Genomic DNA, 132,126 nt, shown 5'->3' with positions numbered 1-132,126 from the left:
ACAGAGTTGCATGAAACGACAAAAATTTTAGTCTCATACAGTTAACACATGTTGTCTCAAATGTTCATCAGCAGTGGAGAAGTGACAGTAGCTAAGTGGTTAATGTCACAAACTGACAAACTAGCTGTTCCAAGATCGAATCTACTTCATTCAACAAAAACACTTTCATTTAGGGATGTTGGTAACCTTCATTTAGTCCCTCCAGTAAGTATGCAATGTCTTTCTAGAAAGAATGCTAACTAGAAAGATATAAGGGCAATGAATGCCAACTATAATCATCTTATTCATAAGAAATGAATGATACTCAACAACAACAACTGCAACAACATACTGGGCAGTCTGTCACATGATAGTGATATAGCATTGTCCGGGAACCAAGATACGTTGTGTCTAGTTTCAGTCGCAAAGGAGGCCAACACAAAGAATTAGAAATAACTCCAACTCGCTTGTTCTTTGTAGCAACAACATTTATTTCCTCATTTTCTTTTTTTTACCTCACGTGCTCGTCTTCTTCAGCATCTTTCATGACTCATGTGATTATGAACGTTATTCACATCTCTTACAAGAGCTTGAACATTATCCACATCTCTCACAAGATCAGGAATGTTATTCACATCTTTCACAAGATCTCAAACGTTATCCATGTCTCTTACAAGATCTCGAACGTTATCCACGTGATCATTCTCTTTCTCTTTTTTATGTCATCTTTTTTTCTTCACCGGTGACGTCATTCACATGCATTTGCATCTGCACATCTGGGCTATGTTACAGCAGTAAGTCATTCTCAGTTATCTAAGAACTGGTCACTACTTAGACCTTAAATACTGGTTGGAGAAGATCAGATGTGCTATAGATTGAGTGTGAAAAAAGTGTGGATTGAGAGAGGAGACAGCAGAACATATCGTCTATGATTGCTCTATCGACCATTGCAATAACCATCCTTATCAGACACTCTAGCCTATAACCCAATCTTCATCCTTTGGATATGGGAAAAGTTGACTTCCATTTCCAATCTACCAGATGTATTTCAACCAGCAGCAAGGACATAAAGACCGACCGACTTATCTCATTGCTTCTTCTTCTCAACAACAACAGTAGCAGTAGAGTGATGATGGTGGCTAAGTGGTTAACGATGAGGACTGTCAACCTATGAGTACCCAGTTTAAGTTCAGTTCGTTCCACTGAGACACTTTCACTTCTTGTTGGTCTTTCCTATAAGTTCGCAATGTCTTCCTAGAAAGAATTCTAACTAGAAAGATATCAGGGAAACAAATGCCGATAATAATCATCTGATTCATATGAAATTAATGAATAATGCTCAACAGCAAATGTTTTTTATGTATCGACTATCCATCAGACAGCACCTCAAAGCAGCGGTTTGTTTAAACCAATCAGAGAGCAGGAGATATTAAGTGGGTAACATCACGGACTGACAAACTATGTATGCCAAGTTCAAATCCAGTTCGTTTCACAGAAACACTTCCATTTAGGAATGTTGGCAACCTTCATGTAAGTACACAGTTTCTTTATAGAAAGAATTCTAACTAGAAAGATATCAGTGAAATGAATGTCAACAATAATCATCTGATTCATTCGAAATTAATGAATGATGCTTAACAACAGGGAGGTAACAGTGGCTCAGTAGTTAACAACACGAATTGATAACCTAGGTGTGCCAGGTTCAAACCCAGTCCGTTCCACAGAAAGATTTTTACTTAGGAACGTTAGCAACCTTCATGTGGTCTCACCCGTAAGTATCCGATATCCTTCTAGAAAAAATTCTTAACAGAAAGATATCGGGGAAACGAATGCCAACAAAATCATCAAGGATAGTGCTCAACAACAATCAACAACAAAAGCAGAAGTACTGTGCTGCTGGTCCTTTTCCGTGAATCTGAATCAGATATGTTTGACTACCATAGACTACAAGCAAAAACTGGTTATCATCCAAAATCGATTAAGCCTCACATAGCCAGCATCCAATGATCTGATTCTATCGACAACATGCATCTTCAGGAGAAGACCAAGATGGTGCACACAATCGAAGAAATGATAGGCTGACCACTTGCATCTAGGACAGTCATGGTGTTACTGCTAATTGATATCAAACTCATGCTCTGTTGATTTCTGACAAGATAATGTTATTCACTGTAATAAGATCTGTGACATTATCATATGGCTTTACTCACATAAGACAGTTCTGAGCTGTTTGTTGTGTTCTGTGGGAACATGCCAACCGGATGCTAACGTCTCCAGCATAAGAGACAAAATAAAAAATCTTCGTTTGCACATGGCTCCACGCATCGCTTCCGTTTGGAAAAAGAAAAATAAGAAACCATAAAAGAATTATGAACCAATGGCAGAGCTCCCTGCCGAAAATAAAGGCCTAAATTATCACAGCCGCTGGGAGCCGGTTTACGACTATAAAAGGAGGGGACCAGAAAGAAAAGGAAGAGAGATTCGCCCAGCTGCGTCAGTGAACGCACGGACAGTCTTCCACCAGACCTAAAGAGATGAAGAAGAAGAAGAAGAAGAAGTTCCGCTCTCACGTTATGAGCCAAGACGCCTTCAATTCTAACCATGCCTATTTTACACAAACCAAAGAAGAAAAAGAAGAAGAAAAACACAGGAGGTGAAAACGCCGCGCTGCTAGGGTGATAAATGTAGTCGTCGCTCTCCAGTTAAAAGCCTGACACATATCACCGAAGTAGCACGACTGGCCGCCACTTACCACCCCCGTCGTCTGAAAAGATAAGTACGCTTTGTTTAATTATACTACCCCCACAGAAGTTAATTCCTTATCAATGCATACACACGCTGGACTACCATTCTCAATTTTCCTACAACATGTATTTCTCTTCCCACGCGCGAACAAACAATAGTGACCCGAACTTGAGATGAAAACACATTTCCTTTCTTGCTACAACACCAGTCCTGCAACGAACATTGGTTACATACGCGCGGATATGTCCTAACTAAAATGTTCATTCCTTCAACAGCAAATAAACCACGTTTATCTTATCCATTAACAGAGTCTTTGTTTCCTTCAATTCCTCATTCGTTTCATTATTCTTTTGTAACGGGATTGGGGTATTTATATATCCTAGTCTCCTACAGTTCTTCTGGTCAGCTATGATATGTCAGATTAAAAATAAAGAATTAACACATTTCGGCAAATTCGCATGTGACTAAAATGTAGGGGAGATAACTATTTTCTTTTTTCACCAAATCTGATAAAAAGGCAATTTCAATTTTGAAGAACGACATATTTATTTATTTAAATTTAAATTAGGATAACATTTATTATTATTAAATTAAATTGGAAAAACAACAACTTCTTTAATTAAAAAATAAAAAAATAAAATTTACTTAAGAAAACCTTTTCTTTATTATTAGATTAGGAATACAACAGCTATGTAAAAAAAATTACTTAGAAAAACATTTATATTATTAAATTAAATTTCTGGAAATTCAGTATTTTACCCATCATACAAAATGGATCTCTTATAAAGTACATTGGAACAATTATTAAATTTGCAAATTGAACAACAACAATGCACAGAGAAAAGACATCAACAACAAATATTTGAACACCAGAAGCACTGAGATGAACAACAACAACAACAACAACAACAACAAAACAACTAATGAGGCTAGTGGCCCGGCAATATGAAAATCAACAACACATGAAAGAGCTGCTTATTAAAATCATAAAAAATAATATGTCCACCAATAATAATACCACATTTTCACAAAACTCAATATGGAATGTGTTACAATATTTTGGATTTATAGTGGGGTAGCTATTTATTTGGTGTCCACCACACCAAAATGTGGCACAAGGCCGGAAGGTGGATATAGGCAAGCTCCCCTAAAGGAGGGGCACTCTTGCCTCATCAAAAATTGCCTGGGCACACCCGTTGGCATTCCCCAGTAGGGGTGCCTCAGGCAACAAGCAATTAACTTGCCCCACCGGAAAGCCCGGTGGCAAGGCCTGGGAGGGTGGACCTCCTAGGTATTACCCAGGCGGCGTACCTCAGTCCAACAGGTGCTTGGCCAGTTCCTGGCCCCTCACCTGTTGGGCTGAGTGTCAAGTGACGAATCCTTGATGTGTACTACCCTGTCTCCCTGCAGCCAAAGCCGCTAGGAGACACATCCCATCATAAAAGATTTATAATGGGGTATGATCCCACACAGTTGGACGATTCTATTTATAAACGATGCTGCTAGGAACTAACGAATCGAATTAATTCACGTTCTGCTACCAACCAATCAGAAACCAGGATTGCTCCATAAATATTAAACCTTTTTCGTAGCAATTTCACATGTTTTTTCCGTCTTGACACGGTAAGAATATTTTGCTCTGTGGAACTGTCTATTGCAAACCAGTCACCTCTCAAGACTTGTTTAGAACAACAAACCATCTGAAACTGTTCTAGAGAATGCGATTGACAATTTCTGCTATGGACCTAAAGAAGGTAAATCATTTGAAGCTTATTTTGCTTAGTATGAAACTTTTTTCAGTGCCAATTGCAAACAGTGGTCGAACCAGAAAAACGTTCGTTTACTAGACTAGAGACGTCTGAGCATAACAAGTTTGTGGATCTTATTTTACCTCAGTAAACATTGGAATTAACTTTTGTCAACACAGTAGAACTATTTAGCCTGAAAGTCTCTTTATTCCATAAACGTTGATCAAGTCTGAATTTGTAGAAGAATGATGAAGATGATTTCGCAATGTATGCAGCCATGGTAAATAAACATTGCAACAAATTCAAACTTGAAGACCTCTGTGCAGACAAGTGCAGACAATTTTAAATGTTTAGTATATGTGCAAGGATTGACTTCTGGTCGAAATGTGGTGTTGCAATATTTTGATCCTATAATGGGGTATGATCCCACACAGTCGGACGATTCTATTTATAAACGATGCTGCTAAGAACTGAAGAATCAAATTAATTCACGTTCTGCTACCAACCAATCAGAAACCAGAATTGCTTCATAAATATTAAACCTTTTCTGGAGCAATTTCACATGTTGTTTTCCCGGGTTTCGACACGGTAAGAATATTTTGTTCTGTGGGACTGTCTACTACAAACAAGTCACCTACCAGGACTTGTGTGTAACAGCGAACCATCTGAAACTGTTCTGAAACTCAAAATGGCTTACACTTCTAGATGTGGAAATTAGAAGGCGTATCCTAACCAAACCTAACTCTACAAAAGTTATTGGAAACTGCTATAAAATAGAAATTATTAAAAAAGATTTGATGGATATCGCAGCTAGAGTCACGCAGATAAAAAAAAGCAGACAGACAATTTAAAAAAATGTAAAAAATAAAACGTAAGTTAGGAAAAAAGGGCACACATATCAACACATAGCTAAGTAAGAATTTGAAGAAAGAAAAATCATGTCTCTGTGTAATTGATGTGGTAATTTTCATTGGGTTAAGGACTATCCAGAAAATGTTTAATATGTATAAAAAATAGGATTCAAAGGTACTCATTGCAGAAATAAAATTAAATAGAAAACCTAAGTGTGTTTGACAGAGACTAAAAATATGTGACTATAAAAATTCATGATAGAAAAATAAAAATGCAACTCAATTTGGGTTCAAACCTTTGGATAGTAAATTTAAATACCTGGAAAAGATTTAATGAACTCACGATGCTGACAACACACAAAACAGCAAAGGCCATTAACGATACACAAATTATTGGGAAAGACGAAAAAATTAAAAGCTTATGTATTAAGGAATACCACTAACCTACTGGACTGGGCTTGGACTGGAGTTGTCAGCTTGGGAGGTGTGTGTGTGTGTGTGTGTGTGTGTGTGTGTGTGTAACAAAACTAAAATATATTACCTACTAATGGACTATTCTAATCTTAATAAATACCAGAAAACTTAAGCAGCCATAAGGTATCAATCGACACCCTGTACTTGTACAGGGCTGGTCACAAGTGTGGTGCCTGCACAGATGCTGCACTCAAATTAATTGTCCTTAGTCAATGGAGGGGGAAACCCTTCTATACTAAGGCAATTTTATTTTTGAAAACTGCTAGAGTGCCCCTTTCGAGGGGAGCTGGTTTTCCTCCATATTAAAAACGACCTTGTGTCACATTTTGTTTCAGGGCGAAACAAATAAATACCCAGTCGATATCCGGTGGACCAATCTAGGTCATTTGTCAGTTACAATGAACAGTCCACCTGTTGTATGCTTTGTAATACATGTTGTTACTTTCTTTTGGTGGTCTGTTTTTCTTTGTAACACTTTAACATGGCCATAACAATAATATAATTCTTACACTTCTGATTTTTTTTAAATGAGATATGATTGTATTGTTTAGATGTTACTGTGCTGAAATAATATTACTTAGAAACCCATTCTTGGCATGGAGAGGGGAGGGTGTTTTGTAACTATTCTGTACTTTCACCTTGCAATTTGATAAGAAATGATATCGTAAAACTTGAACATATGATTTAAAAATTTGCATAACATATATGCATATGCGCCAAAAAGATAATGTAAAACTTGAATATAAATTGCCAATGATGTACACTACAATGAATTTGTTTCATTTTTCAGTTCCTGTTTCGTTTCATTGTTTTATTTTTTGATTACGGTTCCATACTATCGCTTCTTACATCAACTTCTGCTTCTTGAGACAAACTATGTCTTTTTGCGTAAGCAAGTAAAGTATTGGTCACCCTTACCAAAATCTTTATGATGTACGTACCCTGCATGAAACAAAGATTGTAACGTGTTCGTTACTTTTTAATTGTATTGTTACACTTCAAACCTCTGGGACCCACATGTTGTCTGGTACTGGCACAAAGGAACAAACAAATAAAACATAAGAAAAAACAAAAATCTGATTTGGCTTTTTTTCCTGTTTTATTTTACACAAGTCATTTATTACCAGTACTTTCCAAACAATGCTTGGTTTTGTGTTTTTTACTATTCATTTCCTCTGTCCTGAGACTTATAAAACCATGCCATCTCAACACCAGATTAAAAGTCTCTTGCCACTACTATGGGGCCACACATTCATCTTCCCGACGTGCACTTTTTTTCTCTCCGACCACGTGCTGTCCTTTTTTCTTTTTCATGTGACACAAGCCTGCACATACGTGTTAATTTGCATATGTGCTTTAATGGCTGCGGCTAATATCTTTGCTAGCCAGCTATCCTTTTGTTGCTGCTGCTGCTGATTTTTACATATGCTGATAAGTACAATCTAAAAATAAGCTTAAACCAGGCTAAGAGTCAAACAAATCCAACTTGCCTCCTCCCTTGAGGCTTGCATTCACAAATATCCGTGGGCTTAAAACTAATTTAGCTGATGTTGAAGCATTTCTCCTAACAAATACCCCAGATATCTTAGCACTAAGTGAGACTGACCTACACTCCGCCATCCCCTCTAACTACTTTAACATGCCTGGATATCTCCCACTCTGCTGTAAGGACTCTGACAGACACATGCACGGACTTGGAGTTTACATTCGTAATACCCTTCCCTTGACTAGAGAAACAAACCTAGAATCGGATGATCAATCCTTTATGTGCTTTAGACTAATCATGCAACACAGCATTAGCTACTTTTACTTTCTCTACCGTCTTCCCTCGACTCAAGACTGCACCATAATAAACAAAGTCTCTGACAGCATAGACACAGCACTCTCCATCGACACTAGCGCACAAGTACATGTATTTGGTCACTTTAATGTCCATCACAAAAACTGGCTTGGATTCTCTACTTACACAGATGCAGCGGGCAGCACTACTCATAGCTTCTCTATATCTCACTCCCTATCACAAATGGTTACTTTTCCAACCCATTTCCCTGACCAGGAAGAACAACACGCATCACTTTTAGATCTGTTTTTGACCACAGTTCCTGATGATTGTATAACAAATGCTGACAGCCCACTCGGGAACGCTGATCATGCAGTGATAATGGTAGAAATCACCCTAAATTCTAGACCCAAAACTGAAGAGCCAGTGCTCAAAACAATGAGATATTATAAAAAGGCTGACTGGGAAGCCATCAGAGATTTTATCAGAGATGCCCCATGGGGAAATATTTTTTCTCTTCCTGTTGAACAGTGTGCAAACAAGACCACTGAATGGTTCAAAACTGCAATCGAAGCGCATGTTCCCATGTGGAAATTCTATAGCAAGCCCCACTCTCCCCAGTGGTTTACTTCGACTTGCGCAACTGCCATTGCTCAAAGGCAGCATGCATACCGCAGATTTAACCGACATAAGTCCAGTTCAAACAGACAGAAGTACATAGAAGCTAGAAGTAACGTTAAGAAAGAAATAGTGACAGCTAAGAGAGAATTTACGGAAACCACTAAAAAATGCATCGAAGCACAAAAACTAGGAACTCATGACTTCTGGAAAATCTACAACAGTGTAGTAAATAATAGGCAATCAACAATTCCCCCACTAACCAACAATCACGAGGTTGTTTGCTCAGCAACCGAAAAGGCTAACATGCTTGCCAGTCGGTTTGCCTCAAACTCCACATTGGACCCTTCCAACCACCCCCTACCTGAATTTCCTATGCGGACAGATGCCACGCTAGAGGATCTGAAAACCACCCCTGCTCAGGTGCATGCTATCATAAAAAACCTTGACACTTCAAAAGCATGTGGACCCGATCTCATCCCAGCTGTGCTATTAAAAAAGTGCTCAGCCGAAGTAGCTCCAGTTCACTCCAAACTCTTCAACAAATGCCTTAATGAATCTTGCTTTTCGGTCTGTTGGAAAACTGCTTTTGTGGTACCAGTATTCAAGAATTCTGGCGAAAGAACTGACCCATTAAGTTATCGCCCCATTAGCTTCCTCCCACTTTTTGCCAAAATATTTGAGACCTTAATTAACCATGCTCTAGTCCATCACCTTACAGATGCTAAACTTCTGACTGACCAACAATATGGATTTAGACAAGCCTGTTCCACAGCAGACATCCTAACTGTAATCTCTGAACGTATATACCATTCACTGGACAAAGCGGGGGAGGGCAGAGCGGTAGCTCTAGATATATCTAAGGCTTTTGACAGGGTATGGCATGAGGGTCTCCTCAGGAAGATTAGATCATACGGTATCACTGGTAGAATACTTAACATAATTAAATCCTTCTTAGATAAGAGAAAAATCCAGGTTGTCCTCGACGGTCGTACATCTAAACAATATGATATAAATGCGGGAGTCCCCCAGGGGTCTATCCTTGGACCTCTACTGTTCCTGATATTCATAAATGACCACCCCGACAAAATTGCCTCTGAGATGAATATATATGCTGATGACGCAATGCTCTATAACAGGCATGACAGGAAAACAAATGAACATATATCTAAAGAAATGGCAGAAACACTAGAGGATGACCTCCAATCAGTAGTGGAATGGGGACAAAAATGGATGGTCACGTTCAATGCCGCCAAGACTAAACTAGTTTCATTCAATAATTACAAGAAACCTTCTCTACCACCTATAGCAATGGCCAACGACTCTTTATCTGAGAGTACGTCTTTCAAGCTCCTTGGCCTAATGTTCACAGGAAACATGAGTTGGAACAATTACATCGACGGCATTGCCAAGGCCACTGTAAGGAAGGTAGGCTCTCTCTACCGTGCTAGAAAACTACTAAAACCTGAAAGTATCCTGTACCTCTATAAGGCAACCATTCGTCCATGTATGGAGTATTGTTGTCATATTTGGGCTGGTGCATCGGCTACTAGTCTCTCGCTCCTTGACAAGGTTCAAAAGAGAGTCGCAAATCTGATAAGCCCTAAACTGGCATCTAAGCTTCAGCCTCTGTCCCATCGACGAAACGTTGCATCCCTTTGCCTGTTTTAATGGTGAATCCTCTGATGAACTGCAAGCACTTGTGCCCCCACAACGTGAACACCCTCCACAGACCCGACAGGCTGCAAAATCCCACCCCCACACTGTAGAGATCACTAGATGTAAAAGATCTTTCTACTCCAGTAGTTTCTTCCCCAGAACCGCTAGACTTTGGAATTCCATTCCAGGTCCCTGCTTCCCCAACTGTACTGACGTGCAAAAGTTCAAGTGCAACATGAACCAGCATCTTGCTGCCCAAATCCCTACATAGTGCCCCAGTAGTTGTTGCCCTTGATAGTAGCCCCCTACACCAAAGTGGCAATGTGCCTTGTTTGGGGTGAAAATGTAAAAAAACAAAACAAAAAAAAACCTCTGTTACAAGATTTCATATTCGAAAAATCACGTAAATTGTTCAAGTATTTTTTTTTTTAAATTACGGAAATCAAATTTTATGATGAGTGAAACGGAAGAGCTGGGAGCTGTCATGCTTTTTATAATGTGTTAAAATTCAAAGGCGAACAATTCAATTCGAACTATTGAGATAAAAAACATCTTAGTAATTGCTACAATTTACTTTGCAAATCGCTAAAAAGCATTAAAAAAATTATTTTCTATACATCAAAAACTATTTGATCAAGTTATATGATTTTTGGAATAGGACATCTTCATTTCTGTCACTACAATCATTATAAATATATTTTTGAATTTTAATAACGTGTAATTGTAAAAGTACCATTTTTTCTATCAAGCTAAGTTCTAGAAAGTCCACTCTCCCAGGTCTTACTTTCTTAGTTTCGGAAAGAATTATGAGGCGTCCTCACTGGAGAATGCCAATTCTCAACTACTGTCCAGCCTCGTGTGACATCTTTCCATGGTGGAGAGAATACCTGAATATTCATAGTCATTGAATACGGATTCTTTTTCTGAAGGGACACATTTAACATTTCGCCGTTGAGGGCAAGGGAGATAACTTAAGATAATTTAAGGAGAAAGCATGGCTGAAATGGAAGTTACGGACGCAAGGCCCGTCATCACTATAAACCCCCAACGGACAGGCAGTGATCAATATCGACTGCAACAAATGCGTTGTGAATTGATGGAAGAACTGGATGAGATCGAAACTAAATTTCTGCTCGACTTGTTGTTTTCTAAAAATATTTTTAACACCATCGAGAAGAATGAGGTCTTTTATAGAGCGAACCCCGATGATAAGTTGAGTAAACTCCTTGACATTTTAGAAAGTAAAGTCGACATTCGGGAGGATGGTGCCATTTTGGATATTGTTGTGGGTTTCTTGAAGCATCACGGAAAAGATGAGCTGGCCAAGAAATTGATAGAAGCTAATGGTATTTCTGAAAGGGTTGAAGAAGCCGAGGAAGCGTTAAGAGTAGCCGAAGGCATGGAATTGACCGATCAAATTTTAGGCGGGGTCGTCAGGAATGTGGGACCGTCGTGGGATATTGTTGCCCATCAGCTGGGCGTGAACGACATTAAGATTGCAAGCATCAAAAGTGTCATACACGAACCTTACCAACAGAAATTCAAAGTTTTCCATGCCTGGAAACAGCAGTCTGGATATCAACCCGGAAGTTTGATTGTTTTATTAAAGGCCTTTAAGGATAATGACGACCAATGTACTGTCGATTGGTCCAGGATTTCGACCTACTTGCAAAACATTAAGAACAAGTAATTCAAAGTTTTGTTTTTCTTTCTTCGGTGTTTGTATAGTACAGCCCCCATGGCTGGCAATATTGACCTGGTAAAATCTGTTAACGCAGAAAAACGACCACACAAAATTAAATACGATTTCCTGAAAACTAGAAAACGAATGATATTTGTTTTTGTAAAATTCTATTTTAGCGCTGTGGAGACAATTTTGATGCAGAACAATTGACAAAGAAGTAACTGGAAACGAAATGAATACTTCACTTCATGGTATTGACGGAGTATCTGGAGTCAGTCTCGGAAATTGCTTAAACGGTTTACGATTTGATTAGAAAAAAATATGCGAAGGGATTAGGATTCAACTATATTATTTTTTAGGAGCTTATTTTTTAAAAACCCTATTTATGCTTAGTATCGTCTGCCGTTTTACATTTTGGAGTAAATTTTGGCAGATTTGCCGGCTTGTTTGTTGTACAAGCCTCGAAGCCTATTATCACAAAAAGGAACACGTTGGGTCGACACCGGTATGTGAACCAGTAACCACGTTCTTTAACAAAAAAAAAAAAAAAAAAAGTTTTAAAATGATTAAATATGTTTTATTTTATAATTTAAGATTTTTTTTATTTATTTATTTTTTTTACACAGTGATCACCACTTATCAAGGCCCGGAAGCCACTCAGGGATAAGGGTTATTGCAAGTACATTACGTTAGTGTGGAGATTTGATGAAGTGTTTACTTAAGGGGGCGGTTCATTAGGAATTTGTTAACGTTGGACTTGAAGACATCCAAGTTGTAGTCCGGTGGGAAGCAGGCAGCCGGAACAGAGTAGTTCCACAGGCGTGCAGTTCTAAGAAAGAAGCTTTGTTCATGGAATCCACGTTTTGATTTAGGCACAGATATAGAGTGGGGGAAATTTTTCACAGTGGATTCAGCTAGACGGGTGTTTTTTGTGAAAGATTGGTGAGGGGGGACCAGAGATTGGAGTTCAGACGAGCACCTGCCATGGAAATAACGATAAAACAAGGATAAGCTCGCAACGTCTCTTCTGTGAGAGAGAGGTTGCAGGGTAGAGAAAAGGGCAAGACTGGAGTTTAGGTGGAAAAATAATCTCGAACCCTTTATCACATAAAAGGAACTAATTTCCCTAATCACCGGTACACGTTACTATGTCAATAATATAGGTATTTCAGAAGTTGTTTTTGAAAACAACTTAAAGAAGCCCAACTTTTTACTGATTTATTTTAAAATGTTTCACGATCTTTTTTTCATGATATCTTTCTTCTCTCATTTTTTACTTCTTTATTTTAAACAGAACGTTCCACGATATCTTAAGCACCTTTTTTTTTATTTTTTTTTTTTTAGCACGGTAACAAAAATACATAAGTACCGAAGGTTTTATAATTAATAAATTTAAATTTGAAATAGAGAAATAATAAATTGCAAGAGAATACGCGTGTTTAATATTAATTTGTATCGTTTATAACTACTCACGTAATTTAATAATAATCACGCGATTCAATTTTTAATTAAAAAAATATTGTTTAAACTTTAAAAAGTCTGATAATTTATTATTTCTATTTATGTATTTATCATTAAGGTACTAGTGCATAGAGTGATCCGGACGTAAATAATAACGTTATATTTAAAAAGCCATTCTTAATATGGGGAGGGGAGAGTGTTTTGTACATATTCTATACTTCAACCTTACAATTGAATAAAAAACATAAAACTTTAATTAAACTTGGAAATACGATTTAAAAAATAGCGCGGATCACTCTCTGCACTAGTACCTTCATTAAAAAAGGTTATTCATTGTGTAAAAAACAAAAACAAAAAAAAACACGGAACATATAAGACATTTAAATATGAATAGAACTTTTCATAATTGTAACCTACGAAAACCTTTTTTTTTTTTTTTTTTTTTTTGTTAAAGTTGTTTTCAAAAACAACTTCTGAAATACCAATATTATTTATATATTATTGACATAGTAACGTACCGGTGATTAGGGAAATTAGTTCCTTTTATGTGATAAAGGGTTCGAGATTATTTTTCCACCTAAACTCCACTCTTGCCCGTTGGTTAGCAAAAAAAAAAAAAAAATAAAAAAATAAAAAAAATAATGAAAAATAGTTTCAAAATGATTAAATGTGTTTTGTTTTATAATTTAAAATGCTTATTTTATAATTTAAGATTTCAAACATTGAAACAAATACGTTGGTTAACAAATAATAATAAAAAAATGCAAGATGAAGTTTTAAACTTCAGCTTGCATTCTTTCTATTTTTTATTTGTTAAACAACATGATTACATTAAAATTTAATCATAGGATTAGATTTTCAACAATCACGTAAATATAAACAAACGTTTGTTTACATTAAGCCCTACATACTGGTGTCGACCCAACGTGTCCCTTTTTTGTGAAAATAGGCTTCGAGAATCTGCCCAAAACTACTTATTTGCGGAAATTTAAATGCAACATTCGTTTTCAGTATACCCGAAAACGTAAAAATGTCATTTTATAGGAAAATGTTCAGGTGGAAACCAGGTAAAAATTTATCCATTTTTCTTCGATGCTTTCAAATTGTAAACAGCTTCGGCCATTTCTAGGACCCGCGTCTCTGGGTGTTCATTTTTTTTTTTTTTTTAATTTTTTTTTTTTAGGTATTATTTTAGATTAGGTCCACCTCCACAATTTTCTTTTAAATGACGACTTAAGGTTTTCGACTATGCTGAATACGGAAATCGCATTGAAATTTTGCAGAAATAAGTAGTTATCGAGATATAAAAAGTTGTATTATGCATTGCATTCTCTATCTGTATAAAAGCCAAGTACGTCGAAGGATGGAGTACTGCTGCCACATCTGAGCAGGAGCTGCTAAAAAGAGCCTATCCTGCCTTGACATAGTACAAAATAGGCTTCGTGGCATGCATCACGCCCTTTTCTCTTCCCTGCAACCTCGCTCCCACAGGAGAGAAGTTGTGAGCCTATCTTTGTTTTATCGTTACTACCATTGGGAGGTGCTCGTCTGAGCTCCAATCTCTGGTCCCCTTGCCAATCTTTTTTTTTTTTCTAACACATCTACTGGACCATTTTTTTTTTAATAATTTTTAGAAATTTATACTAATTTTAACATGATACGGAAGTATATAATGTTTGTTCCCCTTAAATGCGTTGGTTTAAAAGATCACCAATCTATATGAGCACAAAAAAAAAAATCTATTTTTTGTTTTCTTTTGTCCGGAACCAGAATTATAATTTTTTCAGCTGTAGTAACTTGTGATCGAATTTTACGGAGTTGGTATTGACAGCCATAAGGGTTGGTCTATTGATCTGTTAAATACCGTTTTCTTTCATTCTCATCCTATGTCTAAATCCGACTTTCCTTCCATTTTTTTATTAAAATTATGCAATGAAAAAATCAAATTTAATAAACAACTTTTACTAAATGCAAGAATATATTGTTATCGACTTGCATAGCTGACCTTGTTTTTTTTTTGTTGTTTTTTCTGTGAAAGCTGCTAAAATAATTTCATTGGACTAATTTAGAGATAAAAAAAAATCTCTTATGAAATCAATTGTTTGAAATCTTTAAGCTTAATATTTAAATATACAAGAAGAGGTACCCCGTATTACCTGGTATTAAACGTAACGTTAAATTCCTTAAAAAGATTAAATTCAACATGGTCATTCGAGCATTGTTTTTTTCTAAACAGTTCACTTCTTGTAAGTAAAAAAAAAAAAAAAAAAAAATATACTTGGGCTGAGATCGAAACCAAAACCTAAAGACATGAGTCAAGTATGATAATCATTAGGCCAATTTGACACAATCTTTACAGGATGTTTTCAAACCGACTTATACTTAACATAATGTAAACAATTGCGCATGTGCAGTCATGAAACAGCAAATAGATAAAAATCCAATGACTCCCACATACTAATTTTGCAATTTTGACCCCTTAGCAGCCCTTTTTCCACATGAAACCTGATTATAAAGTTTTCCCCATGTCTGAATACCCTATATACGAAATTTCAAGTCTAGATCAAAAATTCGTTGTGTATATAGGTTGAAAAGTGTCCTCTCACACATTCTCATATATATATATATATATATATATATATATAGGAACTAAGAAGGAAAATCATTGCATCTTTGAATAGGACTTCATGATTTATCATTGCTGCAGGCAACTGCAAACTGTTGCTTCTTTACAATTAGTTACAGTCGAAAATCATATTTCCAGTAAAAACACTGAACTCGTGGACCATACTAAAAGTATCCTCACCAAAAATTAGAAAAAAAAAAAAATGATCAATTTGAAGTTTATATTAAAATCTAGTGTCTACGCTGTGTCAGCACACACAACAGTCAAACAAAATGGCGTACACTCAACATCGTCTTACCATCAACGCTTACCCTGTGAATTCGGAGTATGGGAAATTTCCATATGCACAAACAAAATCACTGAAAAAAAAAAAAAAACAACAACAACAAAAAACTACCCTAACTAAAGGTAAGGATAATGAGTAAACATTGGATAAAATGATGGTTAAAATTATTACGAACTTGCCAGGATTCGAACCTGGAATCTTCTGATCCACGGTCAAACGTGTCACAAGTCCTGTCCGTATGCCGAAAGATGTTACTGTGACTATACAGACAGTGCTAAATTCTGTTGACATGGGCAGGTAACTTTTTTGACAATTGCACGAAACTGCCCAAGAGCCCTTATTTTGGGCTTTTTGTGTGACTAGGTGTTGTTCGTTATGAACCATATATAGATAAGGACAATCTAGGGACTCACACCTTTGAGAGAAGGAAAGAATTTTTCAATTTAGTGCATCTGTTCGAAATTTTTTTTGGTGTGTGTAATATATATATATATATATACATAAATAATTTAACATTTTATTAATAATATACATAAACATCAATCTCATATTTTCTTGATCATTGATAAGAACCGAAGTTCACATAAAGCAGGGGAGATAAATCAATTTTTCATATAAGCAAGTACAAATGATCGACATATTCCGATAAAACTGCAATTAACAATAAAATTGGTTTTATTTGTAATTAATCTTTTCAATCATTTTTTCTGATTTTAAGTGACAATACTTCAGCGCAACACATAACACTGAATTGCGATCAATAGTAAAGAAGTACCAACAAATTTGCTGAATCATTTGTTGGCAAACACAAAAATGCTTTCAATGAAACACTTATTTTTCAAATATTTTAAATTTATAATTTTTAATCACTTTATTTCGAAATTATTAAAATTATGCAAAAAAAACCTTTTCATTTGAACATTTTTGAGCAGACATGATGATGACGCTAACTTCCTCCATTGAAAATGTTTTATTTTTTTGTAAAAGCAATCTTCATATTGCTATCAGTTAAAGACAAAATCTTCAGTTTTTTTTGTTTTTGAGTTGTCTGATTTTTAAGTTGAGTTTATTTCCCAATGATTTTATCACTCTTTAAAATATTTAATTTTTATTTTATTTTATTTTGCAAAAAATTTGACAAATTATATAAAAAATATTTTTTGAATACTTACTGTAGAATATTTAGATCGTAATTCAGTTTGTATGTGAATTTCTATATAAATAAAACTGAATAAAATTTTATGAATAAAATTGTGTCACCACTTTTCACGTGTTTGCATTTCTTGCCTTTGAGTAATGCCATGCTAAATCGCCCAACACTGAAACCCATATCTTCTGATTTTGTTTGTATCTTGCACCATAGACGAACATCAAAAAAATTAAGAAATCCTGTAAATTTTATCATGTAACTGAGTGGTTGTCAGTTAAAACCATTTTTTTTTCATTCTGTGTAAATCGTACAAGATATTGCACAAGCAGCATTTAAATAATTACATTTTCCTAAATATTTTCAGTTTGGAACGTGATATGACTGAAAATTCACTTGGCTAAGGTTTTTGATCAAAGAAATCCAAAAATGGCAACTTTCTTTGTGAAGCTTTCTTTGTGATTTTTATCAGATTTTGGAGTTTTTCACAAATACACCAATATGGGGCAAAAAAAAAAAAAGTTTTAGAAAACTTTCAATAGTAAATTAGAAAACAGCTTCACAATGATCAGATATTTACAATAAAAGCAAATTTAACAAACACCTGAATAAATTTTCAAGGTCACATCATGGTCCAAGATAAGAATTTATCTAGTCTGGTAGAGTATCCAGCTTCGTGCTATTACTTGAAGAAGGAGCACCATTCCTCACAAAAGCTAATGTGGATTAGCCATAGTGGGGAGATCTTCTTTGGCCTGTGAATACTATGTGATTTTGAATATTTGGTGAGGGTTTACTTCTATGGAAGAAGTATCCTCATGCCAGGTTGTTCTGACAAACCCCTGTACAGAGAGACCTTAGACACTCGACGATAGTGTCTAGTAGGCATTCAAGTTCTCTCCCTAAACAATTCCTACAGCTATGTACCTTGAAAATGGAGCCATAAAACCTAATATATGGGGAAGAATGAGAAAGAAGTAACCTTAAAGTTAGTTTCCCCAATGATTCTGAGTTAAACAGATTTTCAAAAACTACCTGGCAAATATACTCGAGGAACCAAGTGCAGGAGAGAGTCAAACAATTGCACTTAAAGAATGATGGTTAAAATCTTAAAATGATCTCTTGGTTGGAATATATGAGTATGAGATATCAGGTGAATGTCTGGTATCTGGTGGGATGCCCCATCTCCCAACTTGAACAAGCTGATAAGAAAATTGAAAAAAAAAAAAAAAAAATCCCAGAAAATGTAATTATTAAAATGTTCGCAGGCTGACATCTTGCATGATTTACATAAAACAGAAAATACTCTAAATTGAAAATATTTGGTAGATTGCCAAAACTTATCTCTGAAGAGACATCCTTTTAATGGTTCTTGATGTTCTCGTTTTCCAAGTTCAGTTATGGACAATTTTTTTTTTTTTTTTCTTTTTTTTTTTTCAGATGAATATTCTTTCCTGATGACTTCATCAATCTTTAAAATGTTTCTTTTTTTTTTTTGCTGATGTTTTCAGATTATTCTAAAATTTTATGAATAAAATCGTGTAACCGTGTCTTCTGTGTGTATGTAACTCTTATAGAGACCAAAGCCACTCGAGAACAATATCTAGTAAGTAATTCAAATTCTCCCTTTGTTTTCCTTTATTAATGCTAAAAATCGCTATTTTTGCTGCCCCGTTATATTGCCAGTTTTGTCCTCATCCAATTGTACATGGTAAAGAATGTTGCAATTTTGGGCCACACCGTATCACTAGGTGTATCAGAATTTTTGTAGGAATTTTTGACACCCCTAACATGAAACTGCGAATAAAATATAAAAAAGTCGTAATTTCTCTTTTAAAAGTGAGTTGTTTATTTTCTTTATGCATTTTACTTCCAAAATAAACTATTAAAGTTCTATAAAAAGTAATAGAAATATTATTTTTTTATTTTTTAAAAAACTAATGAAATTAATTGAATTTTACGAGCTCAGTATTTTTCAATTTTTAAACTTTAAAAATCTATCAAAATTTTTCTATTGATTCAATTTTTACGATATTTTCAGGGTCAATGTGAAATTTTATGCTCTTTCCAATAAACCGAATATAATATTTTAGACAAACGTTTTTTTTTTTTAATTCACCCCCCCTATTTTGAAATGTCTATTAAAAAGTAAATAATTAATTTACCCACCAAAGTTTTATATATCACAAATTGAAGATAAAAGATTAATAAATAATATATTCTAATTTAAAACAAAAAAGAATAGTTTTTTTGAAATTTACCTGTAAAGTCCGAAGTTTAAAACCTTTTTTTTTTTTTTAAACCACGTTTTTTTTCTTTTATTTAAAAAAAAAAATGAAACCTTGATCCTTGCTCCTTTAATTGAAAAAAAGTTAGGGGTTGAATTACATTTTTCGAGTAGTTATAAGCTTGGAAAGACAGGGGGTCGAATTAATTCACGCCTCCCATTTTGAAATCTCTATTAAAAAGTAAATAATTAATTTACTCACCAAAGTTTTATATATCACAAATTGAAGATAAAAGATCAATAAATAATATATTCAAATTTAAAACAAAAAAGTAGTGTTTTTTAAAAATTTACCTTAAAATCCGAACTTTAAAAAAAAAACACTTTTTTTTTTTTTTTTTAATAAAACCTTGGTTCTTGCTCCTTTAATTGAAAAAAAAAAAAAATAGGGCTTGAATTACATTTTTCGAATAGTTATAAGCTTGGAAAACGGGGTGGAATTATTTAATATTTTTCACGAAATTGCTGACACACCTACCGCATCACTTGCTGTTTTTGACGCTAGAGTGAAAACTGTGCGAGCCTTTTCTAGTCTCACACAAAAACATGCGTTCATATCTCAAGCTATATTACTTGTCATATACATAGGCGCACACGTACATATATTCACGTTCGCGTACATACACTCACATTCATGTGTATATACACACACGCTAACGTACACACATGTACTCACATACACGCACGCATGGACAACGTCACTTCCCCTTTCAAAGGAAATCCACACATGCGCAAAAGACACACCGGAAACACCTATTTTTTTTTTTTTTTTGCTGATGTTTTCAGATTATTCTAAAATTTTATGAATAAAATCGTGTAACCGTGTCTTCTGTGTGTATGTAACTCTTGAGAACAATATCTAGTAAGTAATTCAAATTCTCCCTTTGTTTTCCTTTATTAATGCTAAAAATCGCTATTTTTGCTGCCCCGTTTTATTGCCAGTTTTGTCCTCATCCAATTGAATGTTGCAATTTTGGGCCACACCGTGGCGCATCATCACTTGCTGTTTTTTGACGCAAGAGTGAAAACGCAGGAATTTATGCATTTTAGCTTTGTTGCTTTGAGGCTCTCAGGAAATCGTAAGTTTTTTTTTTTTTTTTTTTTTCATAATTCAAAAGTTACCCTACCCTGCTTGAGTGGGAATTATCTAACTTTATTAGATACATACCACCTAATAATACTTTTAAAGATTTTACATTTAAAGGGAAATAACTTATTTCCCTTATTAAAAGATATTTTTTGGTATCAGGAGTTATGTAAAGCACCAAACTAGGCGCTTATATCAACAGTTACTCCGACTAAGGGAGATAACCAGCATAAATATAAAAGCATATTTTGCTAGGTATAATTTGGGACGCTTATTAATTAACGTACACAAAACAAAAGTAAGCCACGTGTTACAATGTAACTATGTTAATTAATAAAAAAAAAAAAAAAAAAAATTAAATAAACTTGTTATTTAACGAAAATAAAAAAAATTGAAAAATAAGAAATTTATTTTTCTTTATTTTACTTAGCGTCAGGATGATAAAATCTTTTGAAAGATTTTGAAGTATTGAAACTGTCAAATTCCGGCTATGAGGCTATGATTAAAGTTTAAAGTCAAACATTAATTAATCAGTATTATTTAGACAAACAAAAACAGAATAAGAGAAATTGCGATGTTATATATATATATATATATATATATATATATATTTTAGATTCAAATATTAATAACTACATTTTATTTCAGTATTTAATTTATGTATTTCTGTTGTATTAAATGCTAGCTTTTTTTTTTTTTTTTTTTTTTTCTCATCCATAAATGTTTATCTACCAAGTTGATCTTAAATATTGTATAATCAATCCATTATATTATCATTTTCAGTCCCCCACCCCTAATTTCTGGCTCCCATCTTATCTCGCAATTACTTATAATGTCACCAACTAACTTTGGAAGAACCCTCCCCATCTGCTTTTCTTTTATATCATAAGTTTCTTAAAACGTGACTAGTTAAAGTTCAGAATAAAATCACGCTTTCTCTTAACGGTTAATTTAAAAAAAAAAAAATCTTCTGAACGCTATTAAAAGTTAAATTCTTCACTAGTTTGCAGTTTGGAGACGGAAGCGTTGTTGTGATAAGTGATTTTCTCTACTAATTCGCACTTTTTATTTTTAGATTCAAATATTAATAACTACATTTTATTTCAGTATTTAATTTATGTATTTCTGTTGTATTAAATGCTAGCTTTTTTTTCTCGTCCATAAATGTTTATTTATCTACCGAGTTGATTGCAAAAATAGATTACCTAATTGTACTCATTTTTAGTTCGTGAGAGGGGAATCTATCACCATACTTTCCCTTAAACACATCTGTTGGACTTTTATTAAGTACAATACTTAATGAGTTTTTTTTTTTTAATGGAGAGTAGAAAACGCATTGTGGATGCGTTATCGGCAGCTCCTGTTACTCTCGCTTCTTCTTATTTGTCCCTCAGTCCTCATTTTTTAATGAGTGATTTTTCTGACAAAGGGAGAAGAAAAAGCTGTTTTCTAGGTTGGCAGTATTTTGCGCGAACAGTTGGCAGAGTTGGTGGAAATTTTCTGTTTCTATGTCTATCCTTGTAGCCATGTCACTAGTAAGGGTGCTGGAGGTAAACGTTTTGTCTGGGCTGACGTTATCCGCCTGATAGTCAGGGACCCGAACCTTGGATTAACCACTAAGGAGGCTGTCCTATCAGCAGGTGCAAAGTACTGGGGCTGCTGTATTGCCATTTGGTGAATGGAATCTGGACCATGCAGTAGCTTCTGGTGGGGCCTCTCGATGCCATACTAGTGGGTAATTGTTACGGCTTTACCTTATCATGTGCTACAAAATAAAAAAAAAAAAAAAAAAAAAGAAAATTCTTCGTTTCTTTTTCTCTCTTAGTTTCCCCTCTCTGTCCTGCTCTAAGTAAATCTGACGACCTAGTCCACAAATTCCAAAATTTCATCATGACAAGTTTCAAGAAAAAATACACGATTAAACCCGGTTCTCCAACTTCCAACGTAGACCCCTACTACCATGTCTCCTTCTCCAACATCAGGGATCTTCGTTCTAACCTTCCAGAGGTTGAAACCCAATTACAGGAGACTAAACCATACCTTTTATTTTTAAGTGAAACTGGCATTGGACAGGCTATTTCCCTAGATGAGTTTGCAATTACAGGATACTCTAACTTAACTTCTAAATCTGACCCCCAAGATCGCCATGGGCATGGAATATGTGCCTATATTAAAGATAGCTTTCCATGTGGGAGGGACATCTCCAGGGAAGATCCTAACTTACCCTATATGTGCTTCCGGGTTGCTTTAGCTCACACTACTGCATTTATATTTACTCTCTATCGCCCCCACAACAGCGGAGTTACTATCTTTCAAAGCATATCTGAGAAAATTGACCAAGTCCTTTCTACTTATCCTTCAGCTAACATTCACGTATGTGGAGACTTCAATGTTCACAACGTCGAATGGTTGACCCACTCAAACAAGACCGATGGTGAGGGGAGGTTCTGTCATGATTTCTCCATTGCCTATGACCTCACTCAGATTGTTCAGGAACCTACCCGTGTGCCCGATAATGACGGCCAGTATGCGAGCCTACTAGACCTTTTTCTCACAACTTGCCCTGAACTATGTTCAGTTTCTGTTCTGTCGCCTCTTGGATCTTCCGACCACTCTGTTGTATCAATTAAGATAAAAATGAAATGTAATAAGTCCCCAGACGTACCTCTTCATCGTACAGTATATCGATACACTAAGACTGACTGGGATAGCTTCCGTACATTTATATCTGATCTACCTCTGCATTCCATGTTTAAAAAGGATGTGTCCTCTATAGTATTAGACCTGACTGAATGGTTAATTGTAGGTATTGACCATTTAATACCCTCAAAAAAGTTTCAGCAAAAACCTAACAGCCAGCCATGGTTCTCTCCAGAATGTGCTGCTGCCATTGCGCACAGAAATCACTTTTTCCACTGCTTCAAACGTAATAGATGTATGGAAACTAAAGCCGTTTTCAGGACTGCCAGCAACCATTGTAAGAAAGTAATAAAGAACGCAAGAGAGTTGTATGCTCAATCTGTTAAGTCCAAAGTAGCTGAGCAGCGGCTTGGTTCCCACCAGTTTTGGCAAATAGCAAACAGAATCCTGAACAGAAGCGTGTGCTCCATCCCAACTATTATCAATGGACCTGAGGTAATCTCGTCAGCATCAGACAAAGCCAAACTCTTTGTCAAGAACTTTGCAGCTAATTCTACCCTTTGCGACCAAGACCGCCAACCCCCAATATTTCCTCCTGTATCAGAAAACACGCTATGTGATATATGTATATCTGTACGTGATGTTGCCAAGCTAATCAAAAACCTTGATTCGAGTAAAGCAACTGGCCCTGATGGTATTCCAATTATAGTACTCAAAAAACTTCAACCTGAACTAGCGCCCATACTTACAAAACTGTTTAAACGTTGTCTTAAGGAGAATAGTTTCCCATCTCCCTGGAAAATCTCATCAGTATGCCCTGTATTTAAGAATTCAGGTGATCGCTCATCCCCCTCTCAGTACAGGCCAATAAGTCTCCTGTGCGTCATGAGTAAGTTGCTAGAATCTGTGTTAAATACAGAAGTAATCAACCATCTCAACAATAATAACCTTCTTAGTGACACTCAATATGGTTTCCGTTCTGCTAGATCTACAGCAGATGTGCTTACAGTTATATCGCATAGGATTAGCAAATCTCTCGACGGTGGCAATCTTTCTAGGGCAATTGCTCTTGACATATCTAAAGCCTTTGATAGGGTATGGCATAAAGGTTTACTTCATAAGATCGCTAGCTATGGTATAGCTGGAAAAGTCTTCCCAATTATTAAATCATTTCTTTCTGATAGGTTCATAAGAGTAGTAGTTGAGGGGCAAAAATCAGAAGCTCACAGTATTAATGCCGGTGTCCCTCAGGGATCCATCCTGGGCCCAACTCTTTTCCTGATCTACATTAATGATCTTCCAAATCATATCCTTACTTCATTTGTAGACATTTATGCTGACGACACTACCATTTATGGTAGCACATCTAAGACAGTAAACGACCAAGTTCTCTCCAATTCTCTCTCTTCTGATCTTGAGCACGTAGTACAATGGGGAAAGGAGTGGCTGGTTACTTTTAATGCATCTAAAACCAAGCTTCTCTCTTTACATCATCAACATTCTAATCCACATTTGTCATCAATTGAAATGAATGGCTCTCGTCTTCAGGAGGCCTCAAGTTTTGACAAGCTTCTGGGCTTGACCATTACTCCTGATCTTAAATGGAACACGTATATCTAATCTGTTGCCAAGGCCACTGGAAAAATGGTGGGATCTTTCTATCGATCCGGTAGATATCTCACTGCTGATGCTATTCTCTATCTATATAAGAGCCAGGTACGTCCAAGGATGGAATACTGTTGCCACATCTGGGCAGGAGCTGCTAGAAAGGACTTGTCCTGCCTTGATAGAGTTCAAAATAGACTTAGTAGCCTTGTAGGAGATGTCCTTTTCTCCTCCTTGCAACCTCTATCTCACAGAAGAGATGTTGCGAGTTTGTCTCTGATGTATCGTTATTTTCATGGAAAGTGTTCAACTGAGCTTCAATCTATGGTCCCCCCTTGCCAAACTTTCACAAGAAACACTCGTCTAGCTGTAAACACTATCAATAATTTCCCCCACTCTTTATCTGTGCCTAAACCTAAACGTAGATTCCATGAACAAAGCTTCTTTCTTAGAACTGCACGCCTGTGGAATTTTCTCTCGTTTTCCTGCTTTCCGGCTGACTACAATATGGTTGTGTTCAAGTCTAAAGTAAATAAGTTCTTGATGAGCCGTTCCATATAAGTTATCAAATTTACCAAATTTTCATTACTAATGATTACTATATTGACCAATTTCTACTGTACACTCTTTAACCCTTATCCTTGAGTGGCCTCTGGGCCTTGATAATGTGGTGATGCCTTTGTAAAAAAAAAAAAAAAATATATATATATATATATAAATAAATGGTACTCTTGCAGAGAAAAGATCGTGCTGAGCTGAAATAATAACGTTATTTTATAGGTACGTGCAAAATGAATGCCGATGCTAAAATGAATAAACATTTTGACTCCTCCCTTTACTTAAAAATTCACCAAAAATCACCAATCACCAAATCACCAATTTTAATGAAATTATCATTATTTATCAAATAATGATCAGGGAATATATTGAAGTTATTATTTTTATTTAAATCTTAGTGGAAGTGTATTATACAAATATACCTTTACTAAAGTTATGGTTTTCAGCAGTACAAAAAAAAAAATAAATAAATTTATTTTTGCTTTTTTATGAAAATAAAGCATCGTAAAATGTAACAATTAAAATTTTTTAAATTTTTAATGGAACATTACGATAAAAGCCCCTAAAATCTGTATTAATGAATTCTATATAACTCAAAGAAAAATGAATTTCTCGAACTACCGATATTATCATTGAATTAAGCATTGTTTATTTAATATTTTCACACAAAAAATTATAATATAAATATAAAATTTTTTAAAATTACAGGTTTCGCATAATTTTTATATGTATGATTTTAATATTTTCCTTGCTTAACTGAATGTAAAACTTTCACCGTAACATAATTTTTATAAAAAAAATTCAATTTATAAACAGGAACATAGAAAAATAATTAAAAAAATGGTAAAAATGATACAAACGTTCAGAATAGGAATGTAGGGTTGCACGTCATTAGAAGAAAACTAGCATCCCCCCTTCCTCCATTTTAATTACATGATGTCATTTTCAGTCTTTCGACTGGCTGAAATTTATGTTTTGTACAAACAAGGTGTTTTTTTAAATTTAATTCAATATCTTAGGACTTTACTAATTATCTTTGAAATAAACCCAGAAAACTAATATTTATCTTTTAAGGGATTTTTACAATGAATTTATTTAATTTCAAAATTTAGTTGAATTGGTTAGCTCGCCATGAAAACATTTTTCATAACTTTTTTCACGTGCACAAATATTTTTTTCTTCCTTTTGGAAATTATGTTTAGTCTTTAATCTTTCAAAAAAAGTAATCGGAAACCTACAAAAAAAAAAAAATAAAATATGATAAATCGGCTTTCAAAACTAGGTCCTCCTATCTTCATCTGCCCATTTTTATCCATAGGCCTACCTATTATTTTAAAATCTGTTTTTAATATAGGGGGCGTTTTTTTTTTCATAGCTATTCTGTAGTTTCACCAAGCAATTTAGTCACCAAAAGGTACCGTAAAAATTGAATTTAATAATAAAAAAAACTTGCACGGCCCTTCCTTTACCCGAGTACCTGTATTTAGCATTAAAATATATATGATTTTCATTTGTTTTCACGATTTACTAAAATAAAGAAAAATAAATTTCTTATTTTTAAACGAAGGTTTTTGGTTTCATGCCAAAAGATATAGCCAATAATTGTTGGGGACGAGAATCGAGATGTTCCATCTTCATCTTTGGTGGAAAAGAGAAAAAGGGAGAAGTATTCCCCCGTATAATTATTGCCATCAGAGAGCAATATGTGATGATAGGATTTTGTTTCATTAATTAACAAGTTTATTTAATTTGGTTGTTGATTAATTAACATCGTTTCATTGTAACAGGTTGTTTACTTTTGTTTTGTGTTAATTAATAAGTTTATTTTGTTACTTAACATTGTTATACTTTAAGTTCGTTAATTAACTTGGTTTCTTTTTTAAATTTCGGGACTAACTTCACTCAGCGTTTGCAGGTATAGTGTTCGTGTATTTATTTATTTATTTTACTGCTTTGGCAATTTCTGGGCCTAATCTCATTCAGGTATAGTTTGATTGCTAACTTGTTTTCTTTTCATGTAATCATTTTCTCATTTAACATTCATTGTTCTACTGATTATTTCAGCGTCCAAAATTATACCTTGGAAAATATGCTTAGTTTTCTATGTCTATGCTGGTTATCTCCCTTTGATCGGAGTTACTGTTAACGTAAAAACTAAAATCTTTTAAAAAATAATTTACAAATTTAAATTCACCACTATACATTTCTGTTTCTTGGTAAACAAGTTACATATTTTAATCATTTAATAATAGATTAAAAAAAAAAAAAATAGAATTATGGTGGCACTCTTCAGAATTTTAAACGAATTTTGAAAACTTTTAAAATGTCAAATAAGGTCAGTTAAACTGGATTTAAAATTCTTTGATCGGAGTTACTGTTAACATAAGCGCCAAAAACTAAAATCTTTTTAAAAATAATTTACAAATTTAAATTCACCACTATACATTTCTGTTTCTTGGTAAACAAGTTACATATTTTAATCATTTAATAATAGATTAAAAAAAATAGAATTATGGTGGCACTCTTCAGAATTTGAAACGAATTTTGAAAACTTTTAAAATGTCGAATAAGGTCAGTTAAACTGGATTTAAAATTCTTAACAGATTCTAAGGCATTATTGGGATTTTCCCAATTATATGTTGTATGAAAAACATGGTGACACCAACGAGAATACAGGAACACAACACACATGAAAGTGTAATAAAATTTATATGTAAAGAAGGAAACGAGAAAAGAAAGAGAAAAAAGTTTTGCAAATATCTGGTATTTATGGGAACTTATCTCTGAAGATGCATCCTTTTAATGGCCCTTGTTTTCCTCATTCTCTTAGTTTGTTTCGGCGGAGGGTAGAAATAGGGAGCCTGTTCTACAGATGCTGAGATGAACCCTTGCACCAAACATTGATGTTTCCTTTGTGTTTTCTCTATCAAAAACTCAATCCTGTTTTGCAAAGTTAAAAACAAAACCAATTTTCCTCTACAAAACAAGCCAAACCAAACACCATGAATAAATAATTGAAACTATAAAAATACTTATAGCATAAAATATTTTTGGTTATAGTCAGCTAACATACTTCCTAACTTTCAGTGTGTCAGCTACCGGAAGCTGTGACAAGTCAAATCAATTCCTCCACTTTTATTATTCTTCAGTATTTCTATTGTGAAATGATTTATTAAAATAAAATAGTAGAAAAGGACGTTATTGAAAAATATACAATAAAAATCAACAAAATTATACAAATAAAAAATAACACAATTATTCTTTATTTGCACTTTGTGGGAACATGATGAGAATTAGCAGCGAACCGGATGTTAACGTATCCACCATGAGAGACAAAATGAAAAATCGTCTTTTGCACATGGCTCCACACATCGCTTCTGCTTAGGAAGAAAAAATAAGATAACCACAAAATAGTTATCGATAAATGGCAGAGCTCCGCGCCTAAAATAAACACCTCAAATATCACAGTCACTGGGAGCCGGTTTGACACTATAAAACGAGTTATTTTAGGGAACCATAGGAGAGAGGAGGAAAAAGAAGACGAAGAAGCCGGGCTGCTAGCTGCTGATGAAAGAAGTCACCCGCTTTCCAGTTACAAGACAGGACACGCATCACCGACAGCAGGATGACCGGCCTACCCCCACCACATACATCATCCAAAAGATAAGTTACATTTTACGAACATTCATTCCTTGTCAATTCATACATACCTACAAACATTTTACGAACATTCATTCCTTGTCAATTCATAGATACCTACAAACATTTTACGAACCTTCATTCCTTGTCAATTCATACATACCTACAAACGTTTTACGAACATTCATTCCTTGTTAAATCGTACATACCTGCAAACATTCTACGAACATTTCACCGTAATACAAACTGTCAAATATCTCCATCGGACTATGCATTCTTCGTTAAATCACATTCCATCCTACGAACACTTCGCCTCTTCTAATGCAAACTGTTAGTAGTAAATAAAATCGGTTCTCAACCTTCAATATTTGTCTGTCTTTAATTATATGGAGTCAGAATCTACATACTTCCAACGTTGTTCAGACAGAGGCCATAACTTTTAATAACAAAAAATCTAAAAATAAGTTTTTATTTTATTTGAAAAAATAAAATAATTGTAATCCAAATAAAAAAATTCGAACATAGTTCATCACTTAAAAAAATTTTTTAAACGCGTTTTCAATAATTCTTTTAAAAAAGAGAGCAAAAGTGTTTTCAATAATTCTTAAAAAAAAAGAAAACTAATTTCCATAATTCTCAAAACAACTTTTCAATGATTATTAAATAAAAAAAGAGATTGATCGGAAAAACGTAATAAAAAAGTACATGCACAGGGGAGATATAGGTATGAGAGAAAAAAGTGAAGGAACTGATTTACCTTGTCACCACTTCTGGTAGCAGACACACTGGAAGTTAGGAAGTATGTTAGCTGATAACTTTTCTCCCAATTACAGAATTTGCCATTTAATAACCCCCAAAAGGATTGATATGCTATGTTCGAATTTTTTTTTATTTGGATTACAATTATTTTATTTTTATGCTTTCATAAACATATTTCTTATAAAATTTCTAATAAAATAAAATATGCCATAAAACAAAACAACCAAACTCTATGAATAAATATTTGAAGAAATAAACTACTGGAAGTATAAAACCTTTCTCCAAACTTATGTTGCGGACCAGGATATAATAATACTCTAACTCGCCACAAGAAAATAATGAAACGAATAGAATTGAAGGAAACAAAAACTCAATTGCTGGATAAGATAAACGTGTCGTTTATTTACTGTTGAAAGAATGAATGTTTTAGATATAACATGTGTTCATGTCTGTGCGGGTGTAACCATCGTTCGTTGTGGGACTGGTGTTGTATAAAGAAAAGGAAATGTGTGTTCATCTCACTATCATTTGTTCGCGTGTGGGAAGAGAAGTGAGTAATGTAATAGAACGAGAAATGGCAGTCCATCGTGTAGACAAAGTAAAGGATAGAGGGTTGACGTGTTAGCAGTCAGCTACGCGAAGATGTTCTCAGGGACCAGTAGTAGATAGAGAGAGAAAGGGTGTAGGTACTGTCTGTTGGCCTTTTGTCCCACATAGTAGTAAATGGCATGAGGTACGCGGTGAGTCCGTAGACCGACCAGCTCGAAAGCTGGTCCTAAAAGGAAGAAGACGCTTGTTGCTCTTTCTTTTATAGGTGTTTCCGGTGTGTCTTTTGCGCATGTGTGGATTACCTTTGAAAGGAAGTGACGTCGTCCATCTGTGTGCGTACGTGTGCGCGTACGTGTGTGTACATGTGTGTACATTAGCGTGTGTGTATATACACATAAATGTGAGTGTATGTACGCGAACGTGAATATATGTACGTGTGTGGACGGGGGCGCGTATGTTTGTGTGCGCGTATGTATGCGACAAGTAATATAGCTTGAAATGTGAATGTGTGTTTTTGTGTGAGACTGGGAAAGGCTCGCGCACTTATTGGATTTGGCATTAAATAACCAGAAAGGGTAGATATGGTGTAAAGAAAACAACCAAACCAAATCAACTCTTGCACATGTCCTGCTGTGTCAAAAGCAGAGATAACAGCAGCCATGCTTTCTTGTTAGAGGATTAATCAGCAAAAAAGGAAGAAATTTGAGGAAAAAAAAAAAAAAAAGATCATGTGGGGATCAGTTGAGGTTTTAAAATGTAGCCTGTGATTGGTTGTTTGTTATCCAATTACAAAGCACATAGCAAACGCCTCCATAATCATTTCATTAGTATTAAAAGCTTGAATGTTTTGGAACCTATTTATATCCAAAGAATTTACAAATAAAAATTAAATCAACAATCAAACCAAAATGCTTTCTTAAATGACATTGGTTACTGCAATTTCACTGTTTCGGCAATTTTTGTATTTTATGTAAACTATAAAGTTTTGCATAAATTGTACAGTTCCAACGATAGTATGATCCTTATTCCGCATAAATACCAAAATAAGTTTAAATAGATTTCAAAACAAACTGAAGAGATTAAAGAACAGTAATTGATAATTTAATAATAACAATTGTTAACAAAGATGGCTGGCATAAAAAAAAAAAAAACTTTGAATAATATGAAATTTTTATACATTAAAAAGAAAAGTACAATTTATTTTTAGGATAAAAGATACAGTTTCAAAACTAAAAATTAATGTTATCAAAAACATTTGGATATAAACCAAAGTAGCTGAGCAGTGGCTTGGTTCCCACCAGTTTTGGCAAATAGCAAACAGAATCCTGAACAGAAGCGTGTGCTCCATCCCAACTATTATCAATGGACCTGAGGTAATCTCGTCAGCATCACACAAAGCCAAACTCTTTGTCAAGAACTTTGCAGCTAATTCTACCCTTTGTAATCAAGGCTGCCAACCCCCAATATTTCCTCCTGTATCAGAAAACACGCTATGTGATATACGTATATCTGTACGTGATGTTGCCAAGCTAATCAAAAACCTTGATTCCAGTAAAGCAACTGGCCCTGACGGTATTCCAATTATAGTACTCAAAAAACTTCAACCTGAACTAGCGCCCATACTTACAAAACTGTTTAAACGTTGTCTTAAGTAGAATAGTTTCCCATCTCCCTGGAAAATTTCATCAGTATGCCCTGTATTTAAGAATTCAGGTGATCGCTCATCCCCCTCTCAGTACAGGCTAATAAGTCTCCTGTGCGTCATGAGTAAGTTGCTGTAATCTGTGTTAAATACAGAAGTAATCAACCATCTCAACAAAAATAACCTTCTTAGTGACACTCAATATGGTTTCCGTTCTGCTAGATCTACAGCAGATGTGCTTACAGTTATATCTCATAGGATTAGCAAATCTCTCGACGGAGGCAACCTTTCTAGGGCAATTGCTCTTGACATATCTAAGGCCTTTGATAGGGTATGGCATAAAGGTTTACTTCATAAGATCTCTAGCTATGGTATTGCTGGAAATGTCTTCTCAATTATTAAATCATTTCTTTCTTATAGGTTCATAAGAGTAGTAGTTGAGGGGCAAAAATCAGAAGCTCACAGTATTAATGCCGGTGTCCCTCAGGGATCCATCCTGGGCCCAACTCTTTTCCTGATCTATATTAATGATCTTCCAAATCACATCCTTACATCATTTGTAGACATCTATGCTGACGACACTACCATTTATGGTAGCACATCTAAGACAGTAAACGACCAAGTTCTCTCCAATTCTCTCTCCTCTGATCTTGAGCACGTAGTACAATGGGGTAAGGAGTGGCTGGTTACTTTTAATGCATCTAAAACCAAGCTTCTCTCTTTACATCATCAACATTCTGATCCACATCTGGCATCAATTGAAATGAATGGCTCTCGTCTTCAGGAGGCCTCAAGTTTTGACAAGCTTCTTGGCTTGACCATTACTCCTGATCTTAAATGGAACACGTACATCAAATCTGTTGCCAAGGCCGCTGGAAAAATGGTGAGATCTTTCTATCGATCCGGTAGATATCTCACTGCTGATGCTATTCTCTATCTATATAAGAGCCAGGTACGTCCAAGGATGGAATACTGTTGCCACATCTGGGCAGGAGCTGCTAGAAAGGACTTGTCCTGCCTTGATAGAGTTCAAAATAGACTTCGTAGCCTCGTAGGAGATGTCCTTTTCTCTTCCTTGCAACCTCTATCTCACAGAAGAGATGTTGCGAGTTTGTCTCTGATGTATCGTTATTTTCATGGAAAGTGTTCGACTGAGCTTCAATCTATGGTCCCTCCTCGCCAAACTTTCACAAGAAAGACTCGTCTAGCTGTAAACACTATCAATAATTTCCCCCACTCTTTATCTGTGCCTAAACCTAAACGTAGATTCCATGAACAAAGCTTCTTTCTTAGAACTGCACGCCTGTGGAATTGTCTTCCGTTTTCCTGCTTTCCGGCTGACTACAATATGGTTGTGTTCAAGTCTAACGTAAATAAGTTCTTGATGAGCCGTTCCATATAAGTTATCAAATTTTCCAAATTTTCATTACTAATGATTACTATATTGTCCAATTTCTAATGTACAATCTTTAACCCTTATCCTTGAGTGGCCTCTTGGCCTTGATAATGTGGTGATGCCTATGCATAAAAAAAAAATTAAAAAAAAAAAACCATAGCGATCCTTGTTATACTGCAATTGAACCAGATAGTATGGCTTAAATTTCTGTTTCAAAACAGGGGGGGGGGATGAATTCCTACATGCGCCTCTGTTGTATCTAAAAACCATATTTGTTCTTAAATGGGTACAAATGTAGGAAATATTCAATGAAACAAATTAAATGGACTGCATCAAAAACGTAGGAAGCAACAACCGGGATTGTAAAAATGTTCTATATATATATATATATATATATATATATATATATATATATATATATATATATATATATATATATATATATATATATATATATATATATATATATATATATATATCTCATTAGAGAAGGAAAGCAGAAGATAGAAAGAAAGGTAGATAAACTCTACATATGATAACCGATTGGGTTTGGATCGTTTCATAATTTCTATTGTTCATTACTTTTCAAGAAAAGGGCTACCTTCAATGGCTATCTGTAGATTTAACTGACATTCGCTACCCCCCCCCCCTTACCTCGAACCAAACACATGATCTTTTACAACCAATCACGGTCTTGTATATCCTAGTTGCTTATTATCATCCGTCATTATTATTTATTTCTATAGATTTTACAATTGTTTACTCTTCAGTGATTGGAGGGATTCTTTAAGAGTTTTGCTGACAATCATTTCTATATTTCGACAACTCCCCTTAACTTTGTAGTTACGTCAAGTACCCCCATTATCTGGATGCATCTCAATCTTTTCCAATTTCTTTTCCAACGTCTTTATAACATTCTGAAGATTGCAGTCACATTCCAACGAATAACTACTTTCAATAAATGTGGCAGATCTCAAGGGAATATCTTTATATTAATAAAGTCTGTGTGACCAATTCTCATGTGAATAATAAAACAAATTGAGAAGGTGAGAGGGGGATCAGGGGAGGGGTGTTGTATGGACGCAATTCCCGGCTTTACGTTACTTAAATCATTATTTTATTATTTGATTTCGAGGATTCCAGTGATATTGTATTAATAAAGGTCAATCTGCACAGCTTATTCTACCTTTATAATATCTTGATTTGTTTTTAGTTTGTGTCTCTATCCGTTAGACCTCTGTAGAGGGTGGAACAATACAATTGTTGCCCTAGAAAAGACGACATGATTCCATTTTTGTTTTATGAAAACAGTTTTCTTTTTTTGCTGCACGCCATCTACTAGTTGGCCAGTTGTGTACAAATCTCAAGAGCAATAGGAGCCTTCTATCATGTCTGAAAATGACACAATGATTAACGAGCAAGATTTGAGATGCGCCGCTGTATAACTCATGCTCTATACTGATCCAAGTTATGACAACAGGACCATTGCCAGCACCCTCAAAATGTATCGCTGGATTGCCGCAAACAACAGGGACATGCCCAGGGTAATGAAAACAAAGTTTCCAGCCACGGTTATGGTCTTTGGTGTGGTTTCAAGCGAGGGCCACATCATGCCATCTCACATCTTCGAAGTCAACTTGAAAGTCAACACCAAAGTGTACCTGGATGTGTTGAAGAGTGTGGTAACCCCCTGGTGCAATCAGGTGACTGCTTGCAGACCCTGGGTGTGGCAGCAGGACTTGGTGCCAGCCCACAAATCCAAAGAGACCCAGGCTTGGTTTCAGAAAGAATGCTATAACTTTCTACCCTTCTCTCACTGGCCTCCCTCCTCCCCCAACCTGAACTCGCTGGACTACTTCGTTTGATCATACACTGAGAACCTCACCAACATGACCTTCCATTACACCAAAGCCAGCCTGATCACCGCCATCCGGCGAGTATTCGCCGAGCTCCTGCCGGCACTTGTGAAAAAGGCATGCTCCCAGATCTGGAGCCATATTGAGGTGGTGATTGAGGCTGAAGGTGGCTACATTGAATAGATGTCAGTTATCCGAATTTATTTTTTCAACCAAAGTTTTGAAGTAAATTAAAGTATTGTTTTAGGGTGACAGCTTTATTGTTCCACCTTGTATAGTGTTTTAATTTGCTTTTGTTTGTGTCGCTGCATTTTATTGTCTTCTATAAATTACCTTTATTTATACGCTAAACAATGCTTAAAGGGAATTATATAAATTTTGTACCAGTCTAAATTCGTTTCAGTTTGTATTGATCCGTTACACTTCTGCGTTGTATAGCTTTCTATGAATTTAAATTTTGTTTATATAAATTTTTTTTCTCCAGATTTCCAGACGAAAGTAAAACTAAAAAAAATAACACTTCCTTTCCTCTAATTTACATCTCAGTTATGAAAAGGCTACCTTAAGTGAAAAAGACTTCAAATGTCACCCTCACCCAAATTAGAATGAAAATATAGCAGACTTAAATAACCTTTGAATAATCTAAGCTCTGTTGAAAGAGTATAGGTCCGAATAGTGAAACCAGTTGTGCAGACGTGTTGGAAAAGCAGAGGTAATTAAGGAGATTCGAAAGTGGATCTTGGGTTCACTTTCGATAGCTGCATAACTCTTGCTTCCCTTATTTTATCCTCATATTCAGTGAGAATGTTTCTGACAAAGAGGAAAGAATTGCTGTTTTCTGGGTCAGAGCCTATTCCATCTAACACTTATCATTGGCAAGTTTTTGACCTTGAAGTATCATCTTTTAACTCCTTACATCAAGTGGCTTCATGCCTTGTCTAAAGCAATATCCATTAAAAAAATAGTACAAACCAAGAAATTAAAATTGGTGTCAGTGTGTTATGAATTAGCATGTCTCAATCACTTGCAGTGGATATATCCAATGTTAAACTAACTTCAAGTCTATGAATCGGAACACATATATTGAGGGCATTGCCAAGGCTGCTACAAGGACGATGGGCTCGCTCTATCCTGCTAGAAAATTACTCACACCAGAGAGTATCCTATATATTTAGAAATCCACAATTCGCCCATGCATGAAGTATTGTTGCTACATCTTGGCTGGTGCATCTGCCACTAGTATCTCCCTCTTAGACAAGAGTTCAGGAGACTCAAATTTAATAGATTCCGCACTATCGGCCAAGCCCAAACCTCTTTCTCATCGTCACAATGTTGCATCATTATGGCTGTTTTACAAACAATTTAATAGTAATTGATAATTTAATTATAATGATTCTCTTGACCTTCTAGTTGCGTCAAGTACTTCAGTTATCTGAATATATCATGATCCTTTCCAATATCCTTCCTATCACCTTCATAACATAACGAGGAATGTAGTCATATTGTATTAATAAAGTTGAATGTTTATAACATTCTGTGGAATGCAATCATATTGTATTAATAAAGTTGAATATTTATAACATTCTGAGGATTGCAATCATATTGTATTAATAAAGTTGAATGTTTATAACATTCTGTGGAATGCAATCATATTGTATTAATAAAGTTGAATGTTTATAACATTCTGTGGAATGCAATCATATTGTATTAATAAAGTTGAATGTTTATAACATTCTGAGGATTGCAATCATATTGTATTAATAAAGTTGAATGTTTATAACATTCTGTGGAATGCAATCATATTGTATTAATAAAGTTGAATGTTTATAACATTCTGTGGAATGCAATCATATTGTATTAATAAAGTTGAATGTTTATAACATTCTGTGGAATGCAATCATATTGTATTAATAAAGTTAAATGTTTATAACATTCTGTGGAATATAATCATATCGTATTAATAAATTTGAATGTTTATAACATTCTGAGGATTGCAATTATATCATATTAATAAAGTTGAATGTTTATGACATTCTGAGGATTGCAGTAATATTGTATTAATAAAGTTGAATGTTTATGACATTCTGAGGATTGCAATCATATTGTATTAATAAAGTTGAATGCTTATGACATTCTGAGAATTGCAATCATATTGTATTAATAAAGTTGAATGTTTCCTGACGATTGCAATTATATCGTATTAATAAAGTTGAATGTTTATAACATTCTGAGGATTGCAGTCATATTGAATTAATAAAGTTGAATGTTTATAACATTCTGAGGATTGCAATCATATTGAATTAATAAAGTTGAATGTTTATAAAATTCTGAGGGTTGCAATCATATTGAATTAATAAAGTTGAATGTTTATAACATTCTGAGGGTTGCAATCATATTGTATTAATAAAGTTGAATGTTTATAAAATTCTGAGGGTTGCAATCATATTGTATTAATAAAGTTGAATGTTCATAACATTCTGAGGATTGCAGTCATATTGTATTAATAAAGTTGAATTTTTATAACATTCTGAAGATTTAAATCATATTGAATTGATAAAGTTGAATGTTTATAACATTCTGAGGATGGCAGTCATATTGTATTAATAAAGTTGAATTTTTATAACATTCTGAAGATTTAAATCATATTGAATTGATAAAGTTGAATGTTTATAACATTCTGAGGATTGCAATCATATTGTATTAACAAAGTTGAATGTTTATGACATTCTGAGAATTGCAATCATATTGTATTAATAAAGTTGAATGCTTATGACATTCTGAGAATTGCAATCATATTGTATTAATAAAGATGAATGTTCATAACATTCTGAGGATTACAATCATATTGTATTAATAAAGTTGAATTTTTATAACATTCTGAGGATTGCAATCATATCGTATAAATAAAGTTGAATGTTTATAACATTCTGAGGATTGCAGTCATCAGTTGAATGTTTATAACATTCTGAAGATTTAAATCATATTGAATATATCAAGTTGAATGTTTATAGCATTCTGAGGGTTGCAATCATATTGAATTAATTAAGTTTAATGTTTATAACATTCTGAGGGTTGCAATAATATTGTATTCATAAAGTTGAATTTTTATGACATTCTGAGGATTGCAATCATATTTTATTAATAAAGTTGAATGTTTATGACATTCTGAGGATTGCAATCATATTGTATTAATAAAGTTGAATGTTTATGACATTCTGAGGATTGCAATCATATTGTATTAATAAAGTTGAATGCTTATGACATTCTGAGAATTGCAATTGCATGGTATTAATAAAGTTTAATGTTTATGATATTCTGAGGATTGCAATCATATTGTATTATTAAAGTTGAATGTTTATAACATTCTGAGGATTGCAATCACATCGTATTAATAAAGTTGAATCTGTATGACATTCTGAGGATTGCAATCATATCGTATTAATAAAGTTGAATGTTTATAACATTCTAAGTATTGCAATCATATTGTATTAATAAAGTTGAATGTTTATGACATTCTGAGGATTGCAATCATATTGTATTAATAAAGTTGAATGTTTATAACATATTTTATTAATGAAGTTGAATGTTTATAACATTCTGAGGATTGCAATCTTATTGAATTAATAAAGTTGAATGTTTATAACATCCTGAGGATTGCAATCATTTTGCATTGATAAAGTTGAATGTTTATAACATTCTGAGGATTGCAATCATATCGTATTAATAAAGTTGAATGTTTATAACATTCTGAGTATTGCAATCATATCATATTAATAAAGTTGAATGTTTATTACATTCCGAGGATTGCAATCATATTGTATTAATAAAGTTGAATGTTTATAACATATTTTATTAATGAAGTTGAATGTTTATAAGATTCTGAGGATTGCAATCTTATTGAATTAATAAAGTTGAATGTTTATAACATCCTGAGGATTGCAATCATTTTGCATTAATAAAGTTGAATGTTTATAACATTCTGAGGATTGCAATCATATCGTATTAATAAAGTTGAATGTTTATAACATTCTGAGTATTGCAATCATATCATATTAATAAAGTTGAATGTTTATTACATTCCGAGGATTGCAATCATATTGTATTAATAAAGTTGAATGTTTATAACATATTTTATTAATGAAGTTGAATGTTTATAAGATTCTGAGGATTGCAATCTTATTGAATTAATAAAGTTGAATGTTTATAACATCCTGAGGATTGCAATCATTTTGCATTAATAAAGTTGAATGTTTATAACATTCTGAGGATTGCAATCATATTGTATTAATAAAGTTGAATGTTTATAACATTCTGAGGGTTGCAATCATATTGTATTAATAAAGTTGAATGTTTATAACATTCTGAGGATTGCAATCATATTGTATTAATAAAGTTGAATGTTTATGACATTCTGAGGATTGCAATCACATTGTATTAATAAAGTTGAATGTTTATAACATTCTGAGGATTGCAATCATATTGTATTAATAAAGTTGAATTTTTATGACATTCTGAGGATTGCAATCATATTGTATTAATAAAGTTGAATGTTTATAACATTCCGAGGATTGCAATCATATCGTATTAATAAAGTTAAATGTTCATAACATTCTGAGGATTGCAATCATATTGTATCAATAAAGTTGGATATTTATAAAATTCTGAGGATTGCAATCATATCGTATTAATAAAGTTGAATGTTTATAACAGTCTGAGGATTGCAATCATATCGTATTAATAAAGTTGAATGTTTATAACAGTCTGAGGATTGCAATCATATCGTATTAATAAAGTTGAATGTTCATAACATTCTGAGTATTGCAATCATATTGTATTAATAAAGTTGAATGATTATAACATTCTGAGGATTGCAATCATATTGTATTAATAAAGTTTGATATTTATAACATTCTGAGGATTGCAATCATATCGTATTAATAAAGTTGAATGTTTATAACATTCTGAGGATTGCAATCATATTGTATTAATAAAGTTGAATGTTTACAACATTCTGAGGATTGCAATCATATTGTATTAATAAAGTTGAATGTTTATAACATTCTGAGGATTGCAATCATATCGTATTAATAAAGTTGAATGTTTACAACATTCTGAGGATTGCAATCATATTGTATTAATAAAGTTGAATGTTTACAACATTCTGAGGATTGCAATCATATTGTATTAATAAAGTTGAATGTTTATAACATTCTGAGGATTGCAATCATATCGTATTAATAAAGTTGAATGTTTATAACATTCTGAGGATTGCAATCATATTGTATTAATAAAGTTGAATGTTTACAACATTCTGAGGATTGCAATCATATTGTATTAATAAAGTTGAATGTTTATAACATTCTGAGGATTGCAATCATATCGTATTAATAAAGTTGAATGTTTACAACATTCTGAGGATTGCAGTCATATCGTATTAATAAAGTTGAATGTTTATAAAATTCTGAGGATTGCAATTATATCGTATTAATAAAGTTGAATGTTTATAACATTCCGAGGATTGCAGTCATATTGTATTAATAAAGTTGAATGTTTATAACATCCTGAGGATTGCAATCATTTTGTATTAATAAAGTTGAATGTTTATAACATTCTGAGGAATACAGTAATATTGTATTAATAAAGTTGAATGTTTATAATATTCAGAGGATTGCAGTCATATCGTATTAATAAAGTTGAATATTTATAACATCCTGAGGATTGCAATCATATTGTATTAATAAAGTTGAATGTTTATGACATTCTGAGGATTGCAATCATATTGTATTAATAAAGTTGAATGTTTATAACATTCCGAGGATTGCAATCATATCGTATTAATAAAGTTAAATGTTCATAACATTCTGAGGATTGCAATCATATTGTATCAATAAAGTTGGATATTTATAACATTCTGAGGATTGCAATCATATCGTATTAATAAAGTTGAATGTTTATAACAGTCTGAGGATTGCAATCATATCGTATTAATAAAGTTGAATGTTCATAACATTCTGAGTATTGCAATCATATTGTATTAATAAAGTTGAATGTTTATAACATATTTTATTAATGAAGTTGAATGTTTATAAGATTCTGAGGATTGCAATCTTATTGAATTAATAAAGTTGAATGTTTATAACATCCTGAGGATTGCAATGATTTTGCATTAATAAAGTTGAATGTTTATAACATTCTGAGGATTGCAATCATATCGTATTAATAAAGTTGAATGTTTATAACATTCTGAGTATTGCAATCATATCATATTAATAAAGTTGAATGTTTATTACATTCCGAGGATTGCAATCATATTGTATTAATAAAGTTGAATGTTTATAACATATTTTATTAATGAAGTTGAATGTTTATAACATTCTGAGGATTGCAATCTTATTGAATTAATAAAGTTGAATGTTTATAACATCCTGAGGATTGCAATCATTTTGCATTAATAAAGTTGAATGTTTATAACATTCTGAGGATTGCAATCATATCGTATTAATAAAGTTGAATGTTTATAACATTCTGAGGATTGCAATCATATTGTATTAATAAAGTGGAATGTTTATAACATTCTGAGGGTTGCAATCATATTGTATTAATAAAGTTGAATGTTTATAACATTCTGAGGATTGCAATCATATTGTATTAATAAAGTTGAATGTTTATGACATTCTGAGGATTGCAATCACATTGTATTAATAAAGTTGAATGTTTATAACATTCTGAGGATTGCAATCATATTGTATTAATAAAGTTGAATGTTTATGACATTCTGAGGATTGCAATCATATTGTATTAATAAAGTTGAATGTTTATAACATTCCGAGGATTGCAATCATATCGTATTAATAAAGTTGAATGTTTATGACATTCTGAGGATTGCAATCATATTGTATTAATAAAGTTGAATGTTTATGACATTCTGAGGATTGCAATCATATTGTATTAATAAAGTTGAATGTTTATAACATTCTGAGGATTGCAATCATATTGTATTAATAAAGTTGAATGTTTATAACATTCTGAGGATTGCAATCATATCGTATTAATAAAGTTAAATGTTCATAACATTCTGAGGATTGCAATCATATTGTATCAATAAAGTTGGATATTTATAACATTCTGAGGATTGCAATCATATCGTATTAATAAAGTTGAATGTTTATAACAGTCTGAGGATTGCAATCATATCGTATTAATAAAATTGAATGTTCATAACATTCTGAGTAATGCAATCATATTGTATTAATAAAGTTGAATGTTTATAACATATTTTATTAATGAAGTTGAATGTTTATAAGAATCTGAGGATTGCAATCTTATTGAATTAATAAAGTTGAATGTTTATAACATCCTGAGGATTGCAATCATTTTGCATTAATAAAGTTGAATGTTTATAACATTCTGAGGATTGCAATCATATCGTATTAATAAAGTTGAATGTTTATAACATTCTGAGTATTGCAATCATATCATATTAATAAAGTTGAATGTTTATTACATTCCGAGGATTGCAATCATATTGTATTAATAAAGTTGAATGTTTATAACATATTTTATTAATGAAGTTGAATGTTTATAAGATTCTGAGGATTGCAATCTTATTGAATTAATAAAGTTGAATGTTTATAACATCCTGAGGATTGCAATCATTTTGCATTAATAAAGTTGAATGTTTATAACATTCTGAGGATTGCAATCATATCGTATTAATGAAGTTGAATGTTTATAACATTCTGAGGATTGCAATCATATTGTATTAATAAAGTGGAATGTTTATAACATTCTGAGGGTTGCAATCATATTGTATTAATAAAGTTGAATGTTTATAACATTCTGAGGATTGCAATCATATTGTATTAATAAAGTTGAATGTTTATGACATTCTGAGGATTGCAATCACATTGTATTAATAAAGTTGAATGTTTATAACATTCTGAGGATTGCAATCATATTGTATTAATAAAGTTGAATGTTTATGACATTCTGAGGATTGCAATCATATTGTATTAATAAAGTTGAATGTTTATAACATTCCGAGGATTGCAATCATATCGTATTAATAAAGTTAAATGTTCATAACATTCTGAGGATTGTAATCATATCGTATTAATAAAGTTGAATGTTTATAACAGTCTGAGGATTGCAATCATATCGTATTAATAAAGTTGAATGTTCATAACATTCTGAGTATTGCAATCATATTGTATTAATAAAGTTGAATGATTATAACATTCTGAGGATTGCAATCATATTGTATTAATAAAGTTTGATATTTATAACATTCTGAGGATTGCAATCATATCGTATTAATAAAGTTGAATGTTTATAACATTCTGAGGATTGCAATCATATTGTATTAATAAAGTTGAATGTTTACAACATTCTGAGGATTGCAATCATATTGTATTAATAAAGTTGAATGTTTATAACATTCTGAGGATTGCAATTATATCGTATTAATAAAGTTGAATGTTTATAACATTCCGAGGATTGCAGTCATATCGTATTAATAAAGTTGAATATTTATAACATCCTGAGGATTGCGATCATATCGTATTAATAAAGTTGAATGTTTATAACATTCTGAGGATTGCAATCATTTTGTATTAATAAAGTTGAATGTTTATAACATTCTGAGGAATACAGTAATATTGTATTAATAAAGTTGAATGTTTATAACATTCCGAGGATTGCAGTCATATTGTATTAATAAAGTTGAATGTTTATAACATCCTGAGGATTGCAATCATTTTGTATTAATAAAGTTGAATGTTTATAACATTCTGAGGAATACAGTAATATTGTATTAATAAAGTTGAATGTTTATAACATTCAGAGGATTGCAGTCATATCGTATTAATAAAGTTGAATATTTATAACATCCTGAGGATTGCAATCATATCGTATTAATAAAGTTGAATGTTTATGACATTCTGAGGATTGCAATCGTATTGTATTAATAAAGTTGAATGTTTATAACATTCTGAGGATTGCAGTCATATTGTATTAATAAAGGTTAATCTGATGAGCTTGTAGCACTTGTGCCATCTTGATGTACATACTTCTGTATAAATCAAAATGCAGTAAAATCCCACCTCTGCACTGTTGAAACCCCTAAATTCCAGAAATCCTGGTGTGATAGTTTCTTTCCTCAAACTGCTAGACTTTGGAATTCTTACTCTGTTTCCTGCTTCCTGGACTCTATTTATTTACAGAAATTTAAATGTACTGTAAATCTTGCTGCTCAACTCCCACATTCTGGGATTAGACCTGATCTCAAATAGTATTTCCTTAATTCTAAGTGGCAACATGTCTTGTTTAAGGTGAAAAGCATTCAAGAAAAAACCTTCTTTACCAATGTTGTTAAGAATAATGAAGTGAAATGTTTCTTTTGAAGCAAAAAAATCTTTTTTAAAAAGTAAACAATGCAAGTAAAAGGATTGTGGTATTATGTCTTATGCATATTCATTTGTCGATGAGGTAAATGTGAGGTGAGGGAATGATGTGATAGGATTAATAACTTCCTGGTTCAATTTTAATTGATTAAGTTTAATTAATTATGGAATAATGAATGAAAATAATTTGTGATCAACTCATAAAACATCATCAAATATTATTTTCAACCAAATATTATTTTCACAACCGTTTTAATTTAAAAGGTCAAATGTTTTATATTGATTGACAGTCAACTGTTGGGCTTTTGCTTTGATTATAAATAAACTTTTCAAAATTAATAACAAACGAAATCGTGTATGCAATTTATAAAGGTCACCAGAGTGCAGCTGTTGCATTCATGTCGAAGTGTTCAACTTTCATCGTAATAGAATTACCAGGAGATAATTTTTCATAATTATGATGACAATTTGATGGGCTGTAAATGTGCGCAGTCTGTCAGATAAATATATTTTACTGTCAGCAAATACTAAGGCAACTAAAATGATCTAAATAAAATCCAGCCATATACTAGTAGTCATAACATTTTTTTTTTAGATAAACCAAAGATTTTCACTGCTTGACCAATCACAAGAAAACAGAAAATACGGTATACATTGCGATTGGATAATGAATTACAGAAATAAACATTCCCAATAAAAGAACTAGCATTTGTAGAATTTCTCAAAAGAATTTGTGGATCAGCTCAAGAAAACTGACAGCAGATACACCAAGAGAAAGACCAAAATGAATATTTATCAAAGACAGAGATTAAAAAAAAACTTAGAAGAATTTCAACTCCTAAGGGGCAAAAATACAAAGGAAATTTTAAAGTCTCCTAACCAAGACTTGACACCAGTCAAATTTCTCAACCTGTCTTCTCTCCCTAACAAAAAAACATAACTTTGCCATTTTAATTATTCTTATGCACCTTTCATTATTTTTAGATTACCGACATTTCCTGATATAACTGCGCCAACATCAAAGTTTTACAGATCATAGCATGATTGTAGAATGATTGAGAGTGTTACCAGTTGAAATCCATGTGATTCTCGGAGTATTAAACTACATTTAGTGCTGAATCACATAAGCGATTTCCATGTGACACCCGCACCATGTTTGGTGTCATGATAGAATCACAGGGAGCCTTTGAGGCAGATCGACTGCTGTCTATTTATTTGATTTTAGTACGACAAGATATAGAGACCATTAAACATTAAAATAAAAATGCTTTGCATTTTGGGGAAAGAATAGTATAATAATATACGACATAATCAAATTGACACATGCTGCTCACCATAGTTAAGAAACATTGAGCTTGGTCAATATCATTTGGGAATATTAGATGTCCAAGGTCATCTTCTCTAACTGACTGGAATATACATGCAGCTGTGAATTGCATATGAATTTGATATTCCCTTGAAACTTTTTCTTTTAATGGAAGATGGATGCCTGTCCAAGGTGAATACTACACCAATTATAGTAAAAAATGGAAGAAAATTTATGTAAACTAACAAACTTAAGTTTTTTTTTTTTTTTTTTTGTAAAATGAGTATTTAATGTTTTAAAAATAGGACAGTAGATATTATTGCAATCATTAAGGTTAGGACAACAGCATATTCTTTTCATTGTTTTGACTCTGTAGTGTGTATCCGTTTATATCTTATATGCTTTTATATAGAGTGATGTGGTTCTCGGTTGATTAACTGTGTCGGATATATACTCGAGAGTCAAAACAATGATAAAAATATTCTGCTGTCATAGCCCTAGTAATCATCATCATCATCATCATCATCATCATCATCATCATCATCATTTGTTCCACTATTTTTTAAACAACTTATGCGTTAATACAACAACAATAGTAATAAAATACTGACCCACCAAATGGAGGCACAAGCCTTGGTTGATGTCACACAAAATAATCATCAAGTGTCAACGAGGTGGAAAGACTGAGAAGAGAGAGCACCACCCAGACTTACACTGAGAGGGTGTGGAAAGCACTGGAATCTTGAGGAGGACTATTGTCACTCAAACTCCAGAGAAATCATTATCAGTGAGAAATCAATGATAAATGGCTGTTACAATAATGTGAAATGAAATGATTTTCAGGCAGAGAGCGCCTTAAATTTGGAAAGACTTGTTACTCAGAGAAATACTACGTTTTATTGCTAGTCATGATGTGTGAAAACTTCTAAAACCCTTTGAAAACAATAAAAACACATTTTACTAAAACAAAGAAGGAAGAAGAACAAAATCAGAACAACCAGATCCAACAAAAATAAAACACTCCTGGGGCAATATATGGGTAAAGTGACAAGACCATAGCAGAAATGCCAAATGGCTGAAAAAGATGAAAGAAAACTTTCATGAAATTGAAGAAGGAACAAAAATCGAAATGAAGAAGCAATCAAGACACTTTGAAGGAAAAAAGGCAAGCTGCAAAGCAACAAGCCATGATGAACTGCACTGCTGTCAAAAATTAATAACACTATATGAAAGGATAAGTTTTTCTGTATAGCCCTGATATATTACTAATTGAAACAGAAGTTATATAAGTTTTAGTATTCAAATATATAAGAAAGACTTACACTTGGTGTTTAAAAATGATTACATATTTTTCATGCAATATTTACCTTGTTGTAATGGTTATCCTTCCACAGTTTTTTTACATAAAATAAAAATTAGTTTTCTACTTTTTAGTTAAAAATTATTAGTTAATTCCTAATTTAGTCACATACACAAGCGGCAAGAAGAAAGTCTGTACTTGTAATTTTCTTATGTTCACGTCAATTTTAAAAAAGAAAGTCCACACAACGGAAAATTGTTATTTAAATGTAACTTTAGAAAATTAATGCAGCACAAATACAACAGGAGCACAATGAACTAGTTATTATTTAGAAGCATAGCCCTTCTGCAATTTGACAGCCTGTAATCTTTTGGAAATTCCTTGAAATAGACTGCAGTAATACTCCGGGGAAAGGGCATCCCACTTTTCTTTAATTTTTGTCCAAAGTTCTTCCAAATTTGAAATTTTATCATTGCATAGCTATTGCTTGATATAATGCCATATGTTTTTGATAGAATTGAGGTCTGGAGATTGTGCAGGCCAATCCCAACACAGAATATCATGCTCTTCCAGGAATCTCTTGACACTGCCAGCTGTGTGAATGGGAGCATTATCCTGCATGAAGATGAGATTATCATTCAAATTCCGACCAAAACAGGGTAGAAAATGTTTATTTAACATATTAATGTAGGTAGTCGAATTAATTCTACCTTGCAAGCGAACTATATGCCCTGGACCATTGGTACTAATAATGCCCCACATCAAAACTGACCCTCCACTACCTTGCAGGGCTGAAACTGAGCACCTAGGATTAAATTCTTCATCTTTCTTCCGACGGATGTACTGCCTACCATCACTGTCTAGCCTATTGAACTTGCTTTCATCGCTAAAAAGCACTTTCGACCAAATCTGTTTCTTAGGCTGCGGATCTTGATAGCATTGTTCTCTGTTAGATGTAACTCTAGTACAACCAGATTTAGGGGCATCACGAACACTGCCGGTGTTTTAGTGCTTTTGCACAGTCTTTCTTACCGTTTTCTCATCACATTTCAATCTGCGGCAGATTTCTCGATTGAATAAACCAGAAAGGTGGAGATTAATGAGCCCCTGACGATCACTAAGAGAAAGTCGTGGCATATGGACTAAATGTTACGTTGTATAACCTGGAACAACAACAATTACGATTAGAGATGTCTGTTGGTAGATATTTTAAACTGATTTAAGGTCGATAATTTAAGCTGGTTTTAAGCGAATTTGTAGCTGCGGACTTTCTTTTTGCCTCCTCAATTTGAAGTTATTTTTTAAAATTGACGTAAACACTAGAATATTTCAGTTAAAACTCAAATATGAACAGTAAAATTATGGAGGAATAAAAGGCTAATCAAATGAGGTATAGTTTATTTAAACAGTTACATTAAATTTAGCTTAAATTTGCAGTTTTTGAAAAAATTACAAGTGCGGACTTTCTTTTTGCCGGCACTGTATTTCAGATGAATTGGGTTTTATTATTCTAAAATAAGTTCAGATAAGTTATCTCCCTTGGTATTACAATTTGCCACTTTATTTGTTCAGACAAACGAATTAATTTTTTTATAGTTTGGATAAATAAATAATAAATAATATAATGAAAAATGGATCAAGGGAAATTACTCTGAAAGTAATAGTTGTTATCAATAGTTATGCTCCCCAGATTTTTCCTCTTTTTCTAAAAAATATTTTTTTTACGTAGTATTTAAGTCATAGGTAAAAAAAATAAAATAAATAAAAACAAAAAAATAAAATAAAATCAAAACAAGAATAGATCAAGGGAAATTACTCTGAAATGAATAATTGCTATCAAGAGTTATGCCCCTTAGATTTTTCCAATTTTTTTTTTTTTATTAAAGTAAACATTTTCTTCAATTATTATTCATACACAGTATTTAAATCTTAGGTACATGTAAAAAAAAAAAAAAAAAAGCAAAAAACAAATAAACAAACAAATAAAAAACTCTTGACTTATTTTAAATCCTCAACGTTATACACTCATTTTAATAGTAATGATGCACTGCAGTGGATGCAGATGCATTCATGCTGTTGCTGTCCTAATTGGTAATGTGTTGACGTTGATGACGGAAAAGTGATAGTTTTGAAAGCCGGTTTATCATAATATTTTGTAGGTTTTACTTTTTCATTATATTTGAGAGATTAAAACCTCAACTTAATTTCTGAAAGGAAAATATTTTACACGTGAAAAAAAAAGTTAAGATGAAAAAGGTTCTCACGGTGACATTCGGAAACTGACAAGCAAAGCACAGCTACATTTTGAAGTTAAATAAATTTATTGTAAAAATCGCTTGAAATTTTAATTATTAGTTTTCTAGGACTGTTTCAAAGATAATTAGTAAAGTTCTAAGATATTGAATTAAATAAAAAAAAACAAACAAACAAAAGAAACCTTTTTTGTACAAAAATTAACCCTCCAAGTTACAAAGTGGCTTCGTGCAAACAAAACAATCGAAGTCGTCTAAGCATTAGTTCTACGGAAACCTAAAATGTTAGAAAATCAAAAGGTTGTATGAAAATGACTTCAGGTGTTTGGAAGGAGGTAGGGAATGCAAAACCGACTTGTCTTCTTTTTTTTTCCCAGCCGTGCATTCCTATCCTGAGCGTTTTTTAATTTTACCATTTTTTAATTTGATTATTTTTGTCTGTTCCTGTTTAAAAATTTTTATTTATTTTTCAAGATTATATAAAAATTATGTTATGCTAAAGATTCCACGTTCATTCATGCAAGGAAAATATTAGAATCTTACATAAAAAAAATTAATGCTAAAAGTGTGATCTTAAAATAAAAAGGAAATATTTTTTGCAATTATAATTTTTAAGTAAAGGGAAGGTCAAAATGTTTATACAGTTTTCACCTAGTGTAGACACATCGGCCAATAAAGAAAATGTTTGCTTAGTTCTTAGAATGCATCCAACAAGTCTTGTCTATCACAATTATTTCATGCGATCTGAAGAAATTGTTATATTCCAACTTGTTATGAAGCAGTTTGATAGTTTCAAAATGATTTAATTGATTGCCAAGCATTGATTAATAGCCAATTCTTGTAGATGTAAAGCTATGCAGAGAGAGAGAGAGAGAGAGAGAGAGAGAGAGAGAGAGAGAGAGAGAGAGAGAGAGAGAGAGAGAGAGTATGAAAATCATTTGCATTTTTCAAACTACGTTTTTACTACCATTTAACATAGGTGAACTATTATTTCCTTTCGATATTAATAATTTATGCCTAAACAACAGAAGTTATACGTGATGGTCGTAAGTTCAGTCCCCGGCAAGGGAAAGGTGTTAGTCTAGCCACACTGATGAATTGTGGTACAACAAAACAGTACTGTATGTGAATGTGTGTGTGTGTGTGTGTCTCTCTCTCTCTCTCTCTCTTATATATATATATATATATATATATATATATATATATATATATATATATATATATATATATTATATATATATATATTATATCCATTCACGTGAAATCACTTTTTTCTTCACCCTATTCCCTCTGCTTTACTTTTTGTTATTAAATAAGATCTTTTACTTACTTGTAGTTTCATCAAATACTTTTGCAAGCAAAATCCGATCCCGCATTTTGCTAAATCCTACCCTGTGATGAGAAGGAAAGTATTTCTTTGTAACTTAGCGGATTAAAGCCTATTCACTTATTTAGTAGTGTTTCCTTTTCAAATCAAATGTTTTGAACTCTTTTTCAAAGTGTTTTTTTTAACATCTTTTATTAACTATTTGCTCTTATATATATATATATATGGGGGATCTTTTATAAATTAAAGGTGCCGAAAAAGGACGTTCTTCTTGAGCATTCAAGAGGTGGCTTTCTCACTACCATTTACAGGAAGTCGACGTTTACTGGCCTGTATGTGAACTGGTCTTCTTTTGTACTTAAATCACATAAAATCAATGATCATTAATTAATACATTAGTACATAGAGCCCTCATGATTTGTTCATCTGTTAAATTGGACGCCGAACTAGATAAGATCAGGGATATTTTCATTAGTAACGGTTATCCTGAAGACCTTATTAATGATTTTATAAATAAAATGGTTGCGTTTTTTAAATCCCTTAAAATATTTGTCCCTTTAAAATGCCCTGTTTTCTTAAAATTGCCGTGGATAGGGGATTATAATACAAAATTAAGTAAACAGATCGTTAAAAGTATTATTAATTGTTTTCACTCTGTTTCCTTGCATTTGGTATATACTACTAGACCTGCTTTTTCTTATTTTTGCAAAGATCGTTTGCCTTACATCCAAAATAGTAAGCGGACTTCCTTGCATTTGCAGACTCGTATAAACCAGCACGTTCCATTCAAGATTAGACAGGTTAGAGTGGGATCTGTGAGTCTCTCTTCTTCTACAGTTTTGGACTCTGTTATTGGCCGACATCTGGTTGAGAATCCTTGTTGTGCCAATCAGAATAAAATAGAGTGGTTTGAGATACTTCACAGAGCAGATTCTAAAAATCATTTTAAAATTTTAGAATGTTTCCCTATCGCAATCGATAAACCTTCTTTGTTCCGGTAGAAGGAATTGTTAAAAGCGTTAAATCTCTTCGGGGAACTCTGACCACCTCCTCATTTTATTTTTTCCCATATGGTGCTATTTTAATGGCTTTTTACATGCTTTATTAAATTAAATTATTGGTTTTAATTTATAAAAGACCCCTCCATGGCTCTTTTTTTCACCATTTCAATGCTATCGATTTTTCCTAATGAGATGATGGCTTATTTTCATATATATATATTAGCGGTCTGGCAAAGTTACAGGGGAGACAATTAAGAAAAATCCTTAAGTAAAATTCATCCCAAAGCAGCAAAACAGAAGCTGACATGCCAGGACACTATATGTACAAATGTAGGCAAATTTGGGCATATTTTATTAGTTTGAAAATCTGGGTTTTGTTTTACCAATTGTCATAAAATATTAACCATAGAATAGTATTATAATTTTCAAAAAGCCTGCAAATTTTCATGTCGTTTCGTCCCATAGATATGACCATTTCAATATTCAATTTGACAAGAAGTATCTCTTATTTCTGGAACTTTTTTTTTTTAATTTATTTTTTTAAGTTTTTAGAAATAAGCAACCAATCATTAATTTTTTACAAACTAAGGTTTTTGGAACAGTTTTTACTTGATTCATGTAATATTAAACTTTACTCTTTTTACGTTGCACATTAAAGGTGTTGATCATTGTTATTTGTTATTCAAGGTTTGCATTTGAATTACGAAATATCTGATATTTCTCCCCAAATTTCAGGCCTTGATGGAGGGGAGACTAAAACTTGATAATATGATTTCAAATGATCTGAAATAACAGCATAGGAAAACTTAATTCCAAACTTTTTAGATTATTCTTAATGCTTGTATATAGATTTGATGAAATAAATACAGGTTAAATTATTTCTATATTTCAGTATATATATATATATATATATATATATATATATATATATATATATATATATATATATATATATATATATCTTGTGCTTCCTTTTTTAAAATTAAATGTTTTTAACTCTTTTTCAAGATGTCTTTTAACATGTTTTATTAATCATTTGTTCATATATATATATATATATATATATATATATATATATATATATATATATATATATATATATACATACATACAAGGTGGAGCGATAAAAGTGTCACCCTAAAGAAAACAACACTACAACTTTATTTTAAAACTTTTGAAAAAAATCAATTAAGGTTATTTGATTATCTAGTAGAGTTAACATCTATTCAATGTAGCCACCTTCAGCCTCAATCACCGCCTCGATACGGGTCTGGAACTGAAAGCATGCCTTTTCCACAAGTGCCAGTGGGAGCTTGGTGAATTCTCGGCAGATGGCGGCAATCAGGTTGGTTTTAGTGTTGTCGAAGGTCGTGGTTGTAGTGTTCTCGACGTATGATCAAACAAAGTAGTCCAGCTGATTCAGGTCGGGGGAGGAAAGGGCCAGTGAGAGAAAGGTACAAAGTTATAGCACTCCTTCTGAAGCCAAGCCTGGGTCTCTTTGGATTTGTGGGTCGGCGCCAAGTCCTGCTGCCACACCCAAAGTCTGCCAGCGGCCACCTGATTGCACCAGAGGGTCACCACAATTTCCAGCATATCCAGGTACACTTTGGTGTTGACTTTCAAGCCGACTTCAAAGATGTGAGGTGGCATAATGTGGCTCTTACTTGAAACCACACTGAAGACCATAACTGTGGCCGGAAACTTTGTTTTCATCACTTGGGCATGTCCCTGTTATTCATGGCAATCCAGCGATGCATTTTGAGAGTGTTGACAATAGTCCTGTGGTCATAACTTGGATCGGTAGAGAGCATGAGTTGTACAGCAGCGCATCTCCGATCTTACTCATCGAATATTGTGTCACTTTCAGACATGATAGAAGGCTGTTATTGCTCTTGAGATTTGTACACAACTGATCAACTAGTAGATGGTTTGCCCCCCCCAAAAAAACGGTTTTCATCAAACGGAAATGGAATCATGTCTTTTCTAGAGCAATAATTTTATCGTTCCACCCTGTGTACATATATAGGCCCTATTGTATAATTGCATCTAGAGATACCCTTTACAGTCTGACTTGGCATAGATTTGTTGTTGGCATACTACAACTCCTGTACTGAACACATGATGGTCTTGCTTTTGGCATGAAGTTGAGCAAGGTTGAAAATTCCTCTATCAAAGCGATAACAGAATTCAATTTAGGGTCTGTCTGGTGGTATCTCATTTGCTGCATTGAGAGATAAACACGTTGGTGCCAGAACATACTCCTGTCCAAGTTATTAGTTCAACCACCACCTGGACTGGCGCTCCCAAACACTAATACCACTGTCGATGACAAACCACTAGATCAAGTAGATCAGTTCTCGTATCTGAGGAGCATTCTAACATCAACACATACAGAAAGTCCACTCTGCCTCTGGCCGACTCAACTGCCACATATTTAACAACCAAACACTGACGATAGCCACCAAAATCAAAGGCTTATTGGCAATAGTCCTCTCTGCCCTTTTATATGCTTGCAGAACATTGACCCTATATAAAAGTGAAGTAAAACTGTTAGGACGCTTATAGAAACTCAACTAAGGCAAATCATCAACAATCTCTTTGGAGTATGACATTACAAACACATAAGTGCCGGACAGAGCCTTACTGAGCAACATCGAGGCCACCATCATCCATAACCATCTTTGCTGGGCAGGACATATCTATAGAATGGAGTACTTGTGTGTGTATACTTGGCGTCAAAACTTGCCCACTCTCCCCAACCTGAAATTAAACAAAAACGTAATGAAATGACAACCCAAACAAATATCGCAATCAAACCTCTCGAACTACTTTAACATGACAGAAAACCTCCCTCTCTGTCGTAAGGACTCAGATATATGCACGGGCTTGGAGTCTATATTCATAGCACCCTACCCTTAACTAGAGAGCAACATCGTGAACCAGATGATCAGGCTTTTATTTTAAAAGTTATTCTAGCAAATTACCCAACAATTTAACAAACAAAAATATAAAAATTGAATTTAACTTGAAAATACTATGAAAAATAGCTTTTTAAATTTAGTAATCAAGTAAAGAAAAAACGGAAATTTTTATTTGATTAAATAATTCGAAATAAGAAAAATGATTTTTGTTTTGATTTAATTATTTTTACTGTGCAATAACTTGTCAGGTGGAAATAGGTTGTTCTGGAACTCGCAGCAGTTATTCCTCAGAATCTTGCTTTCAGGTACCTACAATACCGTCCAGCAGTCAAACTTCAGAAAGCGTGCGTTGGACAGACAGATAAACTCAAATTAACATAACGAAAACAACTATTACGTTGAAAACGCTTTATTAATTAGGTAAAAAAATCTCATGGTTTAGAACGGGAGAAGCCCAGTTCATGGAGGCGAGTAAAGTCCGTGCGTATCATTTCAAATTCAGCAGTGAAAAAGGAGGAAGGACAGAATCGCAAAACGAGACTAGGACGAGATCACGTGGGAACCCGGAGTTCTTGAAGGATAGCAATATGAAATTTTTCCTTTTCTTTTTTTTATTTGGAATGCCTAAACGGCTAAGTTTTCCATTAAAGAAAGATCAGGAAGGGAAGAAATAAGAAAGAAAACTGTATAAAAAACAAACTCGCACAGAGATGAATGAAAAAGAGGCACAGGGCACCGGTGCTCTTAAGGTATGTTTCCTTGTTAAAAAGAGCCCGGTCTGAAAACAGAACACTCCCCGTTCAATTGTCGTTTATGAAATTGCACTAATAATACACCATCAGTGTGCAGGCAAGGGCCCCATTGGAATCCCCCGGTCTTTTAATCGATCTTGGAAGGATTTGTTTTGACGTCATAGAGGGTAAAATTCCTCTTCTAGATCACAGGGGGGAATCTTTGCCTTTAGGGTTTTAATTTCATATTTTAACTTTTCAATTTCGGCTTTTTGTCCTTCTGTGATACGGATCAGTTCAGAGACTCGACCATCTTCGACCTTTTCCTCTTGCTCAAAATTAGTGAGTAATTCAGCATCGTAGGCCATGGCACAAGCTGGTGCCGACGTCCTCTTTGGTAATGATTTGTCTTTGGTTACACTCTGTGGGCTGTGAGCTTTTTTCATGGGTTGAATCTTCGTTCCATGCAACACATTTTTATTGGATGCACTGCTTTTGTCTAAATTCTTGGTGCTAGACGCTTTCTGGATAGTGCTGGTTGTAGAACCTTTTAAAACCTTTGACGGTTTTGTAAAGACGACATTTTTGTCTTTTTCCTTCAGAACCTTCGTAAGTAGTTTTTATGGAATCCGTCTTTGTACTAGTGGTGGTGGTAGTAGTTGCAGTAGTAGTAGTATTGGTAGTCGCAGCCGTATTAGTATTCAACTTGGATTGATCTGTCAGTAGAGAGAGTTTCTTCTGACGCACGGCAAGATTTTCATGACTTTTATGGAGATATTGCTCCCCAAGTGGAGTCCCTGTTGGCTTCTGGTCTGCTGTCGAAGTTGAACTGGTACTGAGGCCAGAATTTTCAGATTTTGATCGCATTGGACCCACAGTATCGGCTGCAGAAGTGACAGACCGTGATTGTCCAACATTGTTCTGCTTCTTCATGATACCCGATCTCTGACCTTTTTCTTGTTTTTCGTTCTTTCAGGACAAATTTCGCCCACCATGCTCCATCCTAGATCCAGTTTCTGGGCATGGGGGGGGAACCGCACGGACCATTGATCATTCTCCGGACTTTGTAGGCTTCAATGACGTCGTGTCCCAGAAGTAGCAAGATGGGTGCATCCGGATCCAGGGTAGGCACCTCGCCTGCGATGACTGCTAAGTGGGGAAGTTTCCGCACCACATCGGGTGTCGGTATCTCAGACCGGTCGTCTGGAATCTCATTACACTCAATCAAGGTTGGCAGAGTGTATGTGGTTTTCCCGTCAAGAGAACCCACCCTGTATCCTAGTGCTCTTCTTCCTGACGCCTCCGTGACTCCGGCACAGGTGTTCAGGGTGTATGTTGAGGTAGGGCCCCGGTTGTTGAAGAAGTCGAAGAACTCCGAGCGAGCCAGGGATTTGTTGCTGTGCTCGTCAATCACAGCATATGCCTTAAGCGACTTTTCTTGTCCACTTGCATATATGTTAACCAGGCAAATCTTGGAGCATGATCGTCCATTTAGGTTGTCTCCACAGATTTGTAAACAATTGGCCGAGACTTCTTCCTTCTCCCCGCTGTGCAACGGCATGGGTTTAGCATTGGCTAGTTGGGGTATTGGGTGTGGATACATCGAGCTTTCGTGGCTGTCACTGCCACATTCTGTGCATTTTAGAATGGCCTTGCATTCCTTCGCTATGTGGTCTTCGGTGGAGCAGCATCTGAGACACATCCCATTTTGTCTAAGGATGTCTTTCCTTTCAGACAAAGTTTTTTTTTAAAGGCCCAGCATTTTCGGAGAGGATGAGGTGCCTTGTGGATGGGACAGAGTCGGTTGCAGTCTTTTGTTTCCACCTCGATCTTATGGACGGAGACCTCACCGCGGCTCGTCCTTTTGTGCCCTTTAGGGGATTGACTGTCCATTGTCCGATAGAAACTGGGGTCATTTCGGTCATCTGCCTGCTGTTCTATGAAACCGACAAAAACAGAAAAAGGGGAGAAGGACACTTGGTGTTGTCGTTTGTATTTGGCACCATATGATGCCCACTTGTCTCCTATAGAAGTTGGGAGCTTTTCCACTATTTGCCGGATGCTGCGGGCAGTGTCCAAGGTGGCGAGGCTGGGTATATCCTGATCGTCCTTCAGAGCTTGAACCTCTGCAAGAAGATCGCTTAGGCCCCTAAGTTTTGTGTAGTCCCTTGTGATCTTAGGGAACACTTCGAGTCTCTTGAAAATAGAGTCCTCAATGACTTCGACGGCTCCGTAGCATTTGTCGAGCCTCCTCCATATCTCATACAGTCCATTTTCAGGCCGGTTGAAGTGAGCAGTCCTTAGTCTGTTTGCTTGGTCTGAAGAGTGTCTGCCGAGCCACTTGACCAGCATATCCATCTCCTCCCGAGGAGAAAGTCTCAATCCCGAGATAGTGTTCAGGAAAGACGATTTCCAGGCTCTATAGTCCTTAGGTTGGTCGGAGAATCTTGTTAGACTCGAGGAGAGCATTTCCCGGCGGGCCATGTATAGTAAAAGGTCGTGTGGAAGGTCCAGGGTTGGGTCAGGAGGAGGTCGGAAGTGCTGATCGGCCGGGGGGAGCGACTGGTGCCTCCGACTGTTTTAGGAACCTCTGGCTAATGACGTAGTCGGTAGTGTGTTGTAAGGCGTCGAAGGGCGGTTGGTCGAGCATGGGGTTGGTTCTGTGGCGACGAGAGGAGGTGACTGAGCTTTCATCTCTGCTGGAGCAGATTCCTTTCGAGCTTTTATTTTTTAAAATTTTATTTTTAGCTCTACCTCTTTTTGTAGCACCTTAATCCGCAACATTTCAAGCTCCTGTTCTAGGTCTGCTTCGCTGTCAATAAGGGCGAGATGAGCTTTAGCTGCTTCCGCTCTGGCCCGAGCCGAAATAGACGACTTGGTTGAGGCTGAAACTTTCGACCGCGTGTGGTAGGATGCGGCGGAAGACATCTTGAAATTGGTCACGTATCCGACTGTAACGCGTCTGTTCTGTTCGGCTGAGAATTTCTGTTGCTGCGCTAAATATTTTCCACGTAGACTGGGTAATCCGCTCAATTCAGCTACCGGAGATTTTTTTACTGTTCTGGAACTCGCGGCAGTTATTCCTCAGAATCTTGCTTTCAGGTACCTACAATACCGTCCAGCAGTCAAACTTCAGAAAGCGTGCGTTGGGCAGACAGATAAACTCAAATTAACATAACGAAAACAACTATTACGTTGAAAACGCTTTATTAATTAGGTAAAAAAATCTCATGGTTTAGAACGGGAGAAGCCCAGTTCATGGAGGCGAGTAAAGTCCGTGTGTATCATTTCAAATTCCGCAGTGAAAAAGGAGGAAGGACAGAATCGTAAAACGAGACTAGGACGAGATCGCGTGGGAACCCGGAGTTCTTGAAGGATAGCAATATGAAATTTTTCCTTTTCTTTTTTTTATTTGGAATGCCTAAACGGCTAAGTTTTCCATTAAAGAAAGATCAGGAAGGGAAGAAATAAGAAAGAAAACTGTATAAAAAACAAACTCGCACAGAGATGAATGAAAAAGAGGCACAGGGCACCGGTGCTCTTAAGGTATATTTCCTTGTTAAAAAGAGCCCGGTCTGAAAACAGAACATAGGTTAAACTTTAAAAAACAAAACAAAAAAAACAAAAAAAATAAACATTATTAATGATCGTTTTGGTACAAAAAAAAAGTCCACTAATGTCAGCCCTCTACTACAAATTCGGAATAGAGGCATGTGAGCGAGAAAAAGCGAAACTAGAATCAGGGAAACAACAACTACATGAGAACTAACTAAATATACTCAAATCAAAATATTCGGTAAATGTTACCTTACGCTACAACAGAACACCGGTCAATCTAATTTGGTTTTTAGGGGCATTTGAGGTCGCTGACAACGAATCTGATAATCAAACCCGCAGCAAATTTACTGTTTGCATGGTATGAACCCCTAGACCTTGGGACTATTTTGTGCCATTTCACTGCCTTCGGTAGTGTTTTTCTTACAAGATACGTTCGCATGCGAACGGGCGTAGTGAAGCGTCTTATCACAGCGTGTAGGAATCTTTCAAATAAGAAAGTTAAAAAAAAAAAGAAGGAAAGTGGTTCATTTTTTTTTCGTCTTACGTAGCTTTTAATGCTTTTTTTAATTGATGAAAACAAAGTTTTCACAAGGATGTCCTTTTCTCTTCTCTGCAACCTCTTTTTCACATAAGAAATGTTGCGAGTTTGTTTTATTGTTATTTCCATGGCAAGTGCTCGGCTGAGCTCCAATCTATGGTCCCCCATCGCCAAACTTTCACAAGAAACATCCGTCTAGCAGAAATCACTATCAATAATCTTCCCCACTCTTTATCTGTACCTAAATCTAAACGTAGATTCCATGAGCAAAGCTTCTTTATTAGAACTGTACGCCTATGGAATTGTCTTCTGTTTTCCTGCTGATTATAATATAGTTGTCTTCAAGTCTAACATAAACAAGTTTTTGATGAGCCGTTCCATATAAGTTATCAAATTCATCAAATTTCTATTACTAACAATTACTATATTGTCCAATTTCTACTGTACACGCTTTAACCCTTATCCTCGAGTGGACTTAAGGCCTTGATAAGTGGTGATGCCCATGTAAAAAAAAAAAAAAAAAAAAAAAAAGAAAAAAAAAGCAGCTTGCAAAAACATAAGCGCCAAACACATTTTTATGTTTTTCGTTCTTTTTTTTGGGGGGGGGGGCGGGGGGGGTTATTTCATTAACAGGTGCTTCTGCAGTTTAACCGTTTTTCCGTAAGTAACCCGCCAACATTTGCCATTTCACAAAAATTCTGTTTACATTAAGGAGGGGGGACGGTGAAATGGCACAAAATAGTCCCAAGGTCTAGAGGTTCATACCATGCAAACGGTAAATTTGCTGCGGGTTTGATTATTATTGGTTATCTTTCAGATGCAAGGTTCATTGTTTACTTGCGGTTTTAACGATATAAGATTCCGTTGTACGGAAGACCAAATCGGCCAAAATGTCTATGATGTTTTTATTGGCGCTTTTCTTCGTATTTTTAATAACATTTTTTTGCACCATTTACAAGTTCTTTTTACAAATAATTTTTTTAATACTGTAATAGTAAAATAAAGATACATTTATTAATTATACGGAAAAAGTATCTCGTAATGTTTTCACACGAGATTTTTTTCCTGTTGATTTCTCTTTTTTTTTTTAAATATTAAAATTGATTTACTATTTAAAGTGATTTTAAAGCCTTTAACATGACGGAGTTTATAATGAAAACCAAATTACCGTTTAAATTAAAATAATCTTTATTAGAAATTTGTAACAAAATAACAAAATTATAAAACTATTAGATTAAAATTGAGAACTTTTAATTAAACAACGTGAACATTTTATAATGAGTGTTTTCATGAAATGTATTTTTAATAATAAAAAAAATAATAATCTTTATTAGAAATTTGTAACAAAATAACAAAATTGAGAACTTTTAATTAAATAACGTGAACATTTTATGAGTGTTTTCATGAAATGTATTTTTAATAATAAAAAAAGTGAACTTTTTTTACTTAAACTTCATAAAAAAAACGTATCCAATATAGAATGTTACTAAAATAATTTTCCTTTATTCGCCGCCGCCAAAGAAATTCCTGCTGACTGATGAAATTTGCACGACTAGTTCCTCGCATCGCTCTGAATTTGGCTTTGCAGATACTCCAGCTACCCTCAATGCGATTTGTGTGAATGGTGGGGTCATTCGGATCTGTAAAATTATAGGTGTGATTTACCACATCATGGTTTGGCAGGGTACTATATGCACGCGGCCAACCATCAGTTATTATCCTTGTGCCAGGTCGCACATACTTCTAAAAAAAATATTTGTAAAAAAAAACTTGTAAATGGTGCAAAAAAAAAAAATGTTATTAAAAAATACGAAGAAAAGCGCCAATAAAAACATCGTAGACATTTAAACAGTATATCAATTTAAATATTTAAATTCAGTAAATAAATTTAAATATTTAAATTATGGCCGATTTGGTCTTTCGTACAACGGAATCTTACATCGTTACAACCGCAAGTAAACAAGGAACCTTGCATCTGAAAGATAACCTCAGATTCGTTGTCAGCGACCTCGAATGCCCCTAAAAAATAAATTAGAGTGATCGGTGTTCTGTTGGTAACATTTACCGAATATTCAAACGGAAGAAATAAATTTCTCAATCATGATTTATCTCCCTTGATCATTTCTTTGCATATGATTCCTCTAAAGGGGAATAACTCACTACTTTGACGATTCTTTTTTATTTTCTTGCGTGCGAAGTGTTCATGGGAGATAACTCCGTTCCTTTGTACGTAAGTTTCCTACTGTTTTTACATAAATTACATTTTAAGTTTTTACCATAAAATTTTGCCTAACCCATCACGAAAGCAGAATCAAATAAGGTTTGTTCTCTTAAATATTTTATGGTATTTTTTTAATCACATAAAATACATGCTAAATATATTTCAGTTCTGGTATTGAGTTATGTTTGTAAAATATCCAGTTTATTTAAAAAAAAAAAAAAAAAAAAATCACTGTCACTTAGGATGTTGGCAATCTTCACGTGGTCGCTCCTGTAGGCACCCTGTGTTTTTTATAGAATTAATTCTGAATAGAAAAATATCGGGGAAACCAATGCCAACAACAGAACCTTTGGATTCATGTGAGATGTTAATAATGACAGACTGAGAAACATAAAAAATATCTAATTTTTTGAGAACTATGTTTTGCAAAAAGCGATATTATAAAATAAAATAGAGTTACCTCCCTTTACGTCTTCGCATTTCCTTTCCTTACAATTTAAATAAGGCCCTGTCTCATTGGCCAAAAGTGCCGCTCATCGACCAATCACGGCAACCTATTTATTAAGCGGGACTAGAGATTCCCTTTAAACTCCTTCTTTCGTTGAAACCTCTGTGGAGGAAAGACTTATTATTTCATCTCTCTTCTTTCCGAACTTGAATGGGACCATCAAACTGAAGACGTTAAAATAAGAACTTTTTGGATTTCTATAAAAGCCGCAACCGCAATTGTTTTGCAACCTGCTTATTTTATATTTGTATTTATTTGTAGTTAAATACACTTTTATTGTTCCCCTACTTGTATATTCGTGTTTCTTTTTCGTCTGAGTCCTAAGTGTCTGATATGTCATCTTTTTTTATAGTCAAATGCAAACGAGAAAAAACATGTTTTGAATCTGTCTGTTCATCATCTGAAGCTTCAACGTACCCCCCCATATAAAAACCAAATTAATTGTTTTGAAGTAGCTGAGAACCTATGATTATTTACTCACAAGTCAGAATCAATAATTTCTCACTAATAATAAATAAATAACATAATAATAAACAGTAGTATTCCCTAGAATCTGAGTGATAAAAAATCTCTCTAGAGTTTCAACACTTTCCATTTCCTTTTGATAAACATTGCAAATAATTTTGCGTTATCGTAACAGTCATTTGCCATTGATTTTGCGCTGGCACCAACAACTGTTCTTCTCTGGAATTTGAATGGCAAAACGCCTCCTTTAACTCCTAGTAATCTCTGCAACCATTCCAGTGAAGATATAGTTAATGGCCTCTCCATCTGGTTTAATGCTTCATAAGCATTTCATGTAATACTTTCCGAGGCTGGTACCACTATATAAAGCTGTATTTTATTTCTGATACTTTATAGAATTTTTCTCAGTTTCCCGTACGACGTCTTTATATTTTTGTTTTATTTCCATTTTTAATTATGTCTCATTAGCATTTGTAGTTTATGTAAGTCGGTTTCTGCAGTCGAGTATTTTCCTCAAGATTTCTTCAAAAGATGCAAAGTCGCATGTAAAAAGAAGAAGAGAAAAAAAAACTAAAAAGAAAAACAAAAAACAAAGCAAACATAATTTCATAACCCGAATTACCTCCCTTAGACTCTTATTATCTCCCTTACACGCTGATTTACTATCTGCAAAAAAAAGTTAATAAATGGTTCAAGTTAATCAATCGTGTTCAATTCTATACCTGGTCTACTTAGTAATTAATCGCCATCCATCATAGGTATTTGATTATTTGAGTCGCGTGCTTGCTCTCTGCACCGTTCGATGATCCTAAGAAGCAGCTCATAAGATGGGTGACGATTAAAAATCGTTAATTATGTATATGGAAATCGTTAATTATTAAAAAAAAAACACACAAAAAAAAAAACACAAAAACAAGCAACAACAGCAACTAGCAGGAAATTCCACAACAGCATCTTTATTATGTAATACATTGTTGCTGGACATTCTGTGGACGTTCAGTGTGAATGGAGACCCCACGATATTATTTTAGCTATTTTGTTAAAACTGTAAAAGTTTTGGCGCTTATATCAACGAGCATTAAATCTAAGGGAGATAACCAGCATGAACATAGGAAAAATAAGCATATTTTGCAAGATATAAGTTGAAACGCCGAATAATCAGTAGAACAATGAAAGAATGTTAAAAAAAAAAAAAAAAAAGAAAGAGAAACAAAATTACACGAATACTATACCTGCAAGCGCCGGGTGAAGTTGAAGTTAGTCCTGGAAATTAAAAAAAAAAAATAAATAAAAATAAAATAAAATAATAATAAAAAAAAACAAGCTAATCAGCGAACTTAAAATATAACAATGTTAAATAACAAAATAAACTTATTAATTAACGTATTACGCACAACAAAAGTAAACAACCTGATGCTAATTAATCAACAACAAAAATTAAATAAACTTGTTAATTAATGGAAATGAAAGTCATATCACATAGTGCTCCCCGATGGCAATAATTATACGGAGGAATACTTCTCCCTTACCATCGTTTCAAACAAGTTTATTTAATTTTTGTTGTGGATTAATTAACATCGTTACATTGTAACGGTTTACTTTTGTTTTGTGTAATACGTTAATTAATAAGTTTATTTTGTTACTTAACATTGTTATATTTTAAGTTCGTTGATTAACTTTGCTAGGTTTTAATCCTACCCAAAGCCAGTCAGAGGCTTACTTGGCCAAAACATGGTGAGACGACAACAACTATGGATGGCAGTAATTGCTGAGAATGCAGTTAGGAGATTCGGCGTTCCTATCCCGTCACGGTTATCACCTGATGAAGGCGAGAGGAATAGTTGGCCAAGATGGCGTGAAACAACAACTAGGAAAGATAAATAAATTAATAGGATATCCTGATCGAATAATTTAAAATCTGGAAACCGTGACACATGTACGTACATATTTTAAAGGTATTATAATATTAATATATTGATGATGATGATAATACTAATAATACGTATATATATATATATATATATATATATATATATATATATATATATATATATATATATATATATGTGTGTGTGTGTATGTAGTAGAGAATGAAATATAGTCGTTGTTGGTAAGAGAAGATGAGAACAAGTGGCGATTTACAAATCAGTAAGTACATACATATATTTTATATATACATATATTTATTCAGTTGTATTAGTAAAATGTCTTACTTGTTATGTTTGCGACAAATTCCATTATTAATTTCGGAAAAATTCACTTTTCAAATGGTAAGCGTAACAGATCGATTCAAAGCATGTTAGATGATGGAGCAGAAGTTGGGTAGCTATGTGGGGCCTCGGAGCAAATGTGAATAGGCGCTTTATGTATGGTATGATTAGGTAATTAACATGTTTATAATTTTATTTATTTCTATTTATTTGTCTTTTTTTTGTTTGTAACTTATTGCTTTAGCATAAGCTTTTTAAAAAAAAATTGTATGTTCTCTATTTTGTTGTCTTTATCATTATTACTATATTTATTTATTTATTTTTTTCTGCTGGTGTTTGCGGTGTCTACGTTTATCTGGGTCACGTAAGTCGCTAGTGGGCTGTGTCCGGTCAGCTATTGAAGGATAGTGTAGGGGTGGGATGTGAGAGGGGAGGGGAGGTGAGGTGCGGGGTGATGCGCTCTCGATCGGCAGCTGGGTGTTTAGGTTAGTGTTGCCAGGAGTAGGAAGATAGGTGGGGGGGGGGGATTGGGATGATATTCCTTGGGAGTTGTTAATTTATTTATTTCCATGAGATTATAAGTGGTAGTAGATTTTTTTTTTTGCTAGCTCTATTTTAATTTTTTTTCTTTTTTTTTTTTAAATATGTACTGCTGCTTTTATTTATTAAATTTCTTTTATTATATTATTATTTATTTATTTATTTATATATTTTTTTATATATAATTTATATGGGGGGGGGCTTGTAGTAATGTCCTATCTGGATAGTGAGTTGGGCTGTGAGCGGTGTGTAGTGGTGTATCTGTTCTAATGGGTTATGGTTGTAATGGTAAGTCTTAGGTGGGAGCCGTATGTAAAGTTATATAATGAATGAAGATCCGAGCTCCAGTCTGTTGTTGAGTTCTGGCCGTAATTTGGATATTAGTAATGATTCTTTTATGCGAAGATTCCCAATATTGCGTTCTGCGGTTAATATATCGACTTTAATAGATGTATTAGTGTTTCTGCAGGTGTTGCGGTGTTTGCGGAATGATGATGCTTGTGTTTGTGTGTGTTCCTTGACTCTTATGTGTAGGGGTCTCGTGGTGTTGCCCATGTAGAATTTTCCACAGGCAGAGCATTCTAGTCTGTATACTACGTGTGTACGGTGGCAGATTGTTGCGGGGTATATGGGGCAATTTGCTAATGTGCATGGTTGTGGGTCCTCGCTGTGTCTGCGTTTAGAGAGTTATATATATATATATATATATATATATATATTTTTACACAGTGATCACCACTTATCAAGGCCCGGAAGCCACTCAGGGATAAGGGTTATTGCAAGTACATTACGTTAGTGTGGAGATTTGATGAAGTGTTTACTTAAGGGGGCGGTTCATTAGGAATTTGTTAACGTTGGACTTGAACACATCCAAGTTGTAGTCAGGTGGGAAGCAGGCAGACGGAACAGAGTTCCACAGGCGTGCAGTTCCAAGAAAGAAGCTTTGTTCATGGAATCCACGTTTTGATTTAGGCACAGATATAGTGGGGGAAATTTTTCACAGTGGCTTCAGCTAGACGGGTGTTTTTCGCGAAAGATTGGCGAGGGGGGACCAGAGATTGGAGTTCAGACGAGCACCTGCCATGGAAATAAAAATAAAACAAGGATAGGCTGGCAACGTCTCTTCTGTGGGAGAGAGGTTGCAGGGTAGAGAAAAGGGCATCCCCCACTAAGCCATGAAGTCTATTTTGTACTCTGTATATATATATATATATATGTGTGTGTATTTGTATATATCTGTATATTTACTTTTATCAATATCGGTATATGATTGACATAATCATTCGTGTCACTATCTCTGTTGCTGCTATTATAAATATTATTATTATCGACATCTTTTTTGTTTTTTTATATAATATATATATATATATATAATATTTTTTATCATTTTTAAAAAATTTTCTATAGTTATTACTAAATTTGTTACTATAATTACTAAATTATTATTATTAATATTATTATTATTATAACAACAATAATTAGAGAAGCTTTTTGCCCCCTAAATTCCAGTGAAGATCAATAGTCGGTGTCAACGAGAAATCAATGGTAAGCGGCCGTTAGGTTAATACAAATGCAAACGCGATGGTTATTGAGAGAGGCGAAGAGTAATGGAAGTCTGGGGTGACTTGTTGTCACTCAGACTCCAGATAGCACTATAAGTTGTCCTCAAGGAGAAAGATTTGATGGTAGCCTGTGTGACTACTCCTAGTGAATAATAATAATAATAATAATAATAATAATAATAATAATAATTATTATTACCACTATCACCACCACAACTATAATTATAATAATGAAAAAAAAAAAAAAAAGAAATCCTTTACTCACATGAGATTATTCAATCAACGTCCAACTAAATTTGAAAATATTTTTTTGTTTTGTTTTGTTTTTCTTTGCTTTTAGTTTTTATCAATTGGACCGATATGCTCCTCGCATTTTTATTATTATTATTATTATTATTATTATTATTATTATTATTATTGTTATTATTATTATTAATAATAATAAATAACAAACGAAACAAGAAAGTGTTTCTAACCGAAATTTTGATTTAAACTTGAAATTTATGGTTAAACAAGGAATTGTCTTACACATGTTCGGATGTTTTATGTTTCTGTCTTACATTTTTCCGATCTTCAGCAAAATTAGCGGCGGAGTTAAAAAAAAAAAATAGAGAGGGGGGGGAAAACAAAAACCTTTCTAACTGAAATTAGTATTTAAAAATTGAATTCACGGTTAAACGAGGAATTGTCTTTCACATATTAGGATGTTTTATGTTTCTGTTTTTGTGTACATTTTTCTGACCAAAAGTAACATCGGCAGAAGAGTTTAAAAAAAAAAAAAAACGAACAAAGTAAGCTTTTCTAACTGAAATTATTATTATTGTTATTATTATTGTTATTATTATTATTATTATTATTATTATTGTTACTGTTGTCCTTCTACTTATTATTATTATTATTATTATTATTATTATTATTATTATTTTTGTTATTATCATTATCATTATTATTATCATCATTATTATCATTATCATTATTATTGTTATTATTATTTAAAAAAATTACTTTATTGGTATTACTATTACCGCTAATATTATTACTAGTAGTAGTAGTGGTGGTGGTTGTAATGGTGGTATGTTTTTATTAATTAATTTTTATTATTACTGTAGCTGTAATGGCAGGTGTTGTTTTTTGCTGTCATTGCTATTGTTGTTTTTGCTGTTAATATTATTGCTACCGATATTAGTGTTGCTATTATCATTGTAAATTTTATTTCTATTGTTGTTGGTGGTGGTAATGGGAATAATGGTGGTGATGGAGGAAAAAGGTCGGGAGGGGATCTTTGACCTTGGTGGGGAACCCTCCTAGAGATAATGTCTCGATAAAACTATTGGTGGTGGTGTAACCTTAAATTCACTAACCCCATTTATGAGAGAATGTCAAATCAAAATATTGAAAATAACGACGTAATTGAGGCTAGAACATCTTGTGATGGTCTCACGTCACGTAGGTGTCCCACTGGTCAACAGGGTGGGTCCTGTCGTCATCATACAACTGTTCGGAATTCTGAGGATGTGGCTGGATATAGGGGGAGTGAGAATTGCCAGAGAGGGTACCAAGACACGAAGGGAGTTGGAACAGGAAATGTAAAAAAAAACCTGGACGGATGAGGAAAGAAGAGTCCTTTGGGAATGCTTTGTAAGAAGTGGAAGTACCACATCTGGTGGATATATCCGAAAAATGAAGGAAGAATGGGAATCAAGAGGAGGGGACCTAGAAGTGTCGCGAGTTTGGTATCCCAGTTAAAGCAAATTAAAAATAGCAACCTACTTTCAGTGATTGCAAGAGAAGAGATTGAATGGATGGTTAGGAATGAAATGAATAACGAAAGTAAAATTGATGAAACTAGCTTTGATGAAAGAACTAAGAGAGTGGAAGTGCAGAAGGGAAATGTAAACGATGATGGGAGGCGGACAACTGACGAGGTATGAAATATGTAATGGACCAGGGTATATAATACCCTAGCTCGCCACAAGAAAATAATGAAACGAATGACATTGAAGGAAACAAAGACTCAATTGATGGATAAGATAAACGTCGTTTATTTGCTGTTGAAAGAATGAACATTTTAGTTATAACATGTGTTCATGTCCGCGCGTATGTAACCAATGTTCGTTGCGGGGTTGGTGTTGTAGAAGGATATGTGTGTTCATCTCAAGTTCGGGTTACTATCGTTTGTTCGCGCGTGGGAAGAGAAATGAGTGTTGTAGTGGAAAATGAAAATGATAGTCCAGCGTGTAGACAAAGAAGAGGATATGAGAGTTGACATTATATATATATATATATATATATATATATATATATATACACACACACAGTAATATGTATAATAATAAGAATATACAGTAATAATAACAGTGATATTTACATCTAGAAATAAATTAGGTTCAAAGCTCCTGAAATTTCTACTAGAATTGCCTTCAAGGTGGTGCAGTGGTTAAAATATTTTAAAGAATTTAATCATGGCTGATGGAACGAGAACATGCTATCCTCATAAAACAAATAAAGGGTTCTGTTCAAAATTCTGTGCAGATTCCCAAGTTTGACAAGATACACCTGAAGAAGATCGGAGGTTACCTCGACTGAAATGTTGTGAAAATAACACTCAAGATGAGAGACAGAATCCAAATGATACATATTGATGACAACTACTACTTATGATAATTCCTCTCAGATGGCTCTGATCTTCCAACAACAGATCTGATAAAGAATGTTGGCAGCGAGAGAGTCTACAAAAACGGAAATGAAAAATCAGGTGACATCTGAGTACATCAGAAAATTAAGGGTTGTTCTTAAATCTTATTTTCATAGTCGGAATACAATACATGCCATCAATGTCATAGCAATAGCTATCATTCGATATATTGCTCGTATACTTGACTAGAATATAGATGAATTACAATGTTTGGATGCAAAAATATGTCAAACTCTTACAATTTATGGGGCTTTTGCTAAGAAAGGAAATGTAAGTCGGTTGCGTCTACCTAAAAAAGAAGGTGATAAAGGCTTACTTAGTGTTAAAAATGTGGCAAATATAGAGGAAGGAAATCTAATATATTTCTGAAAATAATGAAACTCTTCTTCATGAAGTGGAAAGGCAAAAGATACTAAGACCTGGGGTTGAAGAGAGTCAGAGGTTGCAAGAGAGAGAGAGAGAGAGGGAAAAAATTATTTGGGAAGAAATTACACAGTGTATTCTTTAAGAATACTAAATTTAGATACAATGGAAGCTGGAAATTGGTTGGTCAGGTTGATCTTAAAAGATCTACTGTGTAGAGGACTAGAGTATAAAGACCCTAACTCGCTACAAAAGAAAATAATGAAACGAATGGAATGACGTAAACAATAACTCAATTGCGGGATGGAATAAACATGTCGTTTATTTTCTGTTGAAAATAAAAATGGTTTAGGTGTAACACGTGTTCATTCAGGCGTTGACGACTACATGCGTGAAAAAGAAAGGGATGAAGTCGAGGACGAGAAATGGCCGTCCCGCACGTAGAAAGGAATATAGAAAAGGAGTGTTTGCCTCAGCAAAACCATGCGTTCATGATAGCAGTCGTCCATGTGGAAAAGTCTTCAAACCAAGAGCTATGGACGCCGAACTTGCCTGGTTGACGAAACCAGGCAAAAGGGAAGAAAGAGGAAGTTGAGTAGTGTCGTGGACTTTTATATCGGGGTGAGTGTTCTGACTGCGCATGTCTGGAATTCCTTTCAGGGGAAGTGACGTTTCGCATGTGTGCGTACTTGTGCGCGTATGTGTGCGTACATGTGTGTACATTAGCGTGTGTGTGTGTGTGTGTGTGTGTGTGTGTGCGCGTGAATGTGAGTGTATATACGTAAACGTGAATATATGTACGTGTCTGTGCGTTTGTGCGTGCATACATGTGGGTGTGTGTATGAGGATGTGTATATGTGTGCGTGTGTGTGCATATGTGCGTGCGTACATGTGGGTGTGTATATGTGAGGAAAACATGTTCGAACAACTAAGAGCACTAAAATGACAAGCCAGGAACAAGCCAATCGCACTAGGTCCATCGAACATTACATCGACAAAACTGCAAAATCCCTGATGTGCAGATTGTATAATGAAAGGGAAGAAACATTAATGCATATTATATCAGAATGCTAGCTGAACAGCAACATAAAAAATGGAGACACGAGAAGTCATACAGGTCTTATACTGGAATATATGAAATCTTTATGAATTTGACCACAATGACAAGTGGTATGACAAATGGTATGAGCATAAACCAGAAATGATATGGGGAAAACGACAATGTCAAACTTTGGAACATGCGTATACAAATTGAATATTCCAAAGTTGACATATTTTTTTTAAACAAAAACAGGAGACTCTGCTCAATCATTAACATAATCTACCTTTTTTGATAGCATATTGCAATCGAAAGAACATGAATAAATAAATATCAAGATCTGAAATGCGAATTAGTTAAACTATAGAAATGTAAAGAAGTCAACTGCATTCGAATTGTAATTGAAACGCTTGCAACCATAATGATAAGCTACCATAAATGGCTTTTCCAATTCTGCAAAAATGTTACATTCTAGGAACGATGAAGTGTTAAGGTACAGCTAAGCGTCTAAATGCAAGGGGGGGGGGGAAACTCCAACTAAAAAAATCCAAAAGTTGAGGCTACTATGAAATAATAATAATAATAATAATAATAATAATAATAATGTTAACACTAATATTAATAATAATAATAATAATATTAATAATGTTAATAATAATGATAATACTAATAATAATTATTACAATATTAATAATAATATTGATAATAATAATAACAATCATTAATAATAACAATTATATTAATAATAATAATAATATTCTTATTAATAATAATGCTACTACTACTACTAATAATTAATAATAATAAAGTTAACATGACCTGGACTACGCCAAATACTCAAGAAGGGTAAAGGAGGATGAAAAGAACCAAGGAGTGAAAGCACTAACCAGACTGCTACTGAATGGGTGTGAAGTGGACTGGGACTTTGGGGAGGCTTATTGCCACCCAAACTCTAGTGGTCATTGCCAGTCAATGGCTGATGATGACCTGGGAGAACTTCTCTCGTCCAATAATATTTTCTTATTTTATTTTAATGTTTTTATTTCTTTGTTGTTATTCAATGCTTTCCATTATTCGTTATTTTATTTGTTTAATATTTAATTGATGCTTATTTCTATGCTTCGTGTACGATTGCAATTACATTTTAATGTGTTTTTATTCAAATCGTTTTTCACTAGAAGCACCACGGAATGAGAAATATATTTAATCAACAAATACGTTTTGATAAAACTGATATTTTGCTGGATAGCACAAAAAATAGATTTTTGGATAGAAAAACCTAATAACACACAACAAATATGAGTTTATTAACATTTCTATGAAAATAGTGTTCATCGTATTTTAAATACAGAACTGATCCAAATGAGATAATAATAATAATAATAATAATAATAATAATAATAATAATAATAAAGTACAAATAAATACTCAGAAAGTAATACTGTGTTACATAGTTCAATACAAATAATAACATCACATTGTATGAGACAATCTTTAATTTACTACTTCAGTCCAGCATCCCTTAAAAGATAATGTTCTTTTTTTTTTTTCGTCCTGTTTCTTTCGCATGTTCCCTTTTTATGTAACAGTTCACTGACTTCTTTCTTTGGTGAAGAACCGCTGCACATCAAAATTACTGCAAGTTCCTTTTTCGCAGCATTACAACAATGATCATAGAGTGTGTCACAAAAGAAGCCTAATGATTAAAAAAAATTCATAACTTTAATATTTTATATTTTTCTTTTTTTTTCAGATCATCTAGAGTAACACTTCCAAGGTCATCATGACTCGTTATGCTACCGAGGAATGAATATGTATCGTAGAGTCGTATTTTTGGTTGAATGAGTCAATATCAGAAACTCCAAGAGAATTTTGACGAAACTTCAACACAAGAAATTCCCCTACTCCCAATGCAATAAAAGCTATGATGGCTCGATTTCATGAGCAAGGGTTTGTATGTGACCTCCCTAAATCTGGTAGACCCCGTAGGGCAAGAAGTGATAAGAATCGTCAGAGATTAGCAGAGAGTGTGTCCGAGGATCCATCCACATCAGTAAGAAGGAGATCAAGTCAAATTGGGGTCTCTCGATCATCTTTTCACAGAATGCTTCATGAAGAGGGCAAATTATCATACAAAATTCAATTGGTGCAAGAGCTTCAGCCAAACGATCCGGAAAAAAGGATGGAATACGCCATGCAATTCCAAGATTTGGCCAGTGGGGATCCAAACTTTCTCAAAAATCTCATTATGTCCGATGAGGCCCATTTTCATCTGAATGGGTTCGTAAATAAGCAAAATTGCAGGATTTGGGGATCATAAAATCCCCACGCAACAGCACAACGGCAATTACACCCTCAAAAATGTACAGTGAGGTGTGGAGTAATGGCGGATGAAGTTATCGGACCTTACTTTTTTGAAAATGAAGAAGGAGAGAATGTAACAGTGACAGGAGCTCTTTACGCCCAGATACTTGAAGATTTTGTTCGACCTTGGGTACAAAACAAACCACCAATGTAGTTCTAGCAGGAAGGTGCAACGGCGCATATGGCACGAGAAATATTAAATCTGCTCCAGGACATATTCGGCACCCAAATAATTTCTCATGGCTGTGAGATAGATTGGCCACCCTGCTCGCCAGATCCCACAAGTGCAGATTTCTTCCTTTGGGGTTACCTCAAAGAATGGGTATACGCAAACAAACCAGCCACAATAAATGCCCTTAAAAACGATATAGAGAAAGAAATTAGGGCCATAAGCCTTGAAACATTAAGTGATGTGCTGAACAATGCCTGCAGAGAGCACAAGAGTGTGAAAATGAAAATAGTGGACATTTGAGTAACATTAATTTTAATAACTAAAATTAGACCTTGTGAAAAACATACCCTAGATTAAGTTGTGTAAATATAATTAGAATAAGCAGACTATGATATCTTACTATATCTCAAAATATCACAGAGAGGCTCATCTACCTACATATGAAAATTGGTAAGCATAACTTGAATATTGAGGAAGTTAATCAAATTTAAAACCCGTCAGCTTCTTTTGGGACACCCTGTATAATATTATTATAATGATATTCGAACACGAGGCTACAAGAAAGGCCCCGCTTGTATTCTTGTCTAAGATGGGCAGATTAGTCTTTTTAAGGCCAAATTTCAAGAATTTGGCTTATTTTTAAGCAAGTTGGCCTTCAAAAATTGTATTTGGCCTTTTTCAAATCGTAATATACAGATGAACGAAGGAACAAGCAGCATATTATAGAGATGAATAATAATAATAATAATGATAATAATAATAATAATAATAATAATAATATAAACAAACATCTTTCTACTCATCTCCCTTCATAATGACCCCGCTTATTAAGTCCCTGATAGTAGCCCCCTGCTTCAAAGTGGCACTGTGCCTTGTTTGGGGTGAAAATTGAATAAAAAAAAGAAAAAAAAAAAAAAGAAAAAATATAGAAATATAATTATTAAAACAAACTATTATATAAATAGATTTTTTTTTTTAGATTTCGAAATTGCTTACCCAGCATGTTTAGTTTTCATCATCTGATTATATTATTTTGAATTAAATGATATTTCGATGTTTCTTTTTATTTGATGTTATTTTATCATTGATTGCTGTATTAAACTATTCAATATATTCAAGCTGTGTTATATTTGTTACTTTAAGTATTTTAATATCGCAATGCGTTGATGGACAATATGTTCTATGTGACAGTCTGTTGGATATTGGAGGTTAAATCCTTACTACAGTAAACAATAGCAAATAATGTATAATATAAATCTCACCTGTCTGTTTAAATGTATGTATGTATATATGTATGTATGTATGCATGTATATCTGCCTAAAACTTTCGACAGAGGCGACGAATTTTCACGAGATTAGTATCATTTTGAAGCTAGATCCTTCGGACGATAAATATCGAAAAATTGGCTAAAAACATTAACTCCTTTACCCTAAACGAGGCATTTTTCTACAAGGAGGGGTCGCTTTTTCGCCGATATTTTCGAAAGTCATCGCCTCTTTTCGATTAACTAGCCTTAATTTAAACACTCGCGACTTTCAGTTTGGCAATGGATGCAACGGCAAAGACGTCACTTTTTTTTTCACGTTCTTTTCCTCCTTCGTGATACAAGTTCGAGCCAGCCTGCCTACCCCCACGTTTTTTTGCTCAACACACACCTCCAAACACCCTGGCAACGTCGGGCACCCAGGCTAGTAACATATAAGTAATGCTTCTGTTCAATTATGGCTGACAGAACGAGAATAATCCATCCATGTAGATTTTAATGCATTTAACTCGAACTACTGTATAGGTTCCAGAGTTCAACATAGATTCCTAAGTTTGAAAATATTCACATGGAGAAGGTCGGAGGTTAGTTCGACCGGAAAATTTGGAATATAACAACCGAAATGAGATTAATAATCCGAATTATAAACAATATTAATCCTCATCTAAAAATTCTGAAACATTTTAATATAACTTCAAATGGTTATAATTCTAACAAAATAATTTTAGTACAGAAAAAAAAGTAGATATTTTTTAATTAAAATACAAACAAGAATATACTAAATTAAGTACTTAGTTTACAAACCAATGTCTGGCAACTTTGTTTCAGCATCTTCCAATAGGTTATGTTATCAGCCGGAAGATGCTGAAGCGATTATGCAATCAGCGGTCAGAAGACATATTTCAATGAAAACATGAAATTCATTAAATAATATAAAAATAATTAAATAATAATAAAAAAATTCATTAAATAATAATAAAAATTTATCAAATTATAATTAAAAAATTCATTAAATAATAATAAAAAATGATTAAATTATAATAAAAGATTTATTGAATAATAATAAGAAAATATTAAATTATAATTAAAAATTTCATTAAATAATCATAAACAATTTATTAAATTATAATAAAAAAATTCATTAAATAATCATAAAAAATTATTAAATTATAATAAAAAATTCATTAAATAATCATAAAAAATTATTAAATTATAATTAAAAAATTCATTAAATAATTATAAAAATCATTGAATAATTATAAAAAAATTAACCGAAAATGATTTTGAACATGTTACGTTAATGTGGGATGTCCTCAGTTCCGTCTTAAAAATAGTTTTCTATTTAGAATTCTAAACATGGAGAAGGGGGGTCGCCAGGTTTTCAATTAATCGACTCAGCAGTTCTTGGATTTAGATTAGACGGTAATGAATAAGGCTGGAGAGTTATATATTTTGGTTACGATTCTAGCTGATGGCACCAAAGTCATATTTTTTTACTTTGGAAATCGCTACTATATATTATATACAATATAAAATCAATAGAATATTGATTGGTTGAGCAGAATAGAAATTATCTGTTATTTGTCTATCTATCTATCTATCTATCTATCTATCTATCTATCGATCAGTCTATCTATCTATCTACATGGCGAATTAAACGAGATGTGAACTATGTTTGGTGCTAATGCAGAGAGTGATCCACGTTATTTTTTAAATTGTATTTCCAAATTTAATTAAAGTTTACATGTTTTTTTTTATTCAATTGTAAGGTTAAAGTACAGGATAGGTACAAAACACTCTCCCCATGTTAAGAATGGCTTTTTAAATAATAACCTTATTATTTCAGCACGGATCACTCTCTGCATGAATACCCTATGTTTTAATAAAGTTGGCAAAACATGTCAAAACTGTAAACTTGAAAAGTTGCACCGGAAGCTTTAAAACAGCTGATCGGAAGTTGATGTGTCTGTCACGTGTTCTAGTTAGCTGGACATAGAGTTGGAGTTAGAATTCGGACGTCAAGCAGAACGGATGGGTTAACAGTTGTCTCCCCCCCCATGGGAAGGAGGGGACAAGTCTCAAAATGGAGATTGTTGCGGACCAGGATAAAAATACCCTAACTCGCTACAAGAAAAAATAATGAAACGAATTGAATGAAGGAAACAAAGAACTCAAATGCTGGAATAAAATAAACATGTCGTTTATTTTCTGTTGAGAAATGAAAGTCTTGGGTGTACATGTGTTCATTCAGCCATTGACAACTACGCGCGTGGAAGAAAGGGGAATGCAATAGAGAAACGCGAAGTGACAAGCCGGCCTGTAGAAAGAGAGGGTTAAGCTCAATAGAGAGTCGCACACACGTCTGTGTCGATGGACAAAAGCTGAAGGGGAGATAGAGTGAGAAAGTCAATCCAGTTCATGGAGAGAGAAAGCGTATAAAGTGTACGTGCGCTTATCCCACATTATAGTAGCAGGGAAAGTGACATTAGGGCGCGTGGTCGGTTCGTCGACTCAACAGGTCGAACGTTGGTCCGGACGAAAAAGGGAAGTTGACAGGTTTTGTTGACTTTAATACTGGAGTTAGTGTTCTGGGTGCGCATGTCTGGTTTTCACTTAAAAGGAAGTGACGTTACAGCTCGGGTGTCTGTATGCGCATGAATGTGAGTGTGTGCATGAGGCTGTGTATATGCGTGCGTGTGTGTGCGTATGTGCGTGCGTACGTGTGGGTGTGTATATGTGAAGAAAAGCATGTTCGAACAAGACTCCCCCTCCTGGGGAGAATATATATATATATATATATATATATATATATATATATATATATATATATATATATATATATATATATAAGAGAAACGTATTTCGTTTTTGTTTTTTATGTATATATATATATATATATATATATATATATATATATATATATTTTTTTTTTAATAAGTTGTGTATTGTTTGAAATGTTTCGGCCAATGAACTTTTCGACCAGTTTTTGTTGTTGTTTGTAGTGTGTTGTTTTTTGCAATTTCTTTGTCCGTTTCTGAGTGTATGTTCTTGTATTGGAGTAGGAGAAATGCGTAATTGTTCGTCTATGAATGCAGGTTTAAGTCTGTCTATTGTTATAGTGTCTTTTTTTCTCTTTTTAATATCGTAAAATACTTTTTACTCCTGTCGAGAACTAAATAAGGTCCGGAATAATTTGGACATAGTGTTTTTTTTACTGCGTCGTTCCTGATAAAAACGTATTTACATGTGTAAATATCGCTTGGAATGAAAATGTTCGTGTTTGGCTTTTTGGTTGGAGTAAATTTTAATTGTGACATTTTGTGTTTTAAGTCCGTCACAAAAGTTGTCGTTGGGGAAATGTCTGTATTGTTTTCGCAGAATTGTCCTGGTAAAATCAGTGCTGATCCGAAAACTAATTCTGCAGGTGTGCTCTGCAAATCTTCCTTCACAGTGTTGCGAATTGCTAAGATAATGAGTGGCAAATTGTCTAACCAGTCCGATTTGTTTTCGTTCATAGCCAAAGATGGTTTTGTCTATGAAATCGTTTCACTATACGGTTTGCGCAAGGATGATAGGCAGTAGTCTTAATGTGCTTTGTTCCCAACAAATGGTTGAATTCAGTGAAAAGAGTTGATTGGAACTGTGAACCCCTGTCTGTTTTGACTACTGAAGGCACTCCGAAAATCGCTATTCAATCTTGTAAAATCGCTCTGGCTATTGTTGCGGCTGATATGTCTTTCACTGGTATTGCTGTCGGCCATCTGCTGAATCTATCGACTATAGTAAGGATGTGGGTATGTCCTTTTGAAGTGGGCAAGGGTCCAACCAAGTCGATATGAACATGAGTAAACCTAGCGTCTGGTACACTGAAAGTTCCTGAAGGTGATTTTGTGTGCCCGTGAACTTTGTTTTTTTGGCAAGGAATGCAAGTTTTGGTCCGTATTCATATTTGGTCAAACAAAACGTTCCACTATTAATTTCACGGTGGCACGTTTTCCTGGGTGGGGCAAATTGTGGAAGTGCTGGAAAACTTGTCGTGTGAGGCTGGGTGAAATATAAAGGCGAGGGTGTTTTTGTGAAACATCGCAATAGAAATTTGTTGTTCCGAATGGTATCGGCATTTCTTTCAGCTGCAGTGAAGTTTTGTCCATTATAGCTAGGAGCGTGGTATCGGTTAATTGCTCTTGTGCTATTAATTCCATACTTAGTGGAGTGGAATTTACAGAAGCAATTGTTGCGCGAGATAAAGCGTCAGCTACGACGTTTTCTTGTCCTTTTACGTACCGTATATGGGTAGAATATTGGGCTATAAAGTCCAGGTGTCGAATTTCTCATGGACCATATTTGTCGACATGTGTGTGTAGAGCAAATGTTTATAATCCGTATAAATGGAAAATTTTCTGCCCTCGAGGAGATGTTTAAAGTGCTTAATTGCAAGTAACTCTCTCGAGAAAGTGCTATATTTAGCCTGTGCTTTGTTTAACTATGCAGAGAAGAATGAAATAGGGGTATTTTGTTGTCATAAATTTGGTGAATGACAGCTCCTACTGCTATTTCCGATGCGTCCGTCGTAAGCGTAAGTTCCGTTGTATTGCTATCTTGGATATATGTAAGTTTGGTGAAGTTTGCTAAAGCAGTTTTCGATTGTTCGAAGGCCTGTAGTGCAGGTCCTTCCAAAACTAACTCTTGGTTTTTGATTTGGTTTTTTAACAAGTCCGTTAAAGGTGCGAGTAACGTGGAACAGTTAGGCAAAAAACGTCGGTAATAGTTAATTATGCCTACAAAACGGCGTACTTGTCTGACAGATGTCGGTAGAGGGAAATTCGAAATAGCACTTACTTTTTCAGGCAAAGGGGAGATTCCATCCTTGTCAATTAAATGACCGAGAAATTGAACTTCCTGGTGGCCCAAAACACATTTACCGGTGTTTAGTTTAAGACCGAAATGTGACAGTCTTTCAAAAGTTTGTTCCAGGTGTAGCCAGTGTTCTTCGAGGTTTCTGCTGGCGATTAAAACGTCGTCCACATAAACGAATATGAACGGCAGACCTCTGAAAACTTCGTCAATCAAACGCTGGAAAGTTTGACAGGCGTTTCTCAACCCGAAAGGCATCCTTAGGAACTCGTAAAGGCCAAATGGTGTGGTCAGTGCGGTTTTATGAATGTCTTCTTCCGCGACTGGAATTTGAAAATATGCCTTAACGAGGTCCAGTTTGGAGAAAATGGCGGCGCCTTGGAGCCCATTGGGGAATAGGATATCTATCTGGAATAGTTTTCGCGTTTAAGCGTCTAAAATCTCCGCACGATCGCCATGTGGTGTTGCCAGCTTTCTGTACCATGTGGAGTAGTGATGACCAAGCACTTTTCGAGGGCCGTATTATTCCCATGTGGAGTAGGTTTTGAAACTCGGATTTTGCCAATTTGTATTTATCCGGTTTCAAGCGTCTGGAGGTTGAATAGAAGGGCGGTCCTGTTGTCTTAATATAGTGCTTAGCGCTGTGTTTGATGGGGTCCGTGTTTTTAAACGGCTGGGAAAGTCGAGGAAATTTTTGGAGTAACCGGCGGACGTGTAAATCTTCGGGTAGGGCAGTGCTGATTCCGGTGGTTAAAAATTTCGAGGTAGTCCCTCTCACTGAAATCTTCGTTTTGTTGTCTGTGAATGTGTGATGAGTCATGTTGACAGACAGGTTGAAATGGGCTAAAAAATCCGCCCCCAAAATTGGAGTGGTCACGCTGGCTATGGGGAAATTCCATAAAAAGTTCCTCCACATTCCAAGGTTTAAATTTAAAGTTTTTTCGCCAAAAGTGGGTATTTTTGTACCGTTGGCGGCTTGTAAGTTGAAAAATTGGGTCCCTGTTGGGTGGTCATGCGGTGTCGGTATGACGCTGATTTCCGCTCCGGTGTCTATTAAAAAGTTATATCCGTGAATTTTGTCACGGATATAAAACAGACGATCTTTTCTTTTGTGCTCCAGCCACAGTCGTCGCCGTTACTGGCTGGAAGGTTCGTTTCCCTGTGCCGGTTTTTTGAACGCACAGGGTGTAGTGCATTTTCTCGCGTCGACGCCGAATCTCTTGTGGTAGAAACAAACATCTTGTTTATCTCGTGACGTGGACCGGTTCCTGCTTGAATTTGTTCGCCTGTAATTTCGCCGCGTGTGATTGTTGTTTACGGGACGCGTTTGAAGTACGTCGGCTAACTGCTTCGAAAGCTTTTCAACCGCCGGCTTTAATTCTGCTAATTCCTCGTCTCGGTTTTGGTCAGGTTGCCGAATGTTTAATGCCATGGTTTCGTTGTAGAAGTCCATCTGTTGAAGTTCCGTTTTGTTCTGAAATTTTTATATTTCAATTTCGTGTGCGCGGTTTGAAATTGTTCCTCCTCGTGGTCGACAAGTTTGTTTGTTAGAGAAAAATTATTTTTCGTGCGTGAATTTGTGTGGAAGGGTTTAGCTTACACCGAGTGTTTCGTTCAAACTCATTCATTTCCTTTTAAATAAAAGGGTCACCATTTCATGTTGCGCATGGCAAGAAAAGGAAATGGAGTAGAGGAACAAAAAATGAAATGCTGGAATAAAATAAACATGTCGTTTATTTTCTGTCGAGAAATGAAAGTCGTGGGTGTACACGTGTTCATTCAGCCGTTGACCACTACGCGCGTGGTAGGAAAGGGGAATGCAATAGAGAAACGCAAAGTGGCAAGCCGGCCTGTAGAAAGAGAGGGTTAAGCTCAATAGAGAGGCGCGCCAAATGGACCAAAGCCGAAGAGGAGATAGAGTGAGAAAGTCAATCCAGTTCATGGAGAGAGAAAGCGTATAAAGTGTACGTGCGCTTATCCCACATTGCAGTAGCAGGGAAAGTGACGTTAGGGCGCGCGGTCGGTTCATCGACTCAACAGGTCGAACGTTGGTCCGGACGAAAAAGGGAAGTTGACAGGTTTTGTTGACTTTATACTGGGGTTATTGTTCTGGGTGCGCATGTCTGGTTTTCACTTAAAAGGAAGTGACGTCACAGCTCGGGTGTGTGTATGCGCATGAATGTGAGTGTGTGTATGAGGCTGTGTATATGCGAGCGTGTGTGTGCGTATGTGCGTATGTGCGTGCGTACGTGTGGATGTGTATATGTGAAGAAAAACATGTTCGAACAAGACTAAGAAAAACCCAGAGGCCAGAGATCCTTACTTTCCAATTTCTCTGCGTATCGACACGTGGGAAATGAATAAAATCTCATATAAAAACACATCATCATCTTGGAGTTTGAAATGCCTTCGTTCAACAAGTTGCAGCTTCCCTCCAAGAACAGATGAAATTCTCAGGTGGACCAAAAGAGAAAGAAGCACCAACGACGCAGAAGAAAGGTATGTCAAAATACATGTATGACACATACACGCTCGTGCGCACGCACGCACGCACGCACGCACACACACACACACACACACACACACACACACACACACACTGATCACGGGTCGTAACTAGGTCACAAAGAGAACATATGGTTCAGATAGCGAAGAACCACAATAAACATTCAGTGACGCGTATACACAGAGCAATGTAACATATATGTCTGGATGGGTTCTCACGAATACGTAATATATGGCTGTTTGATTTTGACATACGACATTTTGGTATGACTATGTAATATACTTTCGATTTTTTTTTTTTTTACTCAGTGATCACCACTCATCAAGGCCCGGAAACCACTCAGGGATAAGGGTTATTGCAAGTACATTACGTTAGTGTGGAGATTTGATGAAGTGTTTACTTAAGGGGGCGGTTCATTAGGAATTTGTTAACATTGGACTTGAACACATCCAAGTTATAGTCCGGAGGGAAGCAGGCAGATGGAACAGAGTTCCACAGGCGTGCAGTTCTAAGAAAGAAGCTTTGTTCATGGAATCCGCGTTTTGATTTAGGCACAGATATAGAGTGGGGGAAATTTTTCACAGTGGATTCGGCTAGACCGGTGTTTTTCATGAAAGATTGGCGAGGGGGGACCAGAGATTGGAGTTCAGACGAGCACCTGCCATGGAAATAACGATAAAACAAGGGTAGGCTCGCAACGTCTTTTCTGTGGGAAAGGGGTTGCAGGGTAGAGAAAAGGGCATCCCCCACTAAGCCACGAAGTCTATTTTGTACTCTGTCAAGGCATGATAGGCTGTTTTTGGCAGCTCCTGCCCAGATATGGCAACAGTATTCCATCCTTGGACGTACTTGGCTTTTATATAGATACAGAATTGCATCATTAGTGAGATATCTTCTGGAGCGGTAGAAAGATCCCACCATCTTTCCAGCGACCTTGGCAACAGACTTGATGTACGTGTTCCATTTCAGATCAGAAGTAAAGGTCAAACCAAGAAGCTTGTCAAAACACGGGGCCTCACCCAGACGAGAGCCATCCATCACAATTGATGCCAGCTGGGGATCAGAGCGTTGATGATGTAAGGATAGGAGTTTGGTTTTGGATGCATTAAAGGTAACCAGCCACATCTTCCCCCCCCCTGAACCACGCGCTCGAGATCAGAGGAGAGAGAATCAGAGAGAACTTTGTCATTTACAGCCTTTGATGTGTTGCCGTAGATGGTCGTGTCATCAGAATAGATGTCAACGAATGATTTAAGTATGTGTTTGGGGAGGTCATTGATGTAGATCAGGAAGAGAGTTGGGTACAGGATTGACCCCTGAGGGACTTGGTGCCGTGTAAACCAGAGCGCCCCTTAAGGATGTGTAAAGGACCTGGGAATACAACGAAAGAAATGGCCAGGAATTTAGTAAATTTGAAAAAAAAAAAAAAAAAAAGAAAAGCCATACACACATTACCAAGAAAAAAAAAAAAGATAGAAAAATAAACACCCAATGGAAATAAGGGTCTAATTTTGTAAGAGAAATTAAACATTATGAAACTGATATGGCGAAAAAAAAAATGTAATCAAAAACGTTATGTTAAAGAACTGTGGAAAAATATATCTGCTGGATTTATAAGAAGAAAAAAAAATAGCGAAAACATACTCACTAGAGGCAAAGAAAGAAAAAATAGACAGTCGTAGAAAAAAAGAAGAAGAAAACAAAAACGATACACACACATATAGACACAAAGAAAGGAAAATAGACTATATATCGAATAAGCGAAGAGAAAAAAAACACTGATTATATGTTAAACTGTAATCGAGAGAAAAAAATAACAAAAAAAAGAAAAAAAAAACACGAAAACACGCACACATGAAAAACAGAATATAATATATAATGTAATATCTGTAATAATATATACAAGGTCTGCAAGAATTAAAATTTCATATTTAAGCGTATTTTACGATTGGGCCACGCCGGGAGTCACTACTATATATGGACTACAATATAATAACCAATAGAGAACTGGCTCTATATCTCTACAATTATATAAATGCAACTTTGTCTGTGTGAGTTCGTTCCTTATAGACTTCGAAATAGCTGAACAGGTTTTCTTTCAAATTTACAGAACTTTAGTGTATAAGTCTGGGAGTGATCTTAGTTAAGTTTTGTCTCAGATTACCCCTCAATAATTATCGATAATCGAAGCCGTTATTTTAATTCATTTATCATCGGTAAAGCCACCTTTTCCATGTCGTCGCTTAGCAACAATGCAAGAACAACGGGCCGTGAAAATTCTACTGTGGATAAGTTGATAGCGTGTATATTTTTGGCATGGCGTGGTCTGAATTTTATAAGACTTGAAAATTTTCGTGCTTTTGATTATTTTTTTTGTATGATGTGGTCTGTAGGTTCAAGCCCTGCACGTAAATTTTTTATGTTTTTTTTTCGTTAACTGGAAAAAAGTTTATTTATAAGATTGGAAAATATGCATGTGTCTGTATATTTTGAAAATATCTATTATTTTTGTAATATAAAATTGGAATATTACGGTACTTTGATTAAACTTTATAATTTATTATAGAAAAAACAAAATCGTAAACTAAGCAAAAATGATTTCCTCGTCGAAATTAAAAAATACATTTGAATTTCACTCAAGTCACTTAAAATAAAACTTCAAATAAAACATTAAAAAAAAAGTTTGCTTTAAACTAACTGTTTGGTATAAAATGATTATTTTCTTTAATCAAAATTCACAAACAGTAATACCTCAAGCAATTACAGTACACACACATGTTTTTATATTAAAAAAGTTCTTAAAATTTGGGTACTAATGCACTTATTAATCCGCGTTATTTTTTAAATAGCATTTTAAAATTTAAGTAAAGTTCTATGATATATGCTTTTATTAAATTGTAAGGTTAGAGTACAGGATAGGTACAAAACACCCTCCCCATGTTAAGAATGGCTTTCTAAATAATAACGTCATTATTTCAGTACGGATCAATGAGAGCACTAGTACCAAAATTTGTTTCATTAACTGGAAAGAAGTTTATAAGACTTGAAAATTTACGCGTGCAGGAAGAATAGCTGCTAAGGGGACAAATCGGAGAAATTGGATTGTTGCTAGCATGTTGCATCGACTCTGTGGAGGTGGGGGATACGTTGGTCAGTAAGGTATCAATATAACCGAAATTTACTAAAATAATTTTAGGATTACAAAAAAAAAAAAAAAAAAAAATTGGAATTACCAAAGATACATATCAAAATAAGCATAAAAACTCATCAAAGCAACCCATCAGCAAGGCCGGGTAATACTGCTAGTTAATAAATACAAAATCTGCATGAATTAAAATATATTTAAGCGTATTTTATGACTGGGCAACACTAGGCGGCTTGCTAGTTTTTTATAAAGAGGTTTCCAGAAGTCGTATGAAATATATTACATGAGACTCTCATAACATTCAAAGCATTGTTTTATTAGAAAATTAGGTAATTTCCCGTCCGCATCTTTTGGCAGGTTGCGTAATTAGTCGGAAGATGCCAAAGCGATTAACCAATCAGCTGTCAAAAGGTAAGTCCAATGGAAACGTGAAATTCATTAAATAATCATAAGAAAAGGGATTTAGCAGAGAAACCAACAAACGATAAAAAAAAGGTAAAAAGAAATCAAATATACAATAAAAAAATGTTACCGTAGCGAATAAAAGTTACTTTTGTACATACCTGGCTTATTTCTTTTGCGTTTTAAAGTAGTTTTAAATGCCGTTTTTATTCTCAAAAATTCGTTTTTTACGAGCGATTTTGCAAGAAACAAGAAACAAGATGGCGGCTTACAGTCTTCTTCATGGAAAACAAACTTGCTGGCATATCGCTCGTAAAAACACAAAAATAAGCCAAGTAGGTACTAAAGTAACTTTTATTGACTTTGGTAACATTTATTTATCGTATTTTTGAATTTTGACCTTAGTCGTTTGTTGGCTAAACCCCATGAGAAATTTAAGTAAAAATGACTTTTAACATGCTATCTCAACGTGGAATGTCCCCCTTCCTTCCCCATGTTAAGAATGGCATTTTCTTTAGCTATTCTTAACACAAGGAAGGGAGATGACACTGCATTTTGCATTAATCATCTGGCAGTCTTCGCTTCGGTATCTTATGCGACCTTCTGGAAAATGCCAATGCAACGTTGCCAGAGATTAGGTCATAAATTGGATTAGTACCAATTAATCCAGAAAAAAATATTCCGATGGAAAATGACAAAACAAACATTAATAAAACCGAACTACATGGAAATAAGCATTAAAATTTAAAATATTACAGATAAATTTTACATTTAAAGTGTTTTGACGTTAAAGAGGCAATTACAAATAAGACAACAAGGAGACAGTTAACAAGCACTAGTAATGCTACAAACAACCTCACCTCAAAGAATCAAAAGGTGTGCTCTCTCTGCTACCGGAATAGGGAAATTAGGAGGAGGAGAAGAAGAAGAAGAAGAAGAAGAAGAAGAAGATACAGGAGGTGTGGTGGAGGACAAAATAAGCCACATGAGAGCTACTAAACATAAAGGAGACCAAACTCTAAGGGAAAGGAGTATTTCGCTCAGCTTGATGAGTAAACCTCCGTCAGTTAAATACGTACATGAGTATGGAACAAAACGGTGGTCAAGGAAAAACGTCCCACTTGCAAAGAGTTCCGGTCCTGTTAGCCATAATTTTCTAAACTCTGCAGAACAAATATTTATTTACAAAATGTATGGAAGCAATATGTTGCCAGAGATGTATGATGACTCTCTATGTTACCACCATTATAACTATAGTGCTGTGACGTATCAGGTAAATCGCCATAACATGGGGTTCGGAAAGAATCTTACAACGTACTAAAAGATCATAAAATTGATTTTATCGAAATTAGCAAAAATATTAAAAAAGGACCCATCTAATACTACCTAATGATCACGTTGACACACTAGTTCTCATTATATCTGTAAAGTTAAGCAATGTTGAGCTTGGTCAATACTAGATGGGTGACAAATTGGGAATACCAGACGCTGTATGTAGGACGTTTAGACCATTCTGCAAGAACGGTTAAAACAAAACGTTCTCATCTTCCCTAATCGAGATACACATACGACTGGGGACCGCCTGTAAATTTAACATTCCATAGATACTTCCTGCTTCAGTAGAAGCCGGTTCAATCTGCCTACCTATGACTAGACAATCTCCTAGTTCAGAAATATTGATTTTCAAAAAGTGCATTATTATATACAATTCGACATTGTGAATACTTATCTTTTAATTCATGTTCAATAATGTGTGTTATTATTAACGTTTCCTCCCAAATGTTAGAACAATAAAAAAGAGCGAAAAATATAACACAAGAAGAGAGAATAAGTTTATCAGCAGAACAATGGAAAAGAAGTCGTTTACAAAACATACACAAAAGAAATCTGAATAGGATTGTTAATCAAGGTGTAACAGTGAACGAGGACAAAAGAAAGCCATTATATTTTCGAGGTAGTTTTAGGAATGTCAACCAATTTTGCGACAGTGCACAACGGTTGGGAATGGTTTGCAGACAGTCTTTGGTTTGTGACGGATAACGACAGTTACTGTTACGTATTCGGTGTGCCCGATTGTTCAAAATGCGTTTGTCCAGTCTATATAATGTTAACATCTACATTTGTCGCTAGCACAAAATATACACACACTGACAGCGAAGTAAAAAGCACAACACAGTTGATCTACAAAAATATATTGCTTTTATTTCACTCTGACAAATCAATTTTTGATGATAAATTATTATTCTGTGTTTTGACATTTCAGAAAGATGCGGGGGGTGCGTGGTTGTCGGATATCAGGTGGTGAAGAAATTAGTGACACATGCTGTGTCTCTCTCTGACCGACTGACTGACTTTTTCTATATGACTATTTTATTTAGAAAAAAATTCCTTTCCTATTGGAATGTATAATATTTCCTTTGTCTGTTGTTTCAACCTTTGACTGATATCTGCTCACATATTTCTGGGTCAAATTATGCATTCCATTAGACAATATTGGAAAGTCCTGAATTCTTCACATTTGAATCTATTTGCGTGTCTGCAACCCATCGAATGTTTTCTCTTCGCAGGGTTGCCTGCCAATATTTAACATGACGAGTTGAGAACAGTGAGAAATGTAGGAGATTGGAGTCGAAGCCAAACGAGAGTAGATCGGGCTGAAAAGAAAATCGCAACCAGAAAGCTATCAGCGGACAACGTTTGAGGTTCCAGTTGCTACGTTAACGCGACGGTGTCAACAGCTTACCCACTCACAATTTAAATGATTTAGATCAAGTACTTATCTTGTGTTGTTTTATCGTAGCGCGAGCACAATTGGTTACAATGCTTTTGAGTTTGCTTAAGCGCATACAGACATTTCCCAAGGGATGAAATTAACCCATAAAAATACACGAAATCAGTTGTGATTAGCAGTAATAAATAATGGACATCAAATTCGTTTGTAAAAGAAATCGTACGAAATACGAAGTTGATCTTTCTGACCAAACTAAAATGGATAAACGAACGGTTTATGTCTGATCGCCTCTCATCGTACATCAATGCGTCTCATTCGATGTCAGCATCCACTCTTATTTATACTTATTATCCATTTGCCGCTCGCCTCCTTCATCTGCATTTTCCAATCTGAGATCACGAAAGATCTCATCTAATTCGCCAAGGTTTATTTTATATCCCACAATTCCGTGTTAGTTACGAGTAACTTCTTAATCATGATTAGAACTTTTCTATTTCTTTCGTCAGTGTCTTTATTTATGTATTCATTTATATGTATCTGTTTCATGCTTTCCAAACTGTTTCTAGTTCGTCGAATAAATGGAGCTAATATTGATTGGAAGACATTAATTAAAGCAACATTTCATCGGTGAAGGATTAAACAGAATTTTATGATGAATTATTGTCTGAAGTGTTTGCAGTATATTCTAATTTGTAAATAAAGAAAAAAAAACCCGATAAATTTTCAAAACGTTAAAAATAATTTTATTTCACGTATTAGAAATCTAACTGATATGAGCTGTGATACAGCGAAACAGTACTGTATGTGAATGACTATAATGCTCCTTCTCTTCGGTTGATCATATTGGGAAGTGATATACAAACTGCCATTAGCGTATTAAGCGATGCTCTTTGTGTAAACAAATCGAGCTTAGGCGTTTGGACGATATCAAAACATTGTTAATTAACTACCCGCACAGCAGCAGCCGAATGTAGTTTGGACGGTCGAATTTTGATCTTGGCTTGAGGTAGTTGCCTGTCTAGCCGCACTGATGAGCTGCGAAACTGTACTGTATGTGGATAAATATATATATTTTAATTTTTTAAAATAGTAATTTACAGACATGCATGTTTCGAGCTTGCTACCTCTCATCAGCGTAGCTCGATTTTTCTCTCTAGGAATATGTGTACTATAGTCCGGCGCGTTTAAAAATAATAAAATAATAAATGAATATTATTTATCTACGTCCAAATAAAATATGGGCGATTTTCTAAGTAAAACGAGCTTCAAGGCGAAGATGATATTTAACCGTATTTATCGTTAAAAAAAGACATCTACAAAAAAACAAAAAAAGAAAAGAAAACAAAAAAAACAAACGAAACAAAAAACATCTACATAAATTTATAGAGGGATAAAAATAAACAACAAAATTTTCTAGTATTTCGTAGCGTAACGGTTAAACGCATGGGACTATAATACACATGGTCCGGGGTTCGATTCCTAGAGGGACACAGTCGAGTTACACTGATGAAAGGTAGCACGCCCGAAACATGATAAAACAAACATTGAGGCGTATTTATCGTTTAAAAAATCAACATAAGTTTATATAAATATATATTCAAAATGGCTTAATGGAAACATATTAAAGGTATTTGCAGTTTCTCTTCCAATTTTCGGATTTTAATCATGTCAAATCATGCTTTATTTCCTTTTGACAGATTGATTGTTGCTATTTCTTCTGAGGAGTTAAGGGCAAAATAGATTCACTGATTGATATGATAATTAAGTGATTGATTTTGTGCTATGAAACAGATACTGTCAAGAATTGTATAAGTCAAATTAATTAAAGGAATAAATTATAAGATGGTCAACATCATGAATTTTGGAATATAACTTTTTGTTATTTATTCTCTATATTGCTCTGTTATTAATCTTAAATAAGGATTGAAATATATTATAAGAATATATATATATATATATATATATATATATATATATATATATATATATATATATATATATATATATATATATATATATTTAAAGGTTATGAGGGTTTTTTGAAGCATGAAAAACGATGTTACTTTTTGTATCTAATATTTTTATTGTTATTTTTTATATTTCAAGTGGACCTCCGCTCTTGGTCACAAAATGATTTTTTTTCGATACTTATTTGTGACCAAAAGCGGAGGTCCGCTTGAAGCATAAAAAATAACAATAAAAATATTAAATAAAAAAGTAACATCGTTTTTCATGCTTCAAAAAACCCTCATAACCTTTAAATCAATATCCTAGAAGCATATGTGGAATTTTTACATTATATATATACTAGACTACCCGTGACCCTTTGGGTCAGTATGTTATATTAGCTATGGAATTCATATATGAGCGTGACACTTTTGACGTAAAGAAAATAGTTTTTTTTTGACATAAAAGAAACATTTCTATGAAAGTATATTAAAATGAAAAATCAAGGATGGATCACTCGAACATGAAAAAAATCCTCCCTATTCGTGTAAAGTTACCTATTTTCCGAATAATCGCTCAAAAATCGAAAATTAAACATGATTTTCCTACGAATCGAACACCGACGGAGGTCATTTAACAGCAAAAATGCACTGAACCTACCGATGAGAAATATAAGAATGAAAAACCCATATTGGAATCCTTCAACCAAGTTATAGAAACTTAAAATCTAAAAATAAAAAAAAATTAATAAAACCTGAAGCAAAAAAATAAAACCTAATTAATAAAATAAAATAAAACTAATATTGAAACAGATTAGTAAATGTGTCAACAAATTCACTGTTCTCACACAACTATTTTGTATCTAGAAATGTAAACAAAAAAGTAAAAAAAGAAGGAAGGAAGGAAAGAAGGAAGGAAAAGGGACAGATAGAGAGTAGTAGTAGTAGTAGTCTTGGCTTTACTACAATTGTTCTTATGTTTGTCAACGGGTAAAAGTTATTTAGTTGTAAGAAAATAGCGACAGTATAGTTGTAATAAAGAATAGTTGCAAAACACCCTCACTCTTCCCATGTTAAATAATAATTTCGAAATAATAACGTTAATATTTCAGTGCGCAGGTCAAAATCTGCAAAAGAAGCGATTTGTTTTTATTTGTTTACGTTGTTACGGTTTAATGTTTATGCGTGCATGCACAACCGGATGCTGTAAACCGGAAAGTGGGTTACATCACTCGTTACAAGGTCATTTGAGTTTTATAATTATATATATATATATATATATATATATATATATATATATATATATATAAACTTTTTTCTATTGCTTGACAAGAGTCGGGTATTTACTGTAATAACCAATTAGACCGGAACATGATTTTAATTGTGTAGCAACATTTACGTCATGTTTATTTGAATAAAAAAAAGTTGCTTTCTATTATTGACCACTATTATATAAGCCGTATTTAATTCTATTGATTTTTATCTTTGAATATACTTAACCTGGCATAATATATCGATATATCGATAAAAGTGAGAATGTGTGTATGTGTGTGTGAGTACACTTCTCAACCTATATAATAAACGAACTTTTTATCTGCAGACTTGAAATTTGGTATATAAGGTATTCAGACACGTGGAAAACTTTTTAATTGGTCTTTATCGGAAACAGGGCTACTAAGGGGTAAAAATTGGGATCATCTGATTTTTATGTCTCACGAATTCGCATGCGCGAATCGTTCACATGACTGATTACTTATGTTTATAATAAGTTGGTTTGAAAACTAATTTTAAAGATCATGGCAAGCTGGCCTAATGGTCATCGCCCTTGATTCACTGTTTTTAAATTTTGGTTTCGATCTCACCTCGAGTACATTTTTATTTTACAAGAAATGAATTGTTTAGAAATACATAATACTTACATGTACATGTCTCAGTTTATTTCCGTTTTTTACTTCATCTTTTTTTTAAAAAGAAATTTAACGTTACGTTTAATACATACGGTATTTTTGTTTATAATCAATAAGAAACCTGCATTACTTAAAATATATTTATGTGTATTTTATGACTGAGCAATTCCGGGCGGCTTTCGAATATATATATAAGTCACTCTGTTGGTTGGTCTGTCGGTCGGTCTGTCCGTAACACTTTTGTGCTTGGCCTTTTTGGTTAAGATCAAAGGTCTGTTATTAATAGATGCTGTTCTTAGCTTTTTAAGATTTTCTTGACCTTTTGGCCAAGATCAAGGTGTAGTATCTGTTCCGGCAGATACTATGACTTGGCCTTCGGGCCGAGATCAAAGTGTAGTATCTGTTCCGGCAGATGCTGCAAGCTATGACTAGCTATGACTAGCAAAGACCAGATGTGGGGGCAACCCCACATGCCTGACCATTAACCAGCTCCCATTTCCCAGAGCTGGTCCCCTTTTTCCCTTCCCCCTCCCTTCACTCCTCACATTAAAAATCGGCCTTGTGCCTAATTTGCTCGGTGGGGGAGCAAATAAATACCATCTGTTCCGGCAGATACTGCAAGCAAAGACCATATGTGGGGGCAGCCCCACATATAAGACCTTGGTCAATGTAGGGGCAACTCTTCATACCAATTGTCACTATCCAGCTCCCCTACTCCCCGGGTATTTGTCCCCATTTCCCCTTCACTCCTCACATTAAAAATCTACCTTGTGCCTAATTTGCTCGGTGGGGAAGCAAATAAATGCCCTTTTCTTGGCCTTTTGGCTAAGATCAAATTGTAGTATCTGTTCTTACCACATGCTGTACTTATTGTGATATAAAGTGGGGGATCACTTTTCTGTATTAATTTAATGTAAAATGATCACCCACTTTACAGCCAGTCAGTCTCAAAGCCATTCAAGTCGTTCTCCAAATCATTCAAGTTGTTTTTGAAGGATTTCAGTTATTTTTTAAGCATTCAAGTCACTCTTAAGGTCATTCAATTCATCCTTAAGTTCATTAAAGCCATTCTAAGTCATTTACTTTTTATTTATTTAAGCCATTTCAGCTCATTTTTCGGTCATTTTAGTTTATCTTTAAGAATTTCATGTCAATCCTACTTTCACGCATTCATTCATTACACGAGAGCACGCGATTAATGGCCATCGGCCTTGTTATTATATAGTTTTAAAGGGTAAACATCTTCCAAGACTATATATGTATATTACAAAATAAGCTGCGGCAACTATTTCTTTTTTAGAACAGTACATTTTTTTTTTTTACATGGAGGTCACCACTTATCAAGGCCCGAAGGCCACTCAGGGATAAGGTTATTGCGTGTACAGTAATGAATTAGATAGTATTGTAGTAATCATTAGTATTGGGGGTTTTGATAGAGTGTCTTACTTAAGGGGGCGGTTTGTCAGGAGTTTGTTTATGTTAGACTTGAAGACATCCAAGTTGTAGTCAGGTGGGAAACAGGCAAGCGGCAGAGAGTTCCACCGGCGTGCAGTTCTAAGAAAGAAGCTTTGCTCATGGAATCTACGTTTGGATTTAGGCACCGATAAAGAGTAGGGAAAATTATTGACAGTAGTTTCAGCCAGACGTGTGTTTCTCGTGAAAGATTGGCGAGGGGGAACGAGGGATTGGAGCTCAGACGAGCACTTGCCATGGAAATAACGATATGCTTGTAAAACATTTGTCTTCTATGTTAAAAAAACAAAACAAAACAAAAATCGTCCCAGCTTTCTTCCTTTAATGATTTGATTTAATAAAAAATACTGTTCGCTCGAGTGTCAAAAAAAAAAAAAAAAAAAAATGTGCAAATATGAATGAATCCCTGGCGGATGTTTCGGAAATTGACACCCTCTCTAAATTATAACGTTCTACTAATTTGAACATGTACTTTGTGACCATCACCGAGAAAAATATTGCCACGATATTGTTCTCGGTGATGATCACAAAGTTTTAGTAAAACATTATAATTGAAAACTGATCACCGATAAAAGTGATAACATTTTTTTTTCAATATTAGTTGTTTTTTTTAAACTGAAATGTAAGTTTGTAATCGATGTAATTAACGGTAAAAAAAAAAAGAATTTAAATTGTGGAATATACAGGGGGGGGGTACTTTCATAAACCTCCAACGAATCTCTTAATAAAAAAGAGTTGTAGTAACCCCCACATCAAAGTGGCATCGAGCCAAGATTGGGATGAGTAAGCAAAAAAAAAAAAACTTACTTTCGAAATTATAAAAACTATTTCTTTTTTTATTTAAAATACATTTCTACACTCTAAGGCTGAATTACATCCAGATAAATTATCATTTCATTACTTTTATTCAGTTTGTATTTGATTAAATTTATGCCAGTTTTTTTTACTTTCTTCGTCTGTCAAATAATTTACGCCGTTAAAGTACAAATTTCCTCTTTTATTACATTGCCTACGGATATACTTATTTGTTATATGGCTTTTTTATGCTATAGCTGTTTTTTGTTTAGTTCTCTTTTCAGGACTCACTTTCCACATGCTCAGACATTTACTTATTTTTTATAGGTACTTTTTTTACCTTAGCACCAAATACACTATTTTAATTTTGGCGAAGACAAGTAGTTTTCGAGATATAATGACATTATGCACTGTAATTCACTGTTCTATGCACGCACGATAAAAGTGTACTTCTCTCCATATGAGACACTGCCACCAACACCCAAATTTTTTTTGGTTTATAGTCTTTACACATGAGTATACTGACAACATATATCAAGGTTGAACTTGAAGCAAATACTTGGACAGTCCCCCTCATAAAATGGGGTGTCTATACTGAAAGCCGTTCTTACCATGGAGAGGTTGGTCGTGTCTATTCCATACAACGTTCTTAACATGAGGAGGTTATGGGTGTCTATTCCGAAACCCATTCTTAATATTAGGATATTGGAAATTGGCCACCACCAACAACCATAGCTTAATTTTTTTATGAAGAGGGGGCATGCTTCAACCAGACAACGCCGGTTAATAGGTCCTGCTAGTTACTAATATTGATATTATTGATATGTGAACGTGTATATGGTGGTAACAACAACAACAACAACAACAACAACAACAACGACGACGACGACAACAGCAACAATAATAATCATAATAATAACAACAAAGACCAAAGGTTGTGTCAGCAAGAAATCAATGGTAAACAGCTGTTGCGATAACACAATGTTATTTGCAAAGGTTACCAGAAAAAGTGGAGAGTAGTTGAAATCTTGGGAGACTTATTGTTATACAGACTCCAGGGAACACCACCAGTTATTATAAATGAGTAATCTCTGACGTTGACCTGTGAAAGAACTCTTATGGAACTGAGCGACAAATATCCCTCACTGAAACCCCACACATAGAAACCCCACAAGTAAAAGACCTACAAAACTCAAACACTACAAACTTGGAGACCAAGAACAATGAAACAACAGAAGTAACAGGGAATGAAGCAGCTGAGGTCGAAAACATCATACAACTTATGAACGAAGAAAAAAAAACAAAACTTCAATTCCTAAGGAACCAAAAGTGGAAGAAATTAAAAGCAGAAACAAGGTAGGTGAACAAGATCCTCCCATACATCCCGACATATACTATTACAGACTTAAACAATTTAATTTATGCAGGTGCCAAGACAGTAAGTATGAAGCTTAAAGCAGAAAAAAGCCAGGGAAAGAAAATGGAGCAACAAAGCCTGGATGGGAATTGAGGTTGAAAACTCAAATTAACAAACTTAAGAAAGAAATCAAAGCGATAAACAAGATAAAAGCAACTAGAAGATTGAAAAGTAGAAATGTGACTAGCAGGGGGAGGTTTGACAAGAAACATGAAGAATTAAAGTAAAAATAGCAACAAAAGAAAAGAGATTAAGATAATACGGATACAAATCGGTACAGTGCAAGCAAAATAGGATCCTTAAAAAACAAGGAAAGCCAATTCTATCAGAATGTGAATAGAGGAAAAACATGAACAGAGAAACCGTACCCGACATAAACAAAATATTACTGGAGCCAGATATGAAAAGAGTGACATGATCATGATAGAAAATGCCGAATGGCTGGAAGACATGAAAGAAAAGTCACAGCAAATCAAAGACAGAAAAGAAAATGAAACCAGCAAGACAAATAATTGCAAACTGGAGAGCACCAGATCACAACGGAACACATACATACTAGTTAAAAAAATTCACAACACAGCATAAAAGGCTAGTTCAGAACCTGAAAAGATATATCCACGAAGAAGACGTGCCAGAATGGATAACCAAAGGTAGAACAACACTGTTGTAAAAAGACACAAAAAAAAGCCCCCCTCCCAGCAACTACAGGCTTATAACATTGTTGTCTACAATGTGGAAAATATTAACAGCACAACTGAGGGAACAAATTTATAATTCCTTTTATAATCACCGACTCCCCCTCCCCTCGAGGAACAGAAAGGATACCAAAAAGGAAAAAGAGGAACACATGATATATTATACATAGACAAAAGGATCCTGAAGGAGGTAAAAAGTAGAAAAAAGAATATAGTCATGCCATGGATCGACTACAACAACAGGATCCTGCACGCATGGATAACAGAATGAGTATGTATAAAATAGTAGCCAAGATTATCAATTTGGTAGAAGATGCAATGAGAGAATATGGATACTTGAACTGACAGCTGATGGACAACACAGAAGTGAGATTAAAATACCACTACTATTCATCATAGCCATGATGCCCCTGAATGATATACTAAGAAGATGCTAAACCACATAAAAAAAAAAGTGAGGAGGATCAAGAAGGATAGAAAAACCAAGGAGATAAAGTACTAATCAGACCTCTGTGTGCAAACTCCTAGTGAGTAATAATAATAATAGTTCTCAAAACTAAACTCTATAGTGGAAACCTAATAAGCTGTATAAACATATGGGCAGTGTCACCAGTAAGATACTCCGGACCATTTAGACTTGAATCAAAAAAGCGCTGAGGCATCTTGACCAGAAGACCAGGAAACTCATGACCATTCACAATGCACTACACCCAAAGGATCATCATATCTTGTCGCTCCATCTCTTCAACCAGCGGCGTGCGGTTTCATTACCAACACTGAGGTCTTCATCCATGCAGTTGGGCCCCAGTGGGCAAGATGTTAAAATGTGCTCGATGGTCTGAACTTGGGCACCACAGGGGCATTCAGCAGTTGTAGAGTAACCTCACATGAGGAGGGTGTCGCCAGTTTTTGCAACTTTTGCCCTTGCCCTATTCAGAGTGACCCACTCCGAACGGGACAGGTGTGTACCAGGTGGTAAGGTTTCACTGGGCTCTGGCAGTGCTATATTTGTAGACTGAGGGTCTACCACTCTCCACATCTGCAGCCAGTAAGAGGATGTAGGAGTGTCCGGTAGTTCCTCCACTGTGGCAAAGCTTCGCCGGGACACAAGTCGTCTAGCCACCTCCGAGTAGCCATAGAGAGGGTGTCTGGGGTCTTCGAGTTGTTTAGTATGTTCAACTCTTGCAATTATATCCCGGCGGACTTTAGGTGGTGGTATGCCACTTAATCGGTATAGGGCTGGTAGAGGTGTGCTTTTTAAGTTTCCGGTTATGATTCGGCAAGCTTTGTGGATATCTGCGTCAATGCGGTGAGCATGGGCTGAGCGAGACCATACTGCAGTGCCATATTCAGCCGTGGATAACATAGGGCTAATGATGTTGTCCTTAGTGTGTGTGGGTCTGCTCCCCAACTCGAGTTAGCCAGTATGTTGACTAAGTTAATTCGAGGCGCGATCTTCTTTCGGAGCTTGTCTATGTGTGTCTTGAAGGAGAGAGTTCGCTCCAGTGTGATGCCAAGGTAGACTGGATATGGTTCATTTACTAGCTCCTTACCTTCCCATTGGATCTTCAGCTTCCTGTTGGCTATGTGGTTGTTAAGGTGGAAACTACAAACTTTTGTTTTCCCAGGATTGGGATTGAGGAACCATTTCTTATAGTAGGAGGCTAGGGTTTTTAAGGCACTGGAAATTCTTTTTTCAATTGCTTCAAAGCTCTTGTCTTGTGTCGCAAGACACGTGTCATCCGCATAGATGAATCTACGGATGTCTGTAAATTCTGGTAGGTCATTTGTATAGATGTTAAACAAAGTCGGCGCCAAGACAGAACCCTAGGGCAGACCATTCTTCTGTGACCTCCACCGACTTTGCCTACCATCCATTTCGACAAAGAATCTTCGATTCCGGAGAAGAGATTCTATAATGGAAACCATTTTTCTGTTCTTCAAGGTCTGGCCAACTTTCAGCAGAAGTGCTTGGTGGTTGATGGTGTCATAGGCTGCCGTGAGGTTGATAAATACAGCCCCTGTGATTTTTTTTTTCTTTCATACCCATCCTCTATGTACTGAGTCAAGTTCAGAACCTGACCAACACATGAACGCCCCTCCTTGAACCCAGACTGGTCGTCCGTAAGCTGGTCTTCAACTATTGGTGATATCCTGGCCAGAATGAGGCGTTCATACAACTTGTACAGTACACACAACAAGGATATAGGGCGATAGTTAGATGGTAGTTGGGGATCTTTCCCTGGTTTAAGAAGAGCTTTAACTTTTGCCCGTCGCCAGATCTTGGGAATGTTGTATCCAGCAGCACAGGAATTGTAACAGTGATAGGATGATGCTGATCGACTCTATATGAAAAAGGAGAAGAGAACTGATTTGTATAGAGGACTGTGTGAATGACACACAAAAATTAGCAAAATACATAATGCAGAACACAGAAAGGATAATTACCAATTAGCAATAGAGGTAAGGGGTAGGATGAGAAAAGAATAATGGGAGGAGAAATAGTTACACGGGCCATTCATGAGGATGACAAAAGATGAAACAAACAAAAAAACTTGGACATGGCTATGAAAAGGGAACCTAAGCAGAGAAACTGCATCCCTAATAACAGCGGTACAAGATAACGCGATTAGAACGAACAGCATCAAAGCAAAAATCGACAAAACATAAAAAAAAACAGCAAATGCAGACTCTGTGAACAAAGAGACGAAACACTAAACACATAATAAACGAATACAGCAAACTAGCCCAAAATAAAAAAAAAAACAAGAATACTACAATCAAGTGGGAAAGGTAGTACACTCGTAACTAGGCAAACAACTGTATCTTAAACACCCAGACAAATTGTACAAACACAAACCAGCAGCATCACTTAAAAACAAAAATCACATGTGGCATGGACGTACAAACAGATAAGCCCATCCAAGCAAGAAAACCAGATATAATAGTTAACAAGAAGGAAAAGTCTTGCCTGATCTTGGAACCCCCAAAAGAATCGAAGACGTATAATTGTAAGTTAAAGTTTTCAAAAAAGTGTAATGTCGGTATCAACTGGCACCACACCAAATAATTGTGAAGGGTCAAGGAGGATGGAAAAACAGAAAAGAAAAAGCACTGACCAGACCTCTACTGGATGAGTGCGTAGAGGACTGAGAGCTTGGGGAGGCTTATTGTCACCCAAATTTCAGTGAAGACCAATGGTCGTTGCCTGTGAGATATCAATGTTAAACGGCTACTGCGGTAACGCAAATTTATTGGCAAATATTATCAAAAGAGGTAGAAGAATCTAGGGAGACTTGCTGCCATCTAGACTCCAGGGAACTCCTCAGGTTTTTGGCAGGAAAAAATCTTTGATGATGACCTGTGTGAAAACTCCTAGTGAGTACAATAATAATAATAATAATAATAATAATAATAATAATAATAATCGCATGTGTTCGAATAAATTCAGCAGTAAAACATAAGGCTGCGTTTTATTTTTATATTTTCTCTCCTATATAATTAAAAAAAAATTCTAACAAGTTCCAGAGTGTAAAATTTGCATTTTCAAATCTTGTGGCATTCGAAGAAAATTCCAATTTTATGTGGTTGTTTTTCTCGAATTAACAATAATTTTTAAACAGTTAACATACTCAGTGACATGCAATATGCTAGCTCTACAACTGATGTACTAACAGTAATGTTACAATCTATCGACAAGGGCTTCGTTTCTAGAGCAATAGCTCGACATATCCAAGGCTTTTGATTGGATATGGCATAAAGGTTCACTTCACAAGATTTTCAGCTATGAATTAGCTGGAAATGTGCTCATAATTATTTAATCCTTTCTCTCTGATAGGCTTATAAGAGTAGTCGTGGATGGGCAGAAACCAGAAACTCATAGTATCAACGCTGGCGTCCCTCAGGTTCCAATCTTGGCCCAACTCTCTTTCTGATTTTCATCAATGATCTCGCAAATCACATTCTTGGATCATTCGTAGACATTTATGCAGAAGACACCACAATCTATTGCAACACTTCAAAGGCCAACAATGACCAAGATTTTTCTAATTCTCTCTTTTCTTTTCTTGAGCAGGTGTTGCAATGGGGAAAAAGGTGACTGGTTAATTTTAATGCATCTTAAATCAAGCTCCTCTCTTTTCATCATAATCACTCTCACCTCAATCTGGCCACAACTAAAATGAATGGTTCTCGTGAGGAAGCACCATGTTTTAACAAGCTTCTTGGACTCACCTTCACTACTGATCTGAAATGGAACACATACATCAAATCTGTTGCCAAGGTGGCTGGAAAAATTGTTGGATTATTCTACTGCTCCAGTAGGTATTTCACTGCCGATGCAATTCTCTATTTGTATAAGAGTCAAATACACCATAAAGTGGTAGGAGCTGTTCGGTGTGTCATATCTTGTCTTCCCATCATCCACACATCATAGCCTTGAGCCCCTAAGGGGCATAGGCTATCTACAACTTTGTAGACGTTTTTGTAGCGACTGAGTTCTTTTTTATGGGGTGAAGTGCTGGCCCCACGCCCAACCTTCCCAGAAAGTACATACAGCGCCTAGCCTTCCCAAATAGTTACCCGTCTGGTACTGGCCAGGCTCAACCTTGCTTAACTTCGGTGATCTGGTGAGAACCGGTGTATCCACGTGATTGTGCCGTACTTATCTTGCCTCAATAAAGACTAAATTGTTGATTTGAAAACGAAAAGAATTAAGCAGAACTTTTTTAATTGGCAAATCAATTTTCAACTGCTGAATTAAGTGTAAACACAAGTGTGTTTTTTTTTTTCTTAAAAGTCAGTCATCATCATCATCATCATGATGCGTTTACCATAAATATTTTCAAAATTCCATCACAACCTTATAAATCAACTTTAACTAATTCTTCTATAATCGAATTTAATGAATAAAATTCGCATTTAATCAAATAGTTAAAACGTTTTCTTGTAAATAAAATTGTTTATTGAACAGCTTTTAAATTTTCAATTATGTTTAAACTTCATGAATTTATCGAGTTTTGCAAAAAATCCAATATGGCGTTGATCACGTTTTGTAATAAAATTGATTTTCGAAAGCAAATAAAATAGGTAAAATGCTAAAATCTGTAAAAAAAAAAAAAAAAATTATGGTTGAATGTTGAAATTTAAACTGCGTGGTAGTGTTAAAACAAAAATGTGAAAATAGCGTTTATTGCGTTTTGCAACCGAAACGCCATTTGAAATTCCTGACTATTTACAGCACCGAAGCAAATGCATCAACATTGAAACAAGTTCTTGGAGTGAAACAGAATCCACCTGTACATTACTTTCTTGAAATTTCCATCCATGATGATGGCACAAACCTGAAATATGTGAAATCTGGCAATCAAAATCAATACACATTGGACGATGAAATTATTAATCGAATTGCAAACGCCATTTGTAACATCTGGAAAGCTTAGGCATTGAGACGAGCGTGGAATTAGACTTGAGACAGTTTATTATTTATTTATTTTTTTTACATAGAACTCACCAATTATCAAGGCTCAAAGGCCACTCGAGGACAAGGGTTAAAGAGTGTACAGTAGCCAGTTGGCCAATATAGTAATCGTTAGTAATAGAAATTCGGTAAATTTGTTAACTTAAGTGGAACGACCCAGCAAGAACTTGTTTACATTGGACTTGAAGACAACCGTATTATAGTCAGCTGGAAAGCAGGCAAACGGAAGACAGTTCCACAGGCGTACAGTTCTAAGAAAGAAGCTTTGTTCATGGAATCTACGTTTAGGTTTAGGCACAGATAAAGAGTTGGAGGGAATTATTGATAGTGTTTTCAGCTAGACAAGTGTTTCTTGTGAAAGTTTGGCAAGGGGGACCATAGATTGAAGCTCAGTCGAGCACTTGCAATGAAAATAACAATAAAGCAAGGCAAACTCTTTGTGAGAAAGAGGTTATTATACGGATCCGAAACATAGACACCATACCGTTGTCATATTTACAAACTTAATGTCTTCCAAAAGATTTGTCTGTGAACAATATGTGATGTTTCTCTTCATTATAAGATCGCAAACATCGATTCATTTTCCAAATGTAACATTACAGGAATTGAGATCTGTTCCATGCAGTCGTAGACCTGCTGGGCAGGCCATGTATCAATAATGAATCATGATAGAATTCCCCAAATTCTGATGTATTGTAAATTTGATGGTGGAGAAAGGACTATAAGAAGACCTCTGTTGAGATACAAAGATAAATTGAAAAGTAGCCTTCTGCTCGTAAATATAAAACTGAGAAAATTTGAGGATATGGCCATGCAACGGGTTGTGTATGATTTCAATTGTCAAACTAGAGCAAAACAATTGTCAAACTAGAGCAAAACAATTGTCAAACTATAGAAAAACAATTGTCAAACTATAAAAAAACAATTGTCAAACTAGAACAAAACAATTGCAAAACTATAGAAAAACAATTGTCAAACTAGAGCAAAACAATTGTGACACTATAGAAAAACAATTGTCAAACTATAAAAAAACAATTGTCAAACTAGAACAAAACAATTGTCAAACTATAGAAACACAATTGTCAAACTAGAGCAAAAAAATTGTGAAACTATAGAAAAACAATTGTCAAGCTAGAACAAAACAATTGTCAAACTATAGAAAAACAATTGTCAAACTATAGAAAAACAATTGTCAAACTATAGAAAAACAATTGTCAAACTAAAGAAATACAATTGTCAAACTATAGAAAAACAATTGTCAAACTAGAGAAAAACAATTGTCAAACTATAGAAAAACAATTGTCACACTAGAGAAAAACAATTGTCAAACTAAAGAAAAACAATTGTCAAACTATAGAAAAACAATTGTCAAACTATAGAAAAACAATTGTAAAAACTATAGAAAAACAATTGTCACACTAGAGAAAAACAATTCTCAAACTATAGAAAAACAATTGTCAAACTATAGAAAAACAATTGTGAAACTATAGAAAAACAATTGTCAAACTAGAGCAAAACAATTGTGAAACTATAGAAAAACATTTGTCAAACTATAGAAAAACAATTGTGAAACTATAGAAAAACAATCGTCAAACTATAGAAAAACAATTGTCAAACTATAGAAAAACAATTGTCAAACTAGAACAAAACAATTGTCAAACTATAGAAAAACAATTGTGAAACTATAGAAAAACAATTGTCAAACTATAGAAAAACAATTGTCAAACTATAGAAAAACAATTGTCACACTATAGAAAAACAATTCTCAACTAGAGCAAAACAATTGTGAAACTATAGAAAAACAATCGTCAAACTATAGAAAAACAATTGTCAAACTAGAACAAAACAATTGTCAAACTATAAAAAAACAATTGTCAAACTATAGAAAAACAATTTACAAACTATAGAAAAACAATTGTCAAACTATAGAAAAACAATTGTCAAACTATAGAAAAAAAATTGTCAAACTATAGAAAACCAATTGTCAAACTATAGAAAAACAATTGTCAAACTATAGAAAAACAATTCTCAAACTAGAGCAAAACAATTGTCAAACTAGAGAAAAACAATTGTCAAACTATAGAAAAACAATTGTCAAACTATAGAAAAACAATTGTAAAAACTATAGAAAAACAATTGTCAAACTATAGAAAAACAATTCTCAAACTAGAGCAAAACAATTGTCAAACTATAGAAAAACAATTGTGAAACTATAGAAAAACAATTGTCAAACTAGAGACAAAACAATTGTGAAACTATAGAAAAACAATTGTCAAACTATAGAAAAACAATTGTCAAACTATAGAAAAACAATTCTCAAACTATAGAAAAACAATTGTCAAACTATAGAAAAACAATTGTCAAACTATAGAAAAACAATTGTCAAACTATAGAAAAACAATTGTCAAACTATAGAAAAACAATTGTCAAACTAGAGCAAAACAATTGTGAAACTATAGAAAAACAATCGTCAAACTATAGAAAAACAATTGTCAAACTAGAACAAAACAATTGTCAAACTATAGAAAAACAATTGTCAAACTATAGAAAAACAATTTACAAACTATAGAAAAACAATTGTCAAACTATAGAAAAACAATTGTCACACTATAGAAAAACAATTGTCAAACTATAGAAAACCAATTGTCAAACTATAGAAAAACAATTGTAAAACTATAGAAAAACAATTGTAAAACTATAGAAAAACAATTCTCAAACTATAGAAAAACAATTCTCAAACTAGAGAAAAACAATTGTCAAACTATAGAAAAACAATTGTCAAAACTATAGAAAAACAATTGTAAAACTATAGAAAAACAATTCACAAACTAGAGCAAAACAATTGTCAAACTATAGAAAAACAATTGTGAAACTATAGAAAAACAATTGTCAAACTAGAGCAAAACAATTGTGAAACTATAGAAAAACAATTGTCAAACTATAGAAACACAATTGTCAAACTATAGAAAAACAATTGTAAAACTATAGAAAAACAATTGTCAAACTATAGAAAAACAATTGTCAAACTATAGAAAAACAATTGTCAAACTAGAGCTAAACAATTGTGAAACTATAGAAAAACAATTGTCAAACTATAGAAAAACAATTGTCAAACTATAGAAAAACAATTCTCACACTATAGAAAAACAATTGTCAAACTATAGAAAAACAATTGTCAAACTAGAACAAAACAATTGTCAAACTATAGAAAAACAATTGTGAAACTATAGAAAAACAATTGTCAAACTTTAGAAAAACAATTGTCAAACTATAGAAAAACAATTGTCACACTATAGAAAAACAATCGTCAAACTAGAGCAAAACAATTGTGAAACTATAGAAAAACAATCGTCAAACTATAGAAAAACAATTGTCAAACTAGAACAAAACAATTGTCAAACTATAGAAAAACAATTGTCAAACTATAGAAAAACAATTTACAAACTATAGAAAAACAATTGTCAAACTATAGAAAAACAATTGTCAAACTATAGAAAAACAATTGTCAAACTATAGAAAACCAATTGTCAAACTATAGAAAAACAATTGTAAAACTATAGAAAAACAATTGTCAAACTATAGAAAAACAATTCTCAAACTAGAGCAAAACAATTGTCAAACTAGAGAAAAACAATTGTCAAACTATAGAAAAACAATTGTCAAACTATAGAAAAACAATTGTCAAACTATAGAAAAACAATTCTCAAACTAGAGCAAAACAATTGTCAAACTATAGAAAAACAATTGTGAAACTATAGAAAAACAATTGTCAAACTAGAACAAAACAATTGTCAAACTATAGAAAAACAATTGTGAAACTATAGAAAAACAATTGTCAAACTATAGAAAAACAATTGTCAAACTATAGAAAAACAATTGTCAAACTATAGAAAAACAATTGTCAAACTAGAGCAAAACAATTGTGAAACTATAGAAAAACAATCGTCAAACTATAGAAAAACAATTGTCAAACTAGAACAAAACAATTGTCAAACTATAGAAAAACAATTGTCAAACTATAGAAAAACAATTGTCAAACTATAGAAAAACAATTGTCAAACTATAGAAAAACAATTGTCAAACTATAGAAAACCAATTGTCAAACTATAGAAAAACAATTGTAAAACTATAGAAAAACAATTGTCAAACTATAGAAAAACAATTCTCAAACTAGAGCAAAACAATTGTCAAACTAGAGAAAAACAATTGTCAAACTATAGAAAAACAATTGTCAAACTATAGAAAAACAGTTGTCAAACTATAGAAAAACAATTGTCAAACTATAGAAAAACAATTGTCAAACTAGAGCAAAACAATTGTGAAACTATAGAAAAACAATTGTCAAACTATAGATAAACAATTGTCAAACTATAGAAAAACAATTTACAAACTATAGAAAAACAATTGTCAAACTATAGAAAAACAATTGTCAAACTAGAGCAAAACAATTGTCGAACTAGAGAAAAACAATTGTAAAACTATAGAAAAACAATTGTCAAACTATAGAAAAACAATTGTAAAACTATAGAAAAACAATTGTCTAACTAGAGCAAAACCATTGTCAAACTAGAGCAAAACAATTGTCAAACTATAGAAAAACAATTGTCAAACTATAGAAAAACAATTGTCACACTAGAGCAAAACAATTGTCAAACTAGAGCAAAACAATTGTCGAACTAGAGAAAAACAATTGTAAAACTATAGAAAAACAATTGTCAAACTATAGAAAAACAATTGTAAAACTATAGAAAAACAATTGTCAAACTAGAGCAAAACAATTGTCAAACTAGAGCAAAACAATTGTCAAACTAGAGAAAAACAATTGTCAAACTATAGAAAATCAATTATCAAACTATAGAAAATCAATTGTCAAACTAGAGCAACACAATTGTCAAACTATAGAAAATCAATTGTCAAACTAGAACAAAACAATTGTGAAACTATAGAAAAACAATTGTGAAACTATAGAAAAACAATTGTCAAACTAGAGCAAAACAATTGTGAAAACTATAGAAAAACAATTGAGCAAACTAGAGCAAAACAATTGTCAAACTATAGAAAAACAATTGTCAAACTATAGAAAAACAATTCTCAAACTATAGAAAAACAATTGTCAAACTATAGAAAAACAATTGTCAAACTAGAACAAAACAATTGTCAAACTATAGAAAAACAATTGTCAAACTATAGAAAAACAATTGTCAAACTATAGAAAAACAATTGTCAAGCTAGAGCAAAACAATTGTGAAACTATAGAAAAACAATCGTCAAACTATAGAAAAACAATTGTCAAACTAGAACAAAACAATTGTCAAACTATAGAAAAACAATTGTCAAACTATAGAAAAACAATTTACAAACTATAGAAAAACAATTGTCAAACTATAGAAAAACAATTGTCAAACTATAGAAAAACAATTGTCAAACTATAGAAAAAAATTGTCAAACTATAGAAAAACAATTGTCAAACTATAGAAAAACAATTGTCAAACTATAGAAAAGCAATTCTCAAACTAGAGCAAAACAATTGTCAAACTATAGAAAAACAATTCTCAAACTATAGAAAAACAATTGTCAAACTATAGAAAAACAGTTGTCAAACTATAGAAAAACAATTGTCAAACTAGAGCAAAACAATTGTACAAACTATAGAAAAACAATTGTCAAACTATAGAAAAACAATTGTCAAACTAAAGAAAAACAATTGTCAAACTATAGAAAAACAATTGTCAAACTAGAGCAAAACAATTGTCGAACTAGAGAAAAACAATTGTAAAACTATAGAAAAACAATTGTCAAACTAGAGCAAAACCATTGTCAAACTAGAGCAAAACAATTGTCAAACTAGAGAAAAACAATTGTCAAACTATAGAAAATCAATTATCAAACTATAGAAAATCAATTGTCAAACTAGAGCAACACAATTGTCAAACTATAGAAAATCAATTGTCAAACTAGAACAAAACAATTGTGAAACTATAGAAAAACAATTGTGAAACTATAGAAAAACAATTGTCAAACTATAGAAAAACAATTGTCAAACGAGAGCAAGACAATTGTCAAACTAGAGCAAAACAATTGTCAAACTATAAAAAAACAATCGTCAAACTATAGAAAAACAATTGTGAAACTACAGAAAAACAATTATAAAACTATAGAAAAACAATTGTCAAACTATAGAAAAACAATTGTCAAACTATAGAAAAACAATTGTCATACAATAGAAAAACAATTGTCAAACTAGAGCAAAACAATTGTGAAACTATAGAAAAACAATTGTCAAACTAGAGCAAAACAATTGTCAAACTATAGAAAAAAATTGTCAAACTATAGGAAAACAATTGTCAAACTATAGAAAAACAATTCTCAAACTATAGAAAAACAATTGTCAAACTATAGAAAAACAATTGTCAAACTAGAGAAAAACAATTGTGAAACTATAGAAAAACAATTGTCAAACTATAGAAAAACAATTGTCAAACTATAGAAAAACAATTGTCAAACTAGAGCAAAAACAATTGTCAAACTATAGAAAAACAATTGTCAAACTATAGAAAAACAATTGTAAAACTATAGAAAAACAATTGTCAAACTAGAGCAAAACAATTGTGAAACTATATAAAAACAATTGTCAAATTAGAGCAAAAAAAATGTAAAACTAGAACAAAACAATTGTCAAACTAGAGCAAAACAATTGTCAAACTATAGAAAAACAATTGTCAAACTATAGAAAAACAATTGTCAAACTATATAAAAACAATTGTCAAATTAGAGCAAAACAATTGTCAAACTAGAACAAAACAATTGTCAAACTAGAACAAAACAATTGTCAAACTATAGAAAAACAATTGTCAAACTATAGAAAAATAATTGTCAAACTATAGAAAAACAATTGTCAAACTATAGAAAAACAATTGTCGAACTAGAGAAAAACAATTATCAAACTATAGAAAATCAATTGTCAAACTAGACCAAGACAATTGTCAAACTAGGGCAAAACAATTGTCAAACTATAGAAAAACAATTGTCAAACTAGAGCAAAACAATTGTCAAACTATAGAAAACAATTGTCAAACTATAGAAAAACAATTGTAAAACTATAGAAAAAGAATTGTCAAACTGGAGCTAAACAGTTGACAAACTATAGAAAAACAATTGTCAAACTATAGAAAAACAATTCTCAAACTAGAGCAAAACAATTGTCAAACTATAGAAAAACAATTGTCAAACTATAGAAAAACAATTGTCAAACTATAGAAAAACAATTGTCAAGCTAGAGCAAAACAATTGTGAAACTATAGAAAAACAATCGTCAAACTATAGAAAAACAATTGTCAAACTAGAACAAAACAATTGTCAAACTATAGAAAAACAATTGTCAAACTATAGAAAAACAATTTACAAACTATAGAAAAACAATTGTCAAACTATAGAAAAACAATTGTCAAACTATAGAAAAACAATTGTCAAACTATAGAAAAAAATTGTCAAACTATAGAAAAACAATTGTCAAACTATAGAAAAACAATTGTCAAACTATAGAAAAGCAATTCTCAAACTAGAGCAAAACAATTGTCAAACTATAGAAAAACAATTCTCAAACTATAGAAAAACAATTGTCAAACTATAGAAAAACAGTTGTCAAACTATAGAAAAACATTTGTCAAACTATAGAAAAACAATTGTCAAACTAGAGCAAAACAATTGTCAAACTATAGAAAAACAATTGTCAAACTATAGAAAAACAATTGTCAAACTAAAGAAAAACAATTGTCAAACTATAGAAAAACAATTGTCAAACTAGAGCAAAACAATTGTCGAACTAGAGAAAAACAATTGTAAAACTATAGAAAAACAATTGTCAAACTAGAGCAAAACCATTGTCAAACTAGAGCAAAACAATTGTCAAACTAGAGAAAAACAATTGTCAAACTATAGAAAATCAATTATCAAACTATAGAAAATCAATTGTCAAACTAGAGCAACACAATTGTCAAACTATAGAAAATCAATTGTCAAACTAGAACAAAACAATTGTCAAACTATAGAAAAACAATTGTAAAACTATAGAAAAACAATTGTCAAACTAGAGCAAAACAATTGTCAAACTAGAGCAAAACAATTGTCAAACTAGAGCAAAACAATTGTCAAACTATAAAAAAACAATCGTCAAACTATAGAAAAACAATTGTGAAACTACAGAAAAACAATTATAAAACTATAGAAAAACAATTGTCAAACTATAGAAAAACAATTGTCAAACTATAGAAAAACAATTGTCATACAATAGAAAAACAATTGTCAAACTAGAGCAAAACAATTGTGAAACTATAGAAAAACAATTGTCAAACTAGAGCAAAACAATTGTCAAACTATAGAAAAAAATTGTCAAACTATAGGAAAACAATTGTCAAACTATAGAAAAACAATTCTCAAACTATAGAAAAACAATTGTCAAACTATAGAAAAACAATTGTCAAACTAGAGAAAAACAATTGTGAAACTATAGAAAAACAATTGTCAAACTATAGAAAAACAATTGTCAAACTATAGAAAAACAATTGTCAAACTAGAGCAAAAACAATTGTCAAACTATAGAAAAACAATTGTCAAACTATAGAAAAACAATTGTAAAACTATAGAAAAACAATTGTCAAACTAGAGCAAAACAATTGTGAAACTATATAAAAACAATTGTCAAATTAGAGCAAAAAAAATGTCAAACTAGAACAAAACAATTGTCAAACTAGAGCAAAACAATTGTCAAACTATAGAAAAACAATTGTCAAACTATAGAAAAACAATTGTCAAACTATATAAAAACAATTGTCAAATTAGAGCAAAACAATTGTCAAACTAGAACAAAACAATTGTCAAACTAGAACAAAACAATTGTCAAACTATAGAAAAACAATTGTCAAACTATAGAAAAATAATTGTCAAACTATAGAAAAACAATTGTCAAACTATAGAAAAACAATTGTCGAACTAGAGAAAAACAATTATCAAACTATAGAAAATCAATTGTCAAACTAGACCAAGACAATTGTCAAACTAGGGCAAAACAATTGTCAAACTATAGAAAAACAATTGTCAAACTAGAGCAAAACAATTGTCAAACTATAGAAAACAATTGTCAAACTATAGAAAAACAATTGTAAAACTATAGAAAAAGAATTGTCAAACTGGAGCTAAACAGTTGACAAACTATAGAAAAACAATTGTCAAACTATAGAAAAACAATTCTCAAACTAGAGCAAAACAATTGTTAAACTAAAGAAAAACAATTGTCAAACTATAGAAAAACAATTGTCAAACTATAGAAATACAATTGTGAAACTATAGAAAAACAATTGTGAAACTATAGAAAAACAATTGTCAAAGTAGGCAAAACAATTGTCAAACTAAAGAAAAACAATTGTCAAACTATAGAAAAACAATTGTCAAACTATAGAAAAATAATTGTCAAACTATAGGAAAACAATTGTAAAACTATAGAAAATCAATTGTCAAAGTATAGAAAAACAATTGTCAAAGTATAGAAAAACAATTGTGAAACTATAGAAAAACAATTGTCAAACTATAGAAAAACAATTGTCAAACTAGAGAAAAACAATTGTCAAACTATAGAAAAACAATTGTCAAACTAGAGCAAAACATCACCACCCGATAACGATTGCTCATCTGCACAATGCAAGGGAAAATCGAAAGACGGCAGCAGGCAATTATTCATCAAACGTTTCCAGAATCTACATCTCCAGTTGCCGTGGGTTACGATGGAAATTACTGGTACGATTAACATGTCACAAACGAATCAAGCACAACTAAAGCAGTGAAGAATCTTATTGCCAGTACCTCATATATTGAAGACGACGATATATATATATATATATATATATATATATATATATATATATTTATATATATATATATATTATATATATATAATATATATATATATATATATATATATACATGTATGTGTGTGTGTATGTGTGTGTGCGCATGTGTGTGCCTTTTACGTTTATATAATTAATTAGTTCTATAGAACTAGAGAGGCTTATTATTTTTAGTTATGTGAGAAAAATGTTTTATGTTTCTGAATTTTTTAGGCAGCATGTTTTCATTCAGACATGCATTGTTGAATAGCACATAGTGTTCTCGCTTTACGAGCATCTCTTTGTAATTTTTCAATTTTTCGAATTGTCGTTCTTATTTCTCGGTTGAATCTGTTCAAGAAAGTTCAATAGTCGTCTTGGTCCACCTGTTTTTTCTTTTGGTTGTTTTTTGCAAGTACTTTCGACTGAGTTTCAACAGTTATCTTCAGGCAGTTTTAATTATTGTTCGTTTAAAATCCAGATGCTTTTATGCATATAATTTTAACTGAAACAAATAAAAGCATCCAGCTTTTAAACGGACAATGATCAAAACTGTTTGAAACTCAGTCGAAAGTACTTGCAAAAAAATAAAAAAAAACCCAAAACAAAAGAAAAACAGATGGATGAAGACAGCTATGGAACTTTCTTGCACAGATTCAACCAAGAAATAAGAAGATAATTCGAAAAATTGAAAAATTGCGAAAAAACTCATTAAGTAAGTACACTCCGTGCTATTCAACAGTATTTGTCTGAATATATATATATATATATATATATATATATATATATATATATATATATATATATATATATATATATATATAGGGTGACCCCCCCCCAAAAAAAAACAGAGGACATTCAATTGTTTTTCTGGGCATTTTACAGTCAACGGAGAAAAAAAGGCCAAAGACCCTAATGTTTTGATGTGATGTTTTGAATATGATAAACGAGTTATGACCAAATTTTCATTTCATTAGGACAAAACACTAAGAAACGGGGTCTAATTAGAATTGGGGCCCGTTTTTTTTGATCATCCTATATATATATATATATATATATATATATATATATATATATGTGTGTGTGTGTGTGTGTGTGTGTGTGTGTGTGTGTGTTAGATTAGACGGATTATATTATTTTTGAATCGTTATGTCGAATTGGTGTTAATATACAATGAACTAATACGTTAACATTGTCTTTAATTGTTGAATTCAAAACTATTGTTATGCCCCCTTGTTTTTAGCGTGAACTTTAACATTAAGTGAAAATTCTGAAGTAAATATATATGCCAGCGATCAGACAGTTTATATTCATGAACGTTTTGAGACTAGAATTGATAATTTGTATTTGGATTATGGTAAACATGAACCTAAGTCTGCGTATCTACTTAATTCAGAATTTACAGTTAAGGTTAAGATAACACTAGAAGCAAGGAGATATAACAATAGCTTGAAATTCAACATTATTTTTTTTTTTGCAATTTAGTCACCACTTATCAAAGCCCGAAGCCACTCGAGGATAAGAGTTAATAAGTTTACAGGTGTACACTGAGACAACAACGTAACAATCGTTACTGATGAACATTGAGTAGAATTTAATTATCTACGGTGGTCACAAATAATTAACCATTGAGATGAGTTTTACAACCATACTAGCAGGCCGCCCGGCGTTGCCCGATCGTAAAATACCCTTAAATATGATGTTTTGATTTATGCACATTTCTTATTTATTACGATATTATATTAGACACAATATATAGTAATCATTTAAAAAGTTTAAAAAAAGAATGACACGTGCGCCACCACCGAGATTCGAAACCAAAACTTATACTTTACGATTTACTTTTTCCTTTGACGTTAGTGTCTGAGCTTTGAAGACGTGTTTGCTCCAAGGATAAAAATTAAAACATCAACCAATAGCTATCATGCATATTCGTAATGTCGTCGTTCGATCTTCACCTGGCAAATTCCATTTTTTTATTTTCACACTTTTGCACCGATTTTCCCGGCTAAAATCCAAATATAAAGTTTCACCTGGATTCGAATACCCTATATATTAATTTTCATGTCTGTAGACCAAAAACTGACAGCGGAGTTTGGTAGGCAAACTTTTTAAACGCATATATATACGCATACATAAATATATATAGAAAGAGGTTTATGTTTACTATAACTTTTTACGCAAATATTACACAAGTATTAATTATGTAGAATATCTACATGAAGATAATTACACGTAATAGTAAACTAAAGATGATCATCTTATAAGAAAATCGTAAAAACTAATAGGGAATTAATTTAAATGAATGTTTAAAAGGATATACAAATTAGATCTTTTGCAGATGAATGCAATTCCACAACACATATAAGAAAGTTTTATTTTATTTTTAAATAGAAAAAAAGAGTGCCTTTTTTTCGAGGAGCTGGTTTAACCCCACCTTAATAACGACCTCGTGTCACATTTTGCCTTGATAGAAAAGCAAATAAATACTAATAGAAAAAAGGGTTTTTAATATGAATATCAATATACAAAAAACCGAATTTATAGGAATATAGATTATTTGAAGTATTAAAATTCTCTTACTTTGATTTTATTTATAATTATATATAGGTGTATTATTCTCTTGCACACTTATAATTTATTTAAGTCATCAATTCTGACTTTCCATTTTAATATACAGGATGAGTCACGGGAAACGGATGTTTTTTTAGAACGCTCCTTGCTCTCCTCGAGTAAGGAATATAGAATGACGACGGTAGTCTTAAAACCCGCTATAGATGCCGTTTAGTTTTTTGTTATTTGTTTATCTTTTAAGTTAAATTTTGTATTAATTATTGATTTTGAATTGATTTTCTTTTCAGTTCATTGCCCTCATTCTACCGTGGAGTCGTGTACACTGTGTGTTTGCTTATGACATTTACGTGAAAAAAATGGTGAATTAAAATCATCCGTTTCCCGTGACTCACCCTATGTATGTATACGCGACATTCTGACTTCTAGTCGTTGAATATTTTCCGTGATTATTTATTATATATACCCGTTGACATGGCATATATAGGTACTTAATTCTCTCTTTTTTTTTTTACAAAGGAGTCATCACTTATTAAGGCCTGAAGGCCACGAGGATAAGAGTTAATGAGTGTACGGTTGGTTGTCACTGAGACAGCAGCGTAGTGATAGTTAGTAGTGGGAATTGGATGAATTTAATTATTTAATAGAGCGGCTCAACAACAAATTGTCTACATTGGACTTGAAGACAACCATGTTGTAGTTAGCTGGGAAGCAAGTCAGCAGAACAGAGTTCCATAGGTCGGCAGTTCTAGCAAAGAAGCTCTGTTCATGGAATTTGCGTTTTGATTTAAGCACAAGGAAAGATAACGTTTTCATTTATTTTATCTTAGCATCTATTTGGCATGATGGTTAGAATAATCGCTAATAGGCCGGGAGATCAGTGTTCAATTCTAGGTCGAGTCATACCGAAATAATATGTTATGCTTTCAGTATTAAATATGAAGATCAAAGATAAGTGGAGTAATACAGGGAAAAGAACGGTGCCATTGCTTCCATCTCAATGTAATAGCTAATGAAATCGAAGCCTTCGAGTCGCCCTTGACTACGATCGTCAATTTAAATTTTACTTTATGGCTGTTATATCCGCGCGAGTATAAATAGAACGCACTCCGTAGAACTCTTTAATGCGCAGCAAACATGGCGACAAGGATGTAACAAGTTACTAAGCTTTGAATTCAACAATAAAATGAGTAAAACTTTGAATGAACAGCAAAACAAAAAAAAAAAAACACACACACACACACACACACAAAAACTCGCACCTAAATTCAACAACAACACGAATAAAGATACGAATTAACAGAAAAAAATAACAAACTTAAAGAATAAATTATTTTGAAAGAAATGGCTCACTCTATACTAACAATGTACTAACAATAAAGCGTCTAGACTGAAAAGACTCAAACCAAGAGCAAGCATTGAAAGAATGGAGTGAATATATCGAAGACTCATTTACGGCGTTAGATATAAAATGTGATAAACGACATCTATCACTCTTTCGATTTTAACTAAAAGATATCCTGAAAACCTTAAAACCGGATATACCACCAGACAAAGTAGTACCTATATAAAAAACAACAAAAATATCACTGGACGAATATTTCATCGAATAAATAAAGTCTTCTAAAGATATTCAGGATGTTTAGTCAAGAAAATGGAGAGTTAACACACGACTATGACAACCGTCTATTGAAATTATCAATATTGAATATAGATTTTAGTACTGAAAAAATTGTCTCCCTTTTGATGGCTTCAGATTTATGGTTATTTTTCAGTGATGTAAGGATGTTTTGAGTAACTTTGAGTTACCCCCCCCCCCCTTTGTCTGTATATAAACGAGAGATTATGCGTATTCTTTCTCTTCGCGTCAATATGTAAATAAAGACAGACGGTCTCTCTCTCTCTCTCCCTCTCTCTCTCTCTCCGTGTCTGTGTTAAACTAAAACATGACTACCTTTTAATTAATTTAACTTTTGTCAACGTCGATATGACTTCCCGTGTGAATTTTATTTAAAACAAAGAAAGTATGTTTTATTACTTGATTCATAAATAACTATCAAAGAATCATAATTAACTAATTAATTAACCAACACCCTCTATGCATGCAATGAGCAAAATGCAACGTTAATGAATATAATCGGGACAAAGCTATAATGGAACAACTAATAGAAAAATGCTCGTTAGACTAATTACGCCATGCTTATTTGAAAGAAACTGATCTAACAGTAGAAGAAGCACCTCAAAAAGTATTCCTATTTGAATCCACTGAAACACAAGCAAGAATGAAGAGAATGAAGAGAATGGAGAGAATGGAGAGAATGAAGAGATCCACAAAATTACAACCAATTACAAGCAACAACAAGAATGAGATATAGGAAACAATCGAGGGAAAAGAATCATTTAAAAACAGTTGCAAAATGCTACGAGTGTAATGATTCCGAAACAGTCAAACAAAATGCCCAGCATTTGGGAAAACACGTAACTACTGTGGAGTAATAATTCACTTAAAGACATGCTTAAAAAAGACATATGAAAACGAAGATGCCAGATGAGCACAATTATATCCAACCATTATCGAACGAGGATTTATCACCATCCCAAATCGATTTCAACAAAAAGTATCCCGAAATTAACAAAATAAATTCTAGATCGTCACCTACCCCCGTTGGAAGGATTAGCAAGAATGAAAAATTTCAGACTCACAATTAGACGATAAACTTATACCTGTTGCACAACGGCCAAGACTGTCACCATTTCATATCCAACCAGAAGTAGAGGAAAAATGAAGAAAATGTTAGAAGTGGATACCGAATCTAAGGACATCACTATCTTTTCATGCAACTCTAGAATTTACCGATATAACGTACTGGTTATGTCCATTACATCAATGAAGAAGGGCAACAAATGTTTCAACAAATAGTAATTGTCTGTATTTTTGTCCTAGTGACATATCGCCGAGTGGTCCTAGACGTTGTATCAAAGTTTACAGTTACCCAAAAGTGCTGAGTTCAATCCTGAACGAAGGCAGTGAAAAGTAACATTAAAAACAGAGAATCAGCAACTATGTCCCAGAGCCCAGCTGGAGTCCGAACACGGTACCTCCGTAATAATAATAAAGGGGTGGGTTCGAGACAAACGGTTTCCCAGTTCGATACAAAAAACAAAAACAAAACAAAAACAAAAAACAAACAAAAAAACACCTGATGAAGGCCGGAGGGCAAAACGGCCGAAACGTTGTGACTATAACAACCAAGATGAGGACGTCAGTCCGACAATCTCAATAAAAGTTTCAACAAATCCTTCAGAAAATCCCTAATTGCTGCAATGAGGCAGACGACATTCTAATCTGTGGCAAAGGCACAAGAGAACATAACAGAACTGTAGATATGGTATTAGGCATGTCGAAAGAAAACAACCTCCCAATTCCATAGCTAAGAAATCGAATTACATTGTTTTATGGTGTCCAATACATGTTTAGTCAAGAAAACAGAGAGTTAACACGTCTATTTAAATTATCAGTATAATATAAATTTTAGTACTGTAAAAGTTGTCTCCCTTTTGAAGGCTTTAAATTTATGCATATTTTTCAGTGATGTAAGGATTTTTTTAGACTTTGGTAGTCAAGGGAAGGTAACTTTGAGTTATCTTCCCTTTGTCTGCATATAAACAAGTGATTACATTTATTATTTCTATTCGTGGCAACATGTAAATAAAGTTAGACGGTCTCTTTCTTCGTGGCTGTTAAACTAAAATATGACTACGTTTTAATTAATTTCGCTTTTGTCAACTTCGATATGAGTTCCCGTGTGAATTTTATTTAAAACTAGCTGTACCACGCGTTGCTGTGGCCCAGTTTCTTTAAACATAAATAAAAAAAAAAATATGGCAACTACATCAGCAGCTGAAGAAGGGTAACAAATGCTTCAACAAATCCTTCAGAAAATCCCTAATTGCTGCAGTGAGTCAGACGACATTCTAATCTGCGGCAAAGGCACAAGAGACCATAACAGAACTGTAGGTATGGCATTAGGCACATTGAAAGAAAACAATCTCACAATTACACAACAATAAGGCGAATTCCATAGTTAAGAAATCGAATTCCAGGGATCTGACTGACTAATTCGAAAATGAAAGCAATCAGAAATGTTAAAAACCCTAAAAACGTCCAGGATATACGTAGTTTCTTAGGTCTAATCAATTATCTCAGAAATGTAATGCGAGCTAACATGGACAGATGTAGAAAAATCATTCACAGTAGACCGCTCATGCGCTTTCATCCAAAAACTGCAAACGTCTGTGATAATAGATGCCAGTCTCGTGGGACTAGGAGCAATACTGCATCAAAACAAACAAGGGATACTCATCGCCATCAGCTATGCATCCAGGACTCTAACCGAACGCCAGTACTGTAAATTAAACAAAGAAGCTCTATCAATTGCACGGGCTTACGAAAAATTCCACTTTTTTCATTATGGAAAAAATCTCTTTTCATAATGACCGACCATTAAGCGACTTTTGCGATAAATTTATTGCTACAACAATATGCTTATACAATAAAACACATTAACGATAAAGATAACCCGACGAGCTTACTCTCTTGATAACCTACGGAATATCAAGAAGTAGCCTCACCTGAAGAAGGTGGTAGCTAACAGCATTTTAAAATCAATCATTTTGTAAGAAATCATGGAGGCATATCAGCGGGATTCAACTATTACAACAGTGACAAAAAGTAATACAATAAAAGTACTGAACCAACAAGTTAACGGAGCCCTTTAAACATGTGAGGGATGAATTGAAAACAAAACAGGACGCAGTCATACGCGGAACCAGAATCATCAAACCACAAACCCTAAAAAATGAATCCCGAAATTGGCTCATGAGACACATATGGGGATAATGAAAACAAAAGCCTTACTCAGAACTAAGATATGGGGGACAATATAGACAAAGACATAGAAGCTATCATAAACCGATGTATCTCATGTACAACATTAAACCGGAAGGCAAATAGCCTGGTACATATAGCCGAAATTAAAGGTCCCTGAGAAATACTCTACGTAGATATAAGTGATCTTTTTCTAGCGGGGATTATGGAATGGGAAGAATCCATGCAGGATGAAGATGTCTTTATCTATTTCTTACCAAATTCATCAGTAATACAATACTATCGACAATACAAAGGTGTTTGTATACACATGCACTCTACCGATTATTGTTTTAGATATTTGACCCCAATTCATATCTTCACAGTTTAAGCATTTCTGCAAAGATTAATTGTCCAACACCTTATCATCCCTAAGCTAATCGAGAGATTGAGCGGTTTTTAGCAACAATGTTAAAAGCCATTCGAGGGGTGAAATCAGAAAGAAAGGGCTGAAGAAAACATTTAGGAAATTTCCGAAATAGTCTACATGCGATGACGGGAGAAACGCGAGCTAGGCTACTCATGGATAGGGAAGTAAACATCAACATGCCAAGATTACAAAAGATGAAATCCAAGCTGGGTGAACATCACGGCAAAAAAAACAAAACAAAAAAACAAAAAAAAACACACACACACACACAACAAGATCACATTGGTTTACACGGAGAATAAAAGAACGCAGAGGCGAATATGTCATTATAACCCAAAGTGCCAAACTTATTTTACGATATCTTAAATGTTTCAAATTTCTATTTTGCCTCATTTTCTATGCCTCATTTTCTATGCCTCATTTTCTATGCCTCATTTTCTTTAGCTTTCATTCTATATCTTGAACTTTGTGGATATTTTTGAGGTTTACCTAATCGTCTCTCATGAGTTGTCTCGTGAAATGAGGGAAATGTCTTCCGCTGGCCATTTTTGTGACAATACAGCAGACACCACTGCTGAAAACAGTTGAAATATTCAGGAAAACGCTCGAATGCTGAATCACACTTACAAACTAAAAATACTAACCAGGAACTGTAACAGGAAAAAAGAATGAAGAAACGTCGCATGAACTGAAGCAAACAGAAATTGTATGACACTATTAGTGTCAGGAATGCATGCAGCGAGGTGCACATTGCAGTGAGAGAGGGTGTTTGACCGGACGGGATAAAGGAAGAGAGGACCGAAGAGGGGGTATTGATGTCTGATTGGGACAAAACAGAAATGTCTATGGGATTTTGTTAGAAAGAGAAAAAACAAATAATAATTGTTTTTATCTCATTGTCGTTATGTTTTTAAAACCTCTGTTGAGAAGTATGAAGAGATCCAGAGATCCTTAGCTGATTAAGGCTAACAACTTAGAATGGGGGTCAAGGGTAAGGGTCGCCGCCAAGCATTGTTCGACCTGGAATGGCTAATCCATCCTAATTTTATAATAAGTAAGAGCCTCAGTGCAAATGAGGGTTAAAATTTGGTAGAGATAAGTTCTAAGAGGAAGAAAGAAAGGGTGTTTGTAACCACTCTCTGAAGGAGAGGTGGGGAAAAGGGGTTGGATTTAGAAAAAGGAATTCTAAAGGGAGTAGAGTCGTAGCCAGAAAATTGAACGGCTGTGCTGGCCAAGCGCTCCCGATTTGGGAGCCCTCAGGGCCTGATGTTATGATGTTAACTAGCCTGTGTTAATGGGAAATCTGTGACTTTACTTGTCTGGTCTTACATCGTTTCACTGCTATAGTCAGTCAGCTTAATTTATACTGTAGCTGTTATGAAGTAATGAAATTAATAAATAGTTCGTTATTGTTATAAACCGGAGTTCTGTTTGTTTGTGGTGAGGACTCTTCATTTTGCAGCAAGCCGCAAGGACCAGCGGAATGATTGATGTACCCGGAGACTACCTACACAGGGTAGGAGACGATTCGATCGAGAGGCAAAGCGCCCCACCATGAAAACACAGTGGGTGAAAACGATCAACAGGCCAACTTGTGACGGGACAATGTACGATCGAAAGAACACCTGTCATATCGGGTGGACTCCGACGAGATTAAGGACACACAGTGTGGTTGGATTAGTATCGGTCAGCATTATAATTGTAAGAAATCTTATATACTGCCCCCCCTCTAAAAATAACTATCAGTCCTGGCTGGTACAACATAAAATAGTCGTGAACGATCAAAGAGGATGGAAGGATCAGACCTTCAGTGGATGAGTGTCAAGTGTGTTGGGGCCTTAAGGAGGTTTATTATGAACCGAATTCCAGTGAAGTCGAAAAATCATTGGTAAATAATAACTTAGGCAAAGAGTACTGAAAATCAGAGGAGGCTTGTTGTCACCCAGACTTTATGGAACATGTTACTAGTAGCGAGTAATCTCAGACAAAGGCTTGTGTGAGAACTCTTAATGAGTAACAATAATAATAGCTTAGTTACATAGAGGTGAGAAGGTACATTTGCATATAAACAGACGCACGAGATGCGGCCATACAATCTCTAATATTACATGAAACTTTGTGTGAGTTTGTTCCCCATGGATTCAATAACGGCTGGGCACTTTTTTTTTAATATTAACTTTCAACTTTTACATGTGTCTAGCAGTGTTCTTAGATAGGGTTTGTATCGGAATGTCTTCGATAAGTATCGGTAATCGAAATAATCCGATGAAAAAAGGAACAGCGATTTTGACAAAAGTTAACAACTTACACAGCCTAACATCACAAGTGAACTTGAGAAGTTTTATTACCACAAGCCAAAAGGCCCGACATATAAATGCAACAATAAGTTCTTTGATATGACAGGGCCGCATTCAAAATGAACGTTTCTGTTTAAAGCATAATTGAACCATGATATTTGACTTTTTCATTTTAAACTTAAATTCAAGCCATTATCACTGCACAAGCAGTAAGGCCAGAAATAATATTAATCAATAAACTCAACAGAAGATTCTTTGATATGACAGGGGCGTGTTTAAATGAATGTTTCTGTTTAGAGCACAAACATGATATTTGACTTTTGAATTTAAAATTTTAATTCAAGCCATTATACAAAAAAAATATAGTAAAATCAACAGTAAGTAATCTACTGTGCAATGTAGACTACAGAGTATTGTGGACTAAGTCAGTGTGGGGAAGTATGTGAAGCCTCCTCCTGGTCTCTAACTAGAGCAGGCAATCAATCGATTTGATTGAAAAAATTGGCGATTGCTCCGATTTCGATGACAATAAAAATATGGGTATGTGAGATATTTGTAGATCATCATTCAATCCTGGATAACGCCAGGTCTCCCAACTAGTATAAATATAAACCGTCTATTTTATCGCGGTGTGGTTGTATAGTATCACAGATTGAACGTTATCGTGCTCTGCAAGTTTTGTCGACGACTTTAATGATTTTGGCAGGCGTGACATTATAGGCGTACAGTTAGGTAAACATACCCTTGAGAAAGCAACGAAACACCGCGTGTTGTAACAGCAATAAGAAACTAAAAAAAGCGATTTTTCCTGGAGGCTCTTTGTTAACATTATTTTTCTTCCTGTGATAGTTTTCTTTCTTCTATTTGAAGTTCACAATTTGTCAATAACGTAACAAGCGACTAAACTCAAAAAGGTATGGCTTTAAGATACGTCCAATCTTACATGCGCGTTTAACCATGAAAATCGGATATCAAAATAAAATGTGAGAGAAAACTAGCTTACTATTTAAGATGCGTCCAATTTAAAATACGCGTTTAACCATGAAAATGCGATCTCCAAATAAAACGTGAGAAAACTAGCTTACTATTTAAGATGCGTCCAATTTAACATACGCGTTTAACCACGAAAATGCGATCTCAAAATAAAACGTGAGAAAACTAGCTTACGATTTAAGATACGTCCAATTTAACATACGCGTTTAACCATGAAAATCGGATGTCAAAATAAAACGCATACTATTTAAGATTTCAGCCAATATAAATGGTATGTACAAACTTAAGCGAGTCACAGCAATAAAAATACCATTTTCCACTTAAGCATGGCACGGTTAACGGAAATACCATTTCAAACAGTATAGTGGGACAAAAAACAAAAATATTTTTATGTTTTTGAATTTTTGAGATCAGGATTGATAATTTGTATTATATGGATTATTCAGACTACTGTTCTCATTTTGAAAGTTAATCCAACAACGTCTCGGCCGTTGTAACTTCTGACTTCAAATGTAACTTGCAACGGCCCGTAAGTAAAATTCAGTTCTCAGTGAGACTCTTCTGGAGGTTAAAGGTTCAATCCTCACTGCAAACGATACTAAAAATGCAATTGCGAGTTACTAAAAAATTCTACCCAATCATAACAAAACAAGAGCATGCTACTCCCTCCTCTGTAGAGTAAATAATGAGTTCCATTGGAAATGCGGTACAGATTCCCGAGTCCGACACAAAGATTCCCGAGTTCGATAAAACCCACCTGAAGAAGGATAGAGATTACATTAGTCGTAACGGCGTGAGAATAACACTCAAGATGAGAACATAAGTCTGAATAATCTATAAAATACAGAAAATGTTATTTTCAACTTAAGCGTGATAGACAAAAGGAAAATATTTCAAAGTTAAGCTTGATGAAATCAATGTAAATAATATTTAAAAGTTAGATTTTTGAGAGCCACAGAAATAGCATTTACAATTTAAACGCGACAGAGTCATCGAAAATATCATTTCAGACTAAAACATCACAGAATCAACGAAAATGTTATTTCTTAGTTAAGCATTAAAAAGTTAGAGAAAATGCTATTTCTTAGTTAAGCATTACAAGGTTAAAGAAAATGTTATTTCATATTTGGGCACTGAGGAAAAAGACAATAATGTTACTAAAACTTTTGTATGTCAGATCAATAAATAATAACATTTCCAACATTAATATAACAAAATAAAAACATTATTTAAAACTCAAGCGTTTCAGACCCACGAAAATACCATTAACATTTTAAGCGTGAACGAGCCAACAAAAATGTTATTATCTATAATACAAATCTCACCTGTCTGTTTAAATGTATGTGTGTATGTATGTATGTATGTATGTATGTATGTATGTATGTATGTATGTATGTATGTGTGTGTGTGTGTGTGTTTGTGTATCTGCCTAAACCTTTCGACACTCCCTCCCCATCTTTATTACTAGCTTTTCTTCCTAAAAATAGAACCTTTTGTTCGGTATCGTAACAAATTGTTTTTTTAAAAGAAAACAAAAAACCTACTTGATGAAATTAAGTGAAATTTTTTCAGAGAACTTCATTCCATAACGGATACGTGCAGTATAATCCCCCCTTTTTTTTTCTTCGATATTTTCATTTTTTAATGTCTTGATTAAATTGTACAAGTACCGTCATTTCAAACTTAAGTGTGGCAGGACCGAGTTAAACTTTATTCCAGACTGGAATTTAACATCTACCGACGGACAGAACTTCTTAAAGGAATATGCGGACTCATTTAAAAACAACGCAACCATAAACCAAATCCTTCCTCTATTTTTTTAAAAAATCTTTTAGCGCTTTTGTTTTTCTAGCCGTCTAGAAACAAAAAAAAAAAAAAGAAAAAAAAAAGAAAAAAAAAAAGAAGGGTTTCCACTGGTAAAGAAAAGAAGAGAAAAGAAAACATGGTGACGAGTTGACAGGACAACAAGAATGGCCCGTTCAGATTTTCATCATCTGACAAATTGCTTCGTTTTCATGAGTGGGTATCGACTTAAACATTCCGCCATTCTGTCCGCCATTACAGCCTTGCCGAAGGGAGGGGAGTAAAGAAAACAGAGTAGAACAGTGCCCACGCCTTTGTGTAAAGAATATCGATGCTTATGTCCGTTCGTTTTTTTAGGGGTCGTTGTATGAGACGCGTCTTTTTTTTTATAATGAGAAAAAAAAATCAAACTGCTATCGAAAATTCCTTGTCTTTCTTGTTTTCGATGTACAAAAACATTCTTTGTTACCCTATCGTCCTCTCAAACCATTTGTTGACAAAAGCTCCATAAACATTGCCTTGTACCAGTCTTGATTTAATCTGTGAATGTTCCCCTTTTTTCTTCCACGTTTGCTGTTGTTATTGTTATTTGTTTATTCCTCCCTTTTCATTTGTTTATTTTAATCTGTTTATTTCGTTTTTCTATTGTGCTTTCTTTTTTTTATCTTTCTTTTTTCTTTTCTATTTTCATCTGTTTATTTTACATTAACTTGGGTGCACGGCGTTGCCCGGATGTTTGGAGGTGTGTGTTGAGTAAAAAAAAAAAAAAAAAAAAAAGGTGGTAGTAGGCAGGCAGGTTCGAACCAGTACCGCGAAGGAGGAAAAGAATGTGAAAAAATGTCTTTGCCGTTGCGCGTTGCGTCCATCGCCAAACCGGAAGTGGCGAAGGTTTAAATTAAGGCTAGTCAATCGAAAAGATAACTTTCGAAAGTATCAGCGAAAGATAACTTTCGAAAATATCAACGAAAAAAGCGACCCTTCCTTGTGCCTATTGGAGGGTGAAGGAATTAATCTTTTTGACCAATTTTTCGATATTTGTTGTCCAAAGGGCCAAGCTTAAAAAACTATATGGATATCGTGAAAATCTTTCGCCTCTGTCGAAAGTTTTAGGCATACATACATACATACATGGTGATTGTCACTTCTTGACAGAAGAAGACCATCTTTCTCTTGCCTTATTGTTGATTACTCATTCATTTTACAGGTATTTTTGAATTTAAAAAAAAAATTATATACACATATATACACTTATACACAGAGACATATATACATGTGGAGATGTGATCAAGATGCATCAAATCCTATTTTCTGTGGGAGCGAAGGTGGCTCTTCAGACCAGATCTGCTCTTACACAGTTTGTTGCAAAAGTCACACTTAAGCTGAGATTGAGGGATGCCAACTGGTGCTGCTCTACTGTGGATGCTCATATGACGCTTCAGGCCTCCACTCGATTTACTGACCACAGAGCAAACAGAACATCTGTGCCCTGCAATGTTTTCCCCATCAAAGAAAGATTGATCTCCATGTGAAAGCTTATGGCTAGCTGGCTCCGGATAAAGTCATTTTACCGCATAACTCACAGGCGGGGTTCTGCATAAAATTCTCCGACAGACCTGATATATCTGACAGTTTTTTCTTCCGGATATCACGCTTCATTTTTGCATGTTCATATTTTTTCTTCTTAAAACTATCACAGCCATGATAGACCAAGGAGCGCCACTTTTTACGATCATTGGAAGCACTTTCCCAACTGAACACGTCAATACCAAGAGCTTTAAGATTATCTTTGATGTTATCCTTAAAGTGTTTCCTCGGTTTATGTTGTGGACGCTTTCCTTGTGTAATTTCACCATAGAACAGGCGCTTTGGCAATCTATCGTCGTCCACGCTTGTCAGATGTCCAGTCCACCTCATTTGGTTGTGTATAATCAACTTCTCGATACAAGGTACGTCAGCTCGCATGAGAACATCCATATGCAGGTATAAAAGTGCCCCACCATATTCCCAGAATGTATCTCAGGAATTTCTGGTACACTCTCTCCATTACTTTTATGTGTCAACCATAAGTTGTTTAGGTCTCAGAAGCGTAAAGCAGGGATGGTAAAATACAAGATTAATAGACACTGATCTTTGTATAAATCTGTCAGACCATACTCGCTTCTCTAAGCCACCAAAAGCCTTAGTGGCACGCTGTATCCTATAGTTGACCGTAGCATCCAGGGTTCCATCTCTGGTGAAAGTACTACCAAAATACACAAATGTGTCAATCACGGCAAGTCTCTGGTTGTTGACAAAAATATTTGGTTCCACATACAAACTACCGGGTGGAGGTGTGAATATGATCTTAGTCTTCTTAAGGCTAATAGTAAGCCCAAAAGACACACAGGCACCCGAAAACAGATCCATGATACTCTGCACATCCCTCTTACCATGGGCCACAAGATCGGCGTCATCTGCATAAAGCAATTCACGAACGAGGTGCTGAAAGGTCCTTGTAGAAGCATGAAAACGACGAAGATCAAAGACCCTACCTATGGTTCTGAAATGCAAATAAACACCTAGAGAACATTCCCTAAAGGCATACGATAACATAGTCGCAAAATAAATTGAAAAAAGTGTAGATGCTAGGATATCGCCCTGCTTCACACCATTGTCGACCGAGATGGGTTCCGATAGGCATCCGTTGAAGTTCAGGCGAGCCTTCATATTAGTGTGGAGCTCCCTGAGTAATCGTAGAAATTGAGGTGGGCATCCCAACTTCTCCAGAGTTATCCATAGGGCACTTCTGTTCACCGTATCAAAAGCCTTAGTCACATCAACAAAAACCTGATAAAGCGGAACACGGTGTTCAGTACATTTCTCCTACAACTGCCGAGCAGAGAAGATCATGTCCGTGGTTCCTCTGCCCGGACGAAAGCCACTTTGGCTTTCTGGAATGACGAATGGACAAATATACTTTAACAATCTATTGAGTAGAACCCTGGAAAATACTTTGCCAAAGTTTTAGGCATACATACATACATGATAATAATGATTGCAACGTCTTGTCAGACGAGTGCCACTTCCTCAGTCACTGAAAGTCCATGAGCCCCAAGATAACCTTTTTTTTTTAGTCCTGCCAGCGAATTCACACGCTTAAGCAGACATGACATTGAAGATGGTCCTTGGCATACATACATATATATATATATATATATATATACATATACACACATACATACACATACATGCCCATAAACATACACACATGCACACATCCATACATCCATACATACATACACAATGCACATAATACATAGATACAAACACATACATACACACACATATACATACATATGCATACACATATATACAATCATATACAAATACATACACATATACACATATTCACATACATATACGTACACATGTATGCACATATACATACATGCACATAAAGTTACCTACATATACCTACACATACATATATATGCACCTATACGCATACATATATATGCATATATACATATACCTATACATACATACACATATATATATACGTATATACATACAAACACACATAGACATATATACACAAAAAATAAATAAAGATATATACACACATACATATATACATACGTATACAAATAGGTATACATACACATACATACACTAGTACATATATTAACATACATACATACATGATGATTGCAACGTCTTGTCAGACGAGTGCCACTCCCTCAGACACTAAAATCCATGAGCCCAAAAATGACTTTTTTTTTTAGTCCTAACGGTGAATTCACACGCTCAAACAGGCATGGCACTGAAGATGGTCGTTGAGATCAATTATTACATGCTTCCAGCATTTCAAGCCTTTACACGTCACAACTTTTCCATCGCTACAGGACTATTTTTATAGACAAATGGCTGAGGGAGTATCTATACACAGATGATGTTACAGAGTCTGAGCTTTGTATGACAGCTAAGTCTCTCTCTCGGTTCAAAATGTTGTGATCCAGCAACAAGCAAGAGCAAGATAGCCAGCAACAAGTTAAACCGCAGACCAGCTTAATGCGGGTACTGGTCTCCCGCTTTATGTTTTTTTTTTAAATCAGAGATTTGCTTCTCCTACTAGAAAGGTTGCCTTCACCATGGCTTACGGGAGCCCTATCCACCCCAACACACACACACACACACACACACACACACACACACACACACACACACACACACACACACACACACACATACATACACACAAACACACACGGTGCTAGTTGGCTGTTGACCCCGAAAAAGGGTTCATTCGCCCTTTGGAAGGTCTTATTTTTAATCCTTCAGGGAGACTATCCACCCTCCTCACCAAACAAGTCTGGTGGGGGAGCCAGTTTAGTCGCCGGTGACCCGACCATGAGGCAGGTAGTACTGAGTTACATGGTACCAGTAGCATATAACATGACCTGACATACATACATACATACATACATACATACATACCCACACATATGCATATATAGAATGATGGCAGATCAATTATTACATGCTTCCAGCATTTCAGGCATACACACGTGACACTTTTTCCATCGCCACGGAAAATTTTTATAGACAAATGCCTGAGGAAGTATCTATACAAAGATGATGTTACAGAGTTTTAGCTTTGTACGACAGCTAAGTCTCTCTCTCGGTTCGAAATGTTGAGATCCAGCAACAAGCATGAGCAAGATAGCCAGCAACAAATCAAACTGCAGACCAGCTTAATGCGGGTACTGGCCTCCCGCTTTATGTTTTTTTTGTTGTTTTTTTTAAATCAGAGATTTGCTTCACCCAGAGGGGTTGCCTTAACAGGGCTTTTGGGAGTCTTCTCCACCCTACACACATATCGAAATAAAGATATACACGTACACATACAAACATGCATACAAAAAGATGCACGCAAACATACATATGCAAGAACAAACACACATGACAACATGCACATACACACATACATTCATACATACATGCATGTACATACATATGCACACACACATACACATACACGTACATGTAGAATATATATAAAGGAGCATTTATGATGACGATGATGATGGTTGTTACGAATAGGTGAATTCAACATAAATAAGAGTAAAACAATCCCAAATACACAGAACATAGAATAGAGAGACGTTCGCTTCGCCGGTAGTACAGCTTTTAAAATGAACACGCGTTCATAACGACACAAATCCTCAATGTTCATGATTATGATGATGATGGTTGTTACGAATAGGTAAATTCAACATGAATAAAAGAGTAAAGCAATCCCAAATACACAGAACATACATACATACATACATGATGATTGCAACGTCTTGTCAAACGAGTGCCACTCCCTCAGACATTTAAAATCCATGATTCCAAATGTCTGAGGGAGTATCTATACAAATATGATGTTACAGAGTCTTAGCTTTGTACGACAGCTAAGTCTCTCTCTCGGTTCAAAATGTTGAGATCCAGCAACAAGCAAGAGCAAGATAGCCAGCAACAAATTAAACTGCAGACCAGCTTAATGCGGGCACTGGTCTTCCGCTTTATGGTTTTTTAAATCAGAGATTTGCTTCTCCTAGAAAGGTTGCCTTCACCACGGCTTATGGGAGCCCTCTCTACCCCAATACACATATACACACACACAAATATACACGGTGCTAGTTGGCCGTTGACCCAGAAAAAGAGTTCATTCGCCCTTTGGAAAGTCTTGTTTTTAATCCTTCAGGGAGACTAGCCGCCCTCCTCACCAAACAAGTCTGGTGGGGGAACCAGTTTAGTCGCCAGTGACCCGACCATGAGGCAAGTAGTACTGGGTTACATGGTACCAGTAGCATATGACATGACCTGACATAAACATACATACATACATACATACATACATACATTTATTTAAACAGACAGGTGAGATTTATATTATAGATGTTTTTCTGTCTTTCTTTCATTTTTCTTGCGTTTCTTTTTCTTTTTGGTATTTTCTTACGTGCTACTTTCTTTTTTTCGCCGTTCCATTTTTTCTTTTCCATATTCTTACACTAACCCGTTTTGGTTTTGTGTGAACTTTTTTCTCTTTCTCTATTATCTATCTCTTTTCTAACAACTTTTGTATTTATTCATTCCTATATTTCCCTCTTATTAGTTCGGTGCAAAAGTATTTGCCGATTTAAAATTTCATTTTGAAAGTAAAAAAAAAAAGTGTTTTTGAAAATATTTATTCATAACAATTTTTAATTTTCACACTGAAAACGAACTTTTATACACTTTTATTCCAACATCATTTCTATATATATTATTTATTATTCTATATATATTATTTATTATTATTTATTCAAAGGAAATCTTCATTAAAGAAGTTACCTCATTTACATTCGCTCTCTAAAACTTCATTCCATCTGTCAACGAACCTATAAATACCTCGTTTGTAAAATTCTTTAAGTTTTGTCATGAAATAATCTAACTTACATCCAATGTTGACCTAAGGCCATCTAAATGGTTTTGTAATTCTCAAAATAAGTGATAATCCGAGGGAGGTCGGGAGAATATGCAGGATAGGGTATTTCTCAACCAATTTCTGCTAGATCTTTGGTCAGTGCTGTTGTGTGAGGATGAGCATTATCATGATGGAAGAAGACTCCTTTCCTGTTAACTAAAGAAGGTCGTTTTCGGGTCAACATAGATGATAACTCGGGCTATGATAACGGAATATTTTATTCATTGTTTTGACTCTCGAGTATATATCCGACACAGTTAGACACAGTTAATCAACCGAGAACTATATCACTGTATATAAAGATATATATAAGATATCAACGGATACACACTCGAGAGTCAAAACAACGAAAAATATGCTGTTGTCCTAGCCCTAATGACAACATTACAGAAAACTATGAATTATGCTTTAATAGTGTGAAAAAACCCAGTTATAAATTAATAATGGTCATGTGTTCAAATAATAAGAATATGCATCAAATGAATTACGATGGTTTAAAATGCCGTTTTATCAACCGGCAGAAAACTTTGTAACAGTTTAGTCTTATTCTTTCTGTCTTTATTCTACACTAGTGGGGGTATCCGGCAAAAAACCCGGGTGTTTGGACGTGTGTGTAGGGGGGGGGGTAAAGT

The 132,126-nt window shown here is 34.2% G+C and overlaps 1 protein-coding gene and 1 pseudogene across 1 annotated transcript; both read left to right on the top strand.

Moving 5' to 3' along the window:
* Positions 1-10,817: 10,817 nt before the first annotated feature.
* LOC145278094 (uncharacterized) lies at positions 10,818-73,741 on the top strand. Its single transcript, XM_080130359.1, has 3 exons — positions 10,818-11,540; positions 18,570-18,664; positions 72,768-73,741. The coding sequence occupies exons 1-2, from the start codon at positions 10,849-10,851 to the stop codon at positions 18,577-18,579; spliced, it is 702 nt and encodes a 233-aa protein (XP_079986485.1). The 5' UTR covers positions 10,818-10,848; the 3' UTR covers positions 18,580-18,664; positions 72,768-73,741.
* A 19,370-nt stretch (positions 73,742-93,111) lies between these two features.
* Positions 93,112-93,237, top strand: LOC145278441 (U2 spliceosomal RNA; annotated as a pseudogene).
* The last annotated feature ends 38,889 nt before the right edge of the window (positions 93,238-132,126 follow it).

The sequence above is a fragment of the Euprymna scolopes genome, chromosome 6 (genome assembly GCF_053919585.1).
Source record: "Euprymna scolopes isolate OS-2025 chromosome 6, ASM5391958v1, whole genome shotgun sequence".
Taxonomy (NCBI): domain Eukaryota; kingdom Metazoa; phylum Mollusca; class Cephalopoda; order Sepiida; family Sepiolidae; genus Euprymna; species Euprymna scolopes.
This window is presented reverse-complemented; position numbering and strand designations above follow the sequence as displayed.

Excerpts from the sequence above, each read along its gene's own strand:
- LOC145278094 (XM_080130359.1), top strand. The coding sequence starts at position 10,849 with ATGGCTGAAATGGAAGTTACGGACGCAAGGCCCGTCATCACTATAAAC.